The sequence below is a fragment of the Sturnira hondurensis genome, unplaced genomic scaffold (genome assembly GCF_014824575.4).
Source record: "Sturnira hondurensis isolate 20B ecotype Veracruz unplaced genomic scaffold, ASM1482457v3 Scaffold0008640, whole genome shotgun sequence".
NCBI lineage: Eukaryota > Metazoa > Chordata > Mammalia > Chiroptera > Phyllostomidae > Sturnira > Sturnira hondurensis.
The window spans coordinates 9,950,861-10,095,039 of NW_028081271.1; the positions used below are offsets into that span (position 1 = coordinate 9,950,861).

Sequence of the window (144,179 nt, forward strand, 5' to 3'; positions counted from 1 at the left end):
AAGAACAAGAGAACAATAAGGAAATTTATTAGTTGTCATGTCTAAGTATGAATTCTTCATCAGCTGAATTATGAAGCAAAAACATTGACAACATAATCAAAGATGAGAAGTTTTTAAAATTAAATTATTGAGTATTCTGAAAAACAAAATTGCATTCATTATTGTGAAAAATACATTACATTATAAAAAGATTATATAAGATATTAGTTAATAATACAGTGGAAAAAACCCCTCATGATTAACAGTACACTTAAGGAGTATGACAAAAACACCAATAAAACAGAACAAGAGCCAAGGAGCAGACCCATACCGTACATAGAGGGGCATTTGACTTATGACAGAGGTGACATTACAATGCCATCAGAAAGGAAATGCTTCTTCAATAAGTTGTGCTATGTCAATTAAATATCTACCTAGGAAATGTTGAAAATCTTCAGAGACATAAAAGGAAAAATAATATTCATAAAAATAAATATCAAAATATTATCCCCAAAAGGCCCATATCTACTTGTTTACTAATTTATCCTATATTATTTAAGGATATAAAAATAGAAAAAATAAAGCATTAAAATTATATGAAAGACTTAGTCCTGGCTGGTGTGGCTCAGTGGATTGAGCACCAGCCTGTGAACCAAACAATCATGGTTCGATTCCCAGTCAGGGCATATGCCTGGGTTGCTGGCCAGTTCCCAGTGAGGGATGCATGAGAGGCAACCATACATTGATATATCTTTCCCTCTCTCCTTCCCTTCTAAAGGTAAATGAATGAAATCTTTTTAAAAAGTTATATGGCCCTGGCTGGTGTAGCTCAGTGGATTGAGCGTGGGCCTGCGAACCAGAGTATCACGGTTCGATTCCCAGTCAGGGCACATGCCTGGGTTGCAGGCCAGTTCCCTTCAGGGGACACAGGAAAGGCAACCATGCATTGATATTTCTCTCCCTCTCTCCTTCCCTTCCCCTCTAAAGATAAAAAAAATAAAATAAAGTCTTTTAAAAAAACCAAAAAAATTTAAAAAATTATTTAAAAAATTGTATGAAAGACTTAGAAGTGTCAATAGTTCCAGAAACAGAAACACAGAATATGAAGGGCTAAGTTAGAGATTTTTGGAAAGAATGACATGAGTTTTGTAAGAACATACCAAATAGTAAATATTAGAAAAAAATTACTCCCAGATACATTTCATATCATTGCCTGAAAAACATCAAGAAAAAAGAGAGAATGGTAAAAAAGCTCTCCAGGTAACAAAAACATAAACAAAAAGACTGTAAATTAGTCGTCTTGTATCTTGGGCTCCTCTAATAGCAAAATACGGGGTGAGTAAAACAGCAAATTTATTTCTCACAGTTCCAGAGGCTGGAAGTTTGAGGTCAAGGTGCCATGAGGTGGCATCTTGGGGATGACCCACTTTTGCCTTGCAGCTGGCCACCTTCTGGGTGTTTGCTCATGTGACCTAGAAAGACCTCTGGGGCTTCTCCTTCTCCAAACCCCTAATCCCATTGTGGGATTAGACCAAACTCCTCCTACCACTTTGAAACGCCTGGTTCAGGGTAACAGGAGGAGCAGTGTACATTCTTCTAGCTGCGTTTTGAATACTATTGGAGTTTTTACAGCCAGCAGCAAAATAAAATAAATTTTATATAGTTGATGTGTTTGAACCTCCAAAGTCTACTTTAAATATTTATATGACAAGGGAATTAATTTTATAAAAGAGAAGGCACAGGTGTAAGAAGCCTTCAGAAGAAAGGAGACCCCTGGAAAAACATTAATGCCTGAACAAAAATCAGAGCTTACCAGTCCCATGACATACAGCAAGCCAGGCAAAGCAATCTCAGAAGCTAAGGAATTAAACTGACTTCTGTTTTTTAATCTGCATGTACACGGCGGTTAAATGTTTAGTAAATGCTATAGCGCTACCTCGGGAAACTGTCAATATTGCTATCACTTATAGATAATGGGAACCTACAACGTGAAAACAGACCAAGCAAACCAACCTAACTATGTCAGAGAATTCTAATCAAATCATTTTTGAGAACTACACCATGTGAACAGCTCTCCTCGCCAGGCCTTTAAGTGCATCATCAGATTTGTATCATTTTAATTTAATTGTAAATGGTTTGATTTAAAGATGTGTGTATTGTTTAGTTTCTTGATTGTGCTATTTCATATCACAACTTAGAAAATGCTACCAACTTGTTCACAGTTTAATCAAACAGAGCAGTGGGCTTAAATAGAGTTTTCTTTCTATCATCCTAATATTTTATTTTATTTTTTAAAATGTTTGAGTTCATTTTATTTAAAAAAATTTTTTGTTGTTGTTCAAATACAGCTGGCTCCATTGTCCCACCACCACTTTCCACCCTCACTTCCTTTCAGAAGGATGTTGTCTACAAGTATTTTTTGTCATGTAGATGTTCATTACTATGTCTTAATTGCCATGGTGATTTCACAATATGTATAGACTGTCAAATGAGTCAAACTGCATTTTACTGTCTTTTTTTTTAAAGATTTCATTTATTTATCTTTAGAGGGAAAGGGAAGGAGAGAGGGAGAGAAACATCAATATATGGTTGCCTTTCATGGGTCCTCTCCTGGGAACTGGCCTGCAGCCCAGGCATGTGCCGTGACTGGGAATCGAACTGCGGTTGTTTGGTTCACAGGCCCGCGCTCAATCCACTGAGCCGCACCAGCCAGGGCTGTGTTTTACTGTCTTATAAAATCAGCTACTTCACATGGAGGCAGTTCTCACTTAAACAAGTGTTTTGGAATGCGAAAACAACTGCACCAGTTAAAAATACAAAGAGCATATTCAGGCAAAGAGAAAAATTATAGTAGCTTCATTACCTTCAAAATTAACTTTTGTCCAAACATTATGAAACCTTTTTTCCCTATAAGTTATAAATGTATAGGGAAATGAAAAAGAGTAAAACATTTCTTTAATATACTATAATTTAAAACATTAGAAACATTGACATTTCAATGTTTTGCTTCTTCGTCAAATCTATCAGTAGTAGTTTGAATAATGCTTGCCTTCTAATTGCAGAACATCGTACAGAGGGAGCATCTTTGTTTTGCCCTGGCAAAACTCGTTTCGTGTTCTTTACTGTGACTGAATCAGCTTTCAAGAATTTATCCTTTAGCTTTCCAGTCTTGCAGTGTCTCTGAGAGTTCCTTTAATGTGCAGTTTTTGCCAGTGTCAATTCCTGTAATTGACACTTTAATTCCTCTTAATTTTTTCGGTCACAACCACTTTCTAATTTTATTAATGTTTGCCTTCACTGTGTTCCTCCAGCCGCATGTGTAGAATTTCCTGAGCAGTGGTGGTTTCGACATCCCCGCAGCCAGCGATTTCTCCTGTAACTCCACTTAGATCTGATTTGAAGTTCACTTCCAGCATCATTACTTTTTGTTTCCTGTTTCACTTTTATCTTTTAAAATGCACACAGATCATGTGAGGAGAAAGAGAANTCAGGGGAAATAGTGGAGGGATTTAGAGGAACCTATATAAAGGATACATGGACAACAACTGAGAAGGGTGGAAATGGGAGGGAGGGGGGAGGATGGGGGGTGGGATGGGATGGGAGTAATAGACAGAAAACTGTACTTGAAAAATAATTAAATAAAAAAATTTAAAAAATTAAAAATAATAAAAAAATAAAATAAAATAAATAAAATGCACACAGATCATGTGAGGAGAAAGAGAACACTTGCAAACATAAAACAAGTTTCAGTGAATTTGAAAATACTGAAACCTTAAAGATATGTCTTCTGATAATAATAAAATTAAATTAAAAACCAAAAGGGAATATCACTAAAATTCCCAAATATTTGGAAATTAAACAGCATACTTTTGTTTTGTTTTCTATTATAATTAAGAGTAATATGCTCCTATATTCATTATTTGTTCATTTATTTCTCTATCTAAACAGGCATGAAAATCACTAAGAGACACTATGGTATTGTGTTAAGGACCCAGCCTCTGGAACTAATTCTCTGAACCTGAGGCCAGAATCCCAGATCTGACACCCGACAGCTGAATGACCTTGGACAAGTTTTATCAACCTCTCTCTGGCTCCCTTCACTAATTTATAAGTGGAAGTAATAACAGCATCATTTTCAAAACTGTAATGAGTATTGAATCAGTTTTTTTAGAGTGTCAGATGAGTATTAAATACTCAAATGTGTGAATCGACATTATCAAATGGCTATGATCGTATATAATACGCCAGTGACACTGTGGGACTGGACATGGACCTCAACTACACCAACCTGAAGCAAAGAAAACTCAGCACCATTTTAAGAATTTCTCCTCCAGGTATTTTTCTTACCTTTTCACACCACTTGGGTTGCTCATTCTTAATGAAGGGTATCTAAAATCTCTTGGCTGTCATATATAGATCAGATGTTTTCAATTTAATACACATAGTTGGGTAGGGCAAGTACTTGACCGTATTTGTAAGGCAATGAACATATAAAAATTGCCTCTATCTTAAACATGTATTTTCAATGCACCTTTCAGACACTTTTTGACAATGTGCTTTTGGTGCTAAAAACTTTAATGTAACCAGCACCTTGTTTCCTTTTGTAGTGTCTGGGTTTTAAGTCCTAAGAAAACCTTCCCTGATCAAGACTAAAACACCTATTCCCAGTACCTTCTAAAGCATTTGTTGATTTGGTCTATGTTCACTTTCCATATTTGATTCATCTAAAATTTGTTTCCAGTGGTGAGATATGAGGTTGACTTAGCTATTTTACACAAATGGCAAGTTATTTAAAAAATCGATGTTTTTCTCTCTTTGCCTTGAAATGCAATGATGATTTCAGTGTTTCGCTAGAGCAACTGGGTGAAGCATGATAGTATTTTCTGAGGAAAGAAAATGAGTAAGAATAAGAATTTGGCGGGGGGGAGGGACAGACATAACATATATGAGAAGTGTTATATTAAAAATGCTATTAATCAGCTCTGACTGGCATCATGCCCCATGCACCGAAAGGTTGCGGGTTCCATCCCTGGTCTGGGTGCATACGAGAAGGCAGCCGATCAATGTTTCTCTCTCACACTGATGTTTCTATTTCTCTCTCTCTCTCTTTCTCCCTTCCCTCTATTGCTTGATAGCTCCATCTCTCCTTTCTTCTCTCTCTAAAAGCAAGAAAAAAATGCCCTCAGTTGAGGATAAAACATTTTTTAATACTATTAATCATGCAAGTTGAAGCCATCCAGTAGGCAATTAGATATTTAATTAGAGGGAAGATGTGAAAATACAATTTTTGAACAGCAGGGATTACAGGACAAAGCTGTTTTCTGACACTAAGGTCAAGCTTGATGAAGACACCAAGAGAAAGTGTGCATGTTAGTGTCATCACTTTTTTGTCAAGGAAGTGTGCAGTTAGTTGTTGACATTTTGTTGAGTGTAAAGGGAAAAGGAAGCTTGATATGAGTTGAAAAGACTACCAAAAGCTTGGATTAGATGCTGAAAAGAAAAAATAAAGACCAGTAAAAAAGACTGTCAGGTTATGAGGGTTTAATCCAGCTGGAAATGATGAATTTGTATTCCAGCTCTCTGTGTCTTACCTATCCTTCACCAGTCCTGGAGTGGGAGCTAAGAAGTTAGGTCCTCAATTTGATTAAAATTTGGAGATTTGGACAGCCACTTAAAAGATAAAGGAAGGTTTGTTGAAAGTGTTACTGACAAAGTAGTTCTAGTGGTTAAACATTTTCTTCTGGATGGTCAGGAATGATAAAGGCAGTCAAGACTAAAAAAATAGGAAAAAAAAATTTCAAAGACCAAAGATTAGATTGCCTGCAAATGTGAAAGAACTTGTGATTAGTCTCAGGTTAACTTGAAAAATTTTCCCTTCTCAATGTCTGGCAGATATTGCGATAACCCCAAACTAAATCTGGTCCCCTTGAGCATTTCTAACAGTTTTGTGGATGCCTTGGTTAGCTAAAAATTAAAGAGCAAAGTGAAAGGCAACAAGCATTTCTTTGAGATCCAAAAGAATAGCTCTTAGGAAAGCACTGATTCAGGCAGGGACTTATGATCAGAAGGTCCGGGGAAGTGGCGTTTATGAGACTGGGAAGGAGGAAGGTATTTCAGTGGATGCGGATAACTGATACAGTGATTCTAAGGAATGTCATTCAGTCTGGTAGTCACGAGGTCTGCTTTCTTGTTACCTTTGCAAACAGTTGTAAAGCTGGGGTATAGCAAAAGAGACCAAAGTCTCCGTGCCCAGGTTTAACATTCCAAAGGTTTGAGGAGTAAGACATATGAAGCGGTTTCCCTGGGATGTCTGTTCCAACTCCATTTTAAAGTGGTTCCATGTATATTGTTGTTCACACTTTATTCTCTGAATTCAATACCTTTCTGTTTAAAAAGTGGGTTTCTGGTTTGGTGGATTAAGCTCTAAATTCAAAATATTTAAAAATTGTTAATGGAAATTTGTAAATCCATTAGCAGAGGTTAGCGATCTTTTCTCAAAAAAAGTAGTAAATAACTCAGGCTTTATGGAATACACACTCTCTGTCTCAAATACCTAATTCTAAAGTTGCAGCCAAAGCAGCCATGGGCAATATGTAAATAAATGGGCATGGCTGTATGCCAATAAAACTTTATTTATAAAAACAGGCAGTTGGTCATAATTTACTGACCAGTACTATAAAGATAAGATGTTCAGGTTTTAGTAAACATTTAATTCAAATGTTTTGAGAAACTTGATTGTATTTTTTAAATAAAATTAGTTTATTTTATTAAATCCCATGATTCAATATAGGTGCACATACATTTCAACAAATTTCATTTTCCTTTAGCAAATAACAGAAAATATGACTTAGTAAATAACAGAAAATGTGAAAACAAAAAAATAAACAGAGAATATGAGTTCCTATGATTCATGAACAAGCTGACATTTTTTTTCACTGAAGTTGTGAATATCATGAAATTGATTCCTTTCTAAAGATGTTTTGAAACATTTGTAAGAGTCCTATAACACATTTTATTTGTAATTTTATAAACTATTCTTATTTGCATTCTGTGAAATTCTCTAAAACTTTAAAGTATCTTATTTTATTTGAAAAGAGACAGTTACTGCTCTAGGAAATGGTATTTTAAATACTAATTTAAGTGTATGATGTTTTTTGCATGTTATAGTATGCTATTTTTGATGTCATGNAGATGTTCAGGTTTTAGTAAACATGTAATTCAAATGTTTTGAGAAAGTTGATTGTATTTTTTAAATAAAATTAGTTTATTTTATTAAATCCCATGATTCAATATAGGTGCACATACATTTCAACAAATTTCATTTTCCTTTAGCAAATAACAGAAAATATGACTTAGTAAATAACAGAAAATGTGAAAACAAAAAAATAAACAGAGAATATGAGTTCCTATGATTCATGAACAAGCTGACATTTTTTTCACTGAAGTTGTGAATATCATGAAATTGATTCCTTTCTAAAGATGTTTCAAAACATTTGTAAGAGTCCTATAACACATTTTATTTGTAATTTTATAAACTATTCTTATTTACATTCTGTGAAGTTCTTTAAAACTTTAAAGTGTCTTATTTTGCTTGAAAAGAGACAGTTACTGCTCTAGGAAATGGTATTTTAAACACTAATTTAAGTGTATGATGTTTTTCGCATGTTATAATATGCTATTTTTGATGTCATGCCATTTTCTTTGCAATGTGTAATCCAGTGTTGAATGATCTTTACAATTCTAAGACTTAAGCATGCTTTTCCTGCTTGAGTTTGTACTTTCCATTGCCTTCACCCCAAAGTGACCCACATTACTCATTTCATATTTTATCAGCCATCATAGTCATATGGACCCAGTAGTGGCTTGAAAAAAATGTGACCTCATAAATGCCTGGGAGGGAAAGGACAATCTGCTGTTGAGGAGTACTAGCGATGACTTCTGTGGGCCCCCTCTAGATTATAAACCTAAACACAAGGAGTGTTTTATTGTATATTTATTTTGCCCACATGTCTATCAAAGTGGCTAACTCATAACAGATCCTCAATAAACATATTTTTGAAAGATGGGCAGTGTCAAGAGTAGACAGCTACTGAAAATCATAGCGAATACACTTTTCAAAGGCCCAGAAATGGATACCAAAAATTAAAATATAATGATGTCACAACAAGAATTATTATAATACCAGTAATGATGGTGAACACTCAGGGAGACACAGCTATAAACTCATTTAACTTTCACAACAAACCCATGAGGTAACTCTCTTTTATGTTTGTTTCAGAGATGAACAAAACTGAGGCACAATGAGGTTAAATACGTTGCCCAAAGTCACAGAGCTAATAAGAGGAGATCTAGAATTTGTACCTGTTCCTCAGTGACCCTTCCCCTTCTTTCTCCCATTATCCCCCTTCCCCATCCCCTCTGGTTACTGTCAGTTTGTTATTTATTTTAATGTCTCTGGTTATAGTTTGCTTGCTTGTTAACTGTATTTGAATAACAATAAAAATAATAAAGCAGGTTTAACAGTACAAAAAATTAAAAAAGAATAGATCTGGAATTTGAAGCCAGTTAGTTTGGTGTGGGGGTGACTTTGCCCTCAAGTCCCCCTGTCCACCATGGATAAAAGTAAACACTACCAAGACATGATCTACTTGGGGAGGAGAGGTGGCCAGTTTCTCAGAGGAAAAAGGCAAGGAACCCCCTTCTCCCGGGGCTTTTATTGGGTTGTAATACACAGGAATACAGGGCGGCAGGAATCAAACAGTAGATAACATTTCAAAGAAATCTGAGGGCTTCGTCTGAGTCAGTGTCTGTCAGGATAGGCGGTTACAGAAACTTTGGGAGACATACTCATTTCCTGCTCAGACCCTTAACATGTGAATGAAAGCACTCTTAGCAAAGCAGGTTTCACAGGACTTTTAGGAATTCTTTCTTCTGCCAGATTTACCCTGGATACTGCTCTAGCTGGCAAGGAGCTGCACGGCCTCCCCATCACAGGTTTTCAAGTTTAAGTGGATTAGAGCCAGGAAGTGCTTCTCCCAGAGAACATGGGGACTCCGGCTATGTCAGAATAGCCAGGGGGCAAGGGTCCATTGCTCCCTCTTTGTCGCAGCCCCCGAGTCCTTCCATGATGGCCTCCCAAGTGATGGTGTGTGGCTTAGGTTGCCCCCTCACTGTGAGGAGTCTTACCCGTCATGGACATTGACCGTGCTTTGGGGGCAGGGGAGGAAACTGAGGCAGCGTTTGCTACCAGAGACGAGCTTTGTCTCCTTGTGGCTTGCATTCCAGAGGTAGCTCACTCAGCCTTATCCATGGGGCGTAGTTACAACTCCTGAAACCAGGCAGAGCAGTTCCCAACAGTTTGGTTCTAGACTTTGTGATTTTTCCCCTGATGATGTTATAATACTAGACTCCGTAAGCAAATCAGTTGATGATGATGTATATAACAAGAATCTTTCCACTTTATAAAATTTAAATTATTAATTTAAGTGGTTGAATTATCAAGAATAAAAAATTCTGTCAGGAAAGAAATACATAAGAGAATAGAAAATATAACAACCCATCTAGTTTATATCAAAACAAATCCCATAATTTGGTGACTGGATAAAAGAGTTTGCCAATATTAAAAGCCAGCTAGTAAAAAATGAACAATATTGCTAATCAGATGATATTTCTTAAGAGATGGTTCATTTAGGAAAACAAGTTGTAACGTTAATGGAGAAGATTCAAGGTTGACCTTACATTTCTAAATTTTAACATTTCTATCTATTTGCTGTTAACAATACATTTATAGAGAGCTACTAGATGCCAAGTGCTGTTAAATGTATTTTACAAATGAATTTATTCAATTCTAATAGTTTCTTTTCTAAATTCTCATTTTGTTGATAAAAACTGAGGTAAAAAAATTTGCCTGATGTCACAGTAAGTTCCAGAGGCAGGATGCAGTTTCAACAGCATTAGCATCCATACTTTATATTGTATGCTATTTAAATAGGAATCTTATGTATAACAATGAGTAAATTACCATAAGAAAATAAAAATGTTTAGTTCCCGGGAAATCACTGAGAATTTTATAATGTGTTTCTTGAATAAATAACACCACATTTCTTTTCTGAATAGATTTTTACTAGCTAGTTTACAGTCTATCATTAGAGGTCTCACCTTGCTCATTTTCTCCTATGTTGCATGACTATAGCAAATGATTTGGATGCAAGGAGTTCATTGTGAAATGTAAGCATAATAATGTCGGTAACCAATTTTCTAACAATTCTCCTTAATCTGACTTAGCTAGAGAATGCTTTAAAATGTAAGAAATAGAGTGTCTGGGGCATGGATTTTAGAGGCAGGCTAGAATATTTGGGATGCTGCTATCTACTGTAGTAAAACAAAATAAATTGAACAAATCAACAAACAGAATCTCATCCCTGTGAGGTAAAAACAGCAGGGAAGACTGGTCCCTTTGCCACAGGAGGCTGTGCAAATTTGTTTTAAGCATTGTGACAGGTGGGAAAAACTCATTTATATTTCAAAGAACTTTTGCTTGCAAAGGAATCTTGAAGATAATTTTTATTCATATCTAAATAATAAAAGGCTCAAGATTAAGCATTGCAATTGTGACTTACATTATAAAGAAACCCGCAATCTTGAGCACTTCACATTAGTTCCATTTCTCTATTTTTGTGAGTCATCTTCTTCTTTGAACTATTATTCAAAAGACAGCATTGGTTTTTGTCCTTTGTGGAATATCCTGCACGTTGGCTTAGGATGAAAAGTTGCCGTTTCCTTTCATCTTTATTTTCACACTCACTGCCCTCCTTAGGTGATTGGGTTTTGGATGACCCCCTTGTCCTGCAGGGAGCTTCGGGGAGCTATGGAACACCATCAGATCTGATCGGTCATCTGAGCCTAATTAATGAAGTTTTAACGGTTCACTTTTATTGTAGATTTGGTAAAGTAAGGTGGTTACCTGTAAGTCATTTGAGATAAAGTGAATTTTTTAAAATGGAACATTACTAACAGTCACAAAGCACATCTCATATTCATATTATGTGCTGAATAAAAAGAGATAGCATGTGACCAATTTTCATGTAAGAATCCATTTATTCATACTGCCCTTGATTCTGTAGAGAGAGCATACCATTTACAAAGTTATCGTTGGGATAGGATAAACTATTGCATTTTGAACTCTTGAAAACTGAATTGGAAAACAAAGAAATATAAAGTCCTAGATGATGGGGATTAGCCTGAGAAGAGTATTTAGTATCCTCGAGACCATCTGGTTTTTCTACCTCAGCTTTTCATTCATTACATCAAATGTCATCACCATTGTAGTAGTAAGAATGATGGCTATTGTAAACAGCAAAGAAATTTCCTGAAAGACACTCTGATCCCTAGGAAGTCTGGAGAACCCAGACTGAGGAAAGGGCAAGAAGTGAGAAAGGCCAAGTACACAGACCCAAAGCCTCTTTCATTTAAGGAGGATGATCACAGACCACATCACCAACACAGGATTCTCGATAGTAAATCCTCCTCTGGCCTCTCATTCCTCCATTGCTATCAATCATCTCTTACCTATCCTAACATCTTTATCTTATTTTCTTGAGACTCAAAACCCTGGCAGGCTTAAGTCACTGGTCTGGCTTAACTGGTAGCCTGAGCTCCAGTTATCAAGGGGCCAGAAGGCAGAGATGTTGGAGCCTAGAGCCTCATGGTCCCTGCCTCCCACAAAGATACTCGCAGAGAGGAAATGACCAGAAACAGAAAGGGTCTCTAATGCTGTTAGTCAGAAGGCTTACATCAACCATCATTGTCATAGCCACAGGTAATGCAATGTGGCAAAGAATGATCAGTTAACAAACAAGTTGGGTTCTAATTCAAACTTCACATTTATCATCCTCATTATTCTGGCTAAAAAGTTGATACTCTGAGCCTTTGTTTTCTCAGAAGGGTGGTAAGCGTCAAGCCAAATGTAATCAATTTGTCACCAGATGATTGTTTGAGCCACAAAGAGAAGATTACAGTGCTTACCCCGGCTGTTGACATATTGAACACCCATCAGCAACAATATCCAGGCCACGACGCTTGTGGACCTGAGGAGTCACTTTCAATTCTGTTGTGAGATCACCCCGTACATGTGGCAGCTGGTGGAAGAGACCGAATGGCTTTTCACAGAGAATGAACTTGGGCCAAGACGTTCCATAAGCATCCCAAATGGCATGAGTTCTGAGCATCCAATTCCCAGGGCCCAGTCAGTCCCCTGGTGTATTGCCTCGGGTCTCTCTGGAGATGGTGTCAAGGGAGGTTCACCAGACAGTTCTTGTTGTCCCCTAATTGTAGTCCCCTTGAATTCACGGTAAAATCTTAAGCTTTAGTACCTGAGAATGTGACCAGATTTGGAGCTAAGGCCTTGAAAGAGTTGATTAAAGTAAATTGAGGCCTTAATCCAGCCTGACTGGTGTCCTTATAAAGAAGAGGGAATTTGAAGAAGTAATGAGACAATGGGACTCTGAGCACCGAGGGACAGCCATGTGAAGAAGCACAAGGCAGTCATCTGCATGTCAGAGAGAGGCCTCACCAGAAGTCAGACCTGCTAGCAACTTGATCCTGGAATTTAATCTTCAGAACAGTGAGAAATAAGTATCTATTGTTGACGCAGCTCCATGTAGTATTTTGAGGGACAGCCCTAGAAAACAAATACAATCTCATATCAGTTTTTTTCTACTGCTACAAAAACAAACGAACACAAACTTAGAGGCTTAAAATAACACAGACTTATTTTTTCGTAGGTTTATAGGTCAGGTTGTCCAAAATGGGTGTCACTGGGCTGAAATCCAGTGTCGGCAGAGCTTCATTGCTTTCTGAACACCCTAGGGTGGGACCTGTCCTTGCCTTTCCAGTCTCTGTAGGGTACCACCGTCTTTAGCGGCCTTCTTCCTTCATTGCCAAGGCCAGCAACCTTGCACTGCTCTGGCCATTCTTACATCATTACATCCCTTTTTCTGACTCTCTTTTGCTTTCCTCTTCTACTTTTAAGGATCCTGATTCCTATATTGGACTCACTCAGCTATCCCAGAATAATCTCCCTATTTTAATTTCAGGTGCCTTGATTTGTTTTAATGTAGCAACCTTAGTTCCATGAGCAACTTTAATTCTTCTTTGCCCTGTAACATTACATTGTTCTGGGAGCTGGGATGTTGATACCTTCCTAGGCGAGAGCATTAGTCTGCTTTCCATAAGTTCTATCACTTGTGGGTTCTTCGAGGGCCCCATCACTCAAAAAGTAGTGGAATTTTTTTTAACTGTTGTAGTTCTAGAGCTGGGTAAGATATTAAAATCCTCGACATGAAGAGAATTAGGTTTCTGCCTACCAGACCCAGAAATTTCCTGCTTATATAGGTCAAGTAGCTTCTACACCTTCCCAGACAACAAATATTCATTTTATTTCTAGACAATCGACATTAAGAACTAACTCCCCTTCCTTTTACAATTCCCCTGCTGGGCTTCCCATTTGCTAAAGCTAATTGGAAGCCAGAGGTCAAGGAAGCCATTGGTTTTGGTCTGAAAATGTTAGCCTGTTGGGCAAAAAAGAAGGCTGAGAAGAGGTAAGAGTGGACCTAGCGTAGTACACTGTCTCATTTACAAGCTTACCACCTGCCACTTTTGAATCCATTGCCAAGTCACATTAAATCTGCCTTTTAGTATCTCTGTCCACTTCTCCCTGTTACCACCGGCACCACCCAGGACCACACTGCTGCCAGCTTCCCACCGCACGGGCACATTCACTTCCTAACTAGTCCACGTGCCCTCAGTCTGACTGTCCACCTCCACTTTATTCCCCATATTGCATTGCAAACGATCATCTTTTAAAATCCAACTGTATCTCCTTAGTTCCACTTCAAAATCATTAATGTCTTGCTATAGGTCTTAAGACAAAAAAACCCACCTCAATCCATTAACCTCCTACCTAATTTTCTGACTCATCTGGAACCGTACTTGCCACTTTCTGGGGTGTTTGTTCTAGGGTGTTTGTTTGTTTTTTCCCAGCCTGGCCTTCCTTTGGGCTTTGATGTTCTTCATGTTCTTGCCTTCTTGGGCATTTGGATGCCCTGTGTCCTCCAACCAGAATTTTCCTTTTCAGCAGTTCGACTTCCACTCCATCAGGTAGTCACGTGTCCTTTTCTGAGTTCCTGGCTGAGGAGGTATGCCTCATTGCTGTTCACCTCACTGCACAGCACCGCCCTCCTGTTTTTACTCTCTTTTCTGTGCCCTCCAGGAGATGTTAGGAACTACATTGCTCAGACCTCTTTCACTATGTGGTTCCTGCTTAGAGTTCCTCAGTGAGTTGTGCTCTCAAAAAATGTAGAAGGTGCCCTGGCTCTGTGGCTCAGTGTGTTAGGCACTGTCCCACAAAGTGAAAGGTTGCTCCTTAAATTCCTGGGTTGCAGGCCAGGTCCCTGGTTGAGGGCCTGTAAGAGGCAGCCGATTGAGTTTCTCTCTCACATCATTGTTTCTCTCTCCCTCTCCCTCCCTTACCCTCTCTCTAACCTGACCCCCTAGGCTGACATCCCATAATGATTCCAGAACACTTCTGGGCAAGAACTTACTTAATGAATTTTTCTCAGACTTAAATGAAAACTTTTAGCACTTTTAAGCTTATTTAAACTACATGGGTCTGTCACTTTAATTCTGCAGTCTCCCTTCCCAAACGCAGGGCAATGTGCATTCATGTTTTTTTTAAATATTTTTTTAGGATTTTATTTATTTATCTTTTAGCAAGGAAGGGAAGGAGAGAAGGAGAGAAATATCAATGTATGGTTGCCTCTTGTGAGTCCCCTGCTGGAAACTGGCCTGCAACCCAGGCATGTGCCCTGACTGGGAATCGAACCGCGATCGTGTGGTTCACAGGCCCAAGCTCAATCCACTGAGCTACACCAGCCAGGGCTGCATTCATGTTTTTAAAATATCACTTAGAAATGAGCTCACATTCTCTTTCTTAACTGGCATTTTTGTGTCTTTTTATTACGACATGAATTGCAAAGAAAGGGTAAATTGTTCATGCTGCTTTGGGGAGTCAGCTGAGCTAGTAAGGAAATCAGTCACTAGTATTTTGGCTGCACTCTACCCCTGCACTTCCCCAACTGGTCAAAGAGCACGAGTTTTAGGGCTTGGGATACCTTTTCCTGCCTTTTTTGCAAAACTTGTGATTTCATGTTGAAAGACAGGAATGATGTATCAGGTAAGAGGAACTGAGATACATGGGCATTAGGGTGAAGTTTTTGATAACCTGGTTAGAAGCTGGGTTGTATTTAATGTGTGTTGCAGCTGTCAGAGGCTGAATTTTTTTTCCTAGCGTCCTTGTTTTTGTCTTGTCTGTTATCATTGGGGTTTCCCTACACATTTCCTTCAACAAAGAACCTCGTAACTCTGTCAGCTCCGTTGTTGTCATACGGCAGTCCTGTTGATGGGGTCATAAGTTATGGGGACGGGGATGTATTCTATAATTTTAGGATTCAATCCCAGTCTTTTAGTGAGCCTGAGTCCTTGGGCTGTGACTTCCACGGGTGTTTCCTAGCCCCGCCTTTCCCCTCCCCCACTAAGGAATACAGCATGAAGATGGAGTTGGGTAATTGCTCTTCAAGTGCCTCCGAGACACGATGGATATCTGTTCACTGGAGGGGCGAAGCCTTTGACGTGGAGAATGCTCTGGTTACTTTTCTTTCTTTTCTCTTTTTTGCATGTATCTGAACAGTTTTCTAAACAACACATGTTGNATAAGTTATGGGGACGGGGATGTATTCTATAATTTTAGGATTCAATCCCAGTCTTTTAGTGAGCCTGAGTCCTTGGGCTGTGACTTCCACGGGTGTTTCCTAGCCCTGCCTTTCCCCTCCCCCACTAAGGAATACAGCATGAAGATGGAGTTGGGTAATTGCTCTTCAAGTGCCTCCGAGACACGATGGATATCTGTTCACTGGAGGGGGGAAGCCTTTGACGTAGAGAATGCTCTGGTTACTTTTCTTTCTTTTCTCTTTTTTCATGTATCTGAACAGTTTTCTAAACAACACATATTGACGAGACTATCATTTTCCTATTGTGTATTCTTGCCACCCTTGTCAAATGTTTATTTCTTGCTATTCTGTTCTATTGGTGTACATATTTGTTTTTATTCCAGTTCCATGCTGTTTTGATCACTATGACCTTGCAGTATAGTTTATATTAGGTAGCATGATGCCTCTAACTTTGTTCTCTTTTCTCAAGTTTGCTAAGGTTATTTGGGGTCTTTTGCAGTTCCATATAAATTTTTGGAGTATTTGTTCTAGTTCTGTGAAGTAAGCCATTTCTCTTTTGATAGGAATTGTACTAATTCTATAGATTGTTTTGGGTAGTGTGGACATTTTAATTATGTAAATTCTTTCTATCCATAAATGTGGTATATGTTTCCTTCTATTTGTATCTTCCTCAATTTATTTCCTCAGTATCTTACAATTTTCTGAGTACAGATATTTTAACTACTCGGTTGAATTTATCGCTATGTACCTTTTTTGATGCAATTGTAAATGTGATTATTTCCTTACTTTCTATGATAGTTTGTTATTGATGTGTAAAAATGCTACCTATTTCTGAAATATTAACTTTGTATCATGCAACTGTATGCAATTCATTTATCACTTCTAGCAGGTGTTTTTGGTGGAGTCTTTAGAATTTTCTATATACATTATCAATGTCATCTGCAAATACTACAGTTTTACTTCTCCCATTCCAATTTGGAAGCTTTCCATTTCTTTTTCTTCTCTGATTGCTGTGGCTAGGACTTCCAGTACTCTATTGAACAAGAGTGGTGAAAGTGGATGTCGCTGTCTTGTTCCTGATGTGAAGGGAAACAATTTTAGTTTTCATCCATTGAGTATGATGTTGGCTGAGGTTTGTTGTATATGGCCTTTATTATGTTGAGGTGTGTTCCCTCTAATCCCTCTTTGCTGAGAGTTTTTATCCCAAAATAGTGTACATCATACAGAAGATTAAACTCAAAATGGCTTAAAGACTTAAATGTAAAACTTAAAACCAAAAAAGTCATAGAAGAAAATGTAAGCAGTAAAATCTTGAATATTTCTTGCAGTAATATTTTTTAGATATATCTCCTTAGGAATGAAAACAAAAGAAAAAGGAAACAAATGGGACTATATTAAACTAAAAAGGTTTCACACTGCAAAGGAAACCATCAACAAATGAAAAGAAAAACAAATGGGAGAATATGTTCGCCAATGATATACATGATAAGGGGCTAATATCCAAAATTTATAATGAACTCAAACAACTCAACAGCAAAAAGAATCCAATTTAGAAATAGGCAAAGGACTTGAATTACCATTTCTCCAAAGGACATGTAGCTGGGCAATAGACTCATGAAAGGATGCTCAATGTCACTCATCATCACAGAAATGCAAACTAAAACCACAATGGGATATCACCTCACACCTGTCAGATGGCTATCATCATGAAATCCACAAATGACGAATGCTGGCGAGGGTGTGGAGAACGGGAAACACTCATGTTCTGTTGGTGGGAATGCAGATTGGTGCAGCCACTGTGGAAAATGGTATGGAGTTACCGGAAAAAATTAAAAATAGAACTGCCTCATGACCTAGTGATTTCATGTCTGGGAATACATTCAAAGAAACCTGAAATACTGATTCAAAAGACATATGCACCCCTATGTTCATTGCACTGTTATTTATAATACCCAAGATTTGGAAGTAGCCCAGGTGCCCACCAGTACACAAGTGGATAAACGAGCTGGGGTAAATTTATAGAATGGAGTACTACTCAGCCAGACAACAGAAGGAAATCTTACTTTTTGTGACAGCCTGGACAGACCTAGAGGGTATTATGCTAAGTGAAATTAGCCAGTCCCAGAAAGACAAATACTATCTGATTTACTCATATGTGGAATCTGATAAATAAAATAAACAAAATAGAAACAGATTCACTGACACAGAGAACAGACTGACAGCTGTCAGAGAGGAGGAAGCACTTTCTAAAACAGGTGAAGGGATTAAGCAAAAAAAAACCCACCAAAAACCCAAACCAAAACCAAAACACAACCTCACAGACAGACAAAATATGGTGATTACCAGAGGGAAAGGGGGTTTGGGGAGGTAGAAGAGGGTAAAGGGGGGATAAATAGTGATGGAAGGAGACTAGACTTTTGGTGGTGAACACACAGTACAATGTACAGATGATATATTATAGAATTGTACACCTGAAGTCTGTATAATTTTATTAACCAATGTAGCCCTAATAAACTAAACATGGTTACTTTTCCCTTCCCTGTACCAGAGGCACCCGATGATATATTTTTGGCTCTTCATTGTCAGGACCCGGTGAGATTTCTGGAGATAGCACCAGGAAAGTTTGGGGGTCTCCCTAAGATACTCCCTAAGAAAGTTTGGGAGTTCCCCCGAGTCTCCAACTTCTCCCACTAGTCTCCCCATTCAGCCTCCAGCCACCCAGTGAAATGGCCACTTAAGTGTTTTCATGCATTTATCCTGCCAAGCCTTCTGCTCCTGGTAAGTTGACCTCAGCTGTGGTCTCTATAGTCACCTCTCTGCAGTTGGGGTGGCTCTTTGCCTTGTGACCTCGGATCTCTAATGACTCCAAGAAAAGTCATTAGTTTTCAGTGTGTTCAGCTCACTTTTCCTGTTGTTGGCACATCAGTGACGACTTCCAAGCTCTTCAGATGCTGGGACTGGGACTAGAAGTCTCCCGTGCACTTTCTTTTAAGAATTGATAATCTGATAAAGTGCATTGATTCTCAGAGAAAAAGATGGGTATTGGTCCTTCCACTCCACTGAGTGTCGATATATTATTTTATTATAATTTTATATTGACACAGAAACATAAATTTAAATCCAAATTCCATAAGTCTATAGTTTTTAACCAACTATTGAGGTGTAATGTGTGTGTAAAGTAAATTTTAAAATCCTGTACAAATACTAAAACCTGAATCAAGAACATCAGTTTAAGATTTTGTGGGTAAACCAAAACATTTTTGATAGGCTCAGTAGAAGGAAGATACGGCTAAGTTCTGATACTATACTTAGTGTGTTTCTGTATTTTAATCTGAGTAATATTTGTGTAGGAAACGTCTATTCCCTTGTGGTTATATAGAATGTTACTTATAACATCAAGATTCTTCTTTTTCTATTTATAATCATCAAACAAAAACTTTTCTAAGCTGTATTTTTTAATATCAATTTTGATCAGGTATGATTTGATAGTTATATAAATGCATTATATTCACATAGAGATGTATCTATTGCAACATTATTAAAATATACTTAAATCACTTTCTAATCATTGCTTTGAGTTCAGGATATAAAAAGTATCATCTTGGCCAGTTTTTCACATAAAAGTGCGGTATCACTTGTAACTAATGGCCTGTTGCAATTGGAGATATGAAAGTATCTCTTGACGAGTGTAAGATATGTCTTCCTTTGGGGTCAGCATATTTGCTTTCACCACAGTGAGCCCGAAGACCCGCAAGTCATTTCTTCCAACGCATTTCTCTCTGACTATAAAATGTCCTTAGAACACTGGGAATGACATTATGCAGCCTGCATTCAGACACACATGTCCATGGGCAGCAGAAAGGAAGTTGTGGGAATCCCATGGCTGTGACTGATGGAAAAGCCACCGTCCAGGTGACCTGGAACGTGCTGATGTTTGCAGAACGCTTTCCATTTAGCATTTCCGATAGAGACCCCTGGTAATATGATACATACTGACCTTAGATTGAGAAGAATGCATATTTTGCCAAGATTTGAAATTTGACATTACAGGGTTTGAAATCTACTTATACAGGGTATAAGTATCAACCTCTGATGACTTATAACTCGATTCTTGGCCCGTTTGCCTAATATCTCTAAGCCTCAATTTCTTAATCAGGAAAATGACCTGGCAGAGTTATTGTGAAATTAAATGAAATAGTGAATATAAATTCCCAACTCTTTGGACATCCCCTCAGTTCTTGCAATTAATCATTAACCTGACTTAAATATATTTTCTCCCTGGTTCCCTGGTAAGGTATTTACATATAGTAAGACCTAATAGGCAATATTATATAACACATTATACATTACTTATACACACACAAAGACAGAGGGCTTTCTTAATGCGTAAGTGGATTTTTGAAGAATGTGGAAGTAATCAAAGAGAGAAGTGGTTAGCATTGTGAAAGTAAAGATGTATACATAATGGTATTACAGAGACATACTAGAAATATAGCCTACTCTGACAAAAATAAACCTCAGTAGGCTGGACTTTTGGAATGTGGTTGTCTTAACTTATTATTCTCAGTCTTGCTTTTTTCATCACATAGCGTTGACAGGGGTATTTGACTTTTGAGTTTTTTTTTTAAATTCTGCATTTTTTAAATACCCTCAAGGGATCCTATTTTGTAAGACATGTATGTAAAGGAAGAGGTGCCTATATACAAACAGTTATAAACAGAATAGAGCAAGTTCTGATGTTAGTTTTAGTCTAAGTTCCTTTTCACTGAGAATGCGGTGATGCGCTTAGTGTGGTGAAGGAGCTGCCCAATGGCCTTCCTGCACCTGCCCGGCTCCACCTCCACCTCAGTGAACCCACTCCTGGCCTAAGAGGACCTGGTTAGAAGTCGCATTGCTTGCTTCCGTGTCCCTGTTACGATCACTAATGAAACTGACATAATTTGGTTAAGCAATATCACTCCAATCTATTTAATTTTTAAAAAAGGAAGAAGACAGAAGCGTATGGGACTTGAAGTCAAGTGTTTGGATTTGAATCCTGGCCCAACGATTTGCCAGGGCAAACCACTTACCCTCTGAGTCTCAGTTTCCTCATCAATGAAGGAAGGACGCTAATAGTCCCTGTCTCAAAAATTACTGTAAGAATAAATGAGAAACTACAGGTAAACTTGCCTTGGGTGTCCGTAAATTTGCCTTGGAATTCAGCAAGTACTTTTCAAAAAGAATTTACCATTAAAATGTCACGTGGGTTTGGAAAAAAAAAATGGAAACAGAGGCGTGGATACATAGAACAGACTGACAGCTGTCAGAGGGGAGGGGAGCTGGGGGACCAGAGGAAAAAAGTGAAGGGATCAGGCAAAAAACATACACGCACAACCCACAGACACTGACCACAGTGTGGTGGTGGCCAGAGGGAGAGGGAGGGTGGGGACGAGGTGGAGGTGGGCAGAGCAGGGGGGTGGGGGGGTGGTGTGTACAATGATGACAGAATGAGACTTTGCCTGGAGCGATGGGCACACAATAAGTGTGCAGATGATTTATTGAGCTGCACACTTAAAGCCTATGTGGTTTTGCAAGCCAATATCAATGAAAAAAGGGCAACTGAATATTATCTATCCCCCGCCCTCCGCAAAGGACAGAGTGGCTGCTTAGTACCGTTCCTTTCTCCCTCCAGGGCAGCACACTGTTCTGCCTTCTCTCTCCCTGGCATACTGTCCAGGGAGTGTTCTTTGGAGCTCAAGGCCATGGCAAGGTTCTTTTGGCCATTTATGGTAGAAAATATGATCTCTCGCTGTTCAGAGCACCCATGGAATATAAACTAACACCTTCTCCCAGAAGCATTAGATCTAAAAATTAGTTTATCGATGCAATGTATACCTCTTACGCTCGTTGTACTGGAACTTACCGAATGTGACCGAACAAAGGAGATGAACAGGTTAAACCCTGACAGGGCGGTGGAAGGTTGAAGACACCTCTGTCCTCTGACCCCCTGACTGGGACCCCTCTTCCCCACTCTGCTTCTGAGGAAATACACAATGGGTTGGGGGCTCACAAGACAGCTGTAGATAATGCTAGCATCAGTGTGCAGAGAGCTGAAGTGAGCATTATTAGATTATTACTTTTACCTGGTGAGTATCTATGTCCTTTTCTCCTATGTTTTGCATTTGAAAAGAGACAAGTGATAAGGAGAAAAATTACTTACCTGTGGAATTATCCCTCAAACTTACCCAGTATGAAAGAGGGTATAATGAGAATCAATAGAAGATAATGAGTTTAGTGGGAGATAATGGCACGAATTGATAGAAGGTATAGATATCATACGAAGGAGAATTAATCTGCCTATTATAGTAAGCCTTGTTTCTTTTTCATCTACTTCTCCTTTTCTTTTGTAATGTCCGAGATAGGAAGAGGAATGAATTATCTGACAAATTTAGATTTTGCAAACTTGTGCTTTGGTGAAAGTACTATTGAAATACAATGTTAAAGAAGATTTTCAACACTCCATGTGTCATTTCCTTTTTTCACGAATCAAATACTGCAATACTATGTGATAAGGATTTTACATTTCAATTGTGAAGAGTGGGAAGTGGATAAACCAGTTCAGCTGTCTTTAGGACAAACGGTAAAGTAGTTTATTTTCATGTTTTTCCAAAATTGCTTCTATTAATTATATGTATCTAATCTGTGTCTGGGTGTGTGTGTGTGAGATGCATATGTATGTATAGGTGTATATACACATCATCAATAGTTTATGGTAGAATTTTTATCCCATCACTAGTAATTTGGTTTCATGTTTTCAATGGTAAAAAGATAGAAGTTTTTCTTAGGTTTTCCATGAATAAAAATGTATGTGTATACATAGATATATGTGAAATATACGAAATACTTTGTTGGTTAAACTGGTAAGAAACTTTTAGTATATAGCTGTGTATATTTTATTGAAAAATATTGGCTTTATTCAAAATATAGTTAAACATTTAATTAGTCTCATTTCCTTAATCTTCATATTATACTTTTGGCTTTAACTTAATGCATTTTATTACCTTTACATGCTCATATAGAAACTATTATTTGTGTACCAATATGTGCATTCACTGGACTACTTGTAGGGAAATATACAGTCAAAATACTGTCTTCAGGAAGTTCATGATTTAAGACAAATGTATACCTTGAGCACCTTCATATGTATAGTATATTAACATATAATCTGAGTACCTTAACTAGTTACAAAAGTGTGCAGATAACTACTATGGGAATATAAGAGAGGCCAAAAGAGAGAGAAGACCATTAAAAAACATTCATGGGTTTGTTAGAATTAGCTTCATCTTGAAGAATGGGTAAGATTTACACAGTATAAAATGGGGGTTAGAGTTGTCATTGGCCACGTGAGAATAGCGTTAGAAAAGTTACAGACCTGAGACTACGAATGTTTTATGCAGTACTTAGTAGCTGAAATTCTGTAAGTATATTCTGCCTACATACAAATCCAAGCCTCTCCACTCCCTAGTCGTATAACTTTAGTTATTTAAACCTTTTAGTTCTCTGTTTCCTTGCCTTATAAAATAGCAACAATACTGCTGTCTACTTCAGGGAGCTACTATGAGGATACAATTGGAAAAATTTAGATAAAAAGAAATTGGTATTTGATCCCTGGCTGGTGTGTCTCAGTGGACCGAATGCCAACCTTTGAACCAAAGTCACTGGTTTGATCCCCAGTCAGGGCACATGACTGGGTTGTGGGCCAGGTTCCCAGTAGGGGACACATGAGAGGCAACTGCACATTAATATTTCTCTCCCTCTTTCTCCCTCCTTTCCCCTCTCTCTACAAATAAATAAAATCTTAAAAAAAGAAATTGGTATGTTAAAATAAAGATGATTCACTTATTGATGGTTGTCTATGTATGAATTTATAAAAATGATTTTAAATCCTTATAATAATTTAAATTGAAATTGTAATCATGTTTTACACATACATAGAAACTGCAATCAAATAAGTTAAAATGTTTGTCAAAAGTCCCATAGTTCGCCCTGGCTGGTGTAGCTCAGTGGATTGAGTGTGGGCCTGTGAACCAGACAATCGCGGTTTGATTCCCAGTCACGGCACATGCCTGGGTTGCAGGCCAGTTCCCAGCAAGGGACTCATGAGAGGCAACCATACATTGATACTTCTCTCCTTCTCTCCCACTCTAAAGGTAAATAAATAAAGTCTTAAAAAAAAAAAGGTCACATAGTTTGGAAATGGCACAACCGATATTGAAACCTAGACCTCAGATTCAAATTGGTGCTCTTTCCTTTTCGTTACAGGAGGGGCACGGGTGGTGCTGGGCACAGTGTAGCTGTTTCCACTTCGTACCTTAACCCCTTTCATGGGCACAGTTCTGAAGTGGAGAGCTATTTTTTCCAAATATATATATATATATATATTATTTTGTAACATTTTAAACTATTCCTTCAAAATTACAGTTTTTTCATTGCAGAGTTATTTCCCCCAAATGTTAAAGATAAAGTTAACCTTAAGAGTTTGTTGACAACTCTGAATAGAGAATAGTCTTAGAAGAAAGACTGTGCCTAAATTATATATAGTATGTAAAAAGGGTTTGTTTATGTAAAGATCCCCTGGGTATGTATGAGCAATTGATATGAATAAAAGAAAAACCCAAGAAGAAAAATACATAATTACATGGAAGTATATCCTCAAGACTGATAACAGAAGATGCAAATAAAGGCCACCTTGGGATATTAATTTTTGTTGAAATAGAAATGATTCCAAAATAAACATCATTACTAAATAGTGGTGAATTTGCTTTAAAACTGCCACACTCACTTTCTATGAAAATCATTGTAAATTTTTTATGATTTTTATAAAGAGCAGTTAGGCAATAGATGCCAAGAAGTTCAAAATAGTTTTTCTGTTAACTGATACTTTGATAGTTTCATTATAGTCAGTGCATGGTGAGTTATTCTAAAATAACATTTCAAAAAAAGACAGAAAAAATATGAAAATATTACATTATCTGTATTAGTAAATATTGTCCTCCAAAGAAGAGGGACGGATTTTAAAAAGCAGAATTAATTATAGAAAAATGGGTACATGAATAACACTCCTATATTTGATGAGTTATTATGTAGCCCATAATTTTAAATTAGAAAATAATTTTAAGTATAAAAATATGAATAAAATCTTGAACTATATAAAACCAAATGATGTCACTGTGAATCAACAAAGTAACAAAGTCTATGTACTTTGTTACTTTGTTACAAAGTAACAAATACTCAAATTTCATATAAAAAATGAAAGTGTTTTTTCTTACATTAGAGCAAAGGATAATAGAAACTTTGCCCCTGTTTATTTCTAATATAGTCATAATGTTCTTATAATAAAAAACAAACAGGAAAAATGTGTCAGTTATGTTTCCAAACAAGATAACATTGGAATTCTTTCATGTGATTTTCCTACTGAAGCTTCTGAAAACTTTTCACCCACTTTATTGCAGAGAGCTGCAATAAAGCTGATATTGCAGAGATCTGTTTCACTTCTCATGAGAACGTCCTTTTGATAGATTCCACAAACGCAGAGATTTCATGGTTCTTTGTTAGTGCATTGACATTTGGTTGAAACTCTAACTTTATGTGAAGTTACCTTTTCTATTAACTATGGAAAAGACATTTAAAGACACCTTGGGATTGTGTAAATGGCTCACTAGCTGCTAACAAAACTTTATATGTGTATGTTGTTTAAAATTATTTAAAAATTGCAATAATAATGCAAGCAGAGAACTAAAATAATCTAGTAAATCTAAAGAATGCCTTTGAGGCAAAGTGGGAAATGTGGGGGTAAAATTTTTGTTTCACTTTCCTATTTCCACACAATTCAGAGAAAACCTTTTTGTTTTCCACTGAATAAAAGAACTTTTATAATTTCCATATTAGTCAAATACAGAATTTTCCACATTAGTCAAATACAGAGTGAGGCATGACCCCATATATGAAACCTAGTCATCTTGCAAAAAAATTTGTCTTTTATTTATTTGTGAAATTTCTTATAATTTATTTATATATTTAATGGGTACCTACCAAGTGCCAAGAACTTTCTGGTCACTGGACAAAAAAGATAAAACTCTTGAAACATGGCTCTAACTTGGGTAAAAGTAGACAGACAATAGACATGATGAATTAAAAAACAAGAATTTCAAGTTGGATCGTGATATGTTTTTTGAAAAGAAAACTTAAGCCAGGAAGGACTTGAGGAAGTGAAAGAGCTATGTTGTAATTTTACATCTGAGGCTCGGGAAGTGTCCACGTGAGAGGTTTTCATCAGGACCAGAGGGAGATGGGGAGGTGTCCCCATGTCCTGGGCAGTGGAGTGGTATGATCTGACTTGCTTGAGGCACATGGAGAATAAATAATTAGATAAAATAGAAAGAGGAGGAGTGAAGTTGGGAGACCAGCTGAGAGAGATGATGGGGCACCAGCCAAGCTGGTCATAGGGAGGGTGGCATTGATTCGTTGTGGAGCATGGAACGAGGAAGGCCCCCAGCTTTGGGCCACTAAAAACTCCAAGTAGTGATGTAATTGCATGTACAGGTCTGGAGTTAAGAGGAGAGGGCTGGACAACAGATACTGATGTAGGAGTCTTCAACCAGCCTTATGTATTTAAAGTGAAGATGCTGGTGAGAACACCAATGTGAATGAATAAAAATAGAAAGAGGGAAAAAACTGAGACCTGGAACAATCCGATGTTAATAAGTTGGAAGATGAGGAGAAATAAGCAGAGAGAAATTAGACTCCCCTGAATGGACTGTGTAGGGCAATTTTCTATTGAGTATCTGTTCTCAATAGAAAGGCATGAAGCATGACCAGATTTCTGCTATACACTCAAGGCCCATCCTTTTTATACATTTACTCTTTCTTTTTTTTCCTTTAAAATATTTTTATTCATTTATTTTTAGGGAGAGGGGAAGGGAGGGAGAAAAAGAGGGAGAGAAACATCAGTGTGTGGTTGCCTTTCATGTGCTCCCCAACGGGGAACCTAGCCTGAAACCCAGGCATGTGCCCTGACTGGGAATTGAACAGGTGACACTTTGGTTCACAGGCTGGCACTTAATCTACTGAGCCACACCAGCCAGGGCATATTTGCTGTTTCTTGATCTTTCAAGAACCTGCTTCTGTCTCTACCATGAGGCAAAACAGCTCAAATTCCATGTAGCAGGTTGTGGGTGTCTTTGCATGCCTTGAAAACCCTTTTGTCTACCAGGACTCTGACTTGTCTTTCTACAGTAGTGTCAGAGGTTCTTCCCTGCTTTTAACACTGATTCTTCTTCCTTTACCTGCCCATTAAATATGGTTGTTTTCAAATGTATGTCTTCCATATTATTTTTCTGAAAATATTTTGTTTGATGTTTTTCTCCTTTTCTTTGTTAAAGTGCTATATTTTGATGCTTGTTCGTCAATTATTTTCCTTTCCTTTCCTTTCTTAATGCTTCTGGAATTCCCCCATGTAATTGCCAGCTCTCCATTGCTACTACCCATGATGCCTAGCTGAGGTAGAGAAAAGTGAGCTAAAGTCAAAAAATTGGAATAGAGTGGAAGGAATGGCTCTGAGGAAGTCAAAGGTTGACGTGCAATCAGAGATAGGTCTCATGGGTGAGGGTGAACTAGGGTAAAGCCCTGACCTCTGGCTGAGGCGACCGTGCTTTGCTGGTATCTCTATATCACCTTTATACCCAAGTGTGCTGTATGTGTCTCACTGGTCAAAGAGTAGAAATAAATGATTGTGAGAAACAGATGACATATGCCAATACTCAAAAATAAAAAAAAGAAAAATGAGGTTGATTTGGAAAATATACCATTGTAGCTAGTTGTATTATTTAAAAAACAATTCTGAGTTGCCTCAAAAATGGCATCCGAGCATCTTTTCATGTGTCTCTGGATCCTCTGTATGTCCTCCTTGGAGAAATGTCTGTTCAAGTCCTCTGCCTTGAACAGACATGTTTGCAACATCATGGATGGAACTGGAAAGCATTATGCTGAGCGAAATAAGCCAGGCGGTGAAAGACAAATATCATATGATCTCACCGTTAACAGGAATCTAAACAAACCAAACAAGCAAGCAAAATACGACCAATGACACTCAAATATGGAACAGGCTGACAGGGTCCAGAGGGGAGACGGGAGAGAATCACAGGGGAAAAGGGAATGGACTCACATGAACAAGTATAAAGGACAAATGGACAATAACTAAGGGTGGGGGGTGGGCAGGGTTGGGAATATAAGACAGAAAGCTGTACTTGAACAAGAATTAAATAAAAATTATATTAAAAAAAAGAAAAAAATGGCATCCGAGCTGGAACTATATATATCACTGGTGATAATTTATGGATTTTTGTCTCCCACATTAGAGCATAAGATCTTCTGTGGTTCTATTCTATATGCATTGATCTTGACATTGTTGTGCCTTGCACAGTGCTTGTATAATGGTACATAATAGGAATTTGTCGAACTGGCCTACATGAAGGGATGGGCATTTCCATCTTAAAGTTTATTGACTGAAAAATATCCTAGTACTTACCTTTCTATTTCATGATGTACCTCTGGCATTTTAGAGGCATCTAGGAAGGAAGGAAGGAAGGAAGGAAGGAAGGAAGGGAGGAAGGAAGGAAAAAAGAGTAGAATTCTTTGTTTCTCCCAAAGAGAAAAGACTTCTTTGTTCCTCCTTTAACTTGAGAAGGACCTGTGGGTTCTAAATTGCAAATTTATTGAAAAAATACACATGGAGCTTCTAACAGAGTATATGAATAAAAATAACACGCACTTTGCTCTATTGAGGCCAAAGTTAGACCACTCTATTATAATCCTGGATTTGCTATCTTTTCTCTTTAAAATAATAAATTGTTTAAGTTTTCTATAAGAAATATTCACATAAGCTTTAACAAAAACTTAGAATGTATCTATATTTAAAGGGCTAAATGTGCAGGCAGTGATTTGAGAAATATCCCCCCAAACAAGCTGAGGAATCTGTGTTGCTGAAGCACCTGGAAAACCCCCACTTTTCCGGGTTGACTAACAGTCTAATTGCTTGAGGCAAAGATTGCAGAGAGAGTTCCTAAGTCTCCACCCACATTGGGGATATGTTTTGAAGAGTGGTTCTCAAACAGGAATGGGTGTTTGGAAACGTGTAGGGATGAAGTTTTGGGACTTTATGCAGGCAGGAAGCAATGGTGCAATGGTTAAGAGACATTATTGACAGTTACTGGGTGGCAGCGGGGGGTGGTGGTAAACGTGCTGTACAACGAAGACAGTCCTTTGCCAAAAAGGATCGTCCCCACCAAAATGCTAGTACGATTCTCCTGAAAACTCCGCTGGGGCATGTCCCCCGCTAGTTGCCCGTTGACCAGACAAAGGGAAAATGAATGCCGATTTAGAACAGGCTACAGTGAGTGGCTGTGTCTCAACAGTGTCACATGGTCACCAGCCCCAACCTTTGGTTCATGTTCAAGGTGGCTATGAAAAGAATGAGTGTGGAATGGGGGGGGGATCTGAATTAAGGACAAAATTTACTTACCAACAAATTCCCTATCAGAAAAGCACGGCTTTTTGGTCCCCCCGTCTCAAAATATCCATTTTCTTTAAAAAACCAAAACCAAAACCAAAATAATATGTGAGACTAATACCTTATAAAACACAAATCAGTTCATTCAACAAATATTTTTAAGTATATTTTACATTCCAGGTTGCTTTATGCTCTGGTGATAAATATTTAACAAATAAAATATGGTCTCTCCTTTATGTACCTCAGGGTCTAGAGAGATTTATTCGACTCAAAAGGTTTCATCTTTTTTACAAAAATAATCACATCTAGAAGATTGAGTAATATAATGGATGTTTACTTTGTATTTAAGTGAAGGTGGAGTCACAAAAGTCAAATATGAAGACCAAAGTCATAGTCGAACACATAGTCAAACACACTGGCCTTCTTCCAGGCCAGTCAGCAGCCTGAAAGAAGCGATTTCTTGTTGCATAGTAGATGTATGTGAATGCATACATTGTGAGCCCCTTTTTTATAAACTAAGTTCACAGTTAAAGAACTTTACCACATAGTCCTCATTGCTTTGACCCATAGTTTTAAAAGTTGATTTTGCTAAGCTTTATTGCGATCTCATTCTTTAAAGTGGTTTTTTCATTTGTTTTGCTTGGCAAGTGAACTGTCATCCAATTCAAAGAACAGTGAATGAAAAAGGAGCAGGTGCTAGGGGATTCTGGGTCTGAATGATCTAAGTTGGTTTCCTAGAATGATCAATTTTCCAAGGTTATTTATTATACTTTGTATCTACCTAAGAGAAGAGTAGGTAGATTTTATACCTTCCCCCCCCACTTTCTTCCTCCACCGAAGCCAAATCATTTAAGAATGCACTCTGGTCAGATCAACAGGATATAAGGACACTAAGACCAATTCACAGAATTATGCATGAACAAAGATTGTCTCTGCAAACTACGATACAAAGAGTCTCCTTGATAATATATTTTTAAAAAAATATACGTTGGCTGGTAGCCAGGTACTTGCAAACACCCCTGCCCAAAGCTGGATGAATGTTTGCATGTGAACGATGGTCTTCATTTCCTGGACAAACTATGAATTCGGTGCTCTGAAGTTTCCAGTACTGTCACCTCAACGTGGCTGGCTGGCTGTGCTAAATCCCTAACTCAGCATTAAAGAGAAAAAGAAATGATGAGAAGATGTTGGTGTTATTCCGAGTTTATCAGTCAAATGAACTGAATCGTTTCCCAGGTAACATCATATCATTTCTTTTCATGGAAAACGTTCCTCAGCCGTGAGCACTCGCATTGGAAGCTGCAGCATTTCTAGAGAACTTGGTGGAACTGCAAACTATTGGTTCTTTCACCGAAAACATTGAAAATCCTGATGACTAAAGCCCATCAATCTAGTTTTTAATCAAGACTCGAAAATGATTCTGAAGCATCTTAAAGAGATACAGGCATAGATTTTGTCATAAAGTATAGATTGTGCCTTAAAAGCCACAAGGACATATTTCTGATGCTGCCAACGTATAATGAGGAGTCTTGAGAAATAAATAAATACCTACAAATAAGAAAGGGAGAAGAAAACTAAGTTTTTCCCTTAATTCCTTATCTGGTGACTAGATTTTAATCTCCCCCAAGTGATAAACAGATGAGTTGGCAAGATAGAAACTGGCTCGTGAAGATCTGATAAAAGACCACAGGAAATATTTGCTTCAATTTTTGCACAGCTCTCTGTTCTACGGGAAATTATTTTTTCACTTCAGCTAAACAGTTGTTTTCTGCCACTTGGAAAAATCATTTTTATAGCTAAAAATGAAAAGCTATCTCTCACTCTCGAAAAACACACACATACAAACAGATACACATTTGTACATGGAGAAAGAGATGAGTCGTTTCTATGTAAGTCTGTCTTTTCCTGTTACAATAAAAACTTATGGGTAGGTATTAATGTAATATGTTAATATAGATAGTAGATATATAAATTTAGTTAATTATGTTCCTTGGTCAAATTAAATTTTAATTATAAAATTCATTTGGACACATTGGACCAAATGGTCCTAGCTATTTTATGTGTAATTGATAAATTTTTACTTGTGTTTGACAGAAATATGGCACAGTGGAATACCATTGGTGACGAACTGGAGGACGATGATAGCTTTTCAGAGTCTGTCAAGTTTGATGCTCGATCAATGAAAACTTTGCTACTTTCGAGTAAGTAGGAGAAGGGTGGGAATGCCCAGGCAGGTTACCCTTGGAGTTACTGATGTTATGTAAAATCGCAGTCTTGAGACTTATCTGAAATGTGTATGAACATGAAACTAATACTTACTGGATAAGTAGGCCTTTCTCTGTCTTGAGACAAAATGCAACATAAGCTTAAATTGAAGTAAGGAAACCTTATAATCAGTGAAATTAGTCCACAACATTGATTGAGTTCTCTGATTTCCCAGCCACTGGACTACATCCTGGGGGTGACTATGAACCTGGCACCATGTATTAATCTTTGAAAATCATAGGTGGTAGGTGCGTGTATTAGTTTCTTAGGGCTGCTGTGACCAATGATCCCAAACAAGTGGCTTAAAATGACAGCCATTTATTCTCTCACACTTCTGAAGGCCAGAAGGCTGAGGTCGAGGGGTCAGCAAGGCCATACTCTCTTCGAAGGCTCTCGGTTAAGAATTCTTTCTTGCCCCATTTCTAGCTTCTAGTGGCTCCTGGTAATCCTTAGCATTGCACCTTGTTTGTGACTCCATCCTCACATGGTCTTCTTCCCTGGTGTCTTCATGTCCTCTTCTCATAGGACATTAGTCAGTGGATCAGGGCCCATCCTAATCCAGTATGACCTCATTTTTTACTTGATTATCTCTACAAAGACCCTCTTTCCAGATAAGTTTGCATTCACAGATACCCAACATTTTCAACAATATCTTTTTGAGAAACACAACTCAATACATAACAGTGCTGAAACAGGTGTTTGTGGGGTCACCACAAGACCTCAGAATATAGTATTTGGCTTTATCTGGGCAGGTTCTTTTAAGGTGTCACAGAAAGAGGTGCTTTAATTCTGCTTAAGCCCTTAAGTATATTTTACCAAGGGATGGTGTGGGTAGAGAAGAAGCCATAGAGGTATTTCAGTCAGAGGAGGCAGCAAATGCAAAGTTACAGGATCTTATATGAATTCTTACATAGAAAATCCTGAAATACAGACCACAATTCCAAGGCATGACGGGTATTGCAGGCTGTGTTAGCAATAGATGGGAGGATGTGGCACCAATGAGACAAGGAGAAAGGGTAGAACAAGGTAATAATAGAGCTTTTAAAGGTGGAGATGTCGAGAGATTGAAGAAGGAGAGCAGAGTCATTGGGAATAGAAAAAAAAGCAAAACACACACACAATTTTTGAGAGCTTTTAAAAGGCAGCATGCAGAGGAGTTGTGATCATAAATTGGAGATAAAGGGGAAAAGGACTCAGGGTCTCAGGGTCTCCTCTCCTCTCCTCACCTCTCCTTTCCTCTCCTCACCTCTCCTTTCCTCTCCTCACCTCTCCTTTCCTCTCCTCACCTCTCCTTTCCTCACCTCACCTCTCCTTTCCTCACCTCACCTCACCTCTCCTTTCCTCACCTCTCCTTTCCTTTCCTCACCTCTCCTTTCCTTTCCTTTCCTTTCCTTTTCCTTTTCCTTTTCCTTTTCCTTTCCCTCTCTACCTTCATTTCCTCATGGACTATTGTTAAACAATGTCTGAACTCTTATTTTTAGTTTTGGAGTTTACTTAAGGGATTTTATTTTCACTCAGAATATATTCCCCTATGAAATGGAAGAATGTATGTGTTCACATATGCTGGTATGGATATTAAAATTTATCAGCTAGTGCTCCAAAAGGAGATGAGCACAGCATGTAGACAATAGGCCATTTTCTGTGGATGCTCAGTGAATGGGTGAGTAAATCGCCTGTCCATAGTCAGGGCTGTATTGGTTTAATCTGTGATTGTTCCTTCTGCTTCCTACCGAATAAACAAGGGCCAATTTTCCTCCTTTTTATTTCAATTGGTTTCATACTAACCATTTCACTGCAGATTACAAACATTTTAATGGAATAAGAAGATTAAGTTTTCTAATTGGGCTTTTGTTTTTCAGATCCTAAAAATGGCCCTTCCCTTCAGGAGAAACTGAAGTCCTTCAAAGCAGCACTGATTGCCCTCTATCTGCTGGTGTTTATGGTTCTCATGCCCATCATTGGAATAATGGCAGGTACGATATTCCAGAGTTCTGCATCCTGGCAGCTCATCCTGTGTATTAGTTACTCTAGAAGCAAGAAGCATCCAGTCTTTTGTGTAGGGAAGAGGCATCAGGTGAACTTCTATGACAAAGTGTTACTCAAATGTATTAAATGAAAAAACAGAGTCTTCGAAGTTGTCAAGTGAAGAAAAATGAAGTAGAATAGAAAAATTAAAGATCAGGATAAAAATATAGCTGTAGAAAGAATTGACATTTTCAAAAATATGTTATCATCTGAAGTCCTATATGCATCTTGTGGTGGGTCACTAATTTCATGACAAGTATCCTTATTGTCAGTGTTAAATTATGAACACGGTTATTTACATTAACAGTGCCTAAAATATAAAAACAAGCCAGGTGAGATAAAGGCCTCTACTGCTGGTATTGAGGGCAAAAAGGAATATTCTTGTACCTATTTTAAAAGAAAATAATGGTCTATACTTCATTAATATCTTTAAAGTTTATATGGTTACCTGTTTCATAAAGCCATTTTTTAAAAAAAATCTCTAAAAATAACCTAGTAGTAACCTCTCAAAGAAAAACACCAGACCACTGTCCTTGGGCACAATAGGATGTTTTCCAGGTATATGTGTTTCTTTGGAGAGTCTGACTAGACCTGGGGATCGATCTGAGAGCTTTCCCAGGGGCAGCTTGCATATAACTCAGCCATCTGTAAGTGTTAGTCCCCTCAGTAGCATTTTTGAGGCACTTGATTGGCATTTGAGTTTATATGCCTTGTAGCTCTCCTTTCTGTATGACTGGCAAAACGGACATGTGCTCTAATAAGAGATAGGCTGGGAGTATGACACTTTCTTATGTGCATATTAATCAGCTTAACAAGAAATTGCTCCTAAACACAAGGCCAAACCTCCTCTGCTAAGAGGCAATCTAAAGTAATATTCCAAAACAAAGCGGAATTTCTGCTAAAAAAGAAATGATGATACAACAACAAAGGTAACAGTAGCTATCATTTTGAGCACTGACTACGTTCAGACATTGGGCTCTGCGTTTTCCACAGATCATCTAAATACACCTTTCAGGTCACCCCTAAGCACACATGCGCCCATTCTCATTATCCATGAAAGGAAACTGAGCCTCATTATCCACTAAGCAGTGGAGCTGGAGTTTCCCACCCATGACACTTGACTCCTAACCTGGATGGTCTGCTGCCTCCCAGTGTAATTGGGTTTTTAGCACAAGGTAAGCTTGAACAATTAAAAAAAAACAGAGTTCCCATAATTTTAACCAGGAAAATATGTTCCACAGGTAAAGATTGGCTCCTATTTTGACCATTAAAAATAAAAGAAAACCCAACCATGACAAACTAAACCAATGAGCCAATCAAACCAAATATAGCCATCTAAGTAAAAAAAGCTGATAAATCTGTCATGAAGTGAAGTTCCTGATGCACTGAGGTTATCTCTACACTGTTTATGTACATGCTTATCTGTAGTTTGAAAGGGGTAACTGAAAGATGTTTTATTGTTTGTGATTATTAGCTATAAGGCACTTATAGTTTGGGTGAATTTCATCGCCTTTATATAAACCATGGTCTGTAGAACCTGCCCAGGAATGCAACTTCTTTCTCATAAGCTCTGAAGAATAGCTGTAAAGAATTTGGGGTTCTAACCAAGTTCAAAATCTCTGACCTATTAGAAAATGCTATCATGTCAACACATTTGTTTTAGGATTAACAGTGATTGATCTGAAGCGGTTTTGTTTACTAAAGCTACAGCAGGGATCCATGAAGACTGATGAGAAGTTAAAAATGTTTGAATCCAGTGAGTTCATGTTAGCACCCAAGTTCATCCCAAGTTGAAATAGATCTTACTGTGTCTGTCACACTTGAATAATAAACAATGGACAGTCCATTTACAACTTCAATTAAGTCATAGATCAGAATGCTTTTACAGAAAAAACATTGAATATTTTCAATGCATAATCACTACTTGCTATCAAAAAGTTGCAATTATAGAAAAAATATATCCCTAAAATGATAGTAATCACTTTGTTTTAGCAAATGTGAACTGGTGGGTAAAGTAAAATGTTGTACATAAAAAGGCTACTTAAACCTAAATGTCATGTTCATAGAAAGAGGTTCCTGAATTATAAAATCTACTCCATATGCTGCCTCTTCCTAAAGAAGCTACTAGATCACTGGTGTAGTATAATAACAACATGACTATGACTCTGGACAATAAAATATAATTTAGTATTAATCTATATAAATTGTTACTGAAATACTAAAGATTCTTCAGCTCAAAATAATACGGATTTTTGGTAGGAGAAGATACTACCAACATGAAAAAGTAATTGTGATCTGTAGGATCAGACATAACTCTCTCCCTAGGTCTTTGCTCAACCCATAAAGCTTGTTTCCTTTCAAATGTGACAAAGTCAAAAAATGCCATTTGTCCAATGATGGTGGAAGAAATAAATATTTGAAAATAGAAACTCTGGTATTCTTTACCTAGGTTTATGATACAGAGTTAAACTTAATGGAAGTAAGGATCAAATTGTGAAAATCAGAATTTGGGAAAATAACCACTGTTGTGTTTTTAAATCTATAAATAAAATGTTACCTTTATTGCCAATTCATGTTGAAATTTATGTCAAATAAAAATCCTTGGTCGTATGGATCTTTTGTTAGATCAAGTCTCTCTTTTATACTGTGAAAAGGGGCTGTTTTGCCCATTAAAGTGGAAATTGATTCTAGTATAAGTAAAATTATATGGTTGAACAATCAGATGAATTTTCCTGGTAAAGGAAAATTGAGCACAGAGATTACTGTACTCATTGCAATACTAAATCTCCCCTTAGTTTTTATATTACATGATATTAATTGCCCCTGGTTATCAATGTTGTAAAAATGGATATGTCACAGATAGTAAATCCAAAATATTAAAAAAATCAAAAAAGCTGAAACTTATCAAATGCTTATTATGTGCCAGGAATTATTTTAAGCACTTTACATATATTAGCTCATTTAATTATTTAAATACTATTATTATTCCACTTATACAGAAGTGAAATAGAAACATTGACAGATTAACTTGGCCAAGATACAATTTAGAAAGGAAAGAGCAAGAATTGCTAACCCAGGCAGTTATAATCCAGAACCTGTATTCTCCTTTTTTATTTTTATTTATTTATTTATTTATTTATTTATTTTTATATTTTTTATTTAATTCTTGTTCAAGTACAGCTTTCTGTCTTATATTCCCAACCCTGCCCACCCCCCGCCCCATGCTCCCCGCCTCCCTCCCCTTTCCGCCCCCCACCCTTAGTGATTGTCCATGTGTCCTTTATACTTGTTCATGTGAGTCCATCCCCTTTTCCCCTATGATTCTCTCCCCTCTCCCCTCTGGACCCTGTCAGCCTGTTCCATATTTGAGTGTCTTTGGTCGTATTTTGCTTGCTTGTTTGGTTTGTTTAGATTCCTGTTAACGGTGAGATCATATGATATTTGTCTTTCACCGCCTGGCTTATTTCACTCAGCATAATGCTTTCCAGTTCCATCCATGATATTGCAAAGGGTAGTAGTTCCTTCTTCCTTTCTGCAGCATAGAATTCCATTGTGTAAATGTACCGTATAGGATCCAGAGACACATGAAAAGATGCTCGATATCGCTAGCTATCAGAGAGATGCAAATTAAAACCACAATGAGATACCACTTAACACCAGTCAGATTGGCTATCATAAACAAAGAAACAAACAACAAGTGCTGGAGAGGTTGTGGGGAAAAGGGGACTCTAGTTCACTGTTGGTGGGATTGCAGACTGGTACAACCACTATGGAAAATAGTATGGAATTTTCTAAGAAAACTAAAAATGAACGTGCCTTTTGACCCAGCAATTCCACTCTTGGGAGTATATCCCAAGAACCCTGAAACTCCAATGCAAAAGAACCTATGCACCCCGATGTTCATAGCAGCACAATTCACGATAGCCAAGAGTTGGAAGCAACCTAGATGCCCATCGGTAAATGACTGGATCAAAAAACTATGTATTCTCCTTTTTTTAAAGATTTTATTTATTTCTCTTTAGAGAGAGGGGAAGGAGGGGAGAAAGGAAGGGAGAGAAACATCAGTGTGAGAGAGAAACATCAGTCAATTGCCTCTTGTATGTGTCCCCAACTCCCTAACTTGGGACTGAACCCACAGCCCGGGCATGTGCCTCGACCAGGAATCCAACCAGTGATCTTTCTTTTTGTGGTATGGTTCCCAACCAGCTGAGCCACACCAATCAGGGCAGAACATGGATTCTTAACTAAAAAAAAAGGAATAATCATCATAAAAGGAAAAAATTTAAGGGACAGCTTTTAGTTTCAGTCAGTCTTCTGAGAGTTACTCAAACAGTGTTTTGTATTAAGTAGGTGCTAAATAAATAAATCATATAATTGATAAATGCATAAATGAGGCTATCAAACCAAAATTGCCCCCACACTTAAATTAATAAATGTGATAAGATCCTACTAAGAAATATATTTTTTTTCCAATTTGTTGATACATTAAGAAGTATAAAATAATGAACACTTGAAATGGTCTCTGTTGTGGATCCTATCAAAATATAGTCACACATGTTTATTAATTCAAATAAGCTAATTCTAAAGAGAATGTAAGTAAGGACCCATGGTAACATGTTTTTTTTTTAAATTGGGATTTAATTGCATATATAGTTTAATACTTGTTCTTAATATAATAACATCTACAATAGCAACCACCATCAATAGCTTCTTTCAGTAAAGGTAGTAAATGTTTATGCTCCAAGCAAGATAACCTCTTTCATGGTTAAGGCACTTACATTTAAATAGAAGTTTCGTAGGTGTCACTTGTGTGCTATGGGATTTACATGCCTTATCTCAGCACGCTGTTGAGATCGTTACTACTGGCAGATCTTTGAAGGACCCTAAGAAAGAGGAGATAAATAACTTGCCTGGAGCACCCCGGCCAATAGTCAGAAGCAGAGCTGGGTTCCATAGTCAGGCAGCTTGACCCTGTGCAAACACTAAGGTCTCCTGGATGTAACAAACACCCTGAGCTAAGGGTACAGATTAGATGTTCCTTTTCTCATATGTTATCTCATTAATTCTTAAAATCCTATAAAGCTGGTACTATTGCTGTATCATTTTTACTCAGAAAACTGACAGTTCAGAAAAAGCTGATTATGTACATATATTTCTCAAATACAAGTTATATGAAGTTATTCTTATTATTGCTTAATAATGGTGAAGTATAAAATTTATACATTTAAATAAATATGAATAAGAGACTGACATATATGTAGATAAAAGTTATAAATAATGGAGGTAGAGACATGAAAAGATAACAAAAATCTTAACTGTCACTGGTTAGAGGTAAAATAGTGTTTAGTGTTTTCTTTATGGTGTATAATTATCTATTGTTTTTATCTGGAAAGTTAATGTTTATTCCTTTTATTTTTTAAACTATAAACATATTGTTCTAGATACTTTCAGAAGGATAATTAGCTTGTTTAGAGAATGTATGTCTATTTGGAAATATATATCAGTGGCTTTGTGTGTCTCATACCACTTAATAGACTTTTTTCTTCAGGAAATAATTACTCACAAGATTGTTTATCAAAACATTGAATATATTAGTGAGAACAGAAACAAACTAATCTAAGGGGTTTGTTAAATACATTGGGTAGATTCATATATAGAATACAATGCAGTTCTTAAAATTCTTTTTATCCAACAATTCTAAATAATATGCCAAAGTCTTTATAATATAGTATTAATTTAGAGTACTTTCCAGCTTACATATAAAATGTAAGCTTGCTTTTATAATAATAATGTGGTGGTGAAAGCAGAGAGCCAGAGACAGTGTGTGTGCTCCAAAGTAAGCATTTAACTTGGGATGAAGATTTTAATGGTAAATTATGTTCCCTTACTGTTCATCGTTTCTAAATTGTCTACTGTGAACATTTATTTCATAGTAGGCAAAAAGGAATCTTATAAAAATAATACTTTCCAAAGTAAGAATAGTATTTGTGCAATTTTTTGCTCCCTCAGCTATAAATTGGACCTGTGTAAACTGGGCGTGACAGTGCTCCTCCAGCTTCAGGGTCGGGCGTGGAAGAGGAAACACACGACTTATTCATACAGCGGATAACACTCATACTTCTGTTTTTGCTGCTTATTTTGACACCATTTTTTCCTGATAATAACTGATGTACTCAACACGCTGACCTCTGATACTCTGTTGAACATTATCTCACTTTATCTTAACCACAGACCCTGCCACAGTGCACTTTACAGTCTGTGGAATCTCTCTTACTGGGAAAATCAAATGTAGTGGTCCAAAAGATTCTCTCTCTTTTTGGGGAAAGATTTTACTTATTTATTTTAAGAGATGGGGGATGAGAGAGAGAAAGAGAGGGAGAGAAACATCAATGTGTGGTTGCCTCTCGGATGCCCCCTACTGGGGACCTGGCCTGCAACCCAGACATGTGCCCTGACCGGAAATCGAACCAGTGACCTTCTGATTCGTAGTCCAGCACTCAATCCACTGAGTCACACCAGCCAGGGCCCAAAAGATTCTTATAAGCAGGACTTCAGGAAGAATGGTTGAATCCTGGAATAACCTCTGATGTAAAGTGTGAGGAGGAGACTGTCACCCTCACAGCAATGTGCCTACTGTGGCTCATACATTGTCTATTTAAAATAAATATCTGATTTAGGTTAGCATCCAGAATGTTCGAATGGAATGGAAAGGCATGATTCAGAATAGAATGACACAGAATGCATGTGAGGAGACAGGTACATGCGTTTAAGCAGACAGATCGTGACTCAGCTTGTTTTTGCTTAAATCTGCAGCTCAGCTCGTAAAGTGGGAGTGGAAGAATTGCATGGTTAATTCGATTAATATCAGTGACACTCTTCAGCATCTCAATGGAAAAGGAAATGACAGTGAAGAAATAAAATTTCGAGAGGTTGTCACAGAAAACATGAACAAAATGGAGAAGAGAATCGAGTGTATTTCAGATACACAAGCCAATCTCATAGATTCAGAGCATTTCCAAAACTTCAGTGTGACGACTGATCAAAGATTCAATGATGTTCTTGTCCAGCTGAGCACTGCGGTTTCCTCAGTCCAGGAACGTGGAAATGAAATAGATGAAATCTCCAAGTCATTAATAAGTCTGAACACCACATTGCTTGCTTTGAAGCTCAGTATTGAAACACTGAATGGCAAAGTCCGAGAGAATAAAATTAAACAACAAGAGGTAAGAGCTTTTGTATTGGAAGGTCACAGGTTGACACTGAATTCATTTAGATCCTATCTCCTCGATAAACAGGAAAATGAACATTGCAAATTGTGTTTGAAGATCATCCTATCCACCCTGACTTTTTTGGTAATCTTACCAGAAGGTGTCAAGCAGATTTACCTAGTTCCTTTTCTGGATTCCCAGCAAAATTTGTATTTTTTCTCCCGCCCCCACCCCGCCAATTGGATATAGTCTCTCTTAAGGTATTTCCTATGAAAAACAAACATATGACTAAAAGTTAAAAACAAACATATGACTAAAAACAAACATATGACTAAAACATTTGACTACTTTTGAAAAAGAATCCTGATATTATAAAATATGTAAGACCTAAGATTATAAGTAATGTGAAGCCTGTCAAATTCCCACCATTACCTTAAAAATTGGGCATCTTTGCAGTAGGTTTTACTTGATAGACCCATTCTTAATGAGCAAAGCAAAGATTAATTAATTATAAAGCAAAGGGAAGCCTCTAAAGTTACAACATCAGATGAAAAAAAACAACTAAATTATTAACTAGACAGTAGACTAAACAGGTTCATAAAGAATATCCTACAAGTTTATTATTTGTAAGCTGCGATTACTCAGAACTTTTGAATTTTTACTTGGTCCTTGTCTTAAGGTGTCAGAAGACAATGACATTGCTATCTAAATATGGGGACTCTGTGAACCTCATTCCAAAACCAACCTTAAAATTCTGTTTTTTTCCACGTCATATTTTCCAAAATCTGACTGTTGATGTTTCCTACACAGTTAATGAATACCTAAGCCCACCGCATAGTATTGGGATGTCAAGGGCCTGGGCCGTGGAGCAGTTCGAGGTGATGCACAAAGAAGAAACTGTCATAGGATTGAAGAACACGGGAGAGAGAGGACAATAAAATGTTTGTGTTTGGAGTAAAAGTGATTAAGTTGGAGGGAAAGAAAGAGAGAAATATTACTTTATGTAAAAACAGGGTTAGCGAAGCAGTGAGACAAGTGAGGAGAGAGAAAATATACATAATATAGAACAAGGACATGTTTGATTTTGGCCCCAATCCAGCAGAGTCTATTGAATATTTATGAACCCACACAAATGAAGAGCTGAAACCAATTTGGAAATGTGTTAATGAATGGAAATAATCAAAATCTGGTGATCGGCGAACTATTTGAGTTTGGATAGATTACACTTGTTTTCTGGAACAGAGAGATGTGTTCTACAAGCATATATGTTCACGGTTCATGTTGACCATGTTGTATGGGAACATGTCAGGGACTCAGGGCAGGAGGAGAAAGAGGGCAGAGATCTCCTAATGTAGAATAAGGCTTCAGTTGAGGGAAGGCGCAGGTCAAGCTGTGAGTACCAAAACGCCTCTGGGCTTGAGTAAGTGCCTTCGAAGAGGCCAATCTGAGTGAACGTTCAATTCTTGGCAAAGGTTTTACACCCTTGCTGCCTTGACCCTCTCACCTGGTCTTCTCCCTTCCAGTCAGGGGAAGTGTAGCTTTCACTTCATACCCGGATTAAGCAATAGATGTACTACTGGTTCATTTCTATGCACAAATGGGAAACGAGACTCTATCAACTGTGAAACATAGAAGTACTTAGAAAAGCATAAATCATACCACGAAAACAGAACAAAGACTAAAATGTAGCACAGAGAAACAGAAAACATTGCCAGAATAGATGAAAAGGTTCGGTCCATCAAAAAGGGAAAGGCCAACGCCCAAAGCAAAACCAAGCAAAAGACTTGAAAGAAAAAAATGCCAAGAAAAATATCATAGAAAAGTTTGACTTGGTAATTAACCTTATCATAGTTCGAAAACCAAGGGGAGTAACAAGTAGTATGTGTCTTACTCTGCAAACTTCAATATATTGATGGTGCCTAGTGTTTGGGTTCAAAAAGCGGGCACTAATGTGCAATTGGTAAGATTTTAAAATGGCACCATGTATTTGGAAGGCAGTGTGAGAGTACTCTACAAAAAGTTTAATATTTAGTCCTTTGGTCAGATTCACTTCCAGGAAGCTGTCCTACAGAAGCACTGTGTAAACATATGTTTAAAGTGGTGCTTGTTATAGCATTCTTTAAAGTTGTAAAATATGTGCAGTTTGACACTCTATCAATAGGAATCAAATTATAAAAACACACACAGTATACATGCACTAAATTATTACAAATTAGGCAGCCTCTAAGTATTTTAATAGGTACATATATTATTTTTTATCCTTAAAATGAATTTATTTAATATTTAAATAAATACCTTTGACATTTGGGAGGGGCCAAAGAAGTATACAAATGACCCACATTATTCCAGAGACTTGTCCATGCTAGGTACATTGTACCCAGGAGTAGATCCAGGTTTGGAGGGGCAATCCTTAAGGAAAATATAGTGCAAAATTATAAATAGAAAATTGAGCACAAAAGTAAATACTTAGAATAAGGAAAGATTAAGGAACTTTTTAACTTTTAAACATTGAAAAATATCATAAACATTATAAGTGGAGAAACATGACATAATATTTTAATTATTTGCTTGACACACCACTACAATATCTTTTTTCTGCTTCATGTTTTGTAACTGACTTTATTGGCATAACATTGGTTTGCAGAACCATACAGGTTTCAAGTGTACAACAACTCATTAAAATATCACCAGCACACCGCATCACGTGCCCATCACCCCCAAGCAAAGTCCCTCCCCTGACCCTTTGCCCACCCCCATCTAGTCATCCTTCTTTCTCTCTGGCTGTCACCATACTATTGTCTGTGTCTGTGTGCTAGGTATATACATTTTATAGCTAATCCTTTCGCCTTCCTTCATGCAGTGCCCCCTCCTACTTCTGACAACTGTCAGTCTGTTCCATGTATTCATGCCAATGTGTCTGTTTTATTTGTCAGTTTATTTTGTTCATTATACTTCTCATATAAATGAGATAATATGCTATTTGTCTTCCTCTGACTGACTTATTTCACTTAGCATAATAGTGTCCAGGTCAATCCATGCTGTTGCAAAAGGTAAGATTTTCTTATTTTTTTAGGGCCTACTGGTATTCCATTGTGTGAATATACCACCGCCTTTTTATCCACTTATTTACTGCTGGACACTTGGGCTGTTTCTTGGCCATTGTAAATAATGCTGCTATGAACATAGGGGTGCCTATATTCTTTCAAATTAGTGTTTCAGGATTATTTGGACATATTCCTAGAAATGGATTGACTGGGTCAAAAGGTAGTTCTGTTTTCAATTTTGTGAGGAAACTCCGAACTGTTTTTTCAGAGTGACTGTACCAGTCGGCATTCTCACCAACAGTGCATTAGGGTTCTCTTTTCTACACATTCTCCCAAACCCTTGTTTGTAGACATATTAATGATATCTCATTGTGGTTTTAATTTTCATCTTTTTGATGGCTAGTGACACTGAGCATTTTCATATGCCCATGGCCATCTGTCTGTCTTCTTTGGAGAAGTGTCTATTCAGGTCCTTTGCCCATTTTTTAATTGGACTGTTTGTCTTCTGGTGTTGAGTGGTAGGTATTCTTTACATGCTGGGCATTAACCCCTTATCAGATGTATCATAGGTGAGTATGTCCTCTCACACAGTGGGCCCCTTTCCATTTTGTTGATGCTTTCTTTTGCTGTGCAGAATCTTTTCAGTTTAATGTAGTCTCATTTGTTTATGTTTTTCCCTTTGTTTCCCTTGCCCTAGGGGGATATATCAGCAAAAATACTGCTACAAGAGATGTCTGATATTTTACTGCTTATGTTTTCTTCTAGGATTTTTATGGTTTTGTGACTTACATTTTAAGTCTTTCATTCACTCTGAGTTTATTCTTATGTAAGGTGTAAATTGTAAGGTCTAGCTTTTACTTTTTTGCATGTACCTGTCCAAGTTTTCCTGACACCACTTATTGAAGAGACTATCTTTACTCCATTGTATTCCCTCACCTCCTTTATCAAGTATTAATTGACCATAAAGTTGTAGGTTTCTTTTTGGGCTCTCTGTTCTGTTCCGTTGATCTATATACTTATTCTTATGCCAGTACCATGCTGTTTTGATTACAATGGCCTTGTAATAGTAGTTTGATATCAAGTATTATGTATTCTTAATATATTATAGAGTAAAAACTAAAAGCATATCCAAGATCTAACAAGTAGGATATCTCTTGTTCACAGTCTCTCTATTTTATACTCACAGGCATAAAAATGTACACAAAATACATATAATTATAATTGAAAACAAACAATGAAACCTCAAATACAGAGGCAATAAAAATTAAAAGATATTGTTAATATGCTACTTGAGATTGTATTGAATATGAAAAGCTATTCTGAAGGTTAATTAGCACTGTGAAATATGGCATTCAACATTTTTATTGCTGTAAAACAGTTTCATATCTAGATCTACCAAATTCACAGAATTGGAATGGTATGTTTCTACTATGAGTATAATACAAAAAGTTTTATATCAGATGAATTAGAAACCATACAGGTTTTTAAAAATTTATTAGCATTTTGACATCTTTATGTTTGGGAATAGAAGGATACCTTAGATATACTCAATTACATGATAGGGGACACCACAGAGGATGTGAAATTTCAGCCATTCAGTCAGAGACAAATTCTTCAAAACCAAAGAATTACTATCTTAAACCGTTCTCTAATTTTTGTATTCTTATTCCATAATATTCCTGTAATATTATGTGGATTTTTTTAACGTGGATTTCAGGGTTTCTTGAAGTGACATATTTCATAAATAATTGCGTAACAAAAATTGCGGATGCTTGCCTATGTTTCACAGGAGATGAGTGAATTAGAAGAGCATGTGTACAATGTGTCAGCAGAAATTCTGTCTATGAAAGAAAAACATGCATACTTGGAACAGGAAATAAAAGGGGAAGTGAAACTATTGAATAACATCACTAATGACCTCAGACTGAAAGACTGGGAACATTCTCAGACTCTGAAAAATATCACTTTAATTCAAGGTAAAGTGTCTTTTCGTTCTTCCAGAAAGTGGCATATTAAAATATACATGGAGATACACTGAGATTTGGTCTTCTAGATCCTATGACTTACAATGGTTTTGAGCATATATTTACTACAATTATCTAGAGGAAGAAATCCTCAGATCATGTTAAGACATGCTATGATAACAGTATCATGGTGTTCTTTAAACAGAAAGGGATTTACAAAAATGAAAACTCTCTTAATGTCTAATAAGGCATTAATTCAAATACTCCGTATTACTAAAGATCGAAACAGGTTTTCTATAAGTCACAAAGTTCTCTAACTTTTAAAAAATCAAGCTTGTTAATTCTCCTTTACAAAACTTCCACATTCTTTCTTGTGTTCTACACTATTGTATTAGTAATTCGAAAAGATTTTGACCTCTCCTAAAAAATGAATTTGTCAAATGCTTTTATATTGTTTGTGAAACAAGTTGAATTGAATATTACTGATTTTCAAGTTAATACATATATATATTTCACACTAGCTCCTAGTTCCTTATATTTTTATTTTTTATTTTAGATTTTATTTATTTATCTTTAGAGGGGAAGGGAAGGAGAGAAGGAGAGAAATATCAATGTATGGTTGCCTCTTGTGAGTCCCCTGATGGGAACTGGCCTGCAACCCAGGCATGTGCCCTGACTGGGAATCGAACCACAATTGTGTGGTTCGCAGGTCTGTGCTCAATCCACTGAGCTACACCAGCCAGGGCTTAGTACCTTATATTTTTAGTATTTTACATGTTTACTCTTAACCTTTTGGTATCCTTTTGTTTAGGTTTGTCTCTCGTAAAGAACAAGTTTCAGAAGACTATATATAGTACATTTTGTTTACAGTGCCTATAATTTAGTAAAATTAAATAATGTATATTTACAGATATATGCATTATAATAAGAATGATTGTTTTTTAAGATGCAAGAAAATGAGATACACAAAATTTATATTAGTGTTTATCTCTGAAAAAAGAAGTAGATGAATGAGATCTGGGAGGACCTAGATAGATACCTATTTTTTACTGACATTTATATCTTCCTTCATATTGATCACTAAGTATATCTTTTCACAGGAGAATTCTTATTATGGTTGTCATATATAAAAGTGTCTCATGCGATCTTCTAGTGAAATGTTACATCTTTTTGGAAACTTTAAGTTCCTTAAAATGAGGGACTATTTTTATATTATTACAGCATCTAGCCATAAAGTAAACTTCTAATAAATATTTATTAAATATAGCCAGGAGAGACATATTGTACCAATTGAGTTCTTTGTCACTTGTGGGTTGTAGGATCAACATCATTACTTTCTATTCTTCCTCTTTACATTAACAGTTTCTGAATAAAAGTAAAGATTAAGGAGATAAATTATTTTAATACATTTCTCAGGTAATTTTAGTATAGTCTGAAGGACTAAATTGTTGAAACAGTAAAGCAGAGTTTGGTAAGGAATGGGTGCAATGTGATTTAAAGAAACAAAGTTGGTGAACATGGAGGAAGAACATTAAGAGAGACATGTCTCAGTGGTGGAAAAGATAACATTATGTTCATTTGGAAAATGTTTATTTTTCTAGTATCTAATGATATATATATTACATAGATAATAGTAAAGAAGAAGAATAAGTAATTTGATGGTATTTAAATTTAGAGATTTGTGTGCAATTAATTATTGGAATTAAAAGTAGATTGTGTCTTTAGCTACTATAAAAAATATAATCATATAATCTCAGGAATAATGGAAGAACAGATGTCAAAAATGAAGTCAATTAAGTTTGGAATAGTATCACGTAGGATGTCAGGAAATGAGTTCTAGTTCAGGTTTTACCCAATTAGCTTTCAGATCTTGGACAATTCACTGTCTCTGACCCTCTGTAAGTATGTTTGACTAAAAATTCTAAGGCCTCTTCCAGATTAAATATATCCAAGTGAGTACACATGAAAACTGGAAGAATACACAAAGGGGGCAGGTTTAAGCAGGAAGAGCCTAGAAGATTTGGAAGATTTTTATGATCTAAATATGAGGTGAGATTGAGAACAAAATACAAATTTCATGATCATAATGAGTAGGACATGAAGCCCAGCTCTGGGAAGGTAGGCAGATATTGCTAGTGCTATGTCATCTTCTGAGCATTTTAAATAAAAATGTGCCTGGGTTTGCTTTGTACTAAACTGCATGGTGTTAGTCTATGATATTTATGGTGACTGAGTATTCTAAACCAGTATAGATCTTAGGGCTAGGTAGAAATCTGATTTCCTTTTTAAAAAAATTACCATAGGGAAGGAGCTAAATAGTGGATTTTTTTTGTATGTGTGTTGTATAGAGGGATTTGCTCCTGGAAAATTATTGCTATAGCATTTATGAATTATTCTGGTAGCTTCACAGTTAGGAGGTATTAAGGATGAAGAAAAAATAGTGTGAATTATTATGGCTTTTTGAACTAGAGCAAACCGTACATTTTGACCATTATTAATCTAATTTCCTTTAACATAAGTTAGCAATGGAGCCGGCAGGTAGCATTTTTCATTTCGTGCTCAGAGGTGGTTAGTGATAGGATCATGAAACAGAATTTTGAGAGGCTAACCAGTAATTCGAAACAAAGAAGGTGACTACGATGGACTCTAAGTCTCCTAAGTTAAAGTTCTTGATTCTTGTTTCTACAACATGGCAGAAAGATTGCTACATTTCTTTACGGTTCAGGTGGAGATATGTAATACATAGATCAACAAATCAATCAGATAGATATAGATACAGATTTTTTTAAAGCTGACTGAAGGAAATCAGAGGATGAAACAGACAAGATACTTTCAGAGCAGATTAAGGAGAAATTCTATAATAGTCCAGCTGCAGGGTGACAAGCATGGTCACCATAGCAGGGGTAGCAAGGGGAGCTGTTTTGGGAGGTAGCATGAAAACATGAAGTTGACAATGTTCTCAAAAGTTTTATGCGGGAAGCTACAGAAAAGGCGTTTATGTCTGTACTTCTATCTGCTCAAACTATCTAAGATGCTAAAAACATTTATTGAGATACTTCCCACATTTTGGTCTTAGCAGTAGACGAGATATAACACTGGCTAAAAATGAAACAGAATATAGTAACTGAGATTAATGTTATATGAAGAACAAAATAACACTAAAAAATTAACATCTAATGCACCTAATTAGAATTATTTAAAGAAAACATTTTCCTGGTTCCCTTCCTCTGGTAGTCAGATGCCTGGTGTTAGGTTTTTGTTCTTGTTCTTTTTAATTTATTCTTCAAATAATTTTATTTATTTTTCAGTTGCAGTTGACATCAAATGTTATATTAGTTTCAGGCATACAGTATAGTAGTTAGACATTTCTGTAACTTATAAAGCGCTTGTCCAATAAGCTTAGTACCCCCCTGACAACTATACACAGGTATTACAGTGCTATTGACTATATTCTTTATGCTGTACTTTACATTTTTGTGACTGTTTTGTAACTGCCAGTTGGTGTCAGTATTTTTATATAAAAATAGAGGAGAATTTTTAACTCAGGATCTTATAAAATAACACATATTCATTATGATTGAACTGATGCTCCAACATCAGAGCTGTATACAATTACTATATATAGTTGCATGCAAATGAGTTTTATTTCTTCCTTACAAAAGAAATGGTGAAAACTCTTAATCTAGAGGCTAAGAACCTAGATGTAGCCTGTAGGTCTCTGGCTCTGTCTCACACATTCTAGTTTTCCTGGAATGCCTGTGTCTTGCTTTGGAGCTTGAATGACTAAACCAAAGTTTTTGATTGTCCACTTAAAAAAACAACCCCCCCCCAAAAAAAACCCACCATCCTTGGATACTGTGGATTTGCTTCCCTTCAATTTGCTCAGCAAAACTCAGGCTGCAAATTGAGCCTTTCTGCCTTGCCTGCTGCCTCCTTCATCTCTGTGCAGAGTCAACTGCTGGGTTCGTGGTGTGGAAGTTAAACTCCCTTTGTTGGGAAGAGCGTTCTACATGGAATAGGAGATGCACACAGATTCCCACTGATGTAGAACCCCATTTCTGGTGCACCACCTAAATGCTTGCTTCTAACATTAAGTTATAGCTTAGGAGAATTTGCTAGTTAATCACTTAATACCCAGTAGTATGTAGTTTACATGAGGGTTATGTGAAAAATGTGCAATAGCAAATAAACACAAACACAGGAAAAATGTACATGGTTGTTTCTTAAGATGATAGATTTATTAATTATATCTTTCTCACATCTTTTCTGGGCTTTTATATTTCCTATAATAAGTAGAGTTGTTTTTGCAGTGAAAACACAACCAAGCACTGCTGTCCAATGTTGCATTTGCAGATAAACAGACAATGTACCATTGAGAAGAACAATGATATCTTAGAAATTGAGTAACCATGGAAGGAATGTTCTAAAAACCCAAGTTAGACCTTAAAAAATGGAACAGGTCAGAAGAATAGAGAGGAGGAGGGACAAGGACTTCCAAAGACACAGAAGATGGATTGACTTTACTTACTCACGAGACCATCTTTACCTATTTACGTGGCTACCTTTTAGAATTCTTCAGTTGTTGTATCTCCCAATCTAGTTAAAATGTGTGAACAAATAGCTCTAACCAGTGACACTAAATATAGTTGTGTGTTGTCCTTGGGCTGTGTACGCGGCTGAACCATAGCAATTGAAAATGTCTCTTTTAAAACATCGCTATTCAATGATTCTATGATACATCGGAGTTTCTTCCTTTTGGAGCTGAAAAGAAAATTGTTTGCTGTAAAAGTAGAGAATAATGCCTGCTCTGTGTACTCTGTGTAGAAGAGAGAATTCTAGTAGGATACCTTTAGGTTCTAAAGACATGCTCAGTACCATCATTCTAAAGAAGTGATCACATATCACGCATCTGTTTTGCTGGGCACGTAAAATTCAAATGACTGAGTCAGTGTTGATCTAACTCAGTTCTCAGAGACACCTGGGAAATTGCGAGGCCAAGTAGTCAAAATTTTTCCTGTAACCCTTCCAACTTATTTTAGAATATCTATATCTGTAAAATATTAAGTAGGGGCCCTACTTAATATTTTACTTGAAAAAGGATTCCTTTACTTATTTTCACCTGTTTTCTATTCCCCGCATCTCTCCCACTTACCCAGAATTCTCTTTCATCTCATTCTCTCCAATGTTTGAAGTGCCCTTCAAATCCCACTCCCTCAATAAAGTCTTTTCACATTGCTACTCATGCTGATCTGAACCTAACAAATATTCAAGTTTGTCACTTTCAACTCTAGTGTTTTGGTCATCTGCTATGTGTGGTTTAGTTTCTCTTGAGGGTATCACTCACGAATTGTACATTTTTACTTTTACATTTTGCACATGACATTGACTCAATATAGTAAAATCTGTCTAGTGTGTGAACAATGCCGACATGGGTTTGTGCTGATTTTGACTCAGTGTCTCTTCTCTGTCCCTTGATTCTAAGAACCCAGAAAAGTGCTAGGCACACATATATATGTGTACACAATTAGATTGTCTAATTTAGGGCTGTGTAACCCTTGTGAGTATATGGTATTACACTTCTCTATAGCAGGGTGTGCCTCTGTTGGGGAAGGTCAGTCTTATTCTGCATTATTATGTAACAAATAAAAGGCTTTGACTTTAGTTATATGATTGTCTTAACAAATGACAGATCCATTCTACGTATTCTTTAAAACTATGATCAGTAATTGTAATTTATTTTTTAAAGGTCCCCCTGGACCCCCAGGTGAAAAAGGAGATAGAGGTGTCACCGGAGAAGCTGGCCCACGAGGCAGTCCAGGCCCAATGGGTATGGTACTGGGAACTGTTTACTCAAACTTACTTGTGCACCACGGGGCATGAGTAAGACACATCCGTGTATGTGTGTAGGGGCAAGAGCTATTTATTTCCCTGTGGGAAGTGTGTGTATCTGTGTGTGAGTATCTGTGTGTATCTGCTGGGACATATTACCCATCCCAGCAGACTAATCACTCTAACCTACTGAACAGAAGTGCTGACCCTGGAGGAAGTTGCAGGCTTTAGCCAGAGCGACCACATGGGACTGTTCACAAAGCACATAAATCTAGGGAGGAGTGCTGTCCATATCACTGACAGCCATCAGTATAAGGCACGATCTAGCTTTATATCACACGTGGAGGAGAATATGAGAACCGTCTTCATGTTGAATATGTTTGCAAGGAATCTGTTTTTTAAAAGCAAAAATTATGCATTAATACAAGTCAAAAGCAAACTGGATTAGATTCCTTCTATAGTCCTTAAGTGGAATTGGCCTAAACCTACAAAATCCAAATGTAAAGGCTGACTAGAATGCAGCTGACTTTCACCTTTGTTGTCAGGTATTGTATTTTTACTTAGAGCAAAATTGCTTCCAATTATTTTTCCTGTCTGTGGTGTAATCTTGAAAGCAATTATTTTGAAAGAAGATAATAGAAGGCAGAAAAGGAGAAAGAGCAAAAACTTTCTTTGCTCTCATAAACATTAAGAAGATAACAACGACATGATTGCTGTGTTCTTTTTGGCTAGGAATCAAATACCCCATGTGCTTTTTGCAAACAGGGAGAATATTGCATGGTCTAATTATAACTGGAATGGTTGTTGCTGACACAATTGTCTAAATACCATGTACTTTATCTATTTTTCTGTCTTTTGATTACATGAAATGTTCTTCTTTCTGATCAACGTATTGACTAGCCCAGATTACATTGGAAAAATAGTTTGTAGAAATGAAAAGCATGAATTTTACAACTGCCTGACCTTTGTATAATTGTGTTTTAAAAGCCAATATATCAAGTTTACATTTGAAAGTTTAAAAAATGTTATAAAGAAAAAATGAGTATATGTGTATTTATATATACATTTTGTGGGTCTTTGAAAGTACTGCCAGGTAAGATTCTTTATTGAGAAAAGTCTTTCTAATTGACGAGCATTTGGCAGATATTAATCACGGTGCATTAATGTCATTAGCAGCTGAAATAATCAGTATTATGTCAGCTTTCAGGCCTGCTATTGTCAAAGGTCATCATCTCCATTACTAAGTGCATGGTCAGTGCATCATAATTCATCCATGAAAGTCCAGACTGGGCTTCAACCTGCCATGCAAAGTTTCATCTGGAAGCATCTTTGGCAGTGTTTCTGGACTATGGATGTCTGACATATAAAGAGGGATTTAAAGGCTTTAGCTTTAGTTAATATCATACAGGCGCCATTGTAAAGCTGCCTTGATTCTTGTAGGAGGGTTTAGTCTGTTGCTGTTGGCACTGCTCATTTACATAAGCAGACATTATCCAGGCCCTCATGAAAGGAAGATTTTATTTATGGGAGTGATAAGTTGACTGTTTTAGATGATTAGGTTACCCTTTGGTTTGGTGTACTGCAGTAAAATTATTCAAGTTTTCAGGAATCCCAATGGATTCTTCCTGCTTAATTGGTGCATTTCATTTCACTTTTTGCCAAATTGCCCAACTGCCCCATGCTTAGAACTGGACTAAGGAAGTCATGTGTATATGGTGGACTGTCATGATACTTTGACTTCCTGATTTGAGCAAATTCACTAAAACCCCACCTGTACATCTAATTAAACCCTCTAAGCTCAGCTTGGTAAAGTCAAAGTCATTGAAAATCATGATGCTAATTTGAAAATCTGAGAAACTTAAGTGGTTATCCTAGTGGTCTTATATAATCAATGCCATCACAATTGTTACTCATGTACAAGGCACATATTATGCTAAAGTATGCTTTACCTCAAAGTAATATGCTAGAAATTTATGTCAAAGTGTCATTTCCTTGGAATTATACCAGGGAGAATGACCTATTGCCTTTTACTTGAAAGAAGGTTAACTGGACACTTTCCCTGTGCCTAGTGCTCTGCATGGCTCTGTGGATTCCATGCACAGAAATACAGACTTTCTGCCTTCACAGAACTTGCAGTACAGCAAATAATTATATAAGGGTGATGAATGTCACCATCGAGGACTCGATCTCATTTGAGGTCCTTTGGGGACCACTTTTAGGGTTATTCCACCATGACGGTAATGCTTTGAAGAACACCCCCTTAGTTCCGGTGTACTTTGGCTGCCTGTAGGCCTTCGTGGACTGGTTTTGCCCACTGTGGCATCATCACAGGGTAGCCTGACCTGTATGCACAGAAGGTGCCACCTTCATAAGTTTCCCTGGGAGGGAACCTTTGATTGCAAAACTTTCACCATCCACTGGTGCTGTTAACTTTTCTTACATAGTTTGAATTTTCCACCAAAGGAACCAGGTCTCTGGAGAAGAACTAAACTCTATCGTAACTGTGGATATTGGAGTGCAGGAACTGTATTTTAGTAGTCCTCATATTCACGCATGTCTTCATCCCATCCCACCCCCACTCCCAGGCCGACCGAGAAAGGCCTCTCCTCTGGCTTTCTCCGTGGCGGTGCTTGCTAAAACACGCGTTTGAGTGGGGAGTGTCAGGCCAGCAAATCCATCACTGTTAACTATGTACATATTGTTCAATGAAACTGAATGGAGCGCTTCTCACCAAGAGCAGGTGGAAATAGTGATTCTATTACTATATAGGAAGAAGAGGGGAGGTGGAGAAGAAGAACCAACACAAAGCATTTGTCGTGTAAGAGGCACTTTTTCTAAGTGTTTTACAGTAATTAGCTCTTTTACTCATCACATCAAACTTATGGGACAGGGACAAATAATGCACCATTTGACAGAGGCACAGGGAGGTTAAATGGCTTGTCCAAGATCAAGCCGCAGCTGGTAGGTGGCAGTACCAGGATTTGAACCCAGATGGACAGGTTGCAGAGCCCTTGTTCTTACCCAGTCTGCCAGGCCCCAGAAAGAAGCCAACATGCAGAGGTGGGCACCCAGGACATGTCAGTAATGACCAGACCAGCCTTACCAAGGTGGCTGGATGGCTCATCTTCTGTTCCTGTTTTTATAAAATGATAAATTTGAATTGGATGATGCGTAAGACCCCTTGAAGCCCTAACAGGCTTCACACCTGAGATTCTGTGTGAAATGTGCTTGTGTTTCCTGTGGATTAGAGGCAGGAGGCAGACGATTCCCCAGACACAGGTCATTGCAGAAAATCAGCTAATTGCCACCTGAAAGGCTCAGAGAATCTGGTGTCTTGGAATATAATCCAAGGGTGGTGCTTATATTTAGGGGCCATGTTTCCAAAAAGTGTTAAACAAACTATTCACAAAACCCTACGGACTATATAGAGTCTGCTTAAACATGAGAAAGGTCTAATAGTTGAGTAATTTCTAGTATCACGGTGCTTCATTTGTAGATTCTTTATTCACCGATTGAAAATGTGATATAAACCGTGGTCAGACCACTGTATTCTGAATGTACTCATTGACCCACCATTGGAGAGGCTCTTTCTGATCCCCCGAGGCATTCTGTTATATTTCTTTGTTCCTCTAAAGTTTTAATTGCCATAATTACCTTCTACATTTATTTGTTAACTTTCTTACCATCTGTCTCTACACTAGAAGATGTATTTGGATAAGAACCCATGTAACTCCAGGACTGTGCATGGGCTGAAACAATATGCTTGCTCCGTATATTTTTCTTGCATTAATGGAGAAAATGGTACAAATAAGTGGCACCCTAGAAGTGGAGAATGTTCTAACCTAAAGAAATAAGAAAGTTCAGACTCAGTGTTTTTATTTGTAAATCTGAGTGGCAGATCCTAAGAATTGCCAGTGCAAAGGTCTACCTGCCTTGCTTGGATAATGAAGAAGGGTGTAAATATTAACCTATCAGCCTGTTTTGAGAACCTATGTTAGGTCATTATTTGGCTGTATGCTGTGAAGTTCAGCTAATATATACTACAAAGTATGTACAACTATATATACATGCATATGTACATACACATATACATATTATATATATCTATACCTATACAAAATAGCATATATTGAGTAACTAAATGGAGATGTCCTGACTTTACTAGTATTTCTAGACAAAATTTATTATTTAATTGCTTTGAATATCTGTTAGAATCCAAATTTTGTACTAGATTGAATAATATTTCTTAACTCTTTAATGTACTTCTTAAACTGAATATCTCTTAGAGAAGAGTTAGCTCAAATTTAGGTGTTTGTATGAATGAACCTTAAGAAAATACTGTTAATGACTTAAATATATATATAAGCCATAAAGCCTGCCTTCTGGAACTTTAACCTAATGGCAATATATTAAAAGATTGACATTGGCAAAAGATGTATAATCAGTTTTTCATAATGTGTTTTCCAAGGAGTTAACTAAAAATTGGATTTCTGGGAACTAATAATGACACCTAAAATGACATTTTTACAATAATTTATTTCAAACTACTGGACTTCAGAATAGAATATTTTATTCTACAGGAAAATATTATTTGCTTTTACATGCAGTTTTCATAATCACTACAGCAATTTATGGTACAAAAAACAAGTTGTTTTTATTTAAGTATGCAAAACCATGGTTTTGTATATGTATATAATATATACACAGACATGTATGTGCATGGGGGTAGTTACTATGTTGTTGTTTGGGATTACAGTGGAATATGTAAAGACAAGCCCGTGAGAACTAGAGTAATGCATTCCAGGTCTAGAGCCCAATTTTTAAAAGTAAATACTCTGATACTAGACGACATAAGCCTTCTGGTTAAAATGCCAAGACTTTTTCCCTGATATGTTTTTATTTGTGATAATGATGTCATTTACTGGAACCCTACAATGTACTAAATATACTAGTGTTTCTACCTACAGTTTATATCACCTGTCAATGGCACACATGAGATATTATCACTCCATTTGGAGATTCCCCTATATCATATTAACTAATGGGCCCAGATTGTCTCATTATACTCTGCAATCTGTATGAAAAGTGAATCATTGCCGCTCTGCTTCTATTCATTAACTATGCAGGTCCCCCAGGGCTTAAAGGTGATCGGGGAGCAATTGGCTTTCCTGGAAGTCGTGGATTCTCAGGACCAGCAGGGAAGTCCGGGAGGCCAGGTATTATGATCGTGAATATTTTCTTTATAGAATGTATGAACACTAAGCCAGGTGTTGAAGGACAAATACCATATGATCTCACCTTTAACAGGAAGCTAAACAACAGAACAAACAAGCAAGCCAAATATAACCAAAGGCACTGAAATAGAGAACAGGGGAACAGCGACCAGAGGGGAGAGGGGAGGGAATTTCAGGGGAAATAGGGGAGGGATTTAGAGGAACAAATATAAAGGACACATGGACAACAACTAAGAAGGGTGGAAATGGGAGGGAGTGGGGAGCACAGGGTGGGTGAGATGGGATGGGAGTAATAGACAGAAAACTGTACTTGAAAAATAATTAAATACATTTAAGGGAAAAAAGAATGTATGAACACCAGTTCATACTTCTTAGATGACAAAAACAATGATTATCACAGTCTGAATAGGAGCACTCACATGCAGTCTGTGTTGTAGTCTGAAACATTTTGAAACTGATTATTGTCCTCCTAAGGAAAGTTTCTGTGTCCCAGGGGAAAATAGTTTAAAAAAAAGAGAATTTACAAACTTCACCAATCATAAATCACCATGAAAAATGGCATCTGTTATAGAACAAAGAGAGTGGAAAGACTGGCAAAGAAAAACAAACAAGCAAAGTATAAATAATGCTTTAACCAAAATGGGCCAGTTTTGGTTATAGTTGGCAAAACACAGGTAGACCTGAAATCTTTTTCTATGCATGATAAACTACCTGCTGTTATATATTACTACTTGTAATCAACATTCTTCATGCCCTTTAAAATGTACATACATGATAATTGCTTATGCCAGCCAGGAGCCTAAACTTGAGTTGTGGACTTTTCACAGAAATGTTAGAATTGAGTAGGGTTTTCTCCTAATTTCAAAATAAATTATGACCATGGTAATATTCATAATTTATCATTTAGGTTTGTAGAAAAATTGCACAGAAAATATAGGCTTCCCATATACCATCTGTCCACAAACAGTTACCACTATAGTTGACACCTTGCATTAGTATGATGCATTTGTTACAATTGCCAAACCAACATTGGTACGTTATTACTCATTAAAGTCAACAGTTTACATTAAGGTTCTGTTGGTGATGTTCATTCTATGGGTTTTGACAGGTGTGTAGTGCCATGTATCCACCATTATAATACGTATCATACAGTGTAGTTCTACTGCCCCCAAACGTCCCATGTGGTCTGGTCCACCTGCTCATCGTCACCCTGGCCCTTCCCCAGACTCCACCAGCCACTGATCTTTGTGCTGTCTTCATACTTTTGTCTTTTCCAGAATGTCATATAATTGGAGTCATACTATAGTTAATCTTGTCAGAGGGGCTTATTTCACTGAGCAATTTAAGTGAATGCAATTTAAGGTTCTGCATATCTTTTTACAATCTAATAGCTCATTTCTTTTTAATGCTCAGTATATTCTATTGGGTGCATGTACCATATAGTTCATGTATCCATTCACCTACTGTGGGGCATCTTAGTCACTTCCAAGTTTTGGCAGTCATGAATAAATCTGCTTTAGGCATTCATCTGCATATCTCTGTGTGGACATGCACGTACCTAGAAATACAATGGTTGGATTGCCTGGTAAACCTGTGGCAGCTTTACAAGATAGACTGCCAAACTGCCTTCAAACTGACTATACCATTTTGCCTTCCACCAAAAATGAATGAGAAGTCCTATTACTCCACATCCTCCGGCATTTGACTGTGTTAGTGTTTTGGATGTTAGCAGTTCTAATAGGTGTGTCAAGGTATTTTTGACAGTATCAGTGTTTATGGACTGTGTCAATGGCAATTGGGCTTAGAGAAAAATCAGCTAGCCAGAAATGACCAATGTACATTCAGTGTCCATCAGACACCTGATCACCGGAACTGAATGCTGTGTGTATGCACCAGCCGTCTCCAAAACTATCCACCATTCATGAGGCCTTTTTCATGGCACGGGAAAAAAATGTTTATCCAATTAATTAATTTGTTGGAAATTATCTGCATCACTCAGGAATTACTGAATTTCCTATTTGGGCAATTTGTGTCCAATAGATAAACATAGTTGAAAACTTTGAATTTGACAAAATTTCAAAGCTACCTATAAATTCTAAGATAATTAGAAATAATTCCGTGAAGTAGGAAAATATGTATTTTATCTGTATTCTAAGGTTAAAGTCTACAATCTATGTCAAGTAGATACTCATTTACTATCTCTGGCAAATCGTGGTAAGATTTCGTTCTGGGTTCTTTCTGGTGCAGTTTATTTGCAACTTCCTATTTACATTAAATCATAATGATTAACTGTACAAATGAATATCACTGTGAACTATAAGTAAATCAGAGTTACTAATTTGTGTTTTTTTCATTTTCTATTGTTGTTTAAATACAGTTGTCTCCATTTGTCTTTCTAGAAAGTCTAAACAAAAAGAGGAAATGAGGCAGAATTTTAGGAATGTTAAGCAGGCCTCACTATCTCCCAACGGCCTATTTCACACAACTTTTCTCCCTAAGTGGTGAGAGGAGAAGTTAGAAATAAACCTCAGATGAGCCATGTAGTCGTACACAACCCGTCTGATTAACGAGAAGCAGCCGGCCTCATTTACTGCAGGTCTGTGTGGCCCATCACGCGGGGCTCAGCGATGAGGATACAAGACAATCGGTCTCCCTGCTCTGGGGGAGTTTTCTTCCAGACATTTCCTCACAACAATCTCTCTTCTAAAGCTCAATCCAAGAGATGATTCTGTAAAGTTTATATGAAGGATCTCAATCTTAGGCTTGTCATTTTGTGGGATTAAATAAAGTGGCTTGACCTTGACTTTAATGGGGGCACACAGTTCTTTCGTGTGTAGTATTTTCTTTGCCCTCTTAGGAAATACAGGGATGGTGTACATTTATTTGCATTTATCAGAGACAGGACAGTACATATTTGAATCTTATCTCTGAACTGTCCCTCACCACACAGCCACTCTGTGCCTTAGTTTTCTTATCTACAAAACAACGCTAATAAGAGGACCCGTTTTTTAGAATTTCTATAAAAATCAAATCTGATAGGATTTTGTTTGGGACTCCTTCTGGAACAATTTATTTGTAACTTCCTACTTACATTAAATCATAATGATTAACTTTCTAAATGAATATCGCGATGGGCTATCAATAGATATCTTCAGTGCTTCGGTTTTTTTGAGTTTTACTTTTTGTATTTTGGATTAACAGCTTGTTTTTTTAATTTATTCTGCTTATTTATTCCTTTTTTATCATAAAGTACAATGTCTATCCATGTTGGGTATTAGCTATAGTTCATACAAGTTTTAGATATTTTTCTGCTTTCAAACTCCTTGAGTTCAACAAATGTCCAATAGCCAGAGTACTTGGGAAAGCATTCTTCCTTCATTCACTCACCCAGTCAACACGGTTTCATGAGAGTTCGCTGTGTGCTAGAGATAAATATAGCCCAGCCGCAGCCCTCCAGATCAGATGACAGGAAAATGCAGAAGCACTTAGCCCTAATGCCATGGGGTACGTAGTAAGCATTTAGGAAGCAGGTCTGGATGCTAAGGGAGTAGAGAGCAGAGAATGATTCATTCTGTCTAGCAAGATGTGTCATAGTGTTAGTACTGGCCTAAGCGATGCAGAGAATTTCTTTAGGTCTATGGTTCTCTAACTTCAGCCAGAGACAAAATCACCTACAGGGCCTGTTTAAACAGCTTACTGGGCTTGACACCCAGTGTCTTGAATTCAATAGGTCAGGGATTGCATGCCCAGAAATTCTTTGACAGCCCAGGCTTGGGACGCACCCCTCTAAGGAAGTGGAAATCAAGGTAGAGAAATTGTAATGGGGATAGAAAAACACAGTTTAGATTGAGATGGGAGACACAGGGATTCCTGAGCTAGAGAGGAAGAGGGAAGGAAAAGGATGAGTAAACCCAAACCAAGTTAATTGCATCTCAGTTTTGTCTGCTTTTAGGAAAATGGGACATTTAATTGCCCTTGTACTTAATTTAAAATAACATTTGAAAAGGATCTACCCAGAACAGTGACAGGTTTGTAATGGGGTTTCTAACGTGATAGAATAATAGCATTTAACATCATAATAATGATGATCAACATTATTATTATTTTGAGTTTCTGTAGGTTGTTATAAACTGATATTCTAGATTACTTTGTGCTGTTCTGTTTCCATTTAAAGCAAGCATTGTGAATTGCCCCAATTAAAAATGTTTCCCTTTTTTGCTTATTTCCCCCCAAGGAAGTCCTGGACAGAAAGGCCAGAAGGGGGAAAAGGGGAGTAGAAGCATGTTGTGTAAGTATATAGTTTCTCGTTTTCTGTGTGTGTGCACCTTGGTAATAAATGAGCTCAAATAGTGGTGTCCAGGGCTGAGGCAGATGTTGAGAAAGAATTTCAGCGCTGATCCACATGGATTCTGTGGAAGTCAGCCCCGGTTTTCTACAAGTATGTCAATTGGAGTAAAACAAATAGATCAAAATTATACAATCTTTGATTCTCATTACTCATTTGTATCTTGTTTTTGTGATGAGCACAATTTTCTAAAAACTCCACTTAAAAAATTGTTCAATTTTCAAGCCAATTTCCATCTGAAGGAAAATCGAGCTTATGAATAGGAACAATTACCACCTCCTTGCCTATTAACAGAGCTCACCAAAATGTTCCGGACAGGAATCCGGACAATCTAAGAATGCTGCCAGGCTAATTCTGAGATGGCTGGGTTTTGTGCTTTGTTTTAGTTTCCTAAAAACTTGAAGACTGCTACTGTATATCCAAGACCCTTAAAACTGCAACAGAACAGATTTCACAAAAGGGCTCTCGGCTCGGGGGAGGGTTAACCTCACATTGCAATGTACAGAATCCGTAAATTGGGCCTTAAGAACTGAATACTAAACGTGATGTCTTCAGAATGCCATGCCACAAGGCAATCACTGTGTCTTGGTTGAATCTACAGAGATAAAATGAAAGGATCATGAGAAGGAATAAAGTTTCCCTACTTGCTTTCTCAGATTCAAGTGTTCCCCCTCGGATTCTCAATAGGAGCTACATGTGATTATCCATGAAGGGTCTGTTTTAGACAAATTATGGCAAATCCTTTAATATACCAAAACTCTAGCAGTTTTCCATTATAGTTATTATTTAAAAATATAGTACTAATTTCTCTGCATGAACAGAAACAATTATTTTATCTTGATACTGTATATGAGTGTCACCTTTAGACAACTTAGGGTCAGCGTTGCCAGTGTCGGGCATCCAAGTATGGTCTAACCACGTGACGTTTCCCATATTTGTTGCATTGTTGTTCTGTTTGCCCTTGAACTAAATAACACTGAGTATTGTGTGTCTCCTCAAGGTGCTTTAGTGTTACCAGTGATTATTAGTGTTGTTCTTATATTAAGATAACAGAAACATTAGTATATCTGTCTCCTTTGATTACCTTTGTCTACTATATACTTTTCCCCACTTCTTCCCCTTCTCCTCATCACTCCATTTATTTTCCATTGTGTTCCCTGTATAACTCTCCCCTAGCTTCATGTTTTTCTCTATCTTTATCTCTCTTTATCTTTGGTTCTTCTTTATCGCCTCTTCTTTCTTTCCTGAGACTTTTTCTAAGCTACTGAACTTTGAGTCTGTCTCATCTTGACAAATACAGGACTTCTTTATTTTGTAGTCTGTAAATCAAACACACAGTTTTCTGTCCCCTGAGGTTATCAAATGCTTTGAACATTTTTTTTCAGATGTGTTCAGAAATGTTTTCAATTACAGATATTTTCATGGCTATTTGAAGTTTATGTGCGTTCTTTCTTTGAGAAAGCACTGAGGGATATTTCTGTGTACATGTATACATAGCCTCCAGACTTCATGGGGTATGTATAGCTCTGTGTTTCAAAAAGAGAGAAAGAGTTGTATACACACACATCTGTACAGTATGTTTTGCCTTTTACTTATTTAAGTTAACATGCCAGCCACCTGCCCATGTGAGTACACATGTCTCTACCTTTTTTCCCAGGGGCTATATATTATGTCATTACACAGCGATACTGTGATTACCATAATATATCATTCAACCCACTAGTCATGAGCATTAGAAAATTTTTGCTTGCTTTGATTCGGCTTTAATAAACAATGCTACATTGCACATTCTTATACATGATCTTGTGGAAATATTTTTAATAGAGAATGTTCTAGAAGTAGAATCAATAATGTAAAAATGACATGCCTTTTACAATTTGAGGGATACTTGCAAATGGCTCCTAAAAATTGTATCAGTTGATTCCCTATGAAAGTGCCTGACTCCCCACATCTTTAACTCTGGTATACAAACATTTGTATTGAATTATTTTAATAGACATTCTTTTATATAAGAAGTTTTCAGGCTGAATTTAAATGCAATGCAAGTAACGGTTGATTTCCTCTTTTGTGTGTGTGTCAGGACCGGTGCCACTCCCTGATCCTATTAGGGCAGGGCCCTTCTAAGATCAGGTGGGTTGGGTGGGACACCCTCTGCTCCCATCTCATTAAAAGGCCCTTCAGCTCTGGACAAGTCATCAGTACAGCTGACGCCACCATCCCTTTGTGGCTCCTCCAAAGGACCTTGGTTCCTGTGTGGTGCCTGGCTTCCGCATGGCTTCCTCTCCTAGGCCTGGGTGCTGTTTTGGCCTCTGTTCTCATGCTCATACCTCTCCCCACTCCCGTCTCCCATCATTGCTACCATCCCCCAATATCCCCGACTGGGACTCCTCCCATTGCACTGACTGGCATGTTGTTCCAGCCAGTCCTCGGAGCCAGGCCAGAGTCCTCCATCAGCCCCTCATCTGGTGCTTGCTGCACCAATTTAACCCACTGGGCTCTACGAAAAAGCTGGTGGGTACTGACTAGATGCGGGTTCCTTACATTCAAAAATACTCTTCTCATCCAGTGATAGGGATAACATAAAAGAAAAGCCATTCATTCATTCATTCATTCATTCAATATATATTCATCCTGTACTCCCAGAGCTCGACTTTACAACTAATAAGACAGCCATTGTGTCTTGCTTCAGAGAGCCAATTGTATTACACAAAACAGCAAAGCTATATTGGAGAAAGAATAGGGCTCTGTAGATGTTTAGAGGAGGTCAAGATTTTAAAATTCCATTGAATATTAAAAGTTTAAGTTGATCAAAGGTAAATTGATTTGGTTAATTTACCTTTGTGTTGTTTTAGTCTCCAAATGACAGCATTTTTTCAAGTTTTATAGTGAGGTAAAGTGGAACTTGAACAGTTCATTCAGTACATGGAAATCAAAAACAAAACTTTCCTTAAATGGCCTGGCTCTATCAAGCAAGAATTTTTGATCATGAAAAAATAATACTGATAATTTTTTATTCTGAAAAACTCTTTGTATTTTGTGCTACAAATAACCCAGTACAGATCCTGGAGAAAAAGAAATATTTCAGTAGAACTGGAGATATTTTATGAGAGTGAAGAAAGCGGCAGACCCAAAAAACAACAAAAAAGAATAGGAAATGCGTGGGATTCTATCTTACTTTTTGAATATTCTCTATTAACAGATCACATTTTCACAACTCCTCCTTCCTTCAAGGTTTAAACACAGAGTCCTAGGTCTCATAGAATTCCAAGTAGCGCACCTGTTTCTGTCTCTCCACCTCCATTCCCCTCCCCATGAAATGGACATTTAACACCTACCTCACAGGGTTGTTGTGAGGATCACGTAAGACGCTGTGTGTAAAGATGCTCTATGAAATCATAAACTGCTTTAAACATGGAAGTTATGGCTCGCAGTATTCTCTCTGAACTGGAACCGTTCTTCCTCGTTGCTATATCACAGACCTTTCAAACCTGTAATTGGAAGGAGTGAACGCAGAGTGTAAATTTAAGAAGCCAAATAAATGTCATAGGCAAAAGCAGATATTCTAGAATCTAGACAATAAGGTTTTACATTGATAGAACAATACAGGTGTGTCCAGATCACAAATCAAGGAGCTTGAGCCAAGCCGAAGAGCATAAATTATAAATAAAAATACCAACTAAAGAGAGCGCATGCCAGAGGCCAGAAGCTGTCCACAGAGGTCAGAAAAAAATGTCAGGCTAATAAAACAAGAGTCCAGGTGCTGAAAGACAAAGCATGACCCCAAGACACTGCCGATGAGAAAGCTGCGGCAGCGCTGAGATAAATTCAAGTTGTCAGTGGGACTCTGAGTCCATGCATGACTACGTGACACCCAGGTCTCCAGGAAGAAAAAGGAAGGTGTGGGGAGGAATCAGCCAGTTGTCAGTATTCCCAAATATTAGCAAACTGGCAACACTGACTATCCAGTTAATGGAAATGTCTGGAGACTCGCTGGATCTCTTCGTTCATGGTTTAATTGGGCATGAGTTCCTCCCCAACTTCCTATCCAGCTCACGGGTAAAGCCCGACCCCCTTTCACTGGCCAGCAGGCCTTGGTCCACATTGGCCACCGAATGGCTCACATTCCTGAGATCCTAAGAGACGATTCTAGGGGGTTCTAGTCACAAGTTATCTGACCACCCCAGGCTACAAACAGATTCTTAAGTATATGAAACGATAGCCTCTGCTTTCCAAATTGGGGAAAAAGGGCTTCTCTTTTTAGACAAAAATAGATGCTGAACACCCAGCTTAAATGCACAAATTATGTCAACATTAATCATGTATAATGAAAAGAAAGCAAATCTGAGGCCAGCTCTAATGCCCGTCGCATGGTTTGTCTTCTATGTTCTCAGCTTAACTTGGAAGGGTGTTTCACTCAAGCAAAAGAATTCCTGCCTCACAATTACACACTGTAAGAAGCTATGTTGTAAAAATATGTGTTACTGATGTGTGGATTGTTGGTATGTTCTACTGTACTTTTCTCAAGCCCATGGTACTGTAACTAGGATGTGCCTTTAGAGTATCTTATCTTGAAACTCATATAGTGATATGAACGATCAATTTGTCACTCACTTGATGTCTACTGAGGATGCAGCTAAATCATATAGGAATTTTGGTTTTTCTCAAATCACTCAATTGACCAACGCAAAGCCTTCTCCTCCAATCACTACATAATTATAATAACAAACATTTAGAGAACATTTGCTGTGCGCCAGGGGCTTTTGGTGCATTATCTCATTTAATCTTCAGAAGAGTCTTTGAGGTAAGTTCTACTAAAGTTCTCATTTTATAGATTAGGAACTGAGGCTTACTGCTAATAAGTGGAAGAGCAGAAACTCCAAGCCAGGTGTTTCCATTTCCAAAGTTTCTCTTTGTGACTATGACTCCATTTGACAGTTCCACGTTGGTTTGACATATTTTTTATGTAAACACACATAAATACACAGTATGGAAGGATGTGGAGAGAGGAAGAAGGAAGAGAGAAAGAGTTGTCATGAACAATTTGGTTTTCTAGGATGGGCCTAAAAATTTGAAGATCTGAAGGAGATAAAAATCCATACAGCATGACTCCCATTAGGTCCAATTCCAAAAAGCACTGTCAGTTCACCTTTCTTTGTTTGTGTTTCTGCCTTCACATACCCCCTGTCTATCAACTCCAGTCTCTCCCCCGATGAATATTGTTGAGAAATATAGTCTCCCTGTAATGCTCACAAGGCTTCCATTATCAGTGATGAGAGCTACTTAAGTGCAGAGGAAGGAGCTACCTGCTACTCTGCTGTCTTTGTTTCAGTAACTGGCTCACGTCGAACATTTCTCAGTACAGTTTGGCTGCATGGATGTCCATGCTGTATTGTGTCTTTTTTTTACCTTCTCACTTTCTCAGTAGTATCAGCCAGCAGAATGTGCTTGAGCGGTGCCGGCTCCTGGCAACTTAGAGAACTACTGCTCATTCTGGACGGTTAGGTCATGTTTAAAGTTTTAGATAAGCCCAGTAGTTGTTGCTAAAAACACACTGTGTCCCACAAACACCATAGATGTGTGCCCTCGTGGTGTGTGCGTGACAGAGACGTCTTGCACATTGCAACAGAGAGTTCAGTCAGCGATGGGCCTGGCAGTCAGCGCTCGTCCCAGATACTCTCACAGCGTGGTTCCCACCAGAGCCACCGGGAAGGGTCTCCTAGGTCCTCAAATGCTTTTGCAATTTTAAAATAAGAGTCTTCTAACCCTTTAAAGTAGGTGTTTCAGTGACAAAGTGATTAGTTTTGTTAAAGAGAGGTTTTGAACATGTTCAGATGACAGCAAAGCAGGTGTGGTTGGTTAATTCTCATGTACAAGTTCAAGGAAAAGCTTGCATTTTCAAGTTGATGCCCGTTGAGGTCCTCTAGTTCTCATTTCATTTGAAATAATCAAAGCAAACTGAAAAAAAAAGAAAAAGGGAAGTATATTAGTCTGCTAGTGTTGCCAAAGCAGAATAACACCAACCAGATGGATTAAATTACAGAAATTTATTTTCTAACAGTTCCAGAGGCTGGAAGTCCAAGATCAAAATGTTGTCAGGACACCAGTCCTATCTGACTAGGAATCCACCTTATGACCTCATTTAACTTTAATTATCTCTTTAGAGGCTCTAAAAATGTAGTCACGTTGGTGGGTAGAATTTGAAAACATGAATTTTGGGAGTACACTTATCTCAGTGGTGGCGGGCAGTCGCATGTCTCAGCCTCAGCAGTCCAAGGCCAGAGTTATTCCAGAGTTATGTGAAAGACACTGCCTCAGTTGTCTCTGCCTGTCTGCCCGTCCTTCTGTTCTCAGAGAGAGCCCAGATTGTACTAGAAATAAACTGAAGACATTCCGGTGTTTTTATAGTTATGAGAAAAAATCCAATTTTATTTGTGTCTTGCCAATGTTGTGTTTTCACATTTCAGTGATGTTCTTTTGCATTATCGTTTTTTATAAAATAAAAATTGCCAGTAGACAGTAACTAATAATGATGAGATTAATGGCAAACAGAATCACCTCTAATGTTCTTTGTCAAATAGTCCAATTTATGTACTTGTAAGAATTTTTAAAAGTAGAAAGTAACAGTAATTAGCTTATTGAAGAAACAGAATCTATTGGTTCACATAATTAAGAATTCCAGAGCTAGATTTTGTTTCAGGCATGACGGGATCCAGGAGCCCATTTGGACTTGGTTTCTGCCTCTGTCTCTCCTTCTCTTTATACGTGTTATATTCATTTTCCAGTAAGCCCTTGTTATTCTTCGTTGTTTACATATCTAGTCTTCTCTGAGAAGTAATGCCTCTTTCTCTTCTCCAAAAGAACTCATGTTGTCTCTGCTTGGACCCTGAGTTTTCCTTTGACTAACGACTTCAGTGCCTATCTTGGGTCACACTCGTTGTCCTACCAAATCAGGTAAATACCAAGCAATAGGTCAGACAGGACCGCCCCTTCTGAATCTCAGCGTGCAGGCATAAGGGCCCCAGAAAAGTGGATTAACCTCATTGGGCTGTCCAGTAATGTCTAGTAATACTCTTGCTGATTGCCGTTGGACAGCAATGGATGAGGTCAATTTTTCCACAATGTGAAAGATTTAGAGACCTAAGTAACCATACCGTATTCTATACTGGTTTGCCTGCTGCTCCCAGGCCTTGACGATCATCTAAATGACCTCTGCGGCCTTTATCCTGTGCAGACGGCTGGAATGAACATACAGAAATTCTGATTTCAAAGGTTTGGGTTGTGGTCAGACATATGTAAATTCCAGAAGCTTTCCTTGGGATTCTGGAGCCCAAAGCAGTTGAGAAACTTTTAAAAATATGTGGGTATTTTGTGCTGCCATCATCCATCCCAATAATTAGGCCAGAAATCTAAATTTTTAACAGATAATATTTATGATAACTATAAAGCCTATAATATACAGAGTGACCCTCTGTGCCAGGCACTTAGGACACCTCCTTCACTTAAACTTCATGGGAAACTATCACTTTGCTGTTTTTCCCATGAGGATTTAGACAGTTACATAACCCGTGCAAAGTCACACAGCTGTTATATTTGTGGTGGGTCTGCAGTTTGAGTCTTGGTTTTTGTAATTTAAATTCCATTACTAGGTCCAACATTATATTTTACCTTTACCTGACTTTTGCTCTCAAACCTCATCAAAGTACATTTGTGAACTATAATAATTTGCGCAAAAGTCCTTGAAGAAAATTATGAAACACATCATAAAAATGAAATCCCCCCTGTTATGTTTATTTTATAAATGTGCAATGAAGCTGCATAGAGACTAGATCACTCATCAGTATCCCAACAGCTTATAAAGAGGGACATGAAGACTTCTGTGGGGTCTGGCCGAGGACTACACTTTCAGAAATCAGAAAGAATAAAACATAATGTATGCTTTTTTATGATGTGAGTTGTCTAAATTAACTGTTTCATATGTTAATGGATGATTTGATTTTTTTATGCCTAGGGTTTTAAGTGAAAATCTAAATTTTAAATGCCCTGCACATAGGTAAATAAAGCTTTCCTGTATATATTTTTATTTATCTATTGTTTTTTAATAATTTTTTAAATTTAATTATTGTTCAAGTATAGTTTTCTATTACTCCCATCCCAGACCACCCCCCCAGTGCTCCCCACCTCCCTCCCATTTCCACCCCCTTTAGTTGTTGTCCATGTGTCCTTTATACTAGTTCCTGTCAATCCTTCCCCTTTTTCCCCTGAAATTTCCTCCCCTCTCCCCTCTGGTCGCTGTCCTCCTGTTCACTATTTCAGTGTCTTTATTTTTATTTTGCTTGCTTGTTTGTTTTGTTGTTTAGCTTCCTGTTAAAGGTGAGATCATATGGTATTTGTCTTTCAGCATGCTGAGTGAAATAAGCCAGGTGTTGAAAGACAAATACCTGTATATATTTTTAAATAGTCTCTTAAGTAACTTTTGAGACTAAGACTCACTTAAGAATGAAATATTAAATGACAATAAGATTGCTCTAGATGATAACAAATATCCCAATAAATGAACACTGGCCCATGAAGAAAGCAATGTACTTTTTTGAAATGCAGGTCTTCTTATTTCATTGGCAGTTTTGAAAGTCCAGTGGTGGAGGCAGCATTATAGTTCGTGACACTGAAGAGAACTTATACCAACAACCACACTCTGCTTTTCTTGTCTCACTCAGTTTTTCAGTTTATTTGTTTTTCACACATGAACTTACTCTTAAGCATCACATTCCCATGAGGGTCTGTACAACCAGAAAGGTATTCTCCTTAAACACCAAGGTCTTCTTTCACCTTAAATGTTTACCACTTTTTAGCAAGATTTTAAAGACCCATCTGATGATCCAATTCAAAATCTGACAAATTAATATTGAACATAATAGCCTTCTGCTATTTTTAAACTTTTATACATTGAAGTAGTATGTTCTTACTCATCAAGTTATATTTACTCAGTACCATCCAAATTTAGTACAGTTTAATTTGAAGCAACAAATTCTCAATCTTTATTTTAATTATTCAGCAGCTGGGTTGTGGGTGTTCAGTATAATCATGGTTGACTTTTCTAACTAATTTCCAGAGTTACTAGAATATCTACGAGCCAGCTAGTTAGTCTGCAGTGCTCAAATCTTGAGGGTCAGTGTGTTCTTTATATTGAAATAAAATGGTTTGAGTATCAACCTCGTATTCTAAATCAATTCCAGCAATTGCTGTCTAAAATAGTCTGATGAAAATATAGAGAAATTATATTCCTTCACGTCTCCTTACTCAAATCCCTGCTACCTCTGTGATACAGAGTTTAATAGTGTTTTTAAAAATTCATGTCTATAAGCTCTATTGAATTGGTGATTCAAGGTTCTTAGGGTATATTCCCGTGTGTGGAATTGCTGGTTCAAAAAGCAGTTCCATTTTTACTTTTTTGAGGAAATTCCATGTTTGTAGCTGCACTATATACAATAACCAAGTGCTGGAAAGAGCCTGAGTGCCCATCAGGAAATGAGTGAATTAGAAAACTCTGGTACATTTATACAATGAAATACTACGCAACAGAAAGAAGGCACTCCTTCTTTTTGCATCGGCATGGATGGACCTGGGGAATATTATGATGAGTGAAATGAGCCAGTTGGTGAAAGACAAACACCATATAATCTCACCTATAAGACGAATCTAACAAAATAAACTAATGAACAAGATAGAACGACAGGTGTGGAAACATGGAGCAGACTGACAGTGACCAGAGGAGAGGGGGGAAGGCGATAATGGTGCAAAGAAGGGGAAGGGACCAGTCAAGGAACATGTATGAACGACCCACAGACATTAACAACAGTGTAGAAATGGACTGTGGGAGTGAGGGTGGAATGGGTGGAGGAAGGCAAATGGGGAGAATTAGGACAACTGTAATAGAATACAGTAACACAACATGATTAAGAAATTCATGTACACCCAAAACCTCAGAATGTGATCTTATTTGGAAGTAGGGTCTTTGCAGGTATAATCAAGCTAAGACGAACTCATATTGGGTTCAGTTGGGCCCCAACTCTAATGATTGACACCTTTACAAAAGAAGGGCACACAGAGGCAGTGAAAGTCATGTGAAGACAGAGACAGAGATTGGCGTGAGACAATTTCAAGCCAAGAAGCCACTAGGAGCCTGGAACAGGCAAGGAAGGAATTCACCTGAGCCTTCAAGAGGTGTGTCACTCTGCCGATGGCTTGACTTCAAACTGTGGACCTCCAGAGTTTGAGAGAACATACGAGGTCTGTCCAGAAGGTATCCAGCCAAGCAGTATGAAAAATACAGGCATTTACTGAGGAAGATACAAGATGCAAGAAACATTGTACACAGGACAATGATGTCTTAGTTCCCTTCAAAGTAGACATCTTGGGACCTCACACAGTTCTCCCAATTGCTATCAGCTGCCCTGTCGTATTTTCCTAAATCTCACTGTCACTCAGAAATCTCTTCCCTTTCAAAGGTCATTTGAGTTTTGGGAAAAGCCAGAAGTCACAGGGCACCAAATCTGGGCTATAGTGGGACTGAGTCACCTGGACGATTTGATGTTTCACAAAAAAACTCTGCATGAGACACGATGCATGAGCAGGTGCATTGTTGTAATGAAGCTGCCAATCACCAGTTGCCCATAGCTACAGCCTTCTGAATCATCCAAATAGTTTCCCCGGAGGAATGTTCAAGCTTAACGCAAAAATTTGATATGGACTTTCTGGTCTACTTGCTTAGTCATTTTGAATGAGACTATGGCCACACAGTACACTCACTCTACAGTGTCTACTGCTCCCACTGACTATACAGTGAAATCATCCTTGCTCACATGAGTGATCCAGTTCACTCTCCTTAGCTGCCAGGTTACACCAAAGTCATGGAAACCATTCTTGTTATGTTAAAAATGGCTGGACTTTTTCCAGACAGACATTGTATTTCTGTTATTTGAAGGCACACAATTGTGAGCCTTTGATACTATAGCCCTAGTTTCTCCTCTTCATTCTGTCTTTGGATTTTGTGTGTGTCTCCCTTGGCATCCAGATGACAGATTCAAAATCAGTGACTTTTTTTCAGAGAAATGTAATTTGTTTCCCCAAACATCTGATATCTGGGTTGTAGCTTTCATAGCTAAGTACCTCATTGAGATATTTATCTTCAATAAAAAATCAGTTCCCTTCCTAGAGGAATTTGGTCATATTGCAAGGACTTCCAGGTCAGCCTAAATCCAATTTTTCAAAATTTCTTAGTTACATTTGGAACTCAAATATAATAATTACCATTTTAATATATTTAATTCCAAATTTAAATAAATGGTATAAAAACTGACCATGAGGTTAATAATATCATAATTGGAAATGAATTATACTCCTCAAATCTTTTTTAACCTCAGTTCTTTACCCAAGAAGCAGCAATAGACACATGCAAAAAAGCCCCAGAGTTCACATACTTTCCAACTTCTTTTTCCAAATTACAGTGCTGTGTATCTGCTGCAGGTTTGCAGATTCATAATATCTTTTTCTGACTTGCAAGGAAAGACTTAAATGAAGCACTTTTATAATTTATTTAAGGCTAATGCATGGCTCCATCAACGTCTCTGTAAATGTGTTATCTTCTTTAAATAAAATGTATTTCACATGTAAAGGAAAGAAGGAAGACCATTCTAACAAGTAGTGAATAAGTAGTTATGTACAAACCACCTGGATTTTTAAAATATTAAAATTTTACCATAGAAACTGCAGGTGTTTATTTTTGAAGGTATATAATTTTAACTAATACTGTTGAAACTCTATTTATGTCTGCCTCCTCTGCTTTCCCAAGATAAAACATGATCTTGGAGTTTATATGTTCTTTTCCATTTATACATTTACTACAAATGTATGTGTATATAGACAGTGGTTGGTATTGTATTGTGTGTTTTTTTACAAAAATAGAACTATCTCTCATTTTGACCTTGTTCTTTTTCCTCAATTTTATGAGTTTCAGCTTGGAGTCTCAGACATGTTACAATAGTAAGGATATTGGTGAATATCCAGCCACTACTTGTTTTATTAAATTAGTCTTAGTTTTAAGAAAGTATAATTATATAAAATTAAAAATATGTATTCAATTTCTATATGATATACAGAATTATTGTCAATATGCTTAGATACTTCCTTCCAGTCTTTTTATATGCCAGTTTTTTGCATAATTAAAATAAAATGTTAATATTAAGATAGTCATTTAATATTATATTATCATCTTTTCCCCCATTCTTACATGGTCCTGTTGACAGTTGTGTTTAAGGCCTCTAACACTATCCATCTAATGTATAACCACCCGTCTATTCTGAGATATTTAATATATTTTTGTTTTACAACCTTCTTTAAAAATAAGACTGCAATAAATGAAATAAAAATAACCTCTATACTTGTTAGTTTTTATTATATTTGGTGTTATCTCCTCAGAGTAAATTGCAACATCTTTTGTAAAATTTCTGCCCTATTACACATTTTTATTTGGTATTGTAAGGTCAGAGAAATATGAACGTATGGCTAGTGTAATAAATATTTACATATGGACTTTAAAAAATATATAGAAATTATCATATTACCTTCTTCCCTCCAGAACTAGGAAGTAAGAATAGTAAGATTGCCTTTAAAAAGTTAAATGACCAGGAATCAGAGAGAGATAATGTCAAATCAGCTAACCTGATTGAATATATTAACATATATAAAGAAAAATGTGTTAACCAAAGAGCTTGCTTTCCAGTCCCAGAGGCAAAATCTCACTGCTATGTCTCATTGTAAATTAATAAATTAATTAAATGAATAACTCACTTATTGTGATTCGACTTCCTATAAAGACTGCCCACGGGGAGAACATGGCCTTGTCAAGCAGATACAAATATTCCAGTTTTTGAGGCAATTACCTTTCTCCTTGCAAATTGAATTGACATTTAGTCCCAAGATTCTGTTTGGCATTAGTCTGCCACTAAGAGATAAATCCCCTAAACCCCAAATCAGGTTTCAGAATACGTAAGGCATTTGATCAGACTCCCCACCAGACTTTTCCTGACTTCTGGGGGGCTTCCAGTAGACAGCCATGCCATTTTTTCATAATAAAGTTCATATTTAATTCCATGAAATTAATCTTTTTCTTTACGGCTTCCCTTATTGCGTCTACATATAGAAATGATAGTCCTTCTAGAGACTTGTAAAACACTCGATTTTATTCGTTCCATTGTTTGGTATTTCAAGTATTTACCAACTCAATTCATTGAGGAGGTTGTATATCAAGAAGAGCTCACCATTCATTCATTCATATTATAACTTTTTACTAAGTGACTAGGAATGAAAGTCTACATTTTTTGTCAGGTGCTAAAAAAAGAACTGTCAAAATCTCAGTCGAGAGGAAATAAGCCAGTTTGCAGTGCCTTGGAAGGTCAGCCAGTGCCTGTGGGGGTCAGAAGAGAGGGACCCATCCAAACCCTGGGGGGCGGGGCTGGGGTTGGATAAAGGGAGACGGATGTGAGTGTGGGAGGGGAAGGGGGAGGGGAGGCTGGGAGTCGGATTAATGGAGCATTCCAGACCACAGCCCCAGAAATTAAAGAGAGCAAGGCTTATTTGCGCAATGTGAATAATTATAAAACAAAAAAGAGTAAGAGAGTAGGGGCTGAGAGATTCTCAGAGGGTTGGACTGGAGAAGAAAGCAGAGATGGATAAGGACTTTATTTATTCCAGGGGCTGCTTGGCAGGGAATCCCTACAGAAATCCTAGACCACTGTGTTTTAAACTGTCACAGGGTTTGGCAAGCTTTTTTAAAATAAAGGGTCAGATAACAAATATGGCAGAAGGTCTCTGTCACAACTATTGAACTCTGCTGCTTTCCCATGAAAAGCGTCCTAAACAATACACAAACAAATGGACGTGACTGCATTCCAGTAAAGCTTTATTTATATAACCATCAGCAGATTGGCATTGCCCATGGCCCATAATTGACTCATCACTATTACAGAAGAGTTTCTGCAGAATAGCAGATAATCATGTTTGGAAATAACAGAGGTCAAATAAACTGGCATCTGAAACCACAGGGTAGGTTTTGTCTATTTGCAGCAGCTTTTATTCCATTTCAGTTAGAATTCTTCTTTTAGGAAAATAAGCATTAAACAGGGAATTAGTAAAAAATTACTTAATGAATAAGGTGGTTAATAATACAGATAATTATTCATCTTGATGCTTTCATCAGAAAATGAAAACCTCAAAAATGTTAAAACTTGTAAAAATAAACGCTTTATATTTGTATACTATTTTAAAGAATGCATTATTTCTGCCAACTTTCACAATAACCTTAATATACAAGAAACTTGAAGACAGGATATATATTTTATTCAAATTATTCTAGGAACCCAGGAAAATACCTGGTACAGAAGAAGTTGTGTTAAGACACATTTAAGAAAGCAAATATCATATTTTCTGTAAAACATATGAAAAATTTGGTCTTAGAGAGGTTAAATGTTGTAATAAGGTTGCATAAACAGTGTCAAGGCAGAACTAAAATCCAGATTATCTGAGTTCTAGATTTTTAATTTCATTTATACTCAGCAATCACAGATATATGAAAATGATCCCAGGACTAAACATATAGCCTAATTAATGTCATATGAATACACAGAGATTATTAAAATGCTTTTTATGGAATGAACATATTGTCTTTGTTTGCTCAGAACTCCCCTTCAGAAAGGAAGTGCATCTCACCCTTACTCCAGAAATACCATGTAAATGCGAGCGGAAACGTCTTCAACTCAACCTACTTAGGCCATAGATGGGCAATCTAGCTCAAACTAAGCCTGAGCACTTAAGACTGTAAAAAAGAAACTTAGAAGTTATTAACATACATTTTATCATGTGGATGGGGAACAGAAATATCTAGCTTGCAACAAAAGATAAGAATGAAGCAATGTACAGAGAGGCTTTTGAATAAAATCTGGGGAGAGAGTACTGAGCAGAGCGGAGTTGGTGAAGCTGTTGTAGGTGCCTAAATGCAATCTCCTCCCCGAGTTCCATAGGGGATCCTATGGCCCCTAACATACCTGATCATTTCCATTTTGGTTTGTTTCTGTTTTTAGCCAGTTTTACAAAGCGATGCCTAATAAGAGTCTTTAAGTGGACACACGGTCATTGTTTATCTGTGTTTATCTGACTTGAATCTGGAGGGAGTCTACATTAATGAAGTTAAAAGGAGAATTGAGACAGTTACCCAGGGGAGAAAAATACATACAAATTACTCTTTTCTGAAATCTTTAGGTACAAGGCCAATATTCCCCAGTGGAAAAAAATCCGCCTGACTAAATGGGTTAGCTTGATACCAAAGAAGCTGTGCCATTACTTACGTTCATGTAATGAGTTGGCTAAAATCAGAGAAAATTCCGACCTGCAGTCTTCCAGACAAAATGCTGACCGAGGCTGTTCAAAATGGCAAAATGGGTTTTTCTCTACCACCAGAACAGAGCAGTTGAAAAATCCTCTTGGCCTGCCGCTTCTCGTATTAGTTCAGAGATGGGCAAGGATCCGCACAGTATGGTCACACTAGATATACATCAGTTATCTGATGTATCACTGAAAAATATTTAGATGACAGAGAGAGGTAAACATGCCCAACTGAGTCCTAGAAAATTCAATAGAGGAAGCTATTCCCCTTCAAAATTGCATAAGCATAGGAGATTTGGAAGTAATAGTAATAGTAATTCCTATTCTCTTTGGAATAAAGGAGACTAAAGGATTGTATCAAAGTATCAGCAGGTGTGTGTGATCAACATGCCTCCTCTTTTAAATGTGTAACATGATCTTCAAGGTTAGTGGTTCTCAAGGTCTGCTCCCAGGACCAACTGCCTCAGCATCACCTGGGAACTCGTCAAAGGTACAAAGTCTCGGGTCCCACTCACAACTACTGAATCAGAAACTCTGGGTGGGGCAGCCATCTGTGACTCTAAGGCATACTGCTCCAGATTAAACTGTGTTCATTCACGCCCCTTCCTCCATCAGATTTGTATGTTGAAGCCATAAACACTAATGTGATGATATTTGAAGGTGGAGTTTTCAGGAGATAATTAGATCTCTATGGGTCATGAGGATAACATGATAGAATCAGCACCCTTAAGAGATCAGGGTGCTTATTCTCTCTCTTCTTTTCAAAAATTCGCTGCTTTGTGTCTCATTCAAAAAAGAAGAAGAAAAGGAGAGTATTTTGGAATAAAATCCAGGGGCCTCTTCCTAAGAAATACCCTTGATATTTCTAAGTAAATATCACTATAGTTATCTTGTTTCTCTAGCTCGAAGATAGGATGTTTGGTCATCTTTTTCTGTGTGTTTATGATATTATAAGATAGCTTCTCCTCCACCTCCTACATCATTGAAAGTCACTGGATTGTATTTTCCAGTTTGTGTGTTAGGGTGCCAGGAAAATAATGACTTACTTTGTTATAAAACTTTCTAAATAGTAATAAAAATTTATATAGCATTTAGAAAATCATAGCTGTTCAATTTTCCAGTCATGGGAACATAATCTTCGAAGAGTTCTCACTGACATAACAGACATAAATGATCAAATGGAGAGAAGAGGTTCTACTCTTTTGCTTTGATGGATGCCATACTTCCAATTAAACTCTTTACCATATTGATGCTAGAATACTTGTAATTTATTCCACTAATTGACCTCATTGGAAAAAAGTGCTAAAATGATTTTTTAACAAGCATTATAAAACTATACCAATATAGAATTAATCTCTGCTTGCTTCCGTTGCAGCTCCATCTAGGACAGCCCGCCTGGTTGATGGTAGTGGCCCTCACGAAGGCCGAGTGGAGATTTTCCATGATGGCCAGTGGGGTACGGTCTGTGATGACCACTGGGAGTTACATGGGGGACAGGTCGTCTGCAGGAGTTTGGGGTACCGTGGTGTTCTAACAGTGCACAAAGGAGCCCATTTTGGACAAGGTAATTTTCTTTAATTCTTTCTTTAAACAAAGCCTGGGCATTCTTTTATATGTAGAAGCAAGCAGAGACAGAAACTTATGGGATAGGTAGAAAAATTCTATGTAGGATGTTTTCAAATGGCCTTTCCTAGAACGTAGAAATGAAAAGAAAAGGATATCAAAATCAAAGGCCATATGCTCTCAGACAACCTTTAACGTTTCAATTTTATTTAGATTCAATTGGTTAGTTGGAGGGTACTAACACAGGGGAAGATAGAGCGATTGGCGAAGCTGGACGGGTGAATGAACTACTTGACCAGTAGAATCTATCAATCGGACAATTCAAATAGCAGGATGAATTACTCCGCAGGGAGATGACGGCCCAATGTTCTTCAGTTTTAGAAATAACAGCATGTGATGATCTGAATTTTGGGGATGTGCCTTTGCTGACAAAATGAAATCTAGCTTCTCAATGGTCTATATATAATTTAATCAACGTGGACTAGCTGAATAGCTCAGTACAAAGAGACTGATAACAGTAAAATCACTTTCATCAAGGTGACTTCCACCTTACATTACCTGGAGAGTCGACAACTCTGCATTTAGCTTTGTGTCTTTAAGGGACACGCCTGGTAGTTCAATTTATTAATTTCTCCTATCTCAAAGGAAACCTTTAATCTGTTACCAAGCGGAAACCAAATGTAGAGCAAGAGCAGTCACATATGTGTGTTAATTCAGGGGAAACTCTTAATAAGGTTTAGCAAAATACAAGCTGTGGTAGGAAAGCCAATAAGCAGTTGCAGCCCAGCTTTATTTCCTCTCCCAATCCCAAGCCTTGTCATAGGCTCCAAAGCTGTTTTTCCACTGAAGTTCCAAACAGAGATGGCAAAGTCACAGCTGGACCCCACTGTTTGAGGACTGCGTTGACTTTAAGGCCTGGTCTCACGAGTAACGGGTTCTTCGGCCCCCACAGCTTTTATCTATTCCTGTTTATATCTCTAGGTGTTTCGCTACTAGAGCAATGGTACAAGGGAAGAAAATAAGTGTTGTAGAATACTGACAGGGAAACATTATTTATTTAAATAAGTAACAAAACAATCGAGTTTTGTCTCATGTGAATTTTTTTTTGTTTTTGTAGAGGCAATTCTTTTTAAGTTTTCTTCAGATAACTGACTACTTCTCTAAGATGAGTGTCCATTTTTATTGAGACTGTATTGACGGCAGTTGGTGATTCTAGAAATTACACTAGAGTTTTACTATAATAAAACAACAAGGCATGTCAGAAATTTTTTTCACATTTTTGAGTGACTGCTGAAGTGAATTTGGTAACTAAGGAGATATGAGTTGAAACTTTAGGGCTAATACCCATGTTCCAGAGTTTCAATTTCTTTTTTTTTAATAAAATGAGATTAATAATAGCAAGCCAGATTTATTTGGGGTCTTAAAAGAGCAGGCATACTAAAAAGTGCTTAGTACAAAGCCTGCTTCATAGCATTGCTCACCAGAACCAATGGTATAATTTCAGGCTTAGTTCTCATCCCCTTTGAAAGGCGGAAGAGTAAGGTCTGTGTTAGTATATTGTGCAGTCACGGCAGTGATGTTCCAAGGCCCAAATGAATGTGATTTCCTGCTGTATGCAGAGAAGTGTGGCTGATGTGTGCTGCACAGAAGGTCCGATGATCTCCCCACTCTGCCCGAGGAGACCTGCACTTGTCTCTGCCCACTGTGTGGAATTCAGTACCAAGCGAGTGAAAAATGAGTATGAGAATTTTAAAATAATAAAGAAAGATGAGCCAGGAGAATTAATCAAACTGAGGTTATTTCTTCTGAAAAATCTGAGAAATAAATTTCACGATCTGCTTCATGGTACATTTCATTCTAAGAAAGAGGCTTACATTGTAAGCTGATTTTGGATTAGACGCAGCAAATGACCTTTTTATGTAAAGCTGCATAAACTCCTCCTTATTTTTCCACTCCTCCACCTTAAATTTACAGTGTCACTCTGGGGAAAAAGAAAAAGCAATTTTGCAGGCAGCATAAAGACAGAGAAATATGAGTGGAAGGGTTGGGGAAAGAAAAGATGCATTGGAATTTTAATTATTTGTCATATCTTAGGGAAGTAAGAAGAATCAGACTAATACTCTCTCTATATATTATTACTAAAATTGAAACAAGAAGTAAAAAAATTTTGAATTTGTCTTCTTTGTATAATTCCCCCATTAAAGGAAGAATATAATTTTCTGGATGCAGTTCTCTCTCTCTCTCTCTCTCAGTTTAAAATAGCAAACCTGGCTAACCAAAGATAATCCTTGTTAGCGTAAAGAAGAATTAGTTTTGTAGCTGCAAGAAAAATGATTTCTAGAAATGAAGCTTATGACATGCTCCTTTAAATAGGTTTCTTCATTTGGGTGTACCTTTCACTAAAGGGGAATGTTCTTTTTTCTTTCTTTTTCCCTGAGTAGACATAAAGTAGACATAAAATAAGGAAGCACTGAGAGGCATTTTGCTCACCATTGCACGGGGAAGGGAAGAGTGGGGGGGAGTCATTCCTCTCTCTCTCCACCCTCCAATCTGTCCTCCCAGTGGTCTCCCTGCAGCAAAAATTGGATGAGCCTGATCAGACAACGGGAGTACGCTGGGAATTTGTCCCAGGCAAGTCAGAGCCCATAAGCAAATGCAGGAGATGTGAGCAGAGCCTGGAGCAGCTATCTCCTCTTCGCACTTTACACCAGTTTGTGCTGAAGCACCAAACTTGAGAGCAGAAACAAAAGAAGATTCTAAACATAAATGTCATCTTTTATTCATTACCTCTTTCTCATTCCATAACCAATTTTCTAAGTGGAATTTAAAATAAATACGAGAACAAATTGAAAGAGATAAAACATATAGCTATATCTCTGAACTGCACTTTAATAAGTGGTAGTAAAAATAATCTCAAAGATGATTCAAATATCTCAATGGGTCAGAACTCAAAATCTTACATAGTGCACCATGCACAATGAAAGTTTTAAAAGATGTTTACATGTTGAATGTTATAGAACCTGATATAAAGTCTATAACATTTTTACGGTAACAAAGACAGTATGAAATAGGAATAATATTGTATAGAATGTGCCTATTGCATGGTCTCATTTAGTGCACACAGCACCTGTGAGAAGTAGATGTTTACACAGCTATTATGGTGTTATGGTGGTTGGGCGTGTCTAGATTTATTGTCTTAACCTATGTCTTTAAGAGACATAATGTTCTTTATCCTCAAGAACTTTGTGTCTGAAGAGCATGCTTCTTCAAAATCTTAAAATCATGGATTTTTAAAGGTAAATGAAATTTTAGAGTTATCTTAGCCATACTTCTTTATTTTGCATATACAATAAAATAGGGGAAATACATAGCTTCTTTAAAACCACAAAACTAGAATCCAGAGCTCTAGTCGGTTTAACCATTCTCTGTTCGGATTCCCATTCTGTTTTCAACTTTGATCCCACATCCCTGCAAAACCAAACCAAACAACCAAAAAAACCCCAATGTTTTTCTTGAGCTGTTGACAATGTACTTCCTTATGAGAAGTCTTAAAATTGATACAAATTCATGTCACCCAACCATAACTGGATTGAATGCAAATTCATGCAGAGATTTTTAACCACTTGTAATTTTTACTTCCCCACATATCCATTCAGCAGCTAATCACAGATCTCATGGCTTTGATCTAGCTAATGTAAAATATCTGATTCCCTTTCTTTTTCCATAAAGTGATGGGTTACTGAAGATTAGATCGAATGAACTCAAATCCCTCAAAGAACAATGGTATCTGCATTTAAGAAACAAAAAAAGAGATGAAGGGAAAATGGTATCATCTGTCAAGCACAATCCCGAGCATCACAAGCCAAGCTCATAAAACCGCAGAGGACATGGACAATACCTTTATCACTGTCTGATTTTAGAAGCACCAAGTCCGTCAGTTTGAATTCCCATAGCCCTAAAATGTTAAAGGGGATTGAAGGTGTATAACTGAGCAGATAGATAGCTATAGTCTATCTATCAATATAGATAGATAGATCAATAGGATTCAAGAATAAAAACTTCTAAAATATACATATGAATTTTGTATAGTTTCCACTAAGTAGAAAGGATAGTTTGGAAGCCCCCCCCCAAAAATAAATAATGATAGGAGTGACAAAAAATCCTTGAGTAACAGTCATTATCTAAAGAAACAAAAATAAGTTTGTTTTATTTATCTTTGAGGTTTGCATGAAGATAAAACTTTATTAATTTTATACTACCTTAACATTAATTTTAATGCAGAACACAATTTAGAAGGCTATGGGAAATGCATATTAAATAAATTTTCTCCTTAGGCTCAATAGTCCTGAATATATTAATATAAAAGTAAAATAACATATCTGAAAATTATTTTTAAACCTCCATTTGGGCTTCTGTGTAGTCACTAAATACCCCCATGGTTTAAAGGTTATTCTGTTCTGTTGCTTGGCTCTGTTCTTTCTGAGAAAGCCGTTCATCTTTTTTTGTGTAATAGTTTATTCACCCATGAATTGGAGACGATTGCCATGGTTTTACAAGCTTATTAGAAGAGTAAATTTTTAAAATCATATGTGAAAACAGATACAGTATATGCACTGTATCTGAAAGTGTGTTCACCGCATGTGAATCTTTTCCCCATGGGAGAGACCGGAGTCCCCGAATGACACCCTCTGTTTTTCATAGCTGAGGAATAAGGACTAGGAGGCCTGGATGCTGCGTCAGCTCTGCCACTAAACACCTCCTGTGTGGCCTCGGCGGCTCCATCTGCCTAAAACGGAAGTCCTCCTTCTAAGGGAGGTCAGTCCAAGCGAGAATGGACGTTGATTTTGCTCGCTCGTGTAGGCACTCAGAACATCTGTCGAAGGACTGCATCTACTAATGCAAGGCATCGCAGTAAATCATTGATTATAGGCCCCAGCTCTAGGCAGCCCCCGGGGAAAATGCTTCATCATGCATTAGTTACATGACCTTGAGCAAAGGTACTATCTCTGATTTTTGCTTTCCTCTACAGTAAAACAGCATATAAAAGCACTTAACTTTTTAAGGTTATTTGAGGATTCAGTGAAATAACACATCAACAGTACTTTGAATGTTTCGGGCCACATTGCGAGTTCTTCGAAGAGCGGATTTAAATATTCAGTATTATTACAACAGAAGGGAATTCCAACATTCATGACTTCCTCTACTGTGGTTTCTAAACCCTTGTGCCCGCATGTCAGCACATTGATTGACAAAATATTCTGTGTCGTGCTGAGCCTGCGGGGGTGGCCCTGCTGGTGTGACTGCCATTGGGAGGTCTCACTTGTAATTCTCTTTCTTCGAGTTGTAAAAACTCGGCACTGCTGAGATGCAAACCCAATGATTAGATGTGCAAGATGTGGGCTCAGGGAAGGCGCCCCGGTACCTGGGTCCAGAAGCTCCGGGTCCAGACCATTCCCGTGTTCCCAGACCTGATGGGGCCACAGCTTTCGTGAAAACATTTACTCCTGTCTCTTTGTACAACTCGTAAATGTTCGTAGATGCAGTGAATGCCATTTACAAATGTCCCACTCTTCTGACTCCCTTCCATGTTAACATAAGAGTAGTTTTACTGTTTGTGCAATCGTTATTTTTTGGCTATATTTTTGAGTAGCCCTTGGGAACTTCCAGAAAGTTGGTATAGATTTTATACATAGCATTGTTGTCAAAAACATGCATACACATACTCACACATACAAACACTCATAAACATGGAAAGGACCAATATATGTACCTATAAGAGCAATTTGGGAGCCAAAAAGTATTCCTGGAAAGATTTCTGATTTTGAGATCATATACCATTAATCTGTTTTTAAAATGTAGGTGTTTAATGGCATAGATGTACAATTCACAATTAAAACAAGCAAAAAATTATTTTAAATAACATTTATCCCAGAGAGAAAGAGCTAGGTATGTAATTTGACTACAAAATGAAGGCCATTTATCTGCCTTAACATTTCAAGTTGAAAAAGCTCATGCTGGTATAAACATTCCAAACACATATGAAATTCTGTCCAGAAAGTATCCAGTCATGTAATATGCAAAACAGACATTTATTGAAGAAAACACAAGCTATAAGAAACATTGTACATAGAACAATGTACATAAAATGCCTCAGTCCCCTTCAAATTAGGTACCTTGGGACCTCACACAGTTCTTTCAACAGCCATCAGACCCCCATCATATTTTCCTTAATCTCATCAGTGGTCTGAAATCTCTTCCCTTTCAAAGGTGATTTTAGTTTTGGGAAAAGCCAGAAGTCATGGGATGCCAAACCTGGGCTGTAGTGGGGCTGAGTCACCAGGGTGATTCGATGTTTCACCAAAAAAACTTTGCACGAGACATGGTGCATGAACAGACTCATTGTTGTGATGAAGCTGCCAATCACCAGATGCCCAGAGCTGTGGCCTTCTGAATCAGCTGAATATTTCCCTGGGGGAATGCTCAAGCTTAACACAAAATTTGATGCAGATTTGCTGCTCTACTTGCTTGGGAATTTTGACTGTGACGGCCACAAAGTGCATACGCTCACTCAACAGCCATCTACTGCCCTCACTGAGTAGTAGAGAGAAATTGTCATTGTTCACACATGTGTATTCCAGTTCACTCTCCTTGGCTGCCAGGTTATATTAATGTTGTGGAAACCTTTCTTGTTATACTAACAATGGCTGGACTTTTTCTGGACAGACCTCATACTCTTACAATTGATCAATCCAGGATAACCTTTGCTTTTTTAATAGAAATATTGTTTGTATCCTAACAATTTAATTAGTATTATATTAAAAGAAGAATACAATGTTCCTAGTTACCGTGATAATGTAAACCAAAATATAATTTTGTCTTATACCTGGATCTTTCTAGTGAAGACACAAATTATTCAAAATTAAGTAATTTACCCATCTTTTTTTATATGTGGAAATCAAAATTTCCTAATTTGAAAAGTAAAGAAACACATAAGTCATCACAGAAAATGTCTATATTGACATCCTATTACTTTACAGATTCCTCCTCAATTTCATGTCCACATTTCTGCGAGACACGCAGTTCTAAAATTGTGGTTCTGATGATGTCATTTCTTTTTGTGACTCACAATATACAATTCAAAAAATTTTATAGCATGGTCTCAGTTTTCTATCCACCTTTCTTTCTCCTTCATTAATACATATACCTTGTGTTTAGTTTCTGGGAGACTGTGAACAATTCTAATACCTAATACCTCAAGCATTTCCATGCTGCTCTCGCTATATGGAACGATTTCTTTTGTATACTTGGACACCTCTATCCATTTTTTAGGGTTGGGTCCAATTTTATCCACATTGTGATTATAATATTCTCTATATCTGCTAACTTATTATTATATTATATACACATAATATTGTACATTGTATACATTATTAATCATATACGTATTGTTAACTTACATATTGAGCTCACAGAATATTTGGACAATCAGTAAGAGCAGTGTCCTTACAGGTGCTATTACAGTTGCCTCTTTGAAAAACAAGGCTTTTATTTAACACTGTTTTATAGCTACACAAAGATCTGTTTCTAAGTTGAATTTAGTATTTCTAAATATGTTCTATATAGCTCTTATGCCTGAAAGAAAACCTTTAAACATTATATTGATCCAAATTAAAAAATGATTTGTTGATTATGCTTACAGTATTAGCATATTTATTTATTTCCCCTCCCTCAGTTTTGCAGAGGTTTTTGTTGAAATTGAGCTGCTAAATCATCGGTTTCTTGATGCCATGAAATGTTTTTGAAAATTCATTCGGAGGTTTGCAATATTGAACGTTTAACAAAACCCAATGAAATCAATCATTCAGAAGTTTTCAAAGGTTCTGTCTCTAAGTGTCTCAAGCCTACAAGAAAGGAGCACATTAATATATGAAACACTTAGAGTATTTTGAGGGTATATCAGAAAACATTTCCAAACATTTGCTTTTTAAACCTCTTGCTATGAATTCCTTTTTTAAAAAGTAGCCGTGGTTTTCTTATTCACTGATAAAATAGAGTCCTTATCTCAAAAGTGGCAATTATGTTTATTTAGATGAATATCCACGAGGCAGCCTGCTGCTGACACCATCGTTTTTTTGCTTCTGATGCCTGTAAAGGAAAGATCGGAAAAGTTCTGCCATTTTCTTGTCTGCATGTGCTCGCAATTCATAGTCCACTGTCTTCTTACAGGGGCTTTCTGAGCCCTTTGCTCATTGTCCTAGTCTCTGCTTAATTAAAAATAGATAATGTATTTGGTAAACCAGGCACATGTAAACTGAAACACATTGGAAGCTAAGAACTCCAGGATACCATATAGTCCAGATACACCTCATACCCATGTGCTTGGATCATCAGAGCATAGCATATATCCATTATATTAAAGTTTATTTCTTTCCTTATTTTTAAAAATGAAAATAGTTTGTTAAATGCTCAGAGGAAACCAATCATTTTTAATCTATAATTGTATGGAACTGTGTACTTTTATTATAGTTCTTATCTTTTGGATTTTAGTATTTTACACATTGACAAAATATAAAGTTTTCTTGGGCAGGGGATTAATTTTCGAATCCTGATAGAGAGCACAGTACTTGTATACAGATAATGATGAACGCATTTTGTTAAATGAGCAAATAAATGGATTTGTTTCACTCAAACATAAACACTCAACTGTACTCACTAATGCAAATGTATCTGATTTTTGCAGGCACAGGTCCAATATGGCTGAATGAAGTATATTGTTTTGGGAGAGAATCATCTATTGAAGAGTGTAGTATCCGACAGTGGGGTGTGAGATCCTGTACCCACAAGGAAGATGCTGGGGTCACTTGCACTGTATAACGTATCATATTTTGTCCATATTTATGAAATCATTGAGGATGATTTTTATGACTTTGCTCCACTAAAATCAGTTTAATGAATATTTAAGAGATTAAGAATATTGTCAAAGGACAAGGAATATTTGAAAATCACTGGATAAATATATCTAAGACCTTCATACTTACTACATGTCTGTTTTTGAACCATTTTAACATCTACTTTGTCAAATGGAATTTTATAATAACAGATATTGAATGGAAAATACTGAAGTTCAAGGCTTCTAGATTACAAATGTCAGTAATAATGGACACAAATTTCAATCAATGGTTCCAGTTTATATTTTCACCATAAGATTGTAATTTTTGTCTTTGTAATCTATTTAGTTTATTTTAATTTAATTGCTTTCTGCATAATGAGGTTGAGAAAATTTCTCAAGTTTGCAAAATCTTCAATCCATACATATTTTTAAAAAAACAATCTTGTCCAGCTATCAAGATCTCTGATGAGCAAGACCTTGACTGTTATGAATATAACAATCTAAATGATAAGTTTTGGCCATGTAAGATTCTTATCATAAGGCTTTACATGTTCATGTACTAACATGGTCTGTAATAACACAGTTAATAACATAGTTATTTTACCTGGTCATGTATTGACAGGTTTTTGTTTGTTTTTGCTGAGTCACAAAGTGAGTTGGAGTAGCTCTTAGGAGGAAAGGCACAGGCCCACCCTTGCTATATGTATCTGAATAATTGGCGGATCAAAAAAGTCATCTCCAAACTAGAGCTTAGATTGTTATGCATTTAGTTTAAGTTGAACAATTACATTGTTACAATTCAAACAGACCATGTTTAAAATGCAAATACATCTACTTGACGTACTCCATTTAAACTAACAGCATACGAATGTCTGAAACGCAGAAGGAAGTGTCAACTGTCCTTTGGAGTCTCTCATGAAGTCCTCCCTGCCACCCGCTACTGTGCTGTATTTATATGACATCGGTGTAGCTATGCTACAGCTACATTTTCCAAATTTTCTTTCCCATGTTGTCTGATTCGTCATGGACCACAAAAGACAATTTGCACAGGGTTGGGCTGCCAAGTATTTAGGAGCAGCCGTCTCTCTCTTTGTGCTCTGGACGCCGCTGCGAGGGCAACAGGGCGCGGGTGCAGCCCATACAGGCTGCCCCTGCTCTGTGCGTTCACCTGGTCTGCAGGAAGGCAGTGCCTGCACCTCCCCACATCCCCTCTGGAGCCCCTGTCAGCTTCTCACACTCCTTGGCTGGGTGCATATTTAGCTCCATGATGAATTCACCACCTTCTCGTGAGGCCACATGAACCGTCAAAGCTGGAAGCAGTGAGAAGTTAGTGCAGGTTCCAGCACCAATCCTCATGGGTTCCATTGTGTCCTTGCTCTTTCCCAGGTCATGTCCATCTTCCCTTCTAACATGCCACCCTGAGGATTTCAGATGACCCAGCACCAGGCACAAAACAACAAACTTTTCTTGGACTGCTTAATCAGCAACTAAAACACACAATTGCACAAGGTCAAATATCTTGAAAGGAGCAAAGGCAAAGTAGCTGTGGACTTAGAGACAGTGGGCTTAGGCAGGACAAGAGAACATAGGACATTGAAGCATTGCAGTGAGCTTGATATTTAGCATCTTCCAGTTTACAAAAAAGTGAAATCATTTTTAATTATATTGGTAGTTGAACTGTGCTATCTGGAGGCAATGCTCTGCTGAGTTTGCAACACATGGCCCCAGGGTTTAAAAGCATTACATTAAGTATCAGACTCATGCTGTAGGTTTTCCTATAAAAATGTCAAGTACACAAGTGATTTTTTAAAAAGGGAAATTACTATATTATTGTTCATAACTCTAGAATTGAATCGGACCCTTAAAACTCTTTGGGTTTCCCTGAATGAAAAACTTCAGAATTACACCTGTAGCTAGAGTAATTTTAGGTTATGGAGGGGGAAGAAAGACTGAAATACATTTGTTGATCATCCACTAAGAGCTTCCCCAGGGCCAAGTAACGGCACGTTCAATAAAACCTGTAGAACATTTCAATTATTTAAAAAAAAAAGGTCTTTGGTGCTTCATGTTTACAAGATTTGCCTAAAAAGACTGGTAATGTTAATGACACAAATTATGCTCTTATTTTCTTTTGTTAAATTCATAAAATAGTTCTCTTCTAAAGGTTGAAGGTAGAGTAATGTGAAAACACAGCGACTATTATGAACAAGGGCTTACTAGGGAAGATGAGACCTGCTTACTTTCAGAGAACCAAATTACCATACATCCGAGTCAGCTGCCAGAGTGATTAGAGAGGTTAGAGGAATGACCTGGGAGAATTTGGGAGAAAAAAAAAGAGAGAGAGAGCGGAAGGAGTAAGGAAGCAGAGACATTAGGATGGGAGGAGGAGAGAAAGGAAGGAAAGACAGAAGAAAAGAGATTCAAGGAATACCAAATTTGCTAATTATCACTTCATCCTACGTTGAAAGTTTTGAATTAAAAGGTAGGTCGATTTGTGATATTTTAAAACCTCTTAAGTTAAAGAAATGAGGTGATAAATTAATTGGGAAAAATAGCTCTTGGGATTGTAGTAGTATAAGACAAATATTTCTATCTTAGTAATTTAAATCTGAAAGTTGACTTCCTACTTAAAAACAGAGTTTTATTTTGTATTACAGGTAGTAAGGGAGTCAAGAAATTTTAGAAAACAGATTTATTGTACAAATACTTCCCACCAGTGGCTGTGTACTCAAATGACAGGTGGGAGAAGATTTCCACCTATAAACTTGACTATGTTTACGTAGAAACAACAGACCAAGCATTTCCTGGGCTAGAACACCATCACTTGTGTTTTTCATTTTAAAAGAGAATTATATAAGAGAATTTACATTCTCTTTATAAAAGAGAATGTAAAAATCTCATTGTAATAGAGAATTACAATATTATCTTCTAATCATTAACACTGAGGAAGTTTATAGCTTATTAAGATAAAGCACAAATGCATAATGTTCTCTGTAGATTCTGCTTTTCTTATAGAGAGAAAACACGTAATTTATTGTTATTTTATGTGTCTCCTCCATGAATAGGAGAGTGGTGTCATTTCACAAATGGGCTGATATTTATTAGAGAGCCACAGGATGTGGCCAGTGTAGCAGGCCGGCAGGGGAAGACCCATGTTTTTGTCCGCGCTGTGCCTCTGGCTTATTGCATATTCTTTAGAGAAGTCATTTTACCTCTGCTCCTCAAATCCCAGCAAACAAAATAGGAATAATTATATGTGTCTCACCTACCTCAAGTGTGATGGTAGGAATCAGAGGTAAACATAAAGTGCAAACCAAAGTCATTCATTTTCCAATACCCATAATATTTACTAGCTCCCTCCACAGTTCACGTTAATACAAGTAAAGACGTTGCATCCTGTTGACGTTACTTTAGCTTTCTCAGCTGTGATGTTGTCATTTTGATGTGACTTGGAGACCCCCACCCATTACAGCTTTATTAGGGTTCAAAATGGGATAGTGGTCTGTGAACGAAAATAGAAAGTTCATTATGTATGAACTTTAATTTACTAGAACTTTTAATTTACTCAGATCCTTAGGCAGGGAGAAATGCCGGGTGACCAGCTTAGTCTAATTTAGCAAACACATTATCTTGGACACAAAAAGGCATAAAAAACAGTAAGGGGAACATTTCCAAGGCTGCGGGGGTCCTTCGCTCGTCCAGTGTAGATGACCAGCTCTAGGCCCCCATAGATATTCAGAGAAAGAAAAGAAAAAAGATAGAATGAGGAACGTTCACAGGCTGATGCTACCTGGCGCCACAGCAGAAATCTCAGGTCAAGAAGCTTTGGCAAACATGGCCCCCGCAGAATCTACTCTCCCCAGCCTTCCACAGCTTCCTTCCTTTAACTGAAGTAGGTTTCTCTCTTCACATCAGTTTTCTCCTATCTCCACTCTGTTTGTGTGTTATTTTCCACTCTCGCTTCTAAAAAAAACGGTCTGGGGTTTAATTTAAAAGCTGTTGGGTAAAGCTGGCTAGTTCGAGAGCATTTGAGCCAGGGCCTTAATCCAAGCCACTTGCTCCTTGTATGGTCAGCCAGCACCTGACAGGGGGTACATCCCAGTCGGGCTGGGGAAAGTTACGGAGAAGCAAGAAACAAGAAAGAAAACACACTCGAGCCCTTCTTGGGAAGTGGTTATGACCTAAAGGAGAAGAATGTGGTTTGCCACAGAGGAGAGTTTTATAAGCAGTGCCACAAAAAAAATAAGACTTGAACCACCTAAGTAGAACACAAAGTTGTAAACAAACCAACAATTTGCTGGGAGACCCAAACCTGCCATTTAGGAGCTTGTAATTGGCTGCAGGAGACACCTGGGAGCTGCTGTCCCGCTACAGAAAGGGAAGGGATATCTAACGATGGCAGTGGCTAGAAGAAAAGCCATGTATCTGCAGGCTTGATGGACTAGCGATGTAGAATGCCAGGCATCTGTTTAGCAGGATAAGGGGCCTGTTTTAGCTGAAAGGGACACTCCCCTCTTCCTTCGCAGCACTTTTGAGCAGGTCACAAAGTCTGGATTGAAGTGTCACAATGCCACTAATGAAATTAAGCAAGCCAGGGACACTTTTTATGCTTAGCATTTTTCATGTTTAAAATAACGGACTTATACCTAGACTCTCTACTTCACAATGCCATCATTGCAACAGGAAAGATTCTGATATGAAAGTCTGTGTAAGATGCATAGTCTAATGGTGTTTCCATTAGCCCCATTGTTCTTATTGCCACCTGGGAAGAAAAAGTGAGAGATGCAAAAGAAATGCTTCTATTTTAGAATCAAGGAATGAGTCTGACTGAGTATAATTTTGAGGATGGAATTATACATATGTGTAAGGTGAATTTTTAATGTATGATAATATTATAAGCTCCTTAGTAGTGCTGATTAGTCATTTTGGCATAACTACCTTGCTTTGTTGTGTGATTCATATTACAACCTTGCCAGGTGCCAGCACAGTTACTAGAGACTTTGCTTTGATTTGCATACATTTCTTTAAAGGCTGAAGCAAGGTGCACCTTGGTAGGTACATATAAGAAGCACAGTGTTACATGGAAACTTTTAGGGAAAGAGTTTGGGGCATAGAACCTCGTGGCTGACTCCGCCCTCACTTACCAGTGACTCCTGTTCTCAGGTCTCATGGTTGGAGCTGAATCCACCACAAATGAGTTTAACTCTATAAATGCCAACCAGTCAGCATCCCTTTTCCCATCTGTGTATGTGGGAATAATAAAAGTACTTACAGGTGTGTTGGTAAAATTAATGAAATAATGTGAGAGCAATTGAAGGTGTGTTGGCATTATATAACCAATCATTAGGAAGAGGGTTCTGGCAACATTGAAGACAGTCCTGAGGGGAGCTTCACTATAAGCTTTAGTGGCGAGGACAATGGACAGAGTTACCTATGTCCACGTTAACTCTTGGGGGATGAAATTCTTGCTCCCCACACCTAGAGTCTTAAAGATATACTTTTATAACATGAAAGTCCACAGTAGAATGCTCATTTAAGGAGTTCATCATTGTGAAGGATTATATTTTTAAATATATTTTAAAAATATATTTTTACATTTTTAGTGAGAAGTTTTTTCAGATCTGGATATCTTTGTATGTACATATATTTAACTCCAAATCCATACTTAATTACAAAATAAAAGAAGAAACTGTGTAGGTAATTTTTTTTTGCTTTTGTAGCCAAATGAGGAGTCTTGTAAAGTGGCTAAATCCTTCACCTTTACGTTAAGTGGATCTAGTTCTGTCTCCTCACCAGCAAAGGAAGGTCTAGCTCCCTTCCAGGCTCTCCAGGAACTTTACTGGAGCGAACAGTGAGAACTGAGTGTCTAACCTGAGATTTGCTTTCCTCCTTCTTAGTTTACTAGTGTTCCAAGAGTAGGTTTCTTTTTCTGCATCGTCTCATTATGGGCACCACTCAAATTCCACTGTGCCCAAAACATCACCAACACAAACCCTGAGGACAGAGAGTCAGATTAAGATTCCCAATAACAGAAGCAACTCAGTACCCAATGTGAAATATCTAGTTGTTGATGTGCCCCACCTCTGGGACAATCTCATTGGCTGATTTTACCTCCCCTTTGCTTCCTAGCTCCCCACCTTTCCTCCACCCACTTTCCATCCTCTCAGGCTTTGACTTAGCACCCAAGACTTAGGAATTGCTTGAGCATTGCAGGTCTTCATTTTATTTTATGTTTTCACTGTGTCCATGACTGAGGAGTCTTACTTTCCTCCTCCAAATCTTACCTAAGAATTACCTAATAATACCTAGTAATAAGGTAAAATACACTTACCTAATAATTATTCTCTCTAAGAAGATGTTATGAACAACTAAAACAATATTCTTTCCCTTCTTACAGGTCAGTTTCAAAAGAAGAACATTACTATACATTTACTAAGAAGTCAAAATAGGCAGGGATGTAGTTACATACTGTGGGGAAAACCGAAGGGGATAAGGTAAATCTGGTAAATAAGAGATGGACAGGAAGAATCATCATAGACACAGAGGTACTGGATTTATTATTCATAATCTGCAGAAGGTTGTAGCAAGTAAATAGGTTCTGCTACTTAATGACTTAGTCTGGCCAGCTACTGAAATAAGAGTGAACGTATGTAAGAAACCCATTCCCCACTAAGTAGATGTGACCTAAATCATAAACAGAGCTGTAAGCCTGGTAAACTGGCCTGTTTCCTGATAGTGCTGAGTGTCACTGTGCCTCAAAATGTTGCCTTCTTACGACTCCTACTGCACACACTATCCATACTACTGGGTGCTTGCCTCAGTGATGGTGCTGTGCGTCTTCCCTGCCTGCCTTGGGTGGGTGGGGGCACCTCCTGGGACCCTGACCAGTTTCCACAGGTCTTATGGTTCCCATGTGTTCACACCAGCACCCTCTCTCTTGCTTTTGGTCCAGCTGGGTCCTCTGGTCCAGGAATCCTAACGTGTCTCTGCTCATACCCAGAGAGACCAGGAAAACCATACCCCTTCCATCCTGATTTCTGGTGTTGTGACCTATTATGTGGACCCAACGAAAGTATCAGCCATGTTTGTGTGCCCCACACAGCAGTCAGAAGGGGGGAGCTCTCTTTATCCACTCCCTATCTCTCATGCCACAAACTCATTGATTCCATAGTATCTCTCCCACTATCATTCAAAAACAGTTCAATTCCTTTATCACTTTACTCTATAGCTAATATAACACATAATATCACAGTCCGGTGCTTCTGAACAACGCTCCATTTAGAAGATAATGTGAATAACTACTAGTTCAAGCGCATAATTGTTAGTAGAGCATAGAAAGGTATTTGTTCATATAAAGTATCAGTCGTTGCTTTCCTCTCATACTCTTTGTCTAAGCACCGTGTTGATAGCTCTGAGCAGTAATAATTTCACTTTAAAAGAAGTCTTTGAATGACTTACAAATCTTCTTAGCAGAGGAGGCCTAACCTTCCCTGAGCGTTGACTCCAGGGTGCACTGCTGGGCTCTTTGAACACTGTCTGGCTTTTCGAGGCACATTTTGTAAGTTAAAGCTAATGGAAAACAATTTATGATGTAACTCGTTGACAGAAAATACAATAACTTAGTTATAATGCTTCTTCTGTAGCCGAGTATTCTCTCAAACAATAATGATGATATCACCAAATCAGTCCCTTTTATAGACGAGAAAGAGGAGGAACTAAAAATAAGAGAGAGATGCTGTGACGGAGAAAACCGCGGCTTTCCCATCAGTTGTAATTCTCAAGGGTTTGTCCTGAAGGCAGAGTAGGAGGGGGAGGGGAAGGACACCACCCCACCCCGGACAGGGCAGGATGGCACACAGGATGGACCTGGCTGAGAGGGATTTGTCAAAATTTAGTCACGTACTTTGCACTGAGGTGTCAGAAACAGTGCAATGAGGAGACCCAGTTTGCAGACTGAACATTGACATGGGGAAGTACGTGTACACCACAGTGGGTGAAAAGGCACCATGGTGGGGACGCAGCATCTGAAGCCCAGGAGATCTGGATTCTAATCCTGCCTCTGCATTTAACAAGTTTACTACTCAACAATCTTCGGCAAATTGTTCAAACTTTCTCAGACTCACTGGTCTTCTCTCTCATATTAATGTAATAATAATGATCAGAAAGAAACGTGGCGATCTTCTAGCTCATTGGCAGCCTCACTAAATGTGCACTGCAGTCTGATTGGGCCCTTGGAAGAGCAGATGGGTGATCAGCCTCTGTGCTTGTGGATAAAATGCCGGAGGCTTCCAGACCACAGGGGAAGCAGAGAGGGGACTAGTAGGAGGACAGAGTCTATTCAAACTCAAACTGGTGTTAACAATGGATTAGTGCAAACAGCCCTGGGGCACCCAGCAGCCTGCACAGTTCAGGCAGAATCTGAGTGCCATGAGCTGTATCACCCCAATCAGGGCAACCTGGGGTCCTGGCTGTCAGCCCTGGGACATGCTGAGCCACTGAGTTCTTTAGTGAGGAGACCTGGAAGCACAGTCCCCACAGGAGCCACAGAGTTGAAGTTGCTGCCGTGTTCCAGCATACCCACCAGAGGCAGCAATGGATTTTAAGAGATTCTCTGTGGTGCTGCCTGGAGGTTGCTCTGGAACATTCTGCATCAAGGTTAGATTGGTACTCAAACTGAAAACTGCTTTGTCAACAGACAGAGGTGATTACCCATTCTTGACTTCTTTGTAGATATATGAACAAACTCATCCAGTGTTTCTCCACCAAGCCCTTCCATTGTGGAGGAGCTGTCTCCTAGGTGGCATTACCCTACAGTGGTTCCCTGTCCAGGCAGCTGGGTTTGGCAGAAGCCCCACTCTCAGAATCTCAGAGAGTAGTCCATAGGATCTGTCTTACTATGATAACGTCCGAAGCAGGGACTGATATGTCAAGGAGCTGAAAGACTGGTACTGGAACTGTGGTATTTTAATTCCAGGCTTACAGAACCAGATTTGTATTGTCAGTTCAGCTGCTCTGTGATTCTATTCAACTTGTTCCTGGGTCTCTCGCTGCAGACATATCCCTGCAAACTAAGTCTTAGCAATGGAGGGTGATGGAAGATGGCCAGTAGGGTTCCTATATCCATGTCTCGCCCAACATGGCCATGATAATCCCTCTTTCTGTTTCTTTTCTGTGTGTAACAGGTAGGAAATAGCATGAAAGGTTAGAGCCTAGAGTGGACCCACATGTATATGGAAAAGTGATATATGATAGAAAGTTGGGAAAGATATTCTCTGGTATACTGAGAAACCTGGCCATCCATAAACGGTAAAAAATTAAATCAGTCCCTGGCTTATAACAAGCACACAAATCAATTTCTGGTCAATTAAAGATAAAACTGTTTAAAGCCAACCTGTGAAACTAGGAGAAAAAAATAACACAGGCAGATATCTTGATAACTTTCTTGTGGGGAAATCTTTCTTGAATGGGACAAAAATATAAAATATAATGAAAATATTGATGAATTTTACAACATTGAAAAATCGATAGGACTTTAAATACATAAAACAGAGGAAGAAAAGACAAGGCAAAAATGAAGATATTTGTAATGCACATAATCAGAAAACAATTGGTTTCCATAAAATCATAGTACATCTAAAATCAATAAAGAAAAAAATAGACTCAATACAAAAATGGGCAAAAAACATGACTGGCAACTAACAGAGAGCAAACCAAGCAGTAACCAAAAACAAACCAAACGACAATAAAGTATCATTTAACTTCTGGGAAAAATTTAAAAGCCTAAAAGTTGCAAGTATTGGCAAGTGTGTGGAAAGAAGAGAATTATCATAATGGTCCAGTAGGAACTGAAGTTATAGCAAATCTCCATTGTGTACTAAATTAAACTATTTATTTCTTATAACTATGTAGTACAGTTTTAGGTTTTTAATCTTTAAAAACTGGTATGACAGCACTGTTGTTAGTGGCATTGGAAATAGTCAATTGACAGAGAAATGGCTTTTTAAAAATTGGGAGAATTTTAACACAATATCATCCGGCTCTGCTAAATGGCACTTTCCTGCCTGAAGGTTAAATAAAATGGAGCTGTTAATCACAGCCCTCTGTTAAACGGTGTTGAAGACAAGCAACACAATTTAGTTGGCTACAAAAAAGACTTCCTCCTGCAAGTAAGCCTGTGGACCACCCAGAGCAGCCTGCTTTAACAATGAATAATTCTTCTGTTATCTCAAGACTATCAGGTCATCAAGATGCTCTTCAAGATTCTCACTCCAAAGACATCATGTCATAAACCTTGCCCAATCCCAAACTGTTTCCTGCCTTGTAGGCCCACCTTAAAATCATCCAACCCAGTTTCTAAAATTCCATAAATATCCTTCCTTTCTTTCCACCTCTTGAAACACTTTGAAAAGTATATAAGTGTTGTATTCTTTTTTACTGCGATATATTAATAAACTGTATTTGATTAGCAAGTTATTAAGGTGATCTTTTGGTTAGTCAACTGAAGTATATTATTTTTATTTTATTTACTTTTCTTTCATAATTGAGATTTTATTGGCTGTTCTGAAGATAAGTACAGACATTTCAATTTGTACACAATTCTTAGCAATGAATATACTACGTTTAAACTACAAAGAAAAAACCTATAGCTATATATACCAATATAAATACATTCACAAAAATATTAATGACTTAAAAATTAATAATAAAACTAATGGAGAAATACACAGTCTCTCCAGAAAAGGTCCAGTCATTGTTAACATAACCAGAACATTTTGTGCAACATCAATGTAACCCAGCAGCCAAGGTTACATGCATGAACTGGAATGCGCATGCGTGAACGATGATGACCTCACTGTACTAGTTAGTGAGGGAAGTAGACACCATTGAATGAGTATGTGTGCTGTGTGGCCATCACATTCAAAATGACTTAATGAGCAGAGCAACATATCTGCATCAAATTTTGTGTTAAATTGAGTATTCATCCGTGGAAACTAGTCAGATGACTCAGAAGGCTTTCAGTGACAGTGCAATGACTGCAGCACAAATAAAAGCGTGTCACAAATGTTTCAAAGATGGTTGAGAATCTGCTGGAAGTGACCCACACTCTGGAAGGCCTGCAACAAGCAGACCGCCTGAGAACGTTGAACGTGTACAGGCTGCAGTCCACAAACTTTGGTGACTGACAGTGTGAGGACTAGAAGCTGATCTGGGGATTCCAAAAACTACTCTGTCTGAGATTGTGACACAGGATCCTGGCATGAAATAAGTTGTTGCAAAATTCATTCCACAGCTTCTGCTACCAGAGCAGAAGGAACGTCGTGCTACAGTTGCTAATGACTTCATTCAAACTGCTACCAATGAACCTGATTTCCTTAAGAAGGTCATAACGTTGAAGGGGAATGAGTCCTAATTGTCCTATGTAGAATGTTTCTTGTATCTTGTATCTTCTTCACTAAATGTCTCTATTTTTTAATGGCACATGGCTGGGTACTTTCTGGACAGACTTTGTACAGCTTACCTTAGTTTATTTAAATGTTAAATAAATGCAAATCAATATTATAAGTTACTTAAGGGTACATAAAAGGTGATCAAATTTGAAAAAAACAAGGAGATCATATATGCTAAGTTGAGGATTTGAAAAATGGGTATTGAAAGAGATAGGATTCCAATCGGAAAACATAAAGGAAGTCAGAAAGAACAGTAATTCTAATGTTTTAACATTCAGAACAGATGGTGTCTATGACATTATTTTTAAAACCATTCTGCAGTTTTAATTATTTCCTAAATCTTATTATTTGTTTTTTAATCCTCACCCAGGGATATATTTATTACTTTTAGAGAGAGAGAGAGACAGTGATGCGAGAGAGAAACATCCATTGGTTGCCTCCTGTATGAACCTTGACTGGGGATTGAACTCACAGACTTTTGGCATACACGGTGATGCTCTAACCAACTAAGCCACCTGCCTAGGCACTACTTGAATTTAAAAAAAAGTAACATAGGGGTATAATATTTGAAAGTGATTATTTCCAGAAAGAGGGGATGATAATTTCAAGTGGTGCAAAGTATTCAAAATTTAAAAATAAAAAGTACCCTTTACATTTCAAGGCCTCGTAGACTTTTGTCGTCTTAGTGACAGGAGGGTAGAATGGTAGGAATGGAGGTTGAGAAGAGATCGGAAACTGTGGAAATAGAGACAGGGAGTATAAGACAATGTTTATGAAAGATGTGTTTACTTCAGCCGAACTCTGTGCTAAGAAGGCCTGGCCACCGCTCAAAAGCAGCACTCCATGAAGAGGTTTAGCTTGCACGCCTTCCTCTGCCTATTCCCCTGTCTCACTTGAAACCAACCGACGTGGTAATCAGTTCCTCTACGGAGAAGCAGCAAAGGCCCAAGTATGTGTAGTCCTGCAGCCTGCATTTTTAGAGATCTGAATTGCTTTGATTACAGACCACTTAACATAGCGATGAATCAGCCAGAAAAGGTCAACGGGGTGGGGACAGTGGAGTAAATTTACCTAAGAGTTTTCATTTGTTGGCTTTGCTTTAGGGATAAAGGGCAAAGAGAACTGGACAGGGAAAGATCTAGGAATCAGAGACAAGAGAAAGACAGAAAGGAATAAAACGGAATGAAAATGAGGATTAGGGAAAGCCTTCCTCAATTTGCAATTACCCGTGAGAACACATTTAATACTTCTGTTGCTTTCAATAAATACGTTCACAATTAAAAACGCATTATCTGCGTTAAACACATTTTAAACCGTGTGCTTTCTTCTTGAAGCAGCCAAGATCAAGTATGTAACTACATGCTGATGTCACTGGCAATGCTGTCTTTCAGTTCCTGAGTTTGGCAGAAAGGATTCACAGCCAAGGGCTCTAGCACAAGAGGAAGCTTATTCAGCATGTAAAGGAAAGTACACTTGAAGAGAAGAAGCAAGCAGGCTGCAAGGAGAGCTGCCTTGGCTTATTAGAAACAAAGTCACAGAGGCAGAAGAAGTGAGTCAGCTGGGCTGCGTGGACTCAGAAAACAAGTTACAGAGTCAAAAAAAAGGGCCCTTGGAGACAGGCGCAGAGGGTTAGCCAGGGATGAGTTGCCACTGCCCACTGCTCCCTGGGTTGTAAGTCTTGTGGGAACCCTTAGAGTTTAGGAGTAAGAAAGCGAAGATGCGCAACTAAAGAAAGAAGGTGTGGGTGTGCCCTAGAGAGAGCATGCAGGTGCACACTGGATCCTTTGTCTTAAGGATTTTTACCTGCTTTTAAAGGCAGGAAGTTTAGGGGACGTCACAGGGAGGATTTCAGAAGAATATTCATCGGGTTTCTAGGTGCCCTTTAATATCCTGGTTCATCAACATGAGCATTCTGGGTCAGGCTCGTGGTCTCTATTGACTGATTGGCACTAGGGTATGGGATCGTCGGTCATCACTTCTGGTCCTGATGCCAGCCGTGGCGTTGCTTTGTCTGGTTTTGCTGCTTTTCTGGGCCTGGAGCTGAAACACAACTGAGGACTAGCTGTTGCCTCTAGTTTGACCAAAATGTTGTCCCTTTGGTCAACAGACCCGAGGCTCTGTTTGTAAGATTATTTGATGCTGATCAGAGGCTCACTGTCCTAAGGGCTTAGTGCTTAGGGGAGTGGTCATGCCGGGGAGAAGGAGGCAGGTGAGTCCAGGTAGGTGCTGGATGAGACAGAGCGAACCTGCCATCTGCCTCAGTTTCCCCACTCCCCTTACCGAGGAATTTCCTAGCTTCTTAATTTTCTGGCTCACTTACAAAAGTGTTAATCCTATAGTAACAACTTCTGGAAAATTCTGTATACCAAGTGAAGTCAGAAATTATTGCAAATGAAGCTTTGACCAGAACATCATACTAAAATATAAAAATGGTAAATAAGAACTTAATAATAATCATCTAAATGAGGTAGTCATTGATTCACTCTTAAGAGTTGCCAGATTAAATAAATAATAGTAGAGAGGACCAGTTAAATTTGAATTTCCAATAAACAGCAAAATATATTGTAGTATAAGTAGGTTCCATGCAATATTTAGGACATAGTTACATTAAAATTGTAATTTGTGATTTTTGTAAACTTCAAATTTAGCAGAACATTCTGTATTCTGTATGGCAAACCTAGCTTTTCCGTGTTTTCACTGGCTTTTCAATCTGATGTGAGTTTAAACACTTATGTTCTTTTGGTTTGTCACTCCATTTTTTTTTTTAGTTTTTCTGTGCATTTTCTGTTTTTCCTACATTTTAAATCTTTCAGAGAAGCAAGAAACTGAGGTTTTATTTCTCTAAGAAGATCCTATATTTTAGACTAATTGCTTTATTCACAACCTTCTCTAAATTATCTAGTCCTGCTTTGTTTGACCTGAATCTCTTAACAATGCCCATTAGCCTGCTAGTCCTCCTCAAAATGAATTTTATACAGAACACCTTGTCCTGAATTTTATGGTTTTGAATTGAAGGGGAGAAAAAAGTGTTTTCCTGTACTCATTTTAGGTTCACTGGCTAGGACCCTGCATATTGGAAAGAAAAGACAGATGGACAAGAGAAAAACAAAGTTATTTATATGTGCGGCAAACATACACATGAGAACACCCAGTGATGAGTAACTCAATGGTGCAGTTAAAACCTGACTTATATGGCGTCCTAACAAAAGAGTAATACATCTGTGGAGAAGTGGCAAGACAGAAAAAACAAAATGAAACAGAGAATGAGTTTCTAAGGGTGACAAATTGAGGACAGGTTATTACATAGGGGAACTAATGGAAGATAAGGGCTATTCAGTCAAGTTGGGTATGTAGATTTTTCTGGTGTCATTTATGGGCTAAGAAGGATCTAGAATTGTCTGGTGATTGACTTCTGTCCTTCCTTGTAAACAGTGGAGACGGGAGGAGAGCTTCACCAACTTTGCCCTGCTTTTAGGCAAATTGCAAGAGGCAAAGAGTTTTTCTTGTATCCGCTTCTTCTGATTGCCTTCTGTTTAAGATAATCCTTATGCCAAAGTGACATATTTTAGGGTGTTATATTTTACTTCCCTTCAAAATTATAGCTTGTAAATTTAAAAAAATGTTACAAATTGAATTTAAAAGCCTATTGAAAGTTGTTAAAAAAACACTGCAAAGTCAAACCATCATTCTTTTAATTAAAGAAGCAAGAAATCTTTTATTATCAGAAACCATAATTCAAAAAATTAAACTAATTATTCTGACATCTATTCTGGGGAATAGACATGACTAAATGGGTTAATAAGAACTGATTTTTCAAATGTAACTCTTGTGAAACGACATACCAATTTCTGTCAACCCCTCTGTACAAGCTAAGGTGCACTAAAACGGAGTCCAGATACTCACATGAGAAAGTCATCCCTCCAAATCCAATATCTATTTCTTCACTTAATATTGTATGCACAACTGGATGACAATTGTTTATTTCAGAGCCATAAATTTCTCTTGGTGAATTTTAAGTATTGTGAGGGAGAAAGAAACTTTTCCCTGTCTTCAAGGTTTTCTTCTGTTGCTCTAATAATCAAATTGACAGGAGACAGATGAGCAAGAGAAAATAACCAAATTTAATACACATGTATGGAAACTCGCATACATGAAAGAGTCAAAGACCCTCACACATGAGAGGCTCAGAGACAGAAAGGGAGATTGAGGTATAAGACATTCTGAGCTAGGGATGGGGTAAACCACTCTGGTGCTTCTGAAGGCCATTGAGGGTGACCGCGTGCTCAGTAATTATCAGTTTGCCCTGCCGTGTCATTTCCGAAAGGTCATTTCTGGTGTTAACTCTTACCGTGAACCAGGCTCCTAACTTAAAATTTTCTAGATGGTTAAGGGGAGAACAGCAGTTTCTTCAAGCCCACAACGTTCTTTAGCTCAAAATAGTCCATGTACTACTGAGGTACATCTTGGGGTAGCTCATTCTGAACCCCTCTAGTATGCAGTAAGGTTTTCTTTGTTATGTGAAGATGTTTGAATATGTCTTTTGGATTTTTTCAAAACTTCTCCTGTTTTGTTATTGTGTTCACATCTTTCTATTTTCTTAGAAATGTCCTTAAAAAGTAAAATAAACGATTTGTAATTTGAACCTTCCTAAATACATACAACCTATTAACAGTTCAACAATTCTGTAAGGTAAATACCTTTCTTAAGTTCACCAGCACTCTCTTATCTTCCAAATGCAGTATATATCCATATTATTGATTATATTGAAGTATGATAGCTTCAATGCTCCCAATGCCACTAGAGGAAGAAAATCAAGGTTCTGGCCATACAACTAGCACAGGACCAGGTTCTAGCTCACAGGTTTCCTGCTGTGTGAGACTGTTACTTCAATTCTCAATGTCAATTTTTGTTTTTATAAGAGTGATCTAAATAGGATTACCTTGTAAGTTGGCTGTGCAAATTAAAAACACTAATGCAAACAAAGCACTTAGCATAGCGCGTAGCTCATTCGAATTGCTCAGGGCACCTCTCAGCGGTGGGGAGTCCTAAACCTGATTGTTTTTTTCTCTGTCTAAGGAGCACTGCTTTTTGTCATGTGGACTTCCACAACCTTTGGGCCCTCCTTACACCCTTCTTTACAGAAGGGAAAGCATGTAGCAAAGGAGGAACAGAATGTTGGCAGGAAACCTGCCAACGCCCATTTCCATTTCGCCATTCACTTTCTCTGTCCCAGCTGTTCAATACCTTTATGTCATCCCTTGCTGTTCGTGTGCCAGGAGGACGGGGAAAGAAGTTTCCTTAGAAGCGTATCACTTCTCCGAATCTCCTCTAAAACGCCTATGTTCAGACCCACTTCCTTGCAAACCTCACCGCTGTTAAGCATATATATGATAAACTATTTAGAACTGAAGTGGGAATATCAGATCAAATCTCTCCCACCTTTCCTGTTTTGGCAGAGGAGAAGAGCACCTATCACCCCCATTTGGCTTCCTCTGGGAAATGCAGCTGTAGAAGGTACGGTTAGGCTACTGATTTCTGACTGAAGGAATGTGGGAAGAAAGAATACTCGCCACTCAGAGGCCTGTCCACAAAAATCTCCCTTTGTGTCTCTGCTCTCTTCATCAGCGGTGTGGAAACACTAACAAAGATAACCTTAGAAGTCATGTTACAGGAAGCAAAACCTCTGCCAGCTTGGGGCCTACTGGGTGATAGGAAGCCACCACCCAATAACATATCACGGACTCTTAGATGAGTGAGAAATAAACATTATCATGCTAGGCCACTGTATTTTGGGGTATCTCTGTTATAGCACCTAGTAGGCATTTCCTTAACTATTGAGTAATACGCCCACGCAACATATTATTATGCAACATGAGCTTTGAGTTAACCACCCAGAAAAGACACACAAAATTTTTGAAGAAAACAGTGGGGTATTGTGGTATGGGGTAATTTCAGAGGATCTCATTTTGTCATATTGTCTGTTTAGCTCTTTTGTTCTATATTAGGCTGATCTAGCCCCGAGGGACGAAACGTACTCTGTCTCACTCATCATCCTCACTCCGCATTCAATGTCTTAACCTCTTGTCTGGGTCACTGAACCACTTGTATCTCCCTGTTAATTTTCTTACTTCTTCACAGGTTTTGACCCATTGTCCTGCTCTCCTTTATGGTGCAATCAACTTTCTAACGACCAGTGATGCTCTATTACAGCTAGATTAGGGAAACGATGTTACAAAGTTTTAGAAATTGGTTTGATGTTTTAATTCATTCTTATTGTGATGTACTCGCACCAGTGACCTGACTACTCAGTGAAAGCCAGCTTTAAGTTCACGCCTCTCACTTCCCTCTCTCCTACTGCTTTTGACATTATTCTGACCCCACAGATGTCCTCTCTCCCAGTCCATCTCCCTCTCGGAGAAGAATGACTATCCCGTCCGCACTGCATTCATGTCTTTCTTCACTTGTCTATGTTTCTCCCTATTTCCCTACATTCCATGATAGTGGTTATTTCACATATATGTTATAGGCCCCTCTTTGGGGCAGATCATCATTTATGTATTGGAACATAGGATTCGCCTTTCGTCTACTTTCCCATTATTTGGGGGAGCAATTTGGCTTCTCCTATCACACAATACTGAAACGTGTCATAACAAATGGGAATAGGAAGTACAAGGGAAATAAGAGAAACAGGTAAGTTTATAGGCAAATCTACTTTCCTGAGTTGTAAACTAAGTGTACAAAAGGAGTACAAGCAAATTTCTCATCAAAATACTTAATCTTAACTGGACATTTTTAATAAAGAATATGCCAAGTAGTATCTGAGGGCTTGGGGAGCTGGAAAACAATGACCTGCATTTCATTCTCCCTGGGAGCTTATAATTTGTTTGTAAGAAAACCTACAACACAAATAATTGTACATGAAAATAAGAGGTAATGCATATTAAGATCATATTTGATTAAGAGGCAAATAAGAGGACTGAACTATTCTGAAGTTTAAGTCCAGAGGGATAAAGGAGTTTCATTATGAAGTTCAGAGCCTTGATCCTACTGTATTATTATATTTGAAAAACTTTCTAAAAATAACAGTGCAAACTGTCCTGTAATTTAAAACATTTTGTACATGAACTTTGAAACTAATAGATCTTATTGATTACTAAAAAAAGAGTCATCTATTGTTATTTAAAAAGGGAGATTGGAATGTTCGCAATAAAATGTTTGAAGTGTTTGCAATTTAATCAAAGACAAAACCATCACAAAATATGTGCACAAGATGGCAGTTTTTAATAAGCATTTGTCACCACTAAGAGCAGCTGATGTGCAAAGGTAACTGCCCAGGTACCTGGTCATCAGGGATGAGCAATTGCTCAGTGAGAATGCCAGGTGCAAGGTGCCGGGCAGTCTTCACACAAGGAAGAAAATCAAAAGTGAAATTCAAGCTGTTAGCTAAAATAGATTATATTAAATAAATGATCAAATAGCAGGGTTTGAGATAACCGTTATCAGTAAGCGTAAACCTTTTTTACTGTTTTCTTTTTTTTTACAATTTTCTGCAATTTTCCACTTTTGCTATAACAGCTGTCAGAAGAGATGACCACAATTTTGTATGAGATGTGCCAAAGTTTTCTCATGACATTGATTAAAACCCAATGTCAGCTCTGGCTCGGCGGCTCAGTTGGTTGGAGCATTGTCCCGTGCACAAAACTGTCGTGGGTTCAATCCCTGGTGAGGCACATATAAGGGACAAGTGATCAACATTTCTCTCACATTAATGTTTCTTTCCTTCTCTCTCTCTCCATCTGCCCCAACCCCGTTTCTCAGTCTCCCTCTCTCCTTTTCCCTCCTCATTCTCCCCTTTTCATTCTCTTTAAAATCAACAAATGTATCCTTGGGTGAGGGAAAAAAGAACCTCAACGGCAAATATTTTGAGCTGCCCCCCTGGCCATAATCCCAACAAAGGAATTGAAATCCTTCTCAGGAATCAACGTGATGCGTTTAGGTTTTTTGGGGTGAATAGAAGAATACAGTATTTAAATACCTTTATTATGATGATGTTTTAGAACTCCCACCTGCCATATTGGATTTGGATAATACTCATTGGCTGCACTCAAACTATATGCTGAAGAGAGTGGACTTGAGCCTGAAGCAACTCCCTGGTAGATGCTGAGGAATAGCTGTGAGTGAATGCGCGCATAGCGCCTCTCCTCCTGGCTCAGTGCTGAGCACAACAGCCTGACTCAGAGGGGGACAGTGGGCACTTCCTGGGCGTGAGGTGCCTCTGGGTTCACAGTGGCAGCCCGTTTGCTTATGAAATCATCTGAGAAGAGATCATAGCTAATAGTATCGTTGACGACTCTCCCCGGAGAGTCTGTAACCCACTTCTACGACAAATGACTTTTGCAAATAGAATAAGTCACTCTGTTCACTCTGTTGAAAACCTTGTAAGGAGTTCATTGCCTTTAAGCTAAAAGTCACAGTACCACTATGGAATGAAAGGCCCTTTAAAATCGTTCCTTATACCTGCTGCTTCCCTTGCCCCCTCCTCTCTGGGTACTCATGGTTCTCTCACTACCCTGAGCACTTTTGTATCTCTACACACGTTTGTTTTTTCCCTGCTTAAAATGTCCTCCTCGTTTCTCTAATAGACTCCTAAAAAATTAATCACTGAAAACCTTCCCAATTCTTCCATTTGACCTTTTGCCCCTCCCAGGAATGGCCCCTTTCTTTCTCCGAGTTTCCGGGAGGTCCTGGTACATATTCCCAGGGACCAAACAAAGCATCGCCTTGAATGATTTTTATAAAACTTCTGCAGATGTCTCTAAATTCAGTTTCCTAGTCCTTGTGACAGAGGTTTCAAACAGTTCTACCAAATTATATTGTGAAAAACTTGTTCCACGTGAACAAAGTCTCCCTGGGGATTAATTATTTTAACAAAAATCTCATTTGAAAGTTACGTTTTAGAGTTAACTTGCAGACTCTTTTGTTAGAAGGTAGTTATAAGCAGTGTGCGTGTGAACTCAATTCAGTTTGATTCCTTCCTTCAGATATGGTTTAAAAAATAATCTACTCATCCAATTATGATACAAATTTCTCCGTGTTGTTTTAAAAATTTTCCATCTTAAAAAATTTGGGTTAGTAGACTCAGATTAATGACAGAATTTCCACTTTGTATCACTCACTACCCCATTAAACTAAAAGCCAAACAAACAAGCTAATAATGATGCTAACCTGGAAACAATTTAGTATTTGAGAAGGCCTTTATAATGTTTAGCATAAAAGACTAGAAAAAGAGAAAATCCAAGGCAAATTGTCATGTACCTATGAGAAACCTCCAACTTCATTACCCAGGGCAATGGGCAGGGGAGAAGGAACATGAGGCTGAGTGATTTTTATCATCAAATGGTCCCGTCCGCTCATTTTGTCAGTGGGCCAACTGCTTCCCACCCCCTGTTGTCATCCATGGGCTGCTAACAAATAGAAAAACTGATGGACTTGAGTTTCATCTTTTTAATTTCCCTCTCCTCTCCTTGATGCTGCTGCTAATGGCCAGTGGAAGGTCCTAACAAACGAACAAACACGAGGGTTGTAGAGATGATGCAATCATATCACACTGCAAAACTAGATTAATGGGACCTTGAATAAATGGGCTTTCTGGCCTCCTGTTGAGTTCTCAAAACTCAAAACTGAATGCTTTTATTGCACATTTCCTCTCGCCAATGGCTCAGTTGATAGGCAGGGAGAAGAACATTCCTTTTGGATACAGCAGCATTAGCAGAAAGAGGACCTCATGGTCGGGTGAGAATCTCAAGGAGAGATTACTTCTTGTTAATAAATGCCTGACTTACTAGGTACTCAAAATGAGTGATACATGGACAAATTAATGATTGGAGCAATGAGCGGGAATAAGAATTGTGTTTGCTCTGTATGACTTTGGATTGGTTATGTGAGCATGAACATGCCATTTCACTTACTCAGCTATCCATTTTCTCATCTAAGAAATGGTAACAGACAGAGGAGTTCTGGCTATTTAACAGTTATTCTGAGCTCCGTGTGTCATAACGAATGTAAAAGCACTTTTGAACTCACCCATTACTGTGAGAATGTGAGAAAATTATGCACCTATTTCCTCAGGTCCTGCTTACATGATTTATATAGATCCTCTTCTCTTCATTATTCTTTCATTTATCTTGAGCCCACCAGCCATGCTGGATTGGCTTGGCCCTTAATGGAACCATACATAGGTAAGCTCTGGCCAAGCCAGTTTTGGGACACACTCACCTGCTCCTAATTTGTCTATGTCTGTCAGAAATGGCCTGATGCGCCAATTTATCAGAATTTTGATGCACGAGTTTCATTTCCATCTGCTCTGCTGTTGAATCCCCGACATTAAATGTGCTCCACACTCTGGGCAAATCTCTGACAAGTAGATTTTAGGTCCTGCCCTTGAGCTGGTCTAACTGGGGATCTTTTCTCCATCTTTGCCCTCAAACCCGATTCGCATCTCCAACTTCTTTTCATATCTACGGTCTTGGACTTGCCACCTCCTAAGGTGTTAGTGCTCACAACTGGGGACTCTGGACCCCAGGTCTCAGAGCCTCCTTTAAGGTGATCCCATTGCCATGTCAACCGAACTTCACATCACAGAAACCATTCCCATCGGATCTAAAGTGGTTGACTTGGAAAGCTCTGGGCTTTCTCTTTTTTTTTTTTTAAACACCTTATTTTTATATAAGTATCAACAAAGTCAAGACCACATAAAAATATATGCACAGATATCTAATTTTATGCCTTACCCCTACTGTCCTCCTCTATCCCCTATAAATATTTTGTTTGTTTATTATTAATTTTTTCTTGCTGAGATACCACTTTTTTCTACATGTAACTTTTTCCCTTTTGACTTTTTCCTCTTAGTTCTACTTTACTGGCTATTAAAACAGCTGACACGGTTTCCTTTTGTTTACATTTGCTTTTCATGTAAATCAGGACAAACATCAGCTGTGGCATTAGAATGGGTTCTGGTGTCATCTCTGGGTCAGGAAGTCTAGGAGCCCCCCAGGGACACAGCAGTGTATTGGGGCAGTGGGAAGAGATTATTTCCTTTTTCTGTTTGCTTTTAAAGTATGTAGGCATTGTTTGGGGGGGTCTTTCTTGTATGGTATGCATGCTTCTCAGTATTTTTAGCTGTTTAGCCGCTTGCATTCACGTTCTGTTGGAAGACTCTGGTGGTGGTGCCTTGTTGTGGGGGAGGCAGAGGGAGAGAGGCGGGAGGTGAGAACCCAGGGCCTGCCTTCTGCCTATTTAGAGACTAGCGGGACTTGCTTCAGTGCAGAGTGTTCCTAATATTTCATACATTTCTGACACTTCTCCATCACACTTTTTCTTCCGCTGAGCAATCTTGTCTTTTAGAACATCTGCTAATATTTAAATTCTAGGCCAGGCTCTTTTCAAAGAACCACTCCGGGTTTATTCACCGAGGTGCAGTAGATGAAGGCGACCAACCTGTTCCCGCAGGGAACACGTCATTAGCCAGCACGTTTTGGATGCTAGTCCAGTGACTCCAGCCAGCATGGAACTGCCCCTCATGCTTTTCAGCCCTCCCATAGAGCCGGGGCAATAAACATTAAGGCCAGGCCCAATCAGCTCCACTCAGGACCCATTCCTTTCTACCCAGACTATAATTTATTTACCTTACATTAGGACTCAGTCACCATCTAGGTGATCAGCAGTTTCTTTTTGCAGTGTAAATATTAGGTTCTGAGATAAACCAAATGTTCTCTTGCCTCTGGATAATAGCAGGGTCATGTTTGGGGGTGGTAATCAGCAACTATCAGTTCACCTTCTTATTGTAAAGTGGACTTTTCATCTCCTCTCACCCTTCCTGATAAATGCATATTGCACAGTTTACAACAAGCTTCACAGTACCTATCCTGAAATCATGATAAAACATATTTTAAAGTCTCTTAGGTCTTTATTGCATTTCTGTTTTATAAATAATTCAAAGACACTTGCCTCTTGAAAATTAAGACCTTATGTGATTGATTGATTTTTCTAACTATCTTCCAAAGTGCTCTGAGACTAATAAGTGCTCCATAAAAGTTATTTGATTTAATAAGCACTTTCAATATAACCTGAAATTCAGAAGGATAGCTTTCTCACAAGGACAAGGGATAGGGGAATTTATGGCATCTCAGATATGCCATCTAGCTAACTTTGCATATGAGAATACTGTCAATCATGTGGTTTCCAAATGAAGTGTTTCCATGGAGACTATAGCTTGAATTACTCCATTTCATTAGTTTTAAAGGCCCAAAGTGAAAATCTGCTGTAAACATCCTTCAGTGCAATGCTCAAAAGTTGTATTCTGTTTCCTTTATGACCTAAAACATGACTTCACCACATGTTGAGTGCAGAAAATGCAAGTCACAGGCTCAATTTTTGGAGAAGGGGTTATATTATATAATGTTAGAGTTCTGAGTTTGAAGACACAGTTATTTCGTGATCATATCTTTCCTTTAAGAAAAACCAGTAAAGGGAATTCCAATTGGTAGGGAGCAATTCAAGATAATGGATTAAAACTGGGATGTCAGAGAGAAAGCAGAATCCATGTATCTAGTAGAAAACTTCTAGATCATAGAAGTTGAACAGAAAACAGAATTGCTGGTAGATCTCTAACACAATCAAATCTTTATTGAGAAATATGCATACTTTCTGGTCAATATTTTGAAGTCCCCTGATACCTAGCCCTTTGTTCCTACTGGCCTGGCCTTAACACATTATTATATAAAATAACTGTGTGTATCTTGGTGGCTAGTGTTAGGTCGCTAAATCCAACAAGGAAAAATTATACAAGATGAATCAATAACATTATCAATGCAATATTATTGGCTCTCAAAACTGCTTACTATATATTTTTTTAGTTAACTCAATCCTAGGCTGCCTGCTGTGACAATTAGAAAACTGTGATTTCCTCTAACTCCATCCCAGGCAACCACCATCTCTTGCCAGGACTACTGCCTCCTAAGTGGTTTTCCAATTTTACTCTTGTTCCTCTTGAATAACCTCTTCACAAATAGCTGGAGTGGACTTTCTTTTTAAGTGTCTATTATAATCTACATGCACAGAAGTCCACATATCATAACTGTGCCACTTCATACATTTTCATAAGCTGACAGCACCCACAAAATCATTACCCTGGGAAGAAACAGAACATTCCTGGCACACAAGCTTGCCTTCGTCTCTCTTCCCGTCGCTAGCCTGTCATCAAGAGCAATTTTGCGATGTCCACCAGTGTGTTTAGCTTTGTTGTGTTTAGTTTTGTTTGACTTTGTGCTTTATAGAAATGAATTCATAGAAAATATATTTTTCATTGACTGGCTTTTATCTTTGGGAATTGTGACTGTGAAATTAATGTGTATTGATTTTGTGTAGTATTTTACTGCATTATCTTGTCCAAAAGACTATGCTTAACACCACCCCGATTCTTTCATTTGTCTTTTCTGGTGCTACTCTCTTCTGCTCACAGCTTCATGGTCAGTGTGGGGTCCTGGAAAGCATTTTTTTCTCTACCAGCATGTTCTTTCCTAAGGCCACTCCCTTCATCAAGTCAACAGGCATATTTATCTCTTGGGGCTCATCTCAAATGACACTTACTCAAAGAAGTGTTTCTCAACACGCTTTAGGTACCTCTTCCTACCAATGAATCAAAAAAACTGGGGATGGTGTCTAGAATATGCTTTGTTTAATAGCTTCTCAATGACTTCTTCTGTATTCTGACACTTGAGGATCTGTGTCTGAGAGCTTGGATAGAGGAAACCATATTCAAATTGAAGGGATATGGTTACTCATATTGGACATGGAGAAAATAAGGTAACATATTTGGAAAGTAAAGAAATATATGTGCTTTCTGGACTCTATTCTTAGACTGATTCCTTCTTATCTTTTACTAACAAAAACCAGGCTATAAGGAATCTGACATGAATTTTAGCCACTTACACCATCCATTTAGGATGACCAAGAAATATAAAATATGCTGGAAAGAACACTACCTTTAAATGAAAGAGAACAACTCTGATAATAAACTTTATTCTGCCAATCTTACAGGATCACTGTTAGAATAAAAAATAGTTTGAGTAAACTCTGTAAACTCCAAACTGAAGATAAGCCACAGATGAATAAACTATACAAACCTAACTTGTCCTGAGATCCTAAGAGAGCTAAGCTTGAAGAATAGCCAGACTACCTGAAATCTAAGAAAAGACAGATGCCTTCAAGGAGAGCAGGTGAGAACCAGCCTCAGAAACAGAGAGAAAACACACCCATTCCTAGGCTCTTCTTCGTGGGCAGCATAAAGTACTCACCAGACGAGCGGGGTAGGGAGAGAGACAAGAAACTCTCCCCCTGATGTGCGTCCAAAGGTGTGCCGCAGCTCGTATAGAAAAGACAGAGGCCTGATTGGACCCTTGTCACCTACCCATCTCCCAGGCATCAGAGCTGCCCACCTGTGCTCCTTTCAGATTGGCTCCCCTCCAGCAGGCTGGGCTCTACGGTGGGGATTAATTTTAGCATTATCTGTGATAGAATAAAAAGTATGTGTTATCTTTGTCCCTGGTTCCTGGCACAGAGCTTCAAAAACCCTGGAAACTTCCTGAGTGATAGAATTATGTCTTTGTTATTCATAAGTAGCCCATTTTAACCACACCTGAGTCTGTGCCAATGTGCCTCACGGATAGCTTCAAGATGGGGGGAGTCATCAGGAAATCATGAATAAAGAGAAGTTTCAGCCCCACCTTTCTAACTGCACGTAGGGGAGAAGAACTGGATGCTGAGTTGCATCTCCGATGGGCATTGATTTAATCAGTCGGACCTGAGTAAGAATAAAACCCTGTGTAATACTGTAGACATCAAGGCTCAGAGGAGCTGCCAAGCTGCTGAACACACGGCTGTATTGGGAGGCTGGCCTGTCTGGGTGCCACAAGGACAGGGCAGAAAAGCTCTGGGTCTACCCCTGTCACACACCCTATGTGTTTCTTTCACTCTGCTGTTCCTGAGTTGTAATCTTTGCAATAAAACGACAATCCTAAGCACAGCTCCTTCGGTGAGTTCTGTGAGTGCTAGTGAATTATTGAACCTGAAGGAGGGTCGTAGGAACCCTTGAATCTGTAGCCGGTTTGGACAGAAGTGCAGGCAACTAAGTGTTTCACCAGGAGTTAGTGTGTTCCTCCCACCCTCTTAACACAGTCACCTGTCTGAGCCCTCCCCACCAACATGATGGTATTTGGAAGGGAGCATTTTGGGAGATAACTAGGTCTAGATGAGGTCAGGAGACTGGGGCCCTCATTATGGAATTAGTGCCATCACAAGAAGAGATGGCAGAGAGTTTGTATGTTCTCCTTCCCTCTCTCCTGGTCTCTTTCTGCACCACCAGGGCTCATTCTAGAGAGTGGTCTCACATGTATCTCTCGATGCACAACACTTTTTTGCTTGCTTCTTCGTGGGAAAACTTCATAAATTTTGTTAGTCTTGTGAGTTTGTATAATACTCACCTTTATAACAATCCACCTCAAAGGCAGTGAGTCCAATACTTGTAGGCAGTATTCTCAGAACCATAATGACCCGTTACACCCATCTATTCACCTATTTTGGATTCATGTTTGCAAAGCCCTTTTGCTGGGCTGGTGCGGGGACATCATCTGATACAAGTCAGGGAAGTTTGTTTCCTGGAAAGAGCTCCCGAACACAGGCGGGGATGGCTGAGGCACTTCCCACCCCGAGGTCAGGAGAATTGCCTTGAACCACTAATTCAGTAGTGTGGGCAGAGTCTAGCTTCCCCACCATTCTGCTTCCTCCTATATCCCTGTGGATATCCTTCAGTCTTGGCTCCTGCACCCTCATATGTTGCCTCAGTTTCACCCCATGGGAACCCAGGTGCAAAACTTCATCCTCCTCACCAAGTTCTACACAAGCCTAAATTCCCCAAGAATTCTACCAACTTGGTAGATTGTTCGAACTGCTGAGAAGGAACAAGGGGCTTCACATGGTAGCATGTGCAATCATCTGAGATGATGTGGACCAATTCTCTCTCTTGCTGCAACCCTACTTCCTTCTATTTTATACCCTTCCTCCTCACTCTTACAAAGCAAGCAATTAACTGTCATTCTCTCAAAGTCATTTTGTTCTTTTATGTGGCAATGATGCTCAATATGTGTTCTCAACACAGCTTTTTCACAGTCAATTCACTCCTTAAATTTAAAAAAATAACAATTATCTTATTACAGACACAATACATGTATTTATTATCTGCAGAAAAGCACAATGAAGAAAGTAATCATTATTTTTTAATTATATTCGTTTATCTTTAGAGGGGAAGGGAAGGAGAGAGGGAGAGAAATATCAATGTGTGGTTGCCTCTCATGAGTCGCCTGCTGGGAACTGGCCTGCAACCCAGGCATGTGCCCTGACTGGGAATTGAACCACCATCCCTTAGTTCATAGGCTCAATCCACTGAACTACACCAGCTAGGGCCAAAAGTAATTATTAATTAAAATTCCACCAATCACAAATAGCTAATGTGAACATTTTGGCAAATCTACTTTTGTTATTTTGAAAAAATACATCTTCCTACTCTAAATTCCACTATATTTATGTCCCTTAATTTAACTAAGGGGTACTGAATTTCTGCACATTTAATTTTTTTTCTAAATTGCTATAGGCAATGCTATAAAAAATAACTACTCCATAATTATAAAAATTTTCCCATGCAAAGACATTTTTGTGGTTCCCTTTAAGGTCTAAACAGAAAAATCAGCACATTTGACTTACTATAAGAAGGAACAGAAAATCCAAAAGGTAAAGTTAGAAGAAAAAAATATTTACAAATTGACTATCTTCAGTATGGAACTGAGGGGATACCTGTGTTTTTTTAAAGAAACTTTCTCTCTGAAGGAATCGTGCCAGAGCCTTTTGTGGTTGTTGTTAAGTATCAGAAAACATAATGGATTCACTGACAAATTTTATGTGACGCACAACAACCAAGCCATGCACGAATACTTGCTGCAAACCCATGGCATGGTTTTATGATGCTTGTATTAATACAACAGGAGATCTGATTCCCAGAAGGAATTCTCTTCTGGACTAAAAAAAGATTCAAGGAAAAGTGACTTTTCCAAAGCTGCCAAAGAATTCCCCTTTTTAGAGAATCTAAGCATTAAAAAAAAAAATAGGCCATCTCTAATCTCTGTTTTGGATCTACAAAAAATGCCACCACCCTAAACACTTTTACAAAGCCACTGAAAAATAGCTCACTAGTCCCTTCGGGGATCTGCCTCTATCTTTCTGTCATTGACAGATGTGAAACTGCTATTTCAGTGTGGGAACACTAAATGCAACGCAATGTAGTGTGTGTGCTAATGTGTGTACATTGGACGTTGGAGGCAGATATAAAACACTCACAGGTGGCCCTGGCTGGTGTAGCTCAGTGGATTGAACACAGGCCTGTGAAGCAAAGGGTTTCCGGTTCGAATCCCAGTCAGGGCACATGCCTGGGTTGCAGGCCAGGTCCCCAGTAGGGGACATGTGAGAGGCAACCACACATTGATATTTCTCTTCCACTCTTTCTCCTTCTCATCCCCTCTCTCTAAAAATAAATAAAATATTAAAAAAAAACACTCACAGATGTAAGTATGACTGCAATAGAGCTATGTGAAAAACTTGAAGTATAAATTCTTTTTAAAATACGTTTTCAGGCTATAAATGTATGGACAAATGTGAAGTACATTTATAATATAAAATATGTGGAACAATATTTTTGTAAGCAATTATGAACATAAATATACACAAAATACTTTTCACTTTCTATATTAAAAGAAGATAGTGAAAAGCAATTATATACATATAATTGACCTATATGTATTCTATAGTTGACCTATATTTTATATATCTATAAAATTCTTTATATATAAAATTTTATATATTTCAAGATTCTTGTGCATATATAAAAGTTTTTCAACTACTTTTTACCAATTTTAAAATAAATTTATTCTAGGCAAGTTTTATATTTCCCCAAAGATTTGATTTGCTTTTTCTTCTCCCAAATGGAGAACTTTATAACAAATCAAGTTTCCCTTTGTGTAATAATTTTGAGGAAGCTCAGAGCCAAGTTTAAAATTATGTTCAATCTCCTGGCTGGCATTTGTATCCCCACATGCCTAAGTTCTGATTTTCTATTTCTATTGCATTATTACTTGTATGTGTCTCTTATTTTAAACCACTTAAGAAAACCTTTGTATTAAAAAATGGGAATATATAAATAACTTCTTTGAACAACTAAAGAAGCTGTAATTATATGAATATGTATGAGATATATATGGAACAAAATGAAATTCTAGTCCAATAAGATTTATTAAGCATCTATTTTGGAAATGAACCTATGAATAAAATAATTATTAATAAGAGAAAATCCATGGTAGCCATCCATCCTTTCTCCTTACCTCTGTCATGCAACCTAAGATAGAACCATTTAAACTAGCAAAAGGTATTACTTTCTTCAATCTATTAATATGTCTGAAAATCCAACATGATTTCACAAAACACGCTTTTACATATTTTATATTATGACTATAGTTTGCATTCATCATAAATTTATAGTATGAAAACCTATATAAATAAAAATTTACACTTGAAGTTTTCTACATCGCTCTCACTGCAACCATACTTCCACCTATGATTACATAATATCTATTTCACCTCTAAGAGGGCAGAAACTACATTTACTGGTTCACCATTGATGTTCATGTTCCTTTAGAGCAAGGGGTCAGCAAACATTTTTTTCTATAGGGTTAGATAATATTGTAGGCTTTGCAAGCCATAAGATCTCTACCACAACAATGCAATGCTAGGGTTCCAGTGTGAAAGAGCCACAACAGTTCAACTGCAGTGTTCTCATGTGAATGAATGGATGTGACTGTGTTCCAATAAATTTAACTGGCTCTAGTGAATGGCAGACCATAGTTTGGAGACCTCTGTTACAGAGTAGAGAGGGTATTCAGTATTTTTGAAACTTGGTAAGAGGGAATCAAATTACACTTGATAAGGCCTGGAAAAAGGATAGATGTCGCGTTTAACAGTGCTGATGGTGGAACAAATGTTTGTTTGTTTTTTTAATCCTCACCCCCGAGGACATGGTTTTTTTTTTTTTTTCAGAGAGATAAAGAAACAGCAGTTGGCTGTCTCCCATAGACCCTCTGATTAGAGATCAAACCCACAGCCTTGAGTTGTACTGGACACTGTTCTACCCAACTGAAAAAAATATTCTTTTTTTTCAAAGATTTTATTTATTTATTTTTAGAGAGATTGAAAGGAAGGGAGAAACAGAGAGAGAAACATCAATGTGTGGTTGCCTCTCACGTGGCCCCCACTGGGGACCTGGCCTGCAACCCAGGCATGTGCCCTGACTAGGTACTGAACCAGCGACACTTTGGTTCACAGCCTGCGCTCAAACCACTGAGCTACACCAGCCAGGCAACAGTTGTTTCTCTGACTGCATGTTTTTCTTGTGCAGAAAACAATATTAACTGTTCTAAAAGAAATACGGACCAAAGGTTATATGCTCATTGTTGGCCAAGTCTGGGTGGTGATATACTCTAAAGAAATATTATTTCGGTTATTTGCAGCGTAATTTCTGTGGTTTGTCATGCTTTTTCCCTAAAAGAAAAGAAAATCAAATTCTGTATTGTTCAATATTTTCAAGTTTCAAAATTGTGATTTATTTTTCCTTTCAATTATCCTGTGAAGCTATAAACATTACACTTAAAAACAGGTTTAGCGAGCTATAATTAAATGATGCTTCTCAACAAATTACCTTTTCTCCTCCAATGTACTTTCCTAAAACAACATCTATAGTTGTAAAGACAAAGCAAAACAAACAGTAGAGCTAACACTGTGATCCCAATAATTCAACCCAAACGGCACCAGGATATTTTGTGAGACATTATTGTTTGGCCTGATTTATCAATGTAATTCAGCCAATAATTGTCTTTTTTCTACTATATTCAGAAATAATTAAAATAGCCAAATAACAAATAGAAAACATACCTATATTGATGTATAGGGTGGGGCAAAAGTTGGCTTACAATGGTTTGTAGAGAAAAATGATACAATAATTAATAGCTAACAATACAAGAATAAATGGTGTGGCATACTTACAACTTTAAACCTACTTTTGCCCCACCCTGTATTTCAAGAATGTCATCAACTCAAGAAATCATTATAGTTGAATGAGTTTAAACAGTGCAACTTCTTGAAGCAGTAGCCGTACTATTGAGCTGTGTTTTCAAAGGGAGAGAAATGGATGGGCTGAAGGCGTAGGAAAGCACATTTCAGACAAGCCATAGTGGATGATGGATGTACAGTAGGACAAGCCATACTTGTCCACTAAATTTTGTAACTTAGGCCTAGCCTAAATGAAGAAGTTTTAAATTAATACTTCCAAGTCATTTAGCTCTTAAAAGTGAAGCTGATTTGTCCTCAAGCAACTTTCCAATAATTTGACTAAAAGTAACTTCTGTGCCCCCTCATGTAGATTATAACATGCGACTGGTTTTTGTAAGCTTTGCAGTTTCTGTGTTTTTCCTCTCTACCGTCTCTTTCATGCTCTGGTTTGGAAGTTATCTCGCCTGCTGGCCATACTGCTGGGGGAAACATTTAATCGGAACTCCAGCCATTTTCCACCTACGTCTCAAAGAAGAAAAAGTCTTTGATTTCTGTTTTATTTACTGGAAAAAAATGTTAACAGAAAGAACTGACTTCAGCTGAATTATGTTGAGATAGTAAAACAGATCTTGATGAGGTACCTCCCATGCTGCTGGTTTAATATGCTTTGTGGTCTGTGTGCACAAATTAGTTCCTTTGCAAATTGACCTCTTGGACTTACAAATTAAAGGAAGAAAAATTAAGATTTGTCCAGACTAAAACAACATATAATTTGAGAAAAGAAAATTTTTAGAATTAGAAAATAATCATATAAAACAGTAAAAAAATCAGAAAATAAACTTGAATATTAATCTAATCTCTGAAGGTTGTGGGGGAACAACAGCAGTGAAAAGAATCACCTAAAATTTTTTATATAAAAGAAAACAGACTGGAAAATACACTTTGAGATCATACAAAAGTAAATGCATTTGTCATATTCTAGGAGGAGTTTTCCGTAGAGACAGAGAACAAAGTAAGTAACCAATCTATAAACAAAAAGAAATAAATGAACAGAAAAGGTGCAGAAGACAAATAGAACTTGGTAGCAAACATAAGGGCACATTTCAACACTTGAAAACCAAGGACAAAGATTCCATGTGGAATCACTGTGCTCAAATTTATTCACCTGCTTTATTGGCTCTCTCCAGGGTTAAAGGTGAACTAGAACTTGGTTGGGGCTGAACTTGGCTGGGGGCACATAACCTTTCTGGGAAACAAAAAGACGGTGCTATTTGTCAAGACAGGAAACGGTGTTAACGCTGGAGGGAAGTCATCTCTGTTCAGGACACTCATGCTAGTGAAATAGTCTAAATGGAGAGAGCAACATATCTAAAGAATTCCCTAGCATTTAAAAAATAACACAAAGCTATAAAGGACCTAAGGTTAGTAATGATGTCACAAATTTAACATAGCAATTATCAGTTCCATATACTGCAAGAAAAATGCTGGATACTAAATTATATGCACATGATTCTACATCACATATATATATGTATAAATCAATTTGTAGTAGGGTGGGATTATGGATTATTTTTTTAAAAAATTTATTTAATTATAAACAGAAACATTTAATTAAAATAAAAATTGAATAAATTTTTTTCATGAGCTCACATTTTTGAAAGTTAAAGAAGAAAAAATTCAGTTTTCTTAGTGTATAATTATTTCTGTAAGGTTTCTTGGTTCAGCTCATCTGCCAAGTTCCAAATGAGCCAAGTTTCTGATTTTTGCATGATGATAGTAATATGAGAAAAGTATTTTGGTGAAATTAAGATTCTGTAGATATCTATGACCAAAATGGCCTTCATTCTTTTCTAGAGAGGGCTGAGTTAAATGGAGTGTGTGAAACACTTAATAAATAGGGTATCTTGCCCTGTTTATTTATTCTGGAGCCTTGGATTTCAAATTCATATAATGGAAATAATAATTTCTATTTTTCAAGATTCTTGTATTAAATGAGACATACTTAGGTCTAGTAATATAAATTTCTTTACTTTGCTATTTTTAGTAGTAAAGAAAAAGGTTTGAAAGTTATAGGATAAAATTTATAGCCCTGAGAAACAAGAGACCTGGGTCTTGTTTCAGGTCCGTTTGAATATTCTAAATATTCGGAGGAATATTTAGAATATTCCTCCGAATATTCTAAAGATGCTCTTCCTAGATATTTATCCCGTTTCAATCTCAATTGTTTGATCTATGAAATGGAGCTGGTCTGAGTGATTTCTTAAGAGTCTAACTTTACTTCCCCTTATGTGACCCCCTGTGTAAGTGTACATTTTTCCGTATTCATCTTAATAAAAGTTTTACTTTTAGTCACTGAAATATTTGTCTGTAGTCAGAAATATTCTCAAGCCCCTTCAGATTTACAGCTGAAGTGGAATCTTTAAAGATCCAGATGTCTAGTTGAAAATTAAAAATAGCCACTGCTTAGATACAGTTTAACTTTCATTTGTTTAGAGGCACCTGGCAAGAACTCTGCTGAGTCAGGTCACACTCTGGTGAGTCTTCATTGACTCAAAGGTCAAGATGCACGTGAGGAATCCCTGGCCACTCCTCCAAATATTCCAACCCCCTCAAAACTATATGTTACAAATAATGTATTTGCACAGTGATTCCAATTATATTAGGAAGTCCTCTGCATCACAGGTGGCAAACACAAGGCCCGCAGGCTGAATTTAGCCCTCCACCTTGTTTTATCTGGTCCAGCACTTTATTTCTACCCGGCAACAGCACTGAGCTCTCACTTAACTGTTAAGGAGTAAGTTACATTAATACGGTCCTAAAATTACCGTTGGCCCTTGGAAGGTAACCTCACAACCACGAGGCTGATGTGGCCCCTGGTGAAAATGAGTTTGACAGCCCTGTTCTACATGATCATCATTTTAGTGCCTTGGAAGACTCCATAACGTTGTCCATTCTGCCCCCGGATTTGAAGACAGGCCGTTTGATCTGGCCTTAGACACCAGCTAGTTTTAAATTGAAAACAGAGGAGACAACTGAGAGGAGAGCAAAACCCATTTTGACAAGAGAAACTTGGCAACTTGAGTAGTAAACACTCCAGCTCCACTTGAAAGGCGAGCGTTCTCTCTCCTCAGTGGGAAAAACAAAGATTTGAAGAGGGAACAAAATGTTTAGCGAACCTAAAAAGAAGGCTGAGGACTCCATCAAATGCCAACACCACCGAAAAACGAGAGGGGCTGGGAGCGCCATCCCGCTGACCTGGAACTCTGAGCAGTTCCTGGAACTCTCTGCAGTTCCACGCGACTGCAGCCTCCAGCAGAGCCCAGGAACAGAGCTGCGTGTTGTAAAGCAGAGCAGGGGCTGAAAAACTACACAGGCTTTAAGCACCTGTTCCATCTGGATGAGAATGTAATTCAAAAATAAGGCTGAAGGAAATATGCACAGAGGAATGGGGAAAGGGAAGCACTGATACATTTTTTAACACAATGCTCTTTTGAGGTACATCTCACTGGACTGGCATTCTTGGACAGTGGGCCCATCAGTGGGAAGGTCTTCCAGAGTGCATAATGTTATGTTTTTATGTGTTCTTCTGGACAGCAGATACCCCCTAATTAGGAAAAGAGATTTTATTGCAAGGTTTACCTTGCTGTAAGAGTCAAAGCACTTTCAGAAAATGAATATAGCATTTTCCCAAGGGGCTTGGCCAAATGAGAATCTAAAAAGAATGGCAGCCGGCAAAATCTTCCCCTTTCCTGTAAATGATTGATGGAAAGAAAAATAATAGAATCATCTTCTGCCTGAAAACACAAGTACCTGTTAATGTAGATTAAATTTGTAGTATTGGATGTTGTAAGACTGTTCAATGAATTTTACAGTTATCAACCTTCATGGAAGTGGCAGATTTGAACTTACACATCCATTCAATCTTAATTACCTACTATGTACGGAATTGTGCTGGATGTGACAGATTCAAGGTGGCTCTATTAATACTATCTCTTACTTGATTTCAGTTCTGAACTCATTAAAAATATGACAAAAAAAAGAGAAAGACATATCCTAGGAGACTGATCCCTTAAGAAATTCCCTCAAGGTTCCTTGCTCAATTCGTACACATCCATGCTCATGGAGACTACCAAGTACTAGTTCTAGTACTCATCAAGTGTAAACCATACATTTTTCTTAATAAAATACTAATAATGAGCCTGGCTGGTGTAGCTCAGTGAATTGAGTGCGGGCCTGCGAACCTGGTGATCGTGGTTTGATTCCCAGTCAGGGCACACGCCTGGGTTACAGGCCAGTTCCCAGCAGGGGACTCACGAGAGGCAGCCATGCATCGATACTTCTCTCCTTCTCTCCTTCCCTTCCCCTCTAAAGATAAATAAACAAAAATCTTTAAAAAAGTAAGTGTCTGAAATTTAAAAAATACTAAAAAAGAAATAGGAAGAATAATTAATTATTACAAGTAATACAGTAGGAAGAATTGCAGAGAAGGGGAAAAAAGAAGGGTTTGGTAGAAAATGTGTCCAATTGCAGGAAGCTCCTAAAAAGGTCTTGCTGGGTTGACCAGCAGTTCTTCCTACTCATAGGAGTCAAAGAAATGGGCTGTCCTGGTACAACCACCATGTTCAGTCACTGGCTGGGATCGACCTGGGGTGGTAGCAAAGCCTCAACGAAAACATACTGTCATCCCACAGGTAGCATTGGGCTGACAGTCGACCATGACCCCTGCAGTGGGAGATCAGGGTGTTGCAATTTCATGGCTGCCATATATAGTGTGGTGATAACTTTTTTTCTTTCTGACTATAGTCCAGTGAATAGAGTTATATACTGGCCCCAAACTCTCAAAGATTTTCATCTGCCAATCTTTGTTTCACCTTCATGCTTTAAATATATTTACTGTGTAACAATACTGTATGAATAGGTATTACTTCTCTGTCCTTTGAAAATATAATTGCATGGTTTTCTAGCTTTCCTTTTGTAGGAAGAAGTCAGCTTTCAATTTAATTCCCTATTTTAAAGTAAATAATTTTCTTTCTGGTTACTGCCTTTGGTGATCTGCAATTTCATCATGCAGTTCCAATGTGTAGATTTGATTTATTTATACTGAGGTTTGCTCGTCTCTCTGAATCTGGGCATTTTCTAGATCAGGCATCCCCAATTCTGAGGATTTTTTTCTTCCACCTCCATTATCTCTTTCTGGAATCCCAGTTAGACTTATATTCATCCTTCTGCCTTCAATTTGTGGAACATAACTGGGAATAGATTTTGCTCAACAAAAGAAATCACTGATTAAAAGTTAGATATTTCTAAAAATATCCTACATTGCTATAAGGAAATAGTGAGGACTTTTTGTACTAGAAACGAATGGACAGAGTCTGGGCATACATGAAGAACATCTTATTGTGGATATTTAAATATTATAAGTGTGAATTTTTAAGGTGATCTTTAAGTTCTTCCAGATGTTGAATATTCTATTATTATTTCAATGAAGTGGTATTTTAAATAATTTTTACTTCTAATGCCTCAAGAGTGGTTTAATACAGTACATAGACCTAAATCCCATAGTAATACATGCAAAAAAGGGCCTGCTTTGCCATTCTTTCAAGAATCCTGAACACAATTTAAAATGTTCCAGGCAGTTGACCTTGATATTCAGTCAGCATGGATTAACGTTGACGTGAGTACAGCTACCTGTCAGGATTATTTTAGACGGCTTCCGTGTCCTTGTGAAGCTTTAATCAGCGTCACCAATTAAGAAAGAAATTTTTCCTCTCTGGCCACAGTTTCAGTTTACTGTTCTGTAATTCTTTTTTAAAACTCTCGCCTATAGGATCTTTATAAAAAGAAGATACCAAAAAACAAACAGAATAATATACATGAACTATTTAATAATTAGGAAGAACAAACCCTACAGTGATCCCTCATCTATCGCAGAAGTTACATTCCAGAGATCCCCCCACAATAGGTGAAAATCCGTGGAGTATCGGTGTTATATTTATTTTATTATTTATATATATTGTAAGGCTTTATAAACCTTTCCCATATGCTTATAAACACTTCATATGCTCTTAAACACTTTCTACACTCTTAAACCTACGTAATTTCAACAACATATAAAACTCTATATGGATGCTCCCCAGCGAACTGTACAGTCGTCCCCCCCTCTATCGTGGTTCACTTATTGCGGCTTCACTGTTTTTGCCGGTTTTTTAAAGCCCACGATACAGTGAAGCCTCAATAAGTGAACCGCGATATAGGGAGGGACGACTGTGCTCCAGCTTGTCTAACTGCTTGCCTTCAGGAAGCATTCCTATCCCATCTCCCCAGGTTCCTTAAACTCCTTGGATTCATAAGATAATTCACATCAGCTTGCTTTCCCCCATACTGCTGAGCTGTTTCTTTCTTATCACTTTCTTCTCCAACAAAATAAGACAATGGATTAATTGAAAACAATGCCTGCAGCATAACAGGGTTCAGTCCAAGTTCTTACTGCTCTTTAACAGGGCCCCAGTATTATACAACCCCGAGGCATCATCCCCATCAGAGTCCATGGAAAGGGCACCCCTTCCTTGAGCCTCCCCCGAACCCCAGTTTTATAGTCCGAAGCCCATGCCTGCAGAATCACTCTGCCCTTTAATGGGTCTGGCGAAAAGTTACCACATTTTTTTTTTTTTTTGTAAAAATGAGAAAAATGTTCTCATTGCATTGCTCATAAAGAAACTCAATAACTATTACGACCACTCTGAACCACTTCCCAGGAACACTGATTACTATTATACGTCCATTTGAATCAATATGATATTTATTGCTGTCTGTATAGCGATTTGTAATTTTCAGAAAGTTAAAACTATGAGTCCCATGCAAATACAGAATAAACACAAGTCAGCGATTTCATTCATTTCAGAAATTAAAGGGCAAACTAGTAAGATATAAAAATTGGTTTAAAGAGAATTTGAAGAATATATATATATATATATATATATACTTGTGTGTGGATGCTGAAATTTATATTAATTACTACCAGATTAATATCCCTTAGGGCAATAAAATGAGATGTTTGTGGTAATCTTTTCTGCACAGCAGAAACTGTATCTTGCTGAACAATATCCGTGTGTATTAGTGTGGACAAATATTGTTTACCAGGTGTTCTGTACAAATTAATTTCTAACCCACAAAATTATAAAGTAACCTACAAATAGAAAATTAATTAAATGTACACCCCTCATACACAAGAAGCTAATTACGGGGGAGATTTCTAGACAGCACCCACTGAAATTCTTGCTCAATTCCAAGTCTCAACTCAGAGAACTAACAGATTTGTTAGGGATATGAAAAATGAGAATATAGTTGAAGGTAGATGAAGTGTAGTGGCCTGAAGCTGTTTTCTCCAAACATATAATGAAGGCCAAGTCTGTGTAGTTACTTATTTATATAGTTATATTTATCTTGGAGTTAAGTATAGTATTTATTCTTGAGGAGCAATTTTTAATATAGTATTGCTGGGTTAATACTTTGTGTTTTTTATGTGTGCATTCACTTATATCTTTAACACAGTACATGTAAAAATTTTAAGAAGTAAGATCAATGGAAATACGTAAGAATTCTTTTCAGTAGCATCCAATGTTACAATATGTTTACTTTGGAAGCAACTCCAAATGAACTTATTATCCATTAATCCTATCCTCTGTGGTAGTTTTTGCAATGATTTCAGTGACTATTATCTCATAATCAGTGATTTTTTTCCAGAAATTTAAAGAATACATTTACTTGCAAATTATTCTTATAGTGTTTAGACATGATCCATGCCAGTATATTTTCTTCCTGCCAATTGGGCTCGCATGATTTTAAAGCCATCATGAGGTCTTAATAGTTTTTGTTGGGGAAGATGCTCTCCGTTCCTTCCTTCTATCACTTTTTCCATTCCTTGATGGTACTCCGAGGCACTTCTTGGCTCATATTTATGAATGGGCAGAGCTCCTGAAGCCTGAAATGCACACCTCTGGCTGTATACCTCTCGTTCCAGCTCCCTGCCACCTCCCGGTGAACTGCCGGTTCCTCCCCTGTGCACTCTTTCCTTTGTGCACATAGCCAAAGCATAGTAGTTATCTGCTCAGACTGTGCAGCCATATAGAAGGAAGTAAATCCATAGGACTAGCACGTAGGCCTATGGAAAGATGCCCTGTTCACTTCGGGAGGCTGCGTGCTCCAACAGTGTTTTGCCAGGACTCTGAACATGAGGCGCTCGGCACTAGCCCAGCTACTAATAGAGTGGCTGCTTCTTGCCCAGCGGTGTTGCTGATTCTTCAGGTACTTAGCTCCATCGAGAAGCCTATGTAGAGAAATGGTGATTGCTGACTTCATTCATACCCCTGACAGTTGTTACTATTAATTATTTCTGCAAAATATGTGTATTGATTAATATTTGGTAAAGTCAGTGCACATGACTGACTGTGTTGGTATAAATATATCCCTGGCCTGCGTGGCTCAGTTGTTTAGGGCATTGTCCAGTAACCAAAAATTTGCAGGTTCAAATTCCAGTCAGGGCACTTACTTAGGTCTTGAGTTCCATCCCTGGTCTGGGTTTGGGCATGTGTGACCCCTGGACTGGATGTGCGTGACCCCCAATATAGTCATGTACAGTAGGCAACCAACCAAAGCTTCTTTCTTGCATCAATGTTTCTCTCCCTTTCTCTCTCTCTAAAAGCAATGAAAAAAAATGTCCTCAGGTGAGGATTAAAAAAAAGCTGTGCATTGAAAACATCATAAATAAAATTAAAAATAAATGTCCAGTTGAAAACTATGCCACATGGGAAAGACTCCACCAACGGTTGCTGACTTTGAAGGTGTGGGGAGGGAGTTTATTTTAGCCAAGTGATGCGGAGGCCTCTGGAATCTGGAGAAGAAAAGAAAAGAATTCTCTCCTAAAAATTCCAGAGAGAATACAGGTCAACACATTGGTCTTAATACAGTAAGATCCATTCCACACTTGTGATGTGAAGAACTGGAACATAATAATATGTGTTACCTGAAGTCAGTAAATTTGTAGCATTTTTAAATAGCAGCCATAGAAAACTAATATACCAACCATAACTAGACACATTTACTATTTTGATCTCATCCCTAAAAGTAGAAAGCACATATTCTAAAGAAAAAAAGTAAAGTAAAGGAGGAGTCCTGGCATATCTCTGACATAAAGTTTGAGGTTCTTTGAGTCCTGGGCTCAGCAGAGACTACAGGATCCCATGTGAAGGGTGCCCCTCATTGATGCCTCTTTACTTCAAAGAAGAGTTGATCCGCTGGGCAGATGGCTTGTGAGGGAGGAGCAAGAAAAACATCTACCTTCTGAATCTCAGAATTGTTGGATTTCTGTTTCAATACTAAATTAAGCCTTTATTTTCTGTATAGTTATGTTTTAATTGCATCTTTTGGGATACCTCAGCAGGAGAGACATAATTATAAGGTGTGATATGAGCAATTTTGTTTTCCTTTTTATTTATTCAGTGACAAAGAATGAGTGAAAATTGTCCTCTTATTTTTCTGGTATAGTTTTCAGATATTTAATCTGATTTGAATAAGACTGCAAAAGGGTTTCTGAGCAATTACTTTGCTCACACACTGAAATCACAGCCCTCATTAAAATATAATCATCAAGTTCTATTTTATACAAGAATGGAAACACACAACACATCGTCAATTTACTCTATGAGAAAAAAAGAGATTTAGGGAGAAACTTTCATTTTAAGAACACATTACTAATGTCTTCTTCTTCTTTTAAGATTTATTTATTTTTAGACAGAGGAGAAGGGAGGGAGAAGGAGAGGGAGGGAAGCATCAATGTATGGTTGCCTCTCATGTGCCCCATACTGGGAATCTGGTCTGCAACTCAGGCATGTGTCCTAACTGGGAATTGAACCAGCAACCCTCTGCTTTGCAGTCTGGCACTCAATCCACTGAGCCACATCAGCCGGGTGACTCTGACTTCCTTTCAAAGCAGTATACCTATTTCCCTATTTAATACACATGTGCATATAAATTCTTGGGAAAGATGATGTTTTGGGGGGTATTGTTGATGTGGGTCACATATAATAGATACGGCCCATTTTATTTGTTGAAGTGTACCAATATAGCTCACTGAATGCTTATTTTGGAAAACAAGCTAGACTGTCCTTAGGAACGTGTAGCCCAGTGATGGAAGACGTCAAGCAAACATAGGCATTCCCGCATCCTTACTGTCCAAATTCTAGGTTCTCACCAGATCCCTCATTGCTCAAACAATAGACAACTTCATAAATACAGGGTCCGGCAGAAGTGAGGCCTGCTTGAGTGTGGTTGGTAGGGTAATAATATGCGTGTAATAATGTATAGTTTTAATTTGAACATTTCACCTAACAAGTCATGTGGTGTGCTTGAGTGTGATATTGTTATGCTAAAGAATTACATGCTTATGGTTTGAAATAAAAGATTTTGTAATAAAAAGGGGCATTGTTTGTGCCAGACCCTGTATCTAACTACGTTCAGTAAAATTGAACTATTTTAACTGAAGACTTCGATTTAGCAAACACCATTGCATATATACATTTATGCATGTACATACATGCACATTTATGTACATACACATGTGTATGCACATACACATCACACTATAGATACACAGATTCCTTAATTAAGATTAGGTAAAACAAAAAAATTTAAGTCAGAATTCATTCTAGTTATTAAAATTCTACAGTTGGAGGACAATGAGATTATATAGTATAGGTTTATAATTGTGAGTATGCAAAACTGAATTTACTCCTGTATTATTTATTAATTGTTATTATTTTCCACATGAACAACTGTGAATCTACTTTTGCCACACCTTGTATAGATAACACCCTCATTCTATAAAAGGAAATCTCAGAAACAAAGAAGTTAAAAAGCCAAACTGTGCAAATCAGGGGTAAAATGCAGGATTCCTCATGCCTCATAAGAGGCGTGCCTCTTATGCCTGCTTTTTTCCCCCTTGCTTTATTCTCACTCTACAAGTAATACAAAATACACATGAATTTTAGAAGCGTGTACAGATTTTACATTATTTTTATAGGAAGACATCTGGCTCAAAATCTTTCATATCTTATATGTCCCCTTTGCTTCCTTCTTTCCTTTTCTTTTTCTTCCTTCCTTCTCTCACTCTCTCTTTTTTTCTTTTCTCTTTTTTCTTCATCCACATGTTAAGTAAAATTTAATAAATTCACATATTTGTAGGCTTTATGCAAATTATTTAGGAACTAAATGTTTAAAATACACTTATATCTGCTTAAGTCCTTTAAACAAATCTCATTTAAGACAGATTTCAAAAAATGGGTATTTTCTAGTGTGCTCTAAAAAGCCAGGCAAAATAAATCTCTCCTGATTTTGTTTTCAGACAGACTATAGCAGGGTAGGATAAGTTACTGCACTCCAGATGGAGAGAAACATGCTTTCCTGAACCACTTCCCCAACTTTTCTTCTAGCAAGTCTGTTCCCTTCTTCCTTTTGCTTCTATCCACATGGCAGCCAATCTCTAGAAGCATGTTTCTCTCCCATAAATAGCATAGTAGACTTCTATGGCTGCATATATGTATCATGCTAATTTGATTATTCACCAAGATTGTCCTGGTCTATCCCAAATGGTTTGAAGTTTCAAATTTAATCTGTGATTTAATAATGTCACCATATGAAAGCTTCTTATTAGCACTGACCCGTTATACATATAAATAATCTAATTTAAGATAGCAAGAATATGTAAAGAGATTCCAGGATAGCAAACACCGGGAAGAAGAATGTTTGTGGATTAATAACATAGTTTATCAACCAAACAATTCAAGAGAGGAGTCAAAAGAGAGATGTGTACTCCTCAAATGTGTGTTCTGAAAAATGAAGTACTGGAAACTTCCCAAAGCACAGGGAAAAACTGATGAAGAAATTGAAACAAAACCACGAGGGAAAGGGACCCTGGAAGAGAAAGTGGGAGACTCACCATGCGACTCAAAGAACTACCAGGAAGAGAAAAAAGACAAATGGAGGGGACTCAGTGAGAGGACAGATGAGAGGAAAATTTTTTCCCCTGAACTAAAAACCTGATGCCATAGATTAAATGGGCTTTTAGAGCTCCAGGCCAGATTGATGTGAAAAGGCACCCAAAGACATCCTGTAAAATTGCTGTGTGCTCAGGGAGAGAAAAGAAAAAAGAAAGCTAGAAAGTCTGAAAGTGTTGTAAGATTTAGGGCAAACAGAAAGGCAAAGGGCAAAGCACGGGAATCCTCATGGACAGTGGTGACAGGCAGAAGGGCAGCCACAACCACAGTGAGAGAAAGGGTGCAGGTCAGGCACCCGAGACCCTGCGGAGATTTCATTTCATTTCATCATTAAAGAAAAACAGTTGAGAAAACTACAAGGGAAACTGTCATCCAAGTACTCTATCTGAAAAAAAAAAACAAAAAACCCACCTTAACTAAACAAATCAGAATAGAAACCTAAAGATGACAGAGTCAGAAGGGAAGAACGACTGGAGAGTAATCGTGAAGCTATAAATACATAGACAAAGAAACACATACAAATGTGTGTGCAAATGATACTAGATCAAGTGTGGGATACAATTATTTTCTTCTTTTTAATGCTATCTTGACCTAGTTTTCAGGCCCTGACTAGAGGCTGGCGAGTTCCCCTTCTTTTACAAGTCAGTCCACAGAACAACCACTTTCCTTATCCGGCCCTCACTCTCTGCACCACTGTGCACACCTACCCTAATTTCCCCAGGGCCAGGTACTAAACAACTAGGGACAGCCCCTAAACCCCAGAGCACAGAGAAATTATTCTAAGTAGCCAGGCTCCACAGGCACAGCAGAATCTAGGTACCCACTTGCCATATATAAACTCCAATTTGTTGGCCCCCTGCTCTCAGGCAACTCCGGATGGGTGCTCTACCACAGCTCTCTCTTAGTGGGAGCTGGAGGACAAAGGGTCTGCCTCTCTTCTGAGTGTCACTGTGTCGTGTCCTACCCGCAAAGGAACCTTGAAATCTCATAAAGCAAAGCATGAAAGTACAATGTATTTCCTTTTAAAAATACATTTCTGAATAAGAAATCTTTAAGTAAAAATAATGAGCTCTCTAGGAAATTCCAATAATGTTCCAGAGCTAAAAATCTGAAATTACCTAAAACCTTCACATCAAGCTTGATGAAGGATTGGAGATATTGTAAAGTAAGGGTTGAAGAAGTGAGGGGAAATCAAGAATTCTGTTTTAGGTGTATCAAATTTAAGCTACTTATTGAACATCCTACCATATATGTCAAATAAGCAACTGGATATTTTAGTCTGGAACTCACACACTAAATCTAGGGAACGATCAGTGAATAATTGCATGTTAAGGAGCTATAAGACCTGAAACTATTTAAAGGTGCCACATGAAAGGATGACCCCAGGGCATGCCAACAGGTAAAGGTGGAGGAAGAGAGGGAAGATCTAATAAAATGGACCAATGGAAGATTCCTGGGAGACAGGGAGTAACCCGGAGAGTATGGCACCCCTGCAGCCAGGTGGAGACAGCATGCGAAAAATGAGAGAGAGATTAACGCCGTCAAAGGCTGCAGAAAATTGAGTCTGGCAGACACTAAGTAAGGATTGGGCAATGCATTTTCCCAATGACCTTCTTCAGTGACCTTGGCAGAAATCATTTCAGTGTGATATGGACAAAACCCAATTGGAAAAGTTTCCAGAGAGAACAAAATGTGGAAATGGAAAGTGAAAGAGGCCGTAAACCTAACGTTTTCAAAGGATTTTGCTCTGAGACAGAGCAATGAAATCAGGCAACAGTTAGTTGGCAATGTAGGCTCCAGGCAGATGTTGTTTTGTTTTAAGATGAGAGCTAGTTCATATTATTCTGATTTATTTTTTAAAGATTTTATGTATTTATTTTTAGAGATAAGGGAAGGGAGGGAGAAACAGAGGGAGAGAAACTTCCATCAGCTGCCTCTTATCTGTACCCCAACTGGAGACTGACTCCCCAAACCCAGGTGTGTGCCCTGACCAGGAATCAAACTAGTGACCTTACACTTTGTGGAACAATGCCCAGCCAGCTGAGCCACACTGGTCAGGGCCATTGTATTCTGACTTAAAGGATTCTAGTTGGGAGGTGGGGTGAGAGATTGAGAAAGAGAGCCTGGGGGAGAAAGGATTTCTGTAGGAACAAAACCTTGAGTGGAGAATAGTAGATGATATTCTATACATAAATTGGAGGGATCAATGTGGAGAAGCAGAAAGAGCTGACCGTTACAACGCCAGCAAAGACAGGTTACTGGGTCCAGAGGCAAGTAGGTAGTTTGGTCTTACTTTTGAAGTAAGAAGCATATTCATCTGCTGAGAAGGAGGCTGTGAAGGGATGGTTGACGGCATGGAAGGGAGAAGAAGGGGAGAGTGGATGAGTTTACCGACTAGGAAACACCATAAGTGGTTGAAGAGCAGTGTTGAGGCTCAAGTGGAGGTTGGTGATCATCACTTAAAACAAGACCGGTAATTTATGCCTGCATTTTCCTTCAGCGCAGATTGGATTCCTCAGAGATGGTGTGGCCGGAACACGCAAGGAGAGAGAGCGAGAGTGGGTGCTGGGGAAGGGTGAGAACACAGCTTGCGCCCAGTCCTGCTCTCAGCATCATTCCTTCTCACATTGCCCCTCCCTTCCCTCAACTCCTCCAAATTCTACTTCACACGAGTTTAAAACACGGTCAACATTTTCCAGGAAAGGCAGGAAACTGCCAGGCAAAGCCAGACCCCTTTGGCAGAACAGGGAAAAAGTGTGGAATAGTCTATACGGTTTAATCATTTCTCTGATTTCTTTCTTTCTTTCTTATTATTTAAGCTCTGTGATTTCTAATTCATTTTACTAATGTGGGAATGAAATTAAAGGCTGCAGTAGACCCTAACAAGTTAGGTATTATGTATAAATATAACTATCTAAATAACTAATTATTTAAAATAGAATTTTAACTGGCAAGACATAAAACAAATATTTCCTAGTTTATGATGGGACATTTTTTCACCCTGTGGATTTAGAACCCAGAAGGATGTGACTACAAAACTATTGACTTGGCTTGCATATACATAGGCAAGACTTGTTTTGTTCTTGTTTTCGAGTGGGAGTTTATTCGAAAATGTGGGCTGGAGGTCTAGATAGATAAACTCAATATGCTCAATGTGTACTTTCTAAAACTTACATTTACCTCCTATTTGTTGTAAAGCACTGTTTATCATTTAGGAGTCCACTGGATAGTCTTAATTATTACTTTCCTAACATCCAAAATGGGAAACATGAATAATTATCACTACAGGGCACCGAGGGCTATTTTTAGTTAATAACTTAAAAGATGCTAGATGAAGAGACTTGCAATAGCAATACACTTCATTCATTAAAAAAAAACACCCTTGCAACATAAAGAAGTAATATGCAGATTATTTTTATTTAGATATAGGATAAACAAGAAATGAGGCATCAAAGTAGCCAGAGCCATTTGCAACAGTCTGGCCAGGAATTTAAGACAGAAAAGCTTTAGACACAAATAACTAGCTCACCTTTTTTATTTGAATGAGCCTAACTTCTCTAGTATAGAAAATCTTGTCTAAAAACTATTTATTAATACAGGAAACCGGACTGTTCGACAGGCCCACATTTCAGTCCGTGATTCACTTGGCGTGACGTGGCATCCTGACTGGCTGGCAAGAAAGCTTCCACCTTTTCCCTTCTGCTGTGTCCTTTGCCCAGGAAAATGAGCTGTCGAAAAAGACAGGACAGCTCTTGTCATCAGCGTACTTACAGCTAATTGTTTCTTCGGCCCTAATCTCTCCACACCCCAAAGTAACCGGCAAACGGAGCACCACAGTGCAGTGAGATTTCAACCCCGAAAGAATACTTTCCAGAGAATGAAACACAGAATTAAATAATAACAAAATAAGACATGACTATGTAAAGAGAGAGGGAAAGATATGCTGAGAGGTTGTGATTTAGGTTAATTTAAATTGTTCTTGAGAAGAGAAAAGAAAATTGGAACCTGTCCAACTCCATTTCTGTGGTCATAAACACAGTATGACAAATGTTCCACCTTCAAGAAAACATCTTGCACTGAACCTTTCACTGAAATAGAAATGAGCTCGCACGTTTGTGTTCATACTCATCTACAGCGTCGTGTATTCACAAACCATATCGTGCTGGGTTTGATGGATGCTTCCATTAAGATGCCTTGGGCTGGCATCATGTGCTCTCATTCTTGCCTAGACAAACAATTGATTTCTTTTAATACAGAGAAGCAAAAAGAATATGGTATGTAAATGATATAATCTTCTCTAAACTACAACCCTTTGATTTATAGACATGCTGGATACTTTTGCAATGACCTCCCTAATTTCGTATGCATGGGGAGAAGAGAGAAGGGTACAAACCGAGCCAAAGAGCTACATAGTTGAGAACTCTGTAGCAGGTACTTTGTTTTACAGACACCGGAGACAGTCTAGCTCTTTCCAGCCTTTGCCCTACCTGCGCTCTCCGTCTAGAAACCTCCCTCCCTAGGATAAGGGCGTGGCCCTATCCCTCCCTCCCTCCAAGCCTTTGTGATAACTCATCCCCTCTCTCAGGTAGTCCCTAATCATCCTATCTAAAGAGATGCTGCTTTATTCTCTATTGCTGGTAGTATTATTCTTCATAGTCTTGTCACCACATGGTATATTGCATATTTACTTGCTCATGTATATTGTTTCTTCCTCCTCACCCTCCCCTTGCTTCTCTCTAATGCAAATGTCATGAGAATGAGAATCTTACCTCCTTTATAGTCTGCTGTGTCTCCAGTACTTAGAACAGAGCCTGGCCCATTCTTGTTGCATAAATGAGTGGATTCTTCATTCTCTTCTAAGCCCCAGTAAATTCAATTTTCTTACTAGGAGTATTTAGTAAACTTTTTGATTACTAACTGCTCTGTTGTCCAAAAAATGAATCTCATGCTGCTGGAATCCCATTCTGATGTCACTGCACAACATCTACTTAGAAATCAGAGACAGGAAAGGGGGGAGAAAATTTGTGATAAAACCATGCAGGACAAACCTTGGGAGCAGAAGCCCCACCCCCACCATGGACTGTGGTTTGGGAATGCTCACGTAATAACGATACTTCCTCATTTCTTCTTTAGTCAACCCATACTTATTTGTGTTGCCTATCAGGCATTCAAGCAGAGATATTGGGAAGGCAGTAGAATTTAAAGTCTTGAGTTCAGGAGAGGCCCATGCTGAAGACAGGTGTTTGGGAATCCATAGAAGACATTCCGCGTGGCGTGGGCCCAGCTCCCAGTGGAAAGCAAGGCTTGATGCACAAGACCTGCACCCATGGCTAGGTTTTTCTGTGGGGAATCAGGCCTGCAGTGTATCTAGACCGCCATGAGGCTTGCTTTTGCTAAAACCCCCTTACTCTGAAGGAGGCAGCAAACACTTACTGCAAAGTAACTTCCTAATATCCATGCTAAACCTTCCAAGGACAAGTGTAAGGGGTTCAACCACTTTTCCTGTTTTCACTTCCTTCTTCTGTGATGTGATTATCGGCATTGTCTCTGTTGTTTTTTGTAAAAGGTAACCACCTAAAGGGAACCCATGCATGGTAAATGAGGACCATCTGTAATGTGCCCAGAAACGCAATAAAGGACAGTCACGACAAGGGCTGAAGCTTTTTCTCCCCTTGAGAGAGAAACCATGCCGTCCCTTTCCCTCCACAGGATTCGGTAGTACCTGTGGATTTCTCACCACAATGTGGGGGACCCCATGAGCCAGGGTCTGCAACAGGAATCGTCAGTGTGTTGATGACATTTAAAACCATGATTTCGCATGAATTCACGAAAATAGCAAGTGCAGGTAGAAAAAAAAAGGAAAGGGTCCAGAACTGAGACTTGAACGGCCCAACATTTCGAGACTAGGCAGTGAGAAAGAATCAGCAGAGTCTGGGCAGAAGTTACAGAGAAGCAGGTGAGGCCAGTACCTGGGAGCCGAGTGAATACAGTGTCCAAGTGAGCAGGGGGTGGAAGGTATCTGAGTTAAGTGTGGCTGTTAAGTCAAGAAAATAGGACAGGAAACTGGTCATTTGATAAAGCAATGGAGGACATTTGTCACCTCTATACGAGCAGTTTAGATACAGCAATGTGAGCAAGAGAGTTGGAAAATACAAGGATTATAGACAACTTTTTTGAGTGGTTTTTGTATAAAGGGAAGAGAATAGAAGCTAGTGGAAGAGAAGGTTTCATTGGTCATTGTTATTTTTAAAATAAGAGAAACGATAGTATGCTATATTCTCCTGCAGTTGCTCCCCATCAGCCAACTATGGAAAAGATTAGTCTTTGGTTTTATACAATTATAATATCTGTATTGGAGAAACATTCATATATTTACTTCAAATACCAGAATTCACATTACAACTATTTCTTAACCAGAGACACCTTAATGCCACATGAGTCAATGCAATCTCTTCTATAGGCAATATTGGTTTTCCAACATATCAAAAGAAAAGGAACTTGACATTGATGAGAGAATGTATCTGGCTTGCTTTCTTTGTTAAAGTAGAAGGAGAATGAGTATATTGAACCAGATACCTGTAGAACACTAAGAACTTTCCAATTGAATTAATTTACTTTAAAACTACTATATAACAGGAATGAATTGCTCCATAGACTTGGATTACAGAGAGAGTCAACTTTTCTAAATATTGGCTGAAGTCTCCAAACACCAAGGTTGGTGGAATTTTCAATACTAGCCAGCTTTCAAGCATCCATGCTTATTCTTTTTCTTAGATATAATAAGATCCCTAGGACACATACCATCTTTTAAAACATCTTAAGAAACAGATGGGCCTGGTTGCCCATGTCAGAATCTGTGTTTGGGTTCACAGGGTCCAGTCAATCCCAGCAATGACTCTTGAAGTCTCTTCCCACTGGGTCAGCACTGAACACGGACGGAAGGCTCCTGGCCAAGGTGACAGAGCCCAGTGCTCAGCACTCACTGGCCACCAAGCAGGCATCCCCTTCAGAATTTCTCCCTCTCAAAGGAGCTGTTTGAGCAGGTATGACCCTTTGTGGTACTTAAAAAAGCCTTTATTGCCCTTCCTATCACGGGGGCTTCAGTGCTACCCTCCCAGAGTCTTCGCCGTCACCCAGCTTCCTCTGACTTTGAACAAGTCCAGCTTAATCACTGAAATAAGCCTCCTATGTCTCCAGACCAAAAAAAAAAAAGAGGCTCTTCAGAGATTTTCCTGTGGGGAATCTGTCTGCCCTGCAATTTCTCTTTTCTGTCAACAAGGGAACAAAAAGAGTTTTCTCTGCACTCCTGGAATTAGAGACTTGTGAGATGAAATGTTCTGGGGAAGGACAAAGCAGTAAAGATGTGACTTCCTCAAAGTAATAGCCCTGCTCTATGGGCATCACGAAATGTAATCACAGGGCAAACGTGAGTCAGAAGTTGAAAAAAAAACTGTTGTGCTGTGCTTAGTTATTCTTTTTTCCCCCATAAAGTCTTATTTTTTCTATTGAATGTATTTGGTTGACATTGATTAATAAAACTATATAGGTTTCAGGTGTACAATTCTATAACACATCATCTGTATATTGTATTGTGTATTCACCATCCTAATTTAAGTCTCCTTTCATCCTAAGTGGAATATTTATTCCCCTTGTTTAGTTGTTCTTAATTGCATTTGCTACAGCTCTGAATGTCAGAAGTCTATGGATTAGGGAAGTTGTTTTTCTTACTTCCTGCTGGTTAAATGTGAGTCCCACATGCATAGTCACGGTTGTGGACCAGCTATGATTTCTGAGAGCATGAAATGTGGGTGTTAAGGTGCCGTGGAACTACACAGAGTACAGTGGAATATATTTTCCACTTATACTCAATTCCATAACAATTGGAAGACCAACTTTATCCTATGCAATGTGAAAGTCATTATTTGTCCCAACAGAACTTGTAGCAAATTAGATGGATAAGACAGTAAATGAGTATGGTTGAGAAAAAAGCAGAGTGGAGTAAGTACCCTAAAAGAGACAGAATGTCTAAGAGAGACATAGCAGTCTGGGCAGGGTGAAAAAAGACAGTATTTAACATCAGTCTTAAGTGAATTTAAAACTCTAGGTCTTGACCCTTTAGTGAGAGAGAAGTCAATTGAGTATGTGCAGTATTTTAAAGCTCAATCAAATTGAAAAGACAAGAAACTGTCAGAGGGCACCACAAGTCATAAGCACTGTAATGGAAAAAAATACAATAGAAACTAAACTATTACAAAGACAAAAAAAAAAAACAAGTAGCAAGTACCATTTTTTCAAATTCTGGTTTCAAAATATATGTACATACAGGCTTCAGTCATGATGTAAAATACATTCTCTTCAATTGGTCTTTGCCAAAAAATGTAGAAGAAATGCTTTTCCTGTTGCATGGAATATAATCAAATAAAAGTGACAGCTGGTATTTCAGACAGGCAACATCTTAAAGCACAGATAGAAGGAAGATGTGCTGTAGAGTAGATGAGTTGTCACATTCATTGAACTCTTTGAATAACTGAGACCACAACGAGAGTTAAAAACATACAGACATCTTGAGAAAATAAAAATAAGCATCTCAAATTTAAAATGTCCAAAAATAGACATTTTCTTTCTGCCTCCAATCCTTTTTTCTTTAGTCTTATAAGCTTTAGTAACTGCCAGTCCCCATTCATTGGCACAAGCTGAAAAACTAAGTCATTTTTGGGTCATTACTCTCTTTCCTTCTCCTCCCACCCTAATTCACCAACAAGTCCTGTTGGCTACTTTCAAAAACATTCAAACTGTCTACCTCTCCCCAGTGGTGCTATGACCACAGCCCAGGCCTCCAGCATCTTTTGCCAGAACTATATCAATAGACTCTTACTTGGCATTTCTACACCCAATTTTGTGCCTTTACCTTTGCCCACAATGTATTCTTCACACATAAGCCAGAAATATTTTTCTAAAGCTCTGCTGTCCAGTATGGCAGCAACAAGCCACATATGGCTATTTAAATTTAAATAAATTAAAATTAAGTAAAATTAGAAATTCAATAACTTAGTCACACTAGCTACATTTCAAGTGCCCAGTAGCTGTGTACTGTGTCCAATATGGCAACCCCACTGTACAGTGCAGAGAACATTCTCATCATTGCTCAGAGTGTTGTTTTTTGGATAGTGCTGTTCCAAAGCATGGGCCAGATCAGGTCAGCCCCTGCTCAAAAGCTTCCACTGATTTCTCATTACAGCTAGAATAAAACCCCAAATTCACACCGTAACTCTTGAGTCCTATCCAACATTGTTTCTGCATGTCACTCCAGCCACCATTTGCCATTCCTCTTCCCTCAAGGACTACTTACTTCTTTTTTTTCTTCCTTTTTCAAATCAAGGTCTACCTGGGGACCTTTGCATTTGTTTTTATCTTTGCCTAAAATATTCTGTCCCCTACTGCTCTTCCTACACACAACTGTTCTATTTAAATCTCTCAGATATAACATTAGGTCGCCTTGTCAGCTGACTATCTTAGTTATTTGATACAGCATCAATTTGTGTATACCATTCATCATAGTTACTAAATCTGGATTTATGCAGCTTATTGGTATGCATATTATTTAGTGTGTTTATAGATTGTCTGTCTCCCATACTGACACACATGCCTAGTGTCAGCCTTGCTCATTACTGTGTCTCAAACACCTAGTTAGTGTTGAAATGAACCAAACACTGGATGGGCAAATGAACCAGAAAGGAGAGCTAAACCAGTAGAATTGGTGGACAAAAGTTTTGCAAACCAGATAGACAATAGGCAATGTGGAGAAATTAAATATCTGTAAAAATAACATGATCAGATGTATGCTGTTAAGAGGTTAATGTGATAGCTCTATGTATGCAGTTTGGAAAGCAGAAAGGGATAAGGATTTAAAATTGCATCACATTGTGAGAAGCTGAGTGAAGGGTACATAGAACTCAATTTTTTGTTTTAGAACTTTTTGCAAGTCTAGAACTTTTTAAAATAAAAAGTTAAATAAATTGTATTCAGTGTTCCTAAACTGAACACAAAGTTTTAGTGCTCTTAAATTATGATAGAAATTATGAAATGAATGAAATAGAAATTTATGTGAAAAAGTAATTAAGAGAAAGATGTATAATATGCCTTAATATAGCATATTTTGCTTTACACATTTGCATTAATATGAGGTTTCTATTTAGACTTTTTATTAGCATATTCAAAATTGAGGGTTTTGTACTTTAATAACCAGTAACCCACAAAAACATACAATAGACCTTTGCTATTTCATTCATATATTAATCAGTAATTGACACCCATGCCCCATCTCACATTCTCTCTGCTTACCTCAAATGTTATCCACAATTGTATCTTTGCGCTGATAGTAACACCTGCTCGAGAGCTACTCACTGAATACATTTTCGCTGATGAGCTGGGACCTGATAAATACATACTGTCTGGGAATGATGGGGACGGAGTGGAAGTGGATTTAGGGGGTATGGGGCTGGAGAGGAGGTGGAAATATGGTTAGATAGGAGACAGTTTGCTGAAGTGGGACCCTTTCCCACGACAGAAATGCTTTGGTTTGATTGGTCTGGACCCTCCCCTCTTCTTGTCTGGTTGGATTCACAGCCCAAAATGCCTCATACCTATTTTTTCTTCTCATCGTGTTGCTGTTTCAAACATTTCTGTAATGCTTTGAAAATAAGTCAAGTAGTGTCCCTTAAAGAATCTATGGTGTCACCAACCACCTACATTTCTGATAACTTTGGTAATAAAGTAGTTTTATGCCACAGTAAAATAATTTGCCTCTATCTATTTTATTTTAATATTTCTCTTTCGTTAAATGTTAAGATTTGTTTCAATTCTGAAATTATGATCTAATTATAAGATGATAGGTATTTGCATATATGAGTTTGATGCCTTTGGCCATCTCCAATATGCTCTGAAACTAAGGAAGTGCATTGTCTTTAACAAGAAAAGGTCTAGAACTGGGAGACTCTGAGTGAGTTATGATCAGGAAAGACATTGCCGTCAAACAATTGTGGTATTTCCTCTTTGTGCTACACTGTCATCTGTGTTTGGTCTCTGCCCTCAGATTGACTTCTGTCATTGCTGTAAAAGGTTCCAGGCATTAGGTACAGACTTCAGGGTTTCATTATCAAGGGAAAAGAAGGGAATGGAATTGGGCCAGACGATCAATTGTTGGTGAGACTCCTGTGAACAGGGTGACGGATGCCTTCTCCAAGCGGCCTGCAGCACAGACAGTGAGGCCCGCATGAGGTGCCCCTTTGCACTGGGCTCTAGAGAGTGCTGTCCATCATTCTGACTGTGGCCCATGAGCACAGAGAGGGAGGGGCACATTACTTCTGCTGTTCAAGTGTGACCCAATGACCGAAGCCTTGTATGAGCTAAACTCAGTGTTCCTCTATGAACTCACAGTGTCCGAAGTCAACCAGGAGCCCCACCAAACACAGATATTAAATAACAGGACACTCAGCAGCGTTATTTTCTGCTTTTGGCTGCAGCAAATGTGTCTGATATGTTACCTGCATATGGATGCTTGCCGTCAGTCCCAAGGAATCTTGAAGGAGGGGTTTCAGAGACATTCCCGTAAAGCCAGTGTTTGAGAGGCTTCGTCCTTACCAAATATTTAATTCACACAGAGACCTTGTAGAGTTGCCTACTCACATCTGGATTTCAGTCTGTCTTGCTTTATGCTTGTAACAGAGGTCTATAAAACTATATATTTTCAATGGATTCTTGGGTTACTGTCTAAAAACTATGAAAGAAACTGGTAAATGAAGATAATCCTAGTGCTATACATAATCCCTTCTTACTTGCTACTTTGTGCAATTTGCATACATGTACTTTGAACTTTTTCATATTCAGTTAGACTGAATTTAGCTGTTCTGTCCAATATAAAGTATCTCCATGGTCATTACACCACATTTAGCAATGTTAAAATAATTCCACATGTAAAAACACCTGTAATCAGAAATAGTACTTAAGGTTAACTTCTGAAGCCAAAAACATATGTAAACGTATAAAATTAAATTTTTTAAATACAAATCAACCTGTAGATCTACCTTTCCACAAAGTAGGTTTCAATGAAAACTTAGTACACATTTTTCACTTTTCCTATTTATAATGCAAAACTGTTCAATTTTATACATAAGAAGGTTAGCCAATAGTACAAATGCATTTGCATATTTTTCTTCTCATGTTCTTGAGTTGCTTAGTTCAGCCAGATTAGAACACATTTCTATTTAGTTCAAAGAATCACAATTCCCACTGATTGCAACTACCCTGAAGCTGCTTGTCTTATAAGGAGACTTATTTTGCAATTGCTTTAGTCAACCACTTCAAATCCAGCCATGGACAGCTTTAAATTAGTTGACAGATAATTATCCCAAAATATTCATCTGAATACATGATCTGCTCCATAGTCTAATTGAATCGTGGAAGTAATCACCAGCCCTCTCAACCACGCCAGGAAAAACCATGGCTCCGTGTGAAGGAAGTCAGGAAGCAAAGCCTTGAGAAACTTGCCTCACCCCAATTCTTGGTTGTGTTTTTCTGAAACTAGAGAAGAATTCAAACTTTGAGACTTTGTTTTCTGCTTTTGTAAATATAAAAGAGGTTATTTGCATATGCTTAAGTCCAGGGACACTGCCTAAAAGCTAACTGTTTGCTCAGGCATAATCTGTCAGCTGTATAGAAGTTTAGTGCGGAAGGCACCTTACCAGCAGAATCCAAAGTCCTTTATCCTACTGAGGAGAGAGTCCCTAGCTACTCAGTGACAGCTGAGACTCAGACCCCATTTTCCTGAGTTTAGCCCAGGCTTCGTCACGCCCAGTATGCTGTGCAGTCACAAAGTGATATTTTCTGCAATGATTCCAAGACAATTATTCTATAAGATACTTACAAGTGTTTCACAAGAAAGAGATTCATGGGTAAGTAATTAATTCTGGGAAGGACGAGTCAAGTTTATAAGTTTTCTTTTCTTTGGCAATGATAGAGCCTTTGATTTTTGGTTGTTTATTATTTTTTAATCAAAACACACAACCTAATAACAGTATTCCATGAGAGAGCATACAATGCTATTTGCATCACTTAGAATTTGATGTGCTCACATTACAGAAAAAAATGCAAGAGGCTTAAACAAAATACAATTTTATTTTTCTCACAGGCAAAAGGAACCTGGAATATATTGTCAAAACTGAAGTTCCAGAGTCCTCAGAGCTCATGCTCCTTCCATCTTTCTGTTCTAACCCCATTGCCTGTGCCTTTTGTCCTCGAGGTCAATGCATAGTCCAAAGTAGCTGCTACAGTTTTTGTCATTTTTTTTCCCTGCCAGGAGGCTGTTGAGTC

General features: G+C 38.0%; 1 protein-coding gene across 2 annotated transcripts; it reads left to right on the plus strand.

Moving 5' to 3' along the window:
- The first annotated feature begins 22,214 nt into the window (after nt 1–22,214).
- MSR1 (macrophage scavenger receptor 1) lies at nt 22,215–89,430 on the plus strand. Of its 2 annotated transcripts, XM_037055274.1 has the most exons (10): nt 22,215–22,383; nt 31,405–31,511; nt 33,435–33,548; nt 40,414–40,823; nt 45,642–45,828; nt 51,563–51,643; nt 56,772–56,861; nt 61,114–61,167; nt 78,035–78,223; nt 86,963–89,430. In XM_037055274.1, the coding sequence occupies exons 2-10, from the start codon at nt 31,409–31,411 to the stop codon at nt 87,094–87,096; spliced, it is 1,362 nt and encodes a 453-aa protein (XP_036911169.1). In that variant the 5' UTR covers nt 22,215–22,383; nt 31,405–31,408; the 3' UTR covers nt 87,097–89,430. The 2 variants fall into 2 exon arrangements, with proteins under 2 accessions (XP_036911169.1, XP_036911170.1); XM_037055275.1 differs by lacking the exons at nt 78,035–78,223; nt 86,963–89,430 and adding an exon at nt 63,305–64,638 and having other exon boundaries at nt 22,222–22,383.
- Nucleotides 89,431–144,179: the final 54,749 nt, after the last annotated feature.

Bases quoted from the DNA above. Each gene is read 5' to 3' on its own strand.
- MSR1 (XM_037055274.1), top strand. From the start codon at position 31,409: ATGGCACAGTGGAATACCATTGGTGACGAACTGGAGGACGATGATAGC. The intron at 51,644-56,771 runs GTATGGTACTGG...TTAACTATGCAG, and splicing joins AGGCAGTCCAGGCCCAATGG to GTCCCCCAGGGCTTAAAGGT. The intron at 61,168-78,034 runs GTAAGTATATAG...CTTCCGTTGCAG, and splicing joins GGGGAGTAGAAGCATGTTGT to CTCCATCTAGGACAGCCCGC.